This window comes from Sceloporus occidentalis, unplaced genomic scaffold (genome assembly GCF_023333645.1).
Source record: "Sceloporus occidentalis isolate IW3139 unplaced genomic scaffold, rSceOcc1.0.p SCAF_74, whole genome shotgun sequence".
Taxonomy (NCBI): Eukaryota; Metazoa; Chordata; class Lepidosauria; order Squamata; family Phrynosomatidae; genus Sceloporus; species Sceloporus occidentalis.
The window spans coordinates 288,640-410,535 of NW_028317054.1; the positions used below are offsets into that span (position 1 = coordinate 288,640).

Genomic DNA, 121,896 nt, shown 5'->3' on the forward strand with positions numbered 1-121,896 from the left:
GTAGGGACACAATATGTATATAGGTTGAACTTGATGGACTTTGGTCTTTTTTCAACCTTATGAACTATGTTACTATGTTACTATGTTACATATAAAAATACTACAGCTTGCCGTCTAGCCTCATGACACCTTCAAAGTTCCTGGCAAGAATGGTGGGCTTCTGATTCTGCTAGGGATTTTCTCAGAGTTGATGTGTTAGTTAACTGTGTTTCTGGTAATACACATGCAAGTGAATTTTAATTATTAATCTAAACACTGTTTCATAAAAATTCCAGGTCTTCCAAACAAGATAAAGCATTTCCTGCAATGAACTGGCCATCAAGTTACTTCTGTAAATTTCATGTTGACATCCAGACCAATAGTATAACATTAAGCCCCCTTTTTCTTTACAGAGTATTTTTACAGGATGACATCTGTGCTCTGTTTCTATCTCCTCCATAAAATATGTCATATTGATACATTTAAGAATAACATATGGATTTACACATTTTGTATCATATCACTGAGGACTAAAATGATATCAGAACTTTTGGGTTCCTGTGAGTACCTGTGAGAGGGGAAAACTCCATCCACTGGCCTTAAGGCTTAGGATTGTTAGGGATATTAACGAGACAAAATAGGTAAAACCAATATTTTATCACACACGCAAAATAACGACGCTACCAAAGATTGTAGAACCACATCCACAATGTTAATTTAAGGAGATACCCTATATTTTATCTCCGATCCTAAATCCTTTTAGATCGCCGAAAATTATAATTCAAATTAGATATATATATCACAATAATAATCAATCAAAAATATTATTTATTGTAAACACAATTTATAAAATATCTATAGGAGTCACACAGTGCATGATATAAAACACAAAATTCTTAAAACATGTCAAATTGAATCAGTTCCAAATACAATATATTATCGATATTATCAATATGAATTACTGCTTTATGAGTCTAACACACACAATTAATTTCCATCCCACTCAGCAACCAAAAATGATAATCAGGGCGGTAATAAAAAGATCACTAACTCTATTATATTAGTTCAACTAATATGACAGATTCAAATAATTTAATAATGTCTAAGAGTATTTAGTGAAATTCCTAATAGATGCAAATAATGCCAAACTTCATCTACAGGTAAAAATACCTTTTCATTATTGTCATTATCACGGGTTATAAGCTGCAGTCTCACAAGCCGTCATATACAATAATGCAATATTATTTATTTCCCAGAAACAGGGAATTCTATATGAAGAAGACAAAATTCATCTCTATTCAGCATAATAAAACAATTATATTTACCACCACTTGTTGCTGTTGTCCTACTGGTCCTTGTAGAAGTTAATCCAGGTTCAGTGGCAAAAAATTAAGTGGAAAGAAATATACTTTCTAAAAGTTATATAGGTTGGGACTCAAAGTAATTCTAAGAGTAAGATTATGGTGCCAGGATCTTGAGATTCCAATTCTCTGGGGTAAATTTAAATGAGTCCGTCAGGGGCTGTCTGTTTCAGGTCCGTTTCTTTTTTAAGGTCCGACCCTTAATTATTAAAAACCTAAGCTTTTAAAGACAGGGCTTATTATCATAGCCTCCACCTCTTGATTGGAATTCTCCAATCATAATGGTGGGTTTTACCCATTATAATTAGGACTTCTACTCGTATTTACATCGTTGTAATTTCTTAATTTACCTGCGAGAGACGCTCTGGTCTAAGAAATAACTTAAGACCATTACATATGTGTTAGGAATTTATCCTTGGTCACCTTATCTTTAGATGTTATCTCCTAGATAGTAAATCAGGTCTTTGTAGTCACCCATATCTCCAGACGTTGCCTCCTAGGTAGTAAATTAGGTTTTTGTAGTCTTACGACGTATCCCCCATTCCAATTTACATTCCTAAGGATATGTAGTGTCTACTCCTTAACTTTCTCATGGAAGATAACGTTAATTGGATCATATATACTGAAACATCTATATACATGAATACTTCTTTGTTCTCAATTATAGAGGGAACAAAGATAGAAAGAAATAATCATTATATGATTAAGTAAAATAAAATGGCTCTGACTCCATTTTGTGCTCATGCAAAATACAGAATATATAGAATACATGTTTTCTATCATAAAATATCTGACAGGATGCAAAGAAATTGTTTTTTTTGGAGCCCTCCGGTTAGGTTCACCTGGGTGCTTGTCATTTTGTCCATGTTTGGATGACAGGTAAACTTGCACAATCACTTTACACACACTGAATCATTCCTTGTACCTTGTTTTTCCTCACTAGCCCAGCATAGATTTTTTTTTACCACAGTGCAGCTGGGTTCCTGAAGACCCTTTGGTTCCCACTTCCCCTTAAAGGTTTCAGTGGTTGCCCTACTTTGGAGGGGGACAAAAAATCCAGGCATCACTTGGTTTATCCAGCAAAGGGAGGAAAGGAAGGGCTATATAACCCATTGGAAAGTATTGCCATAGGAGAAAAAGATTGGGGACCAGTGTTCCTTACCTGTCACAGTCACCTTCACCCTTCTTCACTTGATGATTTAAAGCACAATACCCATGGCTCCTAGATTAAATCACAACAGTGAGGTATATTATGAGACCTGAACATATTTTCATTGGTAGGGACATTTAAGGATTCAAAAGCTACCCAATATAAAATAGACAAAATTAAGGACACGCGTACCTGTGATTTCTTAAATCTTTAAAAAGTCATTATTGATTCTTATTTTTTTTTATAATAAATGATTGTAGGACTAATTCCTTTTTGCAAGCACTTAAAAAAAGACAAAAATAATGTTTGTGCTGTACACAGTACTCTTTGTTCTCCTCGTATTAGATTATGTATGAGTCACTAGACATGCTGTGAGTAGGTGTTAGGAACCAGCACAGTGTAATTCACTTACCCGAGAAAAACAAAAATTTTGTGTGCCTTTAAAGTGGTTCAATGAGCAATCAGCAAATTCATAGACAGAGGAAACAAAACTCAAAAGAAACATGTTTTTTTATTTTCTTTACTTTTATTGGAAGTGTGTTGGCATACTACTTCTGCACAGGTGTCTATAAAGGAAGGATCCAAAAAAGAAAGAAACATATGCTAATATGTGCAAAGGTTGAATACAGACTTGTAGTAGGGGGGTGTTACAGTGCTGTGAAAAAGTTTTTACCCCTTTCCTGATGTCTTCTATTTTTGTACATTTGTCACACTTAAATGTTTCAGATCATCAAACTAATTTTAACATAAGGTAATCTAAGGCAGTTTTTAAATGATGATTTCATGTATAGAATGAAAAAAGCTATCCAACCCTACCTGACCTTATATGAACCGTCTTGCTTAAAAAGCAGCACAGAATGCCGTGATCTAAAAAAATTCAAGAACAGATGAGAAACAAAGTTATTAACATCTATCAGCCTGGAAAGGGTTGCAAAGCCAATGGTTACAAAGTGAACAAAGGCGAGAACCATTATATACAAATGGGGAAAACGTGGAACAGTGGGGAATCTTCCCAGGAGTGGCTGGCTGACCAAAGTTCCTCCAAGAGGAATGACATCATCCAAGAAGTCACAAAAAAAACAGTCTAACATGTGAAGAACTGCAGGCCTCACTTGTCTCAGTTAAGGTTAGTGTTCATGATTCCATAATAAGAGACTGTGCAAAAATCACATCCTGACCAAAAAGAATATAAAGGTTTGTCTTATGTTTGTCAAAATTATCTTAATGACCCCCAAGACATTTGCGATAATATTTTGTGAACTAATGAGTCAAAAGTGGAAGTTTTTGGAAGGTGTGGGTCTCATTACACCTGGCATAAAGCTAAGACAGCGTTGCTCAATAAGAACATCATACCAACAGCCATGATGGTCTGGAGCTGCTTTGCTGCTTCAGGATCTGGGCGACTTGCAATAATTGACAGATCCATTAATTTTACTCTCTACCGGAAAATCCTGAAGGAGAATATCCGGCCATCAATTTGTGACCTAAAGCTCAAGCTCAGTTGATTGGAAGCACACAAGCAAGTTCACATCTGAATTGGTCAAAATAAATAAAATAAACGTTTTGGGGTGGCAGAATCTTGATTTGAATCCAATTATGATGCATAATCTAATATACTAAAGCAGAGGTTTATGGAACATAACTTTGAGAAAGAAAGATTTAATAAAAGTATAATCCATGTTCGTAATGTAAACAGAGAACAACTTTAACACCTTGGAAGGATAAGGCCCAACAGGATTTTGATTTTAATATTCTTATTTTTTAGATTACAATAATGCGTTTAGAACAATCAGACATTATTTAGGACCATTGAAATAAATCAGAAAATGACTCTAGCCTACAGTAGATGTTACCATGTAAGCCAAGAATAGTATTTTTGGAACATCAAGCATTAAATACAAAATAGTTAACAGCAGGTCTTCTGTTACCAGGAAAACCTCACTAGGGTTGTCCCTTCATAATTGTGTGTCTCTTTGGTATGACTTTTGGGTTTATTCACTACGGGGAGAGATGGAGGCTCATAGGAGAGTTGTGCTTTCAACAATCTCACTTTACTCTTAATGATGAAGGGCCAACACTGACAGGACCTCCTTTAGGAAGGGTTGAGCCGGCCCTGTATAATGCATAATTCAAAGAGTGAGGAAACTTTGAAGTAACCTCTCTGATTTAATGAGGCTCATTCTGAGGACCATATCAGCTGCTCTCTGATGACCTGTCTACTAATAGCAACTGAAATGAACAAGAGGTCATCCATTCATACTTAAAAAAAGGATTTTTCACTTAAACCAGGGATAATAACAATACAGATGTGGAATTCACTGCCTACATAAGGTATGCTATGAAATTCAATGGTTGCCTTATGATACAAGCTATGCTATTTTTTTTTTTTTAGCAAAGAAGAACATAGAAAGATATAGTTGTGTATAAAGACATGATTCATTATAGGTTGGGGTTCCAGTGAGAAATGAAATGCTATTTTGGGGTCAAGAAGGAATCCCCCCCCCCCTTTTGAGGTACAATTGGAAATTGTAGGGATAATCTTGAGGTCTTTACTTTGTTGCATTTAGTAAAATATTTTCAAGTCTCAGTAGGTGAAAGTTAGCTGCACATTTCTGGCTTTTTATAATCGTCTCTGCCTACTCTACCTGCGGTGTTCCCATCGGAATAACTATTCACAGAGCATACTTAATCCCCTAGAAACTGTGAAATTTGAATTTCTAACCAGTTTTTCCCATGGCATTTAACAGTCACGTGCTATAAGATAATCAAACGCAAAACAATTCATTAAAATAATGCATTTTGGAAGCATTTAATCCTTTGAGATGCTCACAGAAACATTTCATTAAATTGTTCCTTCCATTTTTATTACATGTGTTTTTCAGTGAGCCCTTGGCAGTAGAGAGGATTATAAAAACTTTGAACACATTGAACAGATAGGTGTATTGGAAACATGTATGTATTTATGTATTGGTAGGTCTAGATAACTATTAGACGTGCATTTGGATTCGTACAAAGCATTGTTATGATTAATTAGTTTGCCTACTGTAGCTAAGTAACCCCCCCAGTTGCCAGATGATACTTTTGTTGGGGTCAGACAGGCTTAAAAAAGTTGTGGTTGGCTCCTTGGCAATGTTTCAAGAAAATGTGCTTAGGGTTTAAAGTGGGTACATGTGTTAAGCATTCCTAAATCCAATAAATCTAACTGGTGCTGCTTATTAAGTATTAACAAATGCAAACTCCACATGGAACAGTCAGGGACAGGATGCAAGAGGTTACATACAGGAAAAGAAAAAACAACTATAGTTTACCATTGCTAGACATAGCTATATTGAAAACAATCTTAACTCAGATCACTCTAAAACTAAACTTTTAATAATATCTTTACAATTTTCAGCCAAAACACCAGCTTATAACAGAGAGGTGCAGAGGTGAGGAAAATAAAAATATCAGGGTATGTGTGGACTTCAAGCTACTAGACTGAAATATTAGTCTGTACTACTGCTGTGGGGGCAGCACACAATTCCCTAAAATTAACAAACAGTGGCTTAGGGCAGAAAACGGATGTTGCCTCACTCAGCTGCCCTCAAATATGATATAATCTTAACATAACCAATGGGCAAAGGAATTCATAGGGTGAGAGTGCAGGGGCACAGACAGGACTGGGGGAGAGGGAGAGACAAAGTTTGTTTCAGAATTTAAAACAAAGCCCTCCAAATTTCATCTGAACCAAAAGGGACATAAACAAAGAAGCCAAAAAAGTAAGTTAACCCTTTGGAATTACCAGCATGTATGCATTAAACAAGCATGGAGTCCATGACAGGACACCAAAAAGAATGCTGCTCTCCAATTTAACATCACTGTTCGCCGGAACTCTACCAAAGAGGAATTTGTCCAAACCCCTTCCAAGAACTCTGCAGGTTGAATACAGGTACTGCATTCTACCATGAAGGTCAGGGGAGCCCAGCTTACTAATCAGTATGTGATTACTAAAATGTATTAATAAATAAACAAAAATAGTTTAAAAAAATAGTAAGAATGTAGTAATACATAAGAATAATTCTCCAGTGATTCCATCATCAGGGGAACCATTCATTTTTCAAATAAAATGTAAATATAAGTTCAAAATAAGTCCATGTTTATTAAACATTAAACATGACGCAAGGTCCATTCACATCTTCTTACAAGATAACTGAGCTCTTATTAAGAATGTCTGCTCTACCAAAGCTCCCTCCTCAAAAATTTGCTCGATTTGATTTGTAGTATGAAACAGAGCTTGCGATCTGTCCTAGACTTCACGGTATCCTCTACATATCCACTACTGTATCTTACATAGTGAAGACCCTACTACATAGGTACTGAAACCTGATTAACATTGAAGATGGCCCTGGATGGAAGAGCAATTTGCTGTAATGAACATTGTTATGCCCTTCCTGTAGAAAATGCACACAGATAGATAATGCTGTAATCATCACCCACATATGTCATTTTAAGTCTTTTGGATTCCAAAAATAGAATCTTGTGTTCAACAGCAGAAAGGTGCATTTTGAAGGATTCATTCTGGTAGTTTTGTCATTATGTACAGTGCTGTGAAAAAGTGTTTTCCCCTTTCCCTATTTCTTCTATTCCTGCATATTTCTCACAGATCAGCAAACTAATTTTAATATTAGACAAAGATAATCTGAGTAAACATAAAAAGACAGTTTTGTATAGAAGGAAACAGTTTATCCAACCCAATCTGGGTTCATGAGAAAAAGTAAAATCACATTTTGGTTACTATATCAACCAATTAACCAAATGTAATTGATAATTGTGCACCCGGACCCCCAGGCATGATTACTGCCAGCTCGGTTGAATCTAAACATCATTTAAATAGAATCTGTCCTGCAAAGTGAAGCAGGCTAAAAGGGAGTTAATCTGGGTTTAAATCCCTAGGGTGATCGGCAAGCACTTCAGCACCTTATGAAGCAAATTTCAGGGATCCCAGATGCCACAACAGTGACTGTTTGAGCTAATATGGCAGTTAGTGGGTTGACCAATACACATAAGGACTTGGCATGTATGGCCATTAAGGGAGGCCTCCATTAAGGACATTCATGCATGTTAGGGGGCTGTGCAGTTCCAGACACTGGCCATAGTACATCATGGCAGAGGAGACTTCACTACATTTGTTGTGGCAGCAGCGTCCTTTTGTACAGGCTGTGTTGGGAACCCTAGAAAACGAAGGCTCTTTGGAGAGTAAGTTTCCCTCCTCTCATTGGTTAAACTGTTGATGTATCCCTTACGAAAAAGTAATACTGCAGTTTTTTGGACATGAAAAAACTGCAATACTGCAGCTTTACTGCATTTGTACTTCACTGTACTGCAGTTTTACTGCAGTTATTTTTGTACAGAAGTACAAATGCAATAAAGCTGCAGTACATTGAAGCACAACTGTAGGTTTGCAATATAAAAAAAAAAAGTGCAGTAAAAGTGCAGTATTGCAGTTTTTTCATGTCCAAAAAACTGCAGTATTACTTCATTAAAAACTGCAGTAATTTTTCGTAAGGGTATTGTATCCTATAAAGCAAGAGCAATATATTGTGCTATTGTAACAAACACTCACAGAATCACAATCGGTGTGTTTATTTGTGGCATTACAAAGAAAATAAAGGTAGCAGCCTAACAGGCATTGTCTGTTGTAGGCAAGCAAAAAACCTGACCATCAATAACAACCCTGATTTTTTCTGAAAGGCCAAAGTGTGGCCCTATAATTCCTGTGTAAAAAAGCATGAGCAACCGCCACATTACATATCAGCTTCTTAGTCTTCATCTTAATGGCCAGCCTCCACAAAATGAAGTTCAACTCATTTTCCCCCTCCTCTGCCAAAAGGATGAGGTGGCTGGACCTACTGATCTTGCCATCTTGTTTCCCCCCCCCCTCTTACTTGTTATGGAAGTAATTTTATCACCAACATGTCAGCCTGACCTCATCCTTGTACATTTTTCCTGAAGACACTCTAAGATTACATAGAATGGGCTGGAGCTGGAGCGATTGCTCATTCACGGAAAATTCAATATTTACATATACTTGAAAGGATAGACTGAAAATGGACTCCAATAGGTATTTTTATATGCCATCAGCTTTAAAGTGACCTTGACGAACGCACAAATCTAATATTAAAAACCACATCGAAAGAGCCATTTTCCTTCTTCAAAATGTACAGTTTGTGCCAGAATTACACCCATCTAGATGAATGGGATTGATGTGTGTTGCAGTTTGCTGTGCAGCTGCTGGGCTGCGGGTATTCCCTGTGCTGCTCTAGTGTGAATCAAGCTTGTGATATCTTATAATATCACTGGGAAGCCTGTTACTATTATGCTCCCTCCTTCCCCAAAGAACAGCAATCTTCCTAGACTAGCTTCTTATCTCTAAGGCAACTGTTATCTGTTTTGTGTATATATATATAATATAAATATTTTTTTTTATGTAACCATCTCATTTCTGGATGCATTTCTCATAATATGTTTGTACGTTTAACCCCCACTCTGCCTTTATTTTCTGCTTGTAGGATTTTTCCCTTCCTGCTAGTGTGGGGGAGGTGTTGTCAGGGATACACAGCATTATTACACTCAAAAGACCTTGAGCAAATCTGACTTGGAGACAAAAGCATGAGGGAAGTGGATTCGATCTGTTTTTTTTTATTTACATTTTTAGGCTCTGACATCCAACAAATGCACAGACAAGATATTTCTTCCATTTTCCCATAATCTCAAGTGACATTGTATTGGAATTGTACCCTCAGATCAAATGGGATGTCTACTGGCATTGGGTTAACAAAGGGTTCTTCAAACTTAGGGTAGAATAGACATGCAAATGGGCCAAAAAATGAATCCGATGGCATTCTTTATTTGTTGCAATTCGTTGCCCGGTGCCCACATTCACTCTTACTCGCTCTCTCATGCTCTCTAAATGTTTCCCTACCTTCTCTGCCAACCACTTCTACATCCACACCTTCTTGTTCTTCACCTTCTCTCTTCTACCTTCTGCCTTTCATCTTCTCTCCTTTGTCTTTTATCTTCTCCCTTTTATCTTTGTCAACCTTTCTGCTGACATAACCTTGTGCGAACCTCTACCAAAATGATTGCGCTTTCCATGACACCACCCCCTATTCTCGATGAAAATGCTTTGGGTTTTTTTCACTTCGTGGGGGTCTGGCCTCATTTTTGTGGCTTTGTACGAATTTTGCCGGATTTGCCAAAATTCTGTAAATTTGCAATTTGTGCCAATCTGAATGCACAAGTCTATTCATGAGTGTGGGCGATATTGCTGCACTAGGTTTAAAGTGCCCAGAATATTGGTTTAATAGAAAGCCCTCGTAATCCGTTTTATAGAGGTCCTATCCACCGGAAGTATTGAACCTATTGGTGTTTGCCAATGGAAGTGCCTCTGGGAGCTTGTGAGCACCCTGAGACTAACATTTTAAGAACATTATGGGTTTTATGGCGTTCTTCTTATTATTGTTCTTTATTTCACAGGACTCACTGGGCAGAATTATGTGGGAAGGGGTGGTACATTTTAGCCAGGGGGCATTTCCAACCACATGGCCAAGAGGTATATTGGCCTGAAACTTTTCTGCCCTAGACCAATTCAAAAAACAAGAATAATAATGGCGAATAATATATTCAGTAACTTTGAGAATTTCAGACTAATATATTATAAAACGGGAGCAGAGAAGAGAGATTAATACTTAGCACCAGCAGGGGGTATTTTAATATGAATTATCCTGTTTTAATTATATTTTAAGTGCCAAATATTTGTGCAACTGTAGTCTCTTTGGTATTACTTGTGGCTGAAATGAGGAAGGCTGGTATGGTTTTAATAATCTGCGTCTCCATGGGTGATGGCCATAACTGCCAACTGGCAGAGATTTTCACTTATGATCACAATATGTTTTGTCCTAGGCAAAGCATTATGCTGCCCATTCATCAACAGATCCATACCTTTATATGCGTTTATGATTGATTTGGAAGGGTAGTACCTGAAGGTCTGGAGCAAGTCCAGCCAAATAGTCCAGAAATATGGCAGCCCAAAACATAGGTAGCAGACCACTATTTCACCAAAAGGGAATGCATAGGTACTAGGGTTGTCAAGGGGTCATTGATTGAATAGCTTGATCCTTTTTTTAAGGGTCAAGCTGGTTGCCAGTTGGATTTCCTTGCTGGCTCTATAAAGAGATGGATTGTTTTTGCAGAGAGAAGGCAGAATTTTGAAGGGACACTCCAGCCATCATATTTTTTTTTATGCATTTGATAGTTGTGGAGTCCCCTCATTTTTTGTGGTGCATTTGCCCCTTTGCTCATCCCCCAGCTTTTATCCATGCAGCCAATCAGTAACAAGCATTGTGAGACCACTGACTCAGAGGAGTGCAACTACAGCTCTGTAGCTGCAGCTTCTATAATGTTTGAAGAATTTAAATGAAAGTACTCACAGATGAATTTGCTTTCTTTTTAGTGAGGCTGTCAGGGGTGTAAGAATACTTAAGACAAGTAACAGCGCTAGGAGGAGAGCGCTGTTACATTTAAAAGGAATCCAAGAGGCAAACAGCCTCCTTTCTTAGAAGAAAGATACACTGTTACAGATACATTGTAACTCAACAGAAGAGCAATGATCCCAAGCGCTGTCTGTTCAGCCTGCTTGTGTCTTTGTGTGTGTGTGTGTGTGTGTGTGTGTGTGTGTGTGTGAATGAGTGGTTAACACCTTCAATGCTGAAGTGCAAAACCATCATGTGAGTGCATGGTTAACCTCTTCAGCGCTGAAGTGCAATATTCATGTGTGTGTGTAGTTAACTTCCTTATTGCTGGAGTGGAAAACTTTCATGTTTGTGCAGTTAACCTCTTCAATGCTAGAGTGCCAATCTTGCAATAATATTATACCGATAATTCTGGAGTCTAAACCTTTGTAAATGTGATGTAAGCAATAAGACAAACTAATGGGTGATTGTGTGGCTTCATGGCTGCTGATCAGTATTTTACATACTGAAAACAACATCCCCTTTGAGATTTGACAATAAAAGTGTATATTTCTCCCCAAATAATGGCACCCGTTCTTCACTGATACTTAGTGCAGTACCTTACCTCTATACGTAGTCAATCAGAAAATACATTGCAATGCTAAAATATATCTTTTCCAAATGGAAATATTAATTTCTAACATTTATTATTGTATATCTGACCATCACCTGTAATCTTTGGAGATTCTGTTCCATAACTCTGCAAAAAAATACATTATTATCTAAAAAGAATAACTGGGACACTTAATGTCCTCATTGCCCCCTCCCCCAATTGCCTCCTCTTGCCTGGGCAAGTTTCTGCATTTTTACCCTCATATGGTACAATATGTTTGCTGCGCAGCCTGCTGCCACTGACGTATTGTGCCAGTTCTAGCAGGACAGTATTAAGCTGCACTGGGCAGGACCAACGTTTGGGCATCAGTGGGTGCTGAGCAGACCAAGGCTAACCTCTAATCTCAGCCAGTCTATGTTCAGCCTCCAGTATGAGTAGGAGCCATGTGACTGGGATGACTTGGAGTGTATAATTTCCTCCTGCTTCAGAGCTACCTGACCCGAATACTAAGCAGATCTCAGCTGTAACACTAAAGACACTGCAGAGAAAGCTAATTGCAGAATCAGGGAAGACTGACATCTTCACAAGCATGGATATTAAAGACCAAGGTGCACAAATGGAGCCATTGCTTCCTACGGTAAGGCATCTGCTTGTACCTTCTTCTAGTAAGATGATCAACCCCCAGTGCTGGATATGTCTGGTGGTAGGGCTGCTTATACTAGTGCATTGTGGCTTGTAGGGTATGAAGGAGCTGGTAAGAAGGAATAGGGACATAGATGGATGCCTTGCACTGAAAGCAGGGTTGGAAATAGGAAGAGATTCACTTTGATCTGTAAATTGTGTGTTTTGTCATTGAACAGCTGGGGCTTGAAAGAGGTCCAGTGCACCTGGCCATGTGGACCTCATGTTCTCTTAATGACGTTTATTGCATTAAATTAAGATGACATTGAACTGTGCTATTTAAACATGAATATTGTTGCAAAGCCTAGTAGTGAAAGATTAACAACCTTGTATGAGAACAAGCAATGCATTCAGTCATAATCCATACCATATGCATGATACATATAAACACAGTCAGTATCTTTCTGAACCACTAGTATACATACACACACAATAATGTCGTTTTGGTACTCCTATTGCCTTAGCTGAGGTTGAGTCATAATTTTTGACTTACATTTTTATGTGTCACATTTTGTGCTTTATACTTGCAAATGATCTATAATGTATGTTTTGTAGCACCAAGTAGATGGGCTTCCCCTTTGAAGAATTCACAGGGCCCATTTCCTTGTTGCACTGAATGCAGTACACTGTAAATCTTCATTGCTGACACAAAAATGCCATTTTTTATGCACTGATGCAGAAATGATGTTTGTAGGCTTTTCTGCTCTTTAGTGACTGATTTGGCTGCATAGAGGAGACATGAAAGGTTTAGAACATTTCCATCCCTGTACTGACACAAGTACTGTGAGTGGGTGTAAAATCAAGCAAATTATAATGTACTCACATCAGGGACAAAACCCCCATGCTGTGTAAGTCACTACATTAATCAGCACTGACAGGGCTGAGTATACCAATGTATCATAGCACAAGAAAGCCCCTGATTACTGACTCTCAGACCTTTGCAATTATTTCAATTATATATAGGTACATTTGATATGGAAAACAACATTTGCTTGCCAGTGTCTGAAACAATTCCTTGCCCTATGTCATTCACCCTATGTTATCCATAGGGGTTAGTTTTGTGGGTGTCAGAGCAGTATGTGACTGATACAGTGTACCTCTATTGCATTTCACAAAAGGTTATACCCCTGGCACCTAAATGGTTAACAAATGTTACTGCTGCTTTTTTAAGTTTGTATAATTCAGTATTATGACTTAACAGTTAGTCGTAGTCCTATCATTGCTTAAGAGGCCTTATTGGAACAACTCTTCTCAAAATGCTTGCATTTCATAGTATTTTTTTTTACAAAAATCCTAATTTTGATAGAACGCATTTCCTGCAATGTATCTACCAGGTGGAAATTACAGGTGTTGGAACATCATATGACCTCATATGTAGGAAGCTGCCATTTGGAATGGATATATTAATATTTACATCTAATAACTACATTGTTTGTAAACACATCCTTACTTTTACCTCTTCCTTGATGTTGAGAAATAATGATAATCTTTCTGTACATAATGAAATTGAGTGAAACAGACTGAATAAAAGATAGGTATGGAGGCTTACAAAGATATATAGAAGGGCGCTGAGAAAGTAGAGAGTAGTTAAATGAAAATGCACATGTATATTTAAGTGTAGGTGCAAATACACCAACCTGTGCCTACCAGATCACCCTCGAGAAAGCCCTTATGTCAAAACATTGGGGATCTCATTAGCATGTTCTGCTCCTCTGCCACATTATGCTTATATTGAGTACTAAATGTAAGCCCTTTTTTGGTCATTTTTTTGTATTTGATTTTTTTGTTAAATGAGAATAATGAGAATAAACCTGAAATAATTGTTTGCATATACTTTCGGCTTTTTACTTTTTTGAGTGCAGCTCCATTCAATTGTCTTTATTCATGGAGAAAGATGAAGCATGTACAGAGAGAGGGACATCAATAATGAGACACTAAGGGAGTGCTGGGGATATTCAGCCCAAGGGGCAAGTCCCAATGAGTGGCCCAATGCATTTGAAAAACAAAGTCAGAGGACTACGTGGACATGTCCAACACATAATCACTAAGAGGAATATCATATGAAGGCCATATAGTCATAGAGGAGCCAGCAAGGATCAAAGAGAGTGCACATTCTGCCTAAAGTCCTTGTTATGCTAGAAACCCATATGGCTATGCATGGAAATATAAATAAAATACACAAAGATATGTAAGAAAGTGATGACAAATCTTCAAGTAAGAGCAACTGCCTCCTGCCCCACTTGTTAGCCCACCCTTGCATTCACATAGAAAGATAAAAAGAGGGACCCCCAGTCAAGCACTAACTACTGCCAGCTAAAATAACAATAATGGTCAAACATTTTTCCATAGAGAAAAATGGAGCTACCTTAGTAACATACATCTGCTTTGATAAATATTGAACTCTTCTCTTGAGAAATATGGCAAATGTGCCCTCTGTAGTCACCACTTCTATCAAAAATAGACCAATAGTTTTTAGGAAAGCCATATCTTTCACTGATTTATGTGGATGTGTTTTTAATTTTTCTTGAAAATGATACTTTTTTAATTTCATGATTTTTTTTGCCTGTCAAAGAAGATGGTACATTGATGACACATTGTAGAGCATGCAGAGGATCTATTGATCTGTTCCATGGATGGCTCCACAGACACCAAAACCATTGTCTCCACAATACATGATCATATAATGATCATAAAATATTTATTGTCCACTACAGAATTGGACACAAAATATCTGCAGGTCAAGGTTTACAACATGGTCGGGTTGACTGGTGATAAGCAGAATGGGCTTCTTATACTTTTTAGTGTTTCTCACTACAACGAGTATATCTAAAACCAGGACAGTCTGAAATATTTTTGAATGACATCAATGCTATAACGGCATATGGATTTTTAGTAAAAGAAAATGGTAGCAGAAACAGATCAGAAGGTCATATTGGTAGAGTGTGCTAGAATGTCACATAGGTAAAAGTATTAAGCATGTAAAGTCAGTATTATTTCTATGGAGACAGCTCCTTGTGAAACGTAATAGCTGTCAGCAGGAATAATCATCCACAAGTGGATTTATAAAGCTCCAACATATTCTGCATAACTCAAAAGAAAAAATCATTGCTTACATATATATGTTTCAATGCAATAGCCAATACCAAGCATTTGACTGTGTTTGGAACTTTGAGTTTGGGTTCAAATGACCATATATATAAATCAAGTATTTATTTTATATAAATGTAGCCAGAATTATGGGTAACCTTTTTGCATTGAAAGCCAATGTTCATTTTTGGACATCCACATAGTCATCCTAGGGGTGTAACATAGACCCCTAAAGCCACTCCAGCACAGGGGGTCTCCAGGTCTTCTCATTGTGCAAGTGGGCTCTGTGAAATTGGCACCAATGAGGTCTTCTCCCAATGAGCAATCATATTTGCTATTGTACACTTGGTATCTGTCTGTCTGTCCAGTCAACTATCTATTTTAGTTGGGGATACAGAGAATTTGTGCATTGAAACAGTATAATTGTGTCAAATTAAATAGAAGATTAAGAGATTGTGTGCACTGTATGTGGAAATTGCTGAAACATAATCAATAATAGTAATGATTTGTTTAATGTATCCTATGTTAGATCATCATTACTTACATATATACTTAAATCTTATGGACTTACAGAAATATATCTACAAAGGGTCATAAAATCAAACAATGAGATGAAATGATTATGCACTCAGTCAAAGGCTAAAATTATACCCATAATTAACTTTTTACAGCTTCAACTGATACAAAAAAAAGAGGGAAAAAAAAAAAGTATAAAAGTCAGGGAGCAGCATTGTACACAAAATGTGTAAAGCTGCCTCCAAATAGATTGCAAGCTCACAAGGACAGGGTCTCCTTCTGAACCCGTTTCTCTTAACATTTGTTAATGTTATTGTCCATTTTGTATATTGTCAGATCTGATGTTATTCGATTTCACCTGGAACCTGCTGGTGCTCTGTAAATAAAATGGAATATCTGTTGATCTGCTATTGAGTGAACCAGCAATAAATGTATTTCTGTCATGATTTGAGCCTTCGCTATGTATTTTCTTTGGAAACGAGCAACGGAGATCTCTGTCCCAACCGGAAGCAGCAGATCTGTCAGAGCTACAATTGTATCCATGTTGCATGAAGAATTTGCTATTGTTATAAATTTATCATGGATTATAAAATCAATATGGAATTTAACCAAACCTTTGAAAGCTGAAAGTAGTGGCAACCACAAGCAGATGTAATGTTAGCCTGCCAGTATATTGAGCACTAAATACAGAAGATGATTTGGCTGTTAACCAAGCCTTAGAAACCATAAAAGTAATGATTCCCAGAGCTCTTGGTATAAAATACTTGAAATTTATTTTTTGCCTCTTTCTGGCTGCCTTGCACCTTGAGCTTGCTCTGTAGAATCTCATGCCATTGTCATAATACATGATAGGTGGTTTATCAAGGATAATTTCAGACTCATGGGGTAGCTGTCTTGAACCTTTAAACATGCGGTTCCCTCTACCCTATTTATTTTAATCCAATTACCCTTCCTTCTTTAAATATATACCATTAATATTTTGTCAGCCCCATTTTTTCAAATGCCCTTCTTCCAACATTGTGAAATTGCCCCTAATCACTTGCCCACATTTGCCTTACATGGGGCATTGCTGCTATTGGCTACATTTATCGGGGACTGAAAGTTTATATCCCAATTGGCCCTGTCTGAGAATAGCCAAAACCAGTAGATTTTTTTGTAACTTGAACATTTTTGTGAATTTTTTAACAGTGTCTTACACATTCTCAAGTGACGCAATATATGAGTAATCATCTAATGTTAATAGTCTTTGTTAAAATTATCAAAGCATTTTGGCCCTTGACTGCTTCTGAAAACAGTATTGCTGTTGTGCGCAGCCTTTCATACACCAGTCTTTACCTTGTGCTGGTTAAAATAACATGTGCTAATTCTATCTTGTTGCTATTAGTGGGGACATCATGACCGTCGTAACAGTTTCTAGGCTCCGGCGGTATGAAACAGATACGGGGATATCCTAAAAGCAGCAAATTGTTTGCTCGCATATCTCAATGTTTAGATACCCAGGTTACTAATTTGTGTCCTTACTATGTGAAAAATGTTATGTACTTGACACCGTTCAACTGTAGTTAACAAGCCAAACTTTGTCAACATATCTATTCACTGAAGGTTAAACTTTTGAGTAGAGCCAAGTGCTGTGGAGTTGGATTAGGGTATCCATTTGTATCAAGTTGCACTCAATAGCAGCCAAGATAGAATTGTCTTTCCTGGTCTGATTTATCAAACAGTTGACCGGTTAAGGGTCCACCTCCTGTGGAGATGAGTTAACATTGTTCAGTGGGAACCTGTTTTTAACTTGAAACAAAGTCAAATTTTGGTGAACAGATAAGTCGCTATTCTTTACATTGAACTCGACTCAATTTAGGAATGAATTTGACTAGAAATCTGACCTAGTTGTCAGCCTAGCTGACTTTAGCAAATATGTGAATTGTTACATTTGTGACAACATTTAAGATGACCACAGCAAAGAGATAGAACTATGACTCATTTTTACTATACCCCTCAGAACACCCTGAAGGCTCATGTACATATATGACGATTCCCAAGGTTCTATTACAATTTATTTCAAAGTGGAAATCCTTAAGTGGCCAAATAATGTTGTGCTAAGCCATGTCCCATATACTTAATAATATAACAAGGTATCTGACTGTATTAAAGTATTGAAAATATGGATTCACAGCAAATTTAGAAATGCACAAACCTTTTCTGCTAAATGTATCAAAAATAATCCAGGTTATCTTCCTAGAAGCCAAAAAATAAGTAATGGAATAAACTGCATATCCTTTTTAGAAGATAAAAGAAAATAATACTTTGCCTTTTAAAATACAGTATCATAATAACAAGAATAATTTGTGCTTTTATACTTATTTTACACTATTCCTGCAGTTTTTTTGTTGTGCTAAAAGAACACTGATTTAAATTCAGAATTGTATCTATTCTTAATATTGTTTCACAATTCTTAGCACTACGCAGATTTAACAGGTTAAAAACAGCATTGAGAAAGAACAGAACCATTCTGTGAAATGTTAAAAAAGAGAATTGCAACTCCAGTACACAACGTTAAATTGCAACATCCAAACAAATAAAATATATAATTTAAAAACAATATCAAATTCACCTTAAATACTGACTTTACTCAAGATAATTGTACCAAAAGATATACAGACATCCCAATGGAGACACAAGTGTATATTCCAGTTCTGCATTAAAGTCACTATACAGGAAGCATTTTTATATACAGTACTGTGCAAAAGCGTTAGGCAGGTGTAAAAATGCTGTAAAGTAAGAATGCTTTCAAAAATAGACTTGTTTGTTTTTTTCATTTAACAAAATGCAAAGCGGGTGAACAGAAGAAAATCTAAATCAAATCAATATTTGATGTGCCTAACCTTTTGCCTCAAAACAGCATCATCTAGGTACACTGTCATAAAGTCAGTATTTTTAGGGATGTAGTTAGGTATATGATTAAACAAATACACCAAACAGGTGCTAATGATTATAAATGTAATATGTAGGTTGAAACACAACCATTAAGTAAAACAGAAACAGCTGTTTAGGAGGAATAAAACTGGGTGAGGAACAAGCAAAGTAACTAACAGGTTGAGGTTACTGAAGTCAAAAGTCATACACCATGGTAAGACTGAGCACAGCAACAACACACAAGGTAGGTATACCGCTTCAGGAAAGTCTCTCCCAGGCAGAAATTTCAGGTTAGACAGGGGTTTCCAGATGTTGTTTCCAAACTCTTTTGAAGAAGCAAAAAGGAACAGTCAATGTTGCGGACCATACACCCAGTGGACGGCCAAGGAAAATTAGTGCAGCAGATGAAAAAGAATTATCTATCATGCACCTTCTTTTTAAAAGCTTTGTAACTTGTTGTAAAGAACAGGAGATGTAAAGTGAGTTTGTGTGTTTCCACAGTGTGCCCAATAGAAAAGATCCAATAGTTTGACCCTCATAACACAGCCTGAGAGATAAAATATAAAATATGTAGAGCATGTAAATAAAAACAAAACAAAACTCCTAAAGGGTACGGATCTATATGAAAAGTTTTAACAGATTATATAGACAATAACCACCAGCTCAAGCACAACGTTAGTGTGAGACGTTCGAATATGACACTTGGGTTCATTCTTTTGGAGCCTTGTTGTCAGAATAAAAATACTATACTGATGCAGATTAAACTGCCCTTTGCTGAAGCATAATGATAATTTAAAGGACTTTTTAAATTTTAAAAGCTCAGAGCAGCACATTAGGGAGCCATCCAAATAATCATTAGAATCAGTTGATTTTTGGACAGCAGCTGCCATTTGAAGTAAAATCAATCTGTTGATGAGGAAATTAAAGTGCACAATGTTCTCCAGTCCTGTAATCTGTTCCAGACAGTTCTACAAATACGTAAAATAAATGTTGTTAATTACTTTTTTTTTGCTGTTATCAAATTTTGGCTCTCTCATATAATTTAAAATGAGCATGTCATTATTATTATTTTGCCTAAATAATCATATTAACTTAGTTTTAGATAAAAAAAAATCTCCATAAAAGAAATGAAAAAGGGAGTGAGATTTGGGTGCCTAATTTAATCTTGTTTTACTATTTACGCTTCCATCGCTTAATATTTTTATATATAGTTGAAACACATTTGCTTAATAAATAGCAGGTCTAAAGTCCACTAATTTACATGCTGTTGAGGGTTACTTTCTGGGAGCTGATGGCTTATGATTGCACAAAATTGGGACTTTCCCACAAAAAAGCAGGTCATTTGGTAGGGATACTAAAAGTAAAAATTGATTTGAAATATTTGTGTAGTTTATAAGTTTAGTGGAATGCTGGAACCCTTACTTGAATAACACTTTGGCGCCAACACACAGAGTCTGGCCAGTGTGGGTGGCCCTGCAGCAACCAGCAGCAAATAGGTAGAGCCAACCAAAGGCTTAGCTGCCAATCAGCCAACCAGAGGCTTAGCTGCCAATCAGCCAACCAGAGGCTGAGGTGCTACCTGCCAACCAGCCAACCAGACAACAGGAAGCTGAGCTGCTACCTTCCAAGATCAGTACACTGCGACTTAGAGTTCATTCCAGGACACTACATCTATACAATTGATTAGTTTCAAGCATATCAGGATTTTGTGTATGCAAATTGTCTATATACACATATTGGGAGTGTACCTTTAACAAAAAGAGGAACATTAATATTCTGCTATAATTACAGAGAATAGAGGGTTACTTTAAGCTTTGAATAAATACATCTTTCAATATACTATAAAACACCCCCAAAAATGCTTTTGCACCATGGTGATAATAGACCAAAATGTAATAACTTTAATTTGTTCATTCTGCTTGTTGTTAGAACTTACTTTATATATATAAAAAAGTTACTTTATGTAAATATAAGAAATAAATAAATTGTAACTTTGTTAAATATCAACTACAGATGACACTATTATGCCCTACTTTGCTCTCTATTTAGAATAGGGCTCTCAGGCTCAAAATCTAAGGGTGTCCACCAGCAATCAATTTATCAATAAGAAATAAATTAACCTGATTAGTAAAACTTGCCTAAAATATATTAAATTATACCACAGTGCGTATTTATATAGATTCTGTTCTGGAAATAATTTTATAAAATAATTAGATGGAGACCAAAAAGTTAAGAGTCTACATTCTAGTAAATTTTGGGTAAGAAAACCAAGCAATTGCAGGGGTATCTATATTAACAAGAATTAATTTATTAAGTGTATTTACTAAAAAGAAATTACTTTTTTTCCCTTACTATCACACAATGATGATGATGATGATGATAGTAAAGATTTTTCCTTTCTTTACTATCAGAAAGAGGAAAACTTAAAATGGTATATGATACCTTCCAAGTGACCATCTCTGAAATCCCCAAGTCCATTGTTCGTTCCTTGATGTTCCTCTTTTCTCAGAATGAATGTATTACTGTCGGTGGTGGACTGGTGACAATGAAGTGACCTTGACACTTTAAGGTCAGTGGCCTCCTGATGATGTAAGTGTGGCCGGGCAAATCAAGCAGCTGGCTGCACACTCCCACTCCTTAAATAAAAGTGTCCTTCTTTGGCACTTTTATATGCTGGGAGTAGTCCAGTACAGTTGTGAAAATGTATAAATGTATACTAAAGGACTGTATTAAAGGTTTTCAGCCTTAAGTGATAAATTTACTTGCCTCCAAATAAAGGGGCCTTGTAGTCCCTGAGGCTTTGTGTTAGCTGAAACATGCTAATGGACAACCTGGCAGTAATAGAGTTACAAAGGCCAAGGCCAGTTGCAGGACAGTAAATGAGAAACAGTCTGAAGGTCAGGACAGACAGCACTCAAAAGCATAGAGAATAATTGACCAGGTCGCAGCAGACAGCAAATCATTATACCAGCAGCAAGAGTGTGCATGGGCCAGAACCCTATGAGGAAGGGCAGGGCATAGAGACCCCTAGGAGGCCTCATTAAGTGTCGGCAATGGTGCTAACATACTAAAATATTGTAGCCATTCCCTTCTTTCCACCATCTTGACTGAGGGCAATATGTCAGGATTGTTCATGATTACAACTTTGTGGGACTAAAAGGGTCAATGACCCAATATTTGTACAGTGGCATAATTCACAGCAAAACACAGTTTGAACCATTATATAACAACACCCTACATTATCTGCATCCGAGCTGCCAGTTGGAAATGCGAAGCTTAGCCGAGCCATTTCATTATATTGTATTATTTTCACTAAGGAATTGAGGGAATTAACATTCACACGGGATTAGAACGCTGCATTCTCTGCAGACGAAATTTCTGGAAAATGTTCTATCCAGGAGGAACTTCCTGGCTTTTCGATTTTGCGGATTTCTCCTGCTGTCCCATTGTATGCCATTTTGCTACCTATGAGAAAATGGGTAAGCAGATTTACACTTTAACCAGGAAGTGTGTGCAGTCATAATTTTAGTTCACTGATAAGGAAGTAGATAAGTGGAACAACCTTTCAGCAGAAATAGTGGAGGTTAATATAGTCAAGGGATTTGAGCATGCATGGGATAGATGTAAGGCTGTCAGTGATGAGCTTATAGTTATTGCCTTCATGACTAAAATAATGCAAATACTAACACACAAACTCACTCTAACACCCACTCAAACACAATACATTTTCCTCCTCTCAGTTACACTACTGAACCAAGGCTCACCCCTGACACTCTAGCACCATATGTTGACACTCTAAGATCATACACTAACACACTCTTACACAATACAGTAACATGCACACACATGCTAACAGCTGCATCTCACACATGCTAACACCGAACACACATGCTAACATCACATACCAACACATGCAGTTCCTACCACAATAGAGTAATACGCACTAATACTAACACCATATACTCATACACACACACATGCAGTAACAAACCAACTCTACTGCCATGTACATATACATGCACACTCTCGAGCACCATACACACGTACTTACTCACACACACACACACTCCCACTCTCATCAGCAGCAACTACCACAGCTCTCATAATCTTTAGCACTTGAAGTTCATACATAATCTTCTCAGGCAGGGTTATTCCAACTTCCTACTAGCAGCAGCATCTAAATGCAATCTTCCAATGGATCATATATGGTTCCTACATAGTAAGAGGGTTTTCTGTTCTTCCCAACATTGTCTGCTTCCGCATAAATCATATGTGATGCTTTCAGATACCTTCACTATAGATAGTAATGAAATAGCTCTTTAAAAATGATAAGGAAATCAGTTGTTATGCTGTTCAACACTGATGTGATTATGCTGTAATTTTATATTCCTTACTGTTTGATTAAGTTTATACTTATATATAATTATTTGAGGCAATTAATAGGGATAATTATTATTGTTTGTAGCACCCTGGTGTGCGTTCTATCATGATCTTTACAGATTTTTTTTTATGTGCAAAATTGGAGCACAATTTAGTCAATGCTTAAGTGTATTATCATTATTCACCTTTAAAAAAAATTTCTAAACTTGTATACTTTCAGAGAATGTGTTATACAGTTTACCAAATGTATGTTTAGTGAGAGGGCATTTTCAAGCATTTCCTATTCACTACTATGGATTATATTTCATATTTATGTTGTAGACAAAGGTATTTGTGATGTACTCAGATGCTGCATGTATTCATTACTTTAATAGATGGACTACAAGTTGAGTTGCTTCAGTCTTCAACACGCATCTTGCAGAGCCAGTCTTAGGCTAGCTAGAGGTAGTGGGAGCTATTAGGTGGAATAAAATGCCGAATCTATAACAAGCAGACCCATATGGCAAAGTTGGCAAATGCCTAGTGGGCCAGTAACCAATAGTCTTCCATACTTATCCTCATTGCTCGATGGCCGTGCGTACATCATTTAGTGGCCAGTGCACCAGTCCAGCACTGATTACAAATAATTGAGTAGCACTGTTTAATGAATTGGTTGATGAATCTTTTCATGGTTTTCATCATATTTTTTCCAATGAAATATATGAAATTATTTGTAATAGGTTTATTTAAATCATGTAACCCAGCTCCTTATATATTAGTGACCCTGTGTTTATATTCTGTTTGTACTCAGTGAATGGGATGGTCAATGGCTTGGGATTCTTTAATTAATTAGTGTGGCATTGACACACAATAATAAATATGAAAGGCTGGATTGTTGCAATGCTGCGGCCATGCATTTGTAAGAATACCTAATTTGCCCTAAATAGGTCGTTATGATTTGCAGGAAAAATATTATCTCTGCAGCCTTGAGACTGCGTGGCAGAAGAGATAGCCTTCCTGGTATACATAAATGTCTAGCAATTTAACAAGTGGCTTCTTTTAAGTAACAAATAAAACTATGCAATATGTCACTTTGTAGGGGGTAACATTTCAACTGGATAGAAAATATATAGGTAAAAAGTTATTTAATTTTTACCCCCCCCCCATGACCTTCAAGCTGACATAGATCTAAATATATCAGATAATGGCAGATGGATGGTTTTTGGTGCACCCATATACCTCTCCACCATGTCACAGATTATGGGATAGAACAGAAGGAAGTCTGGGTCAGTACGCATGTGGGGGTACCCCTAGTGGGGGTACAGGGCCCAGGATGACTTAACTTTTATGACGTCTCCCATTGGGGACAACATCTTATAACTGCTGAGAACATGAGAGCTCTGTCTTCTCTCATAATGACTTCACAGCAAGATGGGTCTTTCTCTAACGCCCATTCACTTTAACACCATGCACTAACACACACTTAATCATTCTAATACTATTTTTACATACTTTTGTTAACATTAGAAAAAAGGTGTCTTAGAGAGGCTGATATCATTATACAATTAGATACAGGGACAATATCCTGTTCATTATTGAGACTTGACAAAAGGAATATTCATCTAAATCACCCCAAAGGGTTATTTACAGTAAGAACAACAAATATGTGGAGTCCATTACCCACAGGCATTCGATAGATGCCTTTAAAACCTGACTTGATGACTGCAAATAAAAATATACAGGGATATAATTGGATATAAGGATATATGGTGGATAGTGGATCCAGTGAGAAATCAGATGCCATTATGGAGTCACGATTGTAAATCAATTCAAAACGAGGTTTACCTTCTTATGGATCAACAGCAAGATAGATCGTCTTTTTTCAACCTAATTTACTAAACAATGTTATGTTATTACTTTATGTTACTACTCATTACCTTTGGGTGCTACTAGTACTAGTAGTCAGGTATAAATTGACAATTCTTCTAGCGAACGTATATATTCTCACAAATAAGTGATAGATTAGTACTGTATAGAAAAAGCAGCTCTCTTGTGCTTTGTGTATGCCAACAAATACTAGATTCATCAGTGGCTTATGCAAATGTTGTGGGCAAAGCTTGTACGACTTTACCACTAATCATCATTTTGCTGGATTATACTAACACCCAAATAATTTTCAAGAGTCAGTGAAAAAAATGAACACGTTGAGGTTGTTTTCCTTTATTTCCAAAGCATGTATATTCAATGTTTGCCATTATACAATTATTTCAGAATTTAAATAGAAATTATTGTTACTACATATCATCCATCAGGATGGGGGTACTCATAAACACATAAATATTTGAAACCTGTTTGTTTTTATCTATATCTATCATGGTCATCTTGTGTAGAAGTAAAAACATTTACAGATAACACATATACCAAGCGCTGGTATTTTAATAAGGGGACTTTCTAAGAATCCACTTTGAAATTACAATTGCAAGCATTGCATTTCTTGATGCTTCAAAAAAAACAACTATCTTGGGTGCCAAGAATAGTTACCATACTAGGAGTGGTCTGCACTAAGATGATGTCATCAAAGTGATGTCATCGGTCCACACAGTATCAATGGACTTTCTCCATTATACTATATATGTTTATGCACAAATTAAATGAATGCTGATAAATCTGAATTAAGGTTCTATTCACATGCATACCTGGGACCTCTGTAAACTGGGGCTGTGAGGGGACAGAGCCAGGCTTATCTCATGGGTATGTGACCAGCTAATAAGAAGAGTAGGTGATTACATAAAATAGTAGATGTAGTAGATTACTATTTAAACAATTTCATTTATAAACATAATTTGTGTTTATGTAGACCATGTAAGCATACCTGTGTGTTTTCCATGGCAGGCCTCTAGAAGCTGTCCCTCTTGTAGTAGAGTAGCTTCATAAGGGACATTGGCTAACCATGCGTGGTGGCATCCACCACCCAGGACCTACATCAGTGGTCCCTGTCCTCCTACTAAGCCTCAGAAGGACACATGGCACCTGGTACATCATGCAAGACTGCCACAGTTTCCAATAAATTAAATAGGCAGCATGGGGAGATCTTGCTTATAACCAGCCTATTCCACAGTGGTGCATGAGCGAGCCAATAGGATTACCCCCTTCTCTCAGACCTGCCACCACACTCATACCTACAAAACATTCTGACCTAAAAAAAGGAATATCAAGTGAAGAAAGACGGACAGAGGAGTTGGGTGCCAAAGAAGGACTGTCCCTTCTAAAAGGGACGATCAATTGATGATCTATCTATCTATCTATCTATCTATCTATCTATCTATCTATCCATCTTCCTATTATTGCTAGAAAAATAATCATTTCAACCCATTGTACACATCTAATTTATGATCTCAGTCCCTTCCATAACAATGAAAAATGCTGTTAGTCATTTCTAACCGACAGCCGTATAGGAAGCAGGGAGGGGGATGGTCTGAATTACAATGGAAGCATCTGCCACAAGCAGCGACCTTCACATATCAGCAGTGACAGAACTCTATGATGGAGGGGGGGGTGCATTTGTATTTTTACATGTGTCATATTCTCCAAAGACAGTCTGTTCCATTTTTTCCTAAAATAATCTATAAATCCTCTGTGTAGTGAGAATTTTTGCTTTTTCCAGATTTAATCAGCTGACAAGTGAATCTTGCCTCCCCTCGGTTGGGGAGGAATTGAATGGAAATCCGTGGCAGCAAGATGGATTTTCCTGTGACAGTGATGAGCTGAAAGACACGACATGCTTTCTCTTTGGCCGACGCAGAATTGCTTAGGGGCAGTAAGCCTGGCTTGTTTAAATAGCATTAGTGCTACAGAGCAGACATGGGGTGCTCCAGAATGGTGATACGCTGAAGCTTCCCATTGGGAAAACATAATTTTTTATAAACATTTATGTCACAATCAGAAAGTAAATGGGTTTTGGATACTGTCGAGATTATATTTACAATTTGTAGTGTTTTTTGGGAATAAAGGATGATGATGTCTGGAAGCACTGAGATGTTTCAGTCTCTTTGTCACCAGGTAAGGCCTGATCATTTCTCCCAATAATATTAAAATAATTTAAAGTATTACATTTTTATTCTGTATTATAATTTTATTTTGTGTAACATCAAGAAGGTCTTGTGGTCTGTCGCACCAGCATATGTAAACCAGATACTTAAAATAATAATAATCTGGGGGACAGTATCTTACAAACATTGCAAATATTCTTGAAAAAAAATTCTGGTCTATTTTAAATTGTTACTCATATATTCTTAAAATTAAAATTCAGAAACAGGAAAGCGAAGTAAACAGATTGCGAACGTTAGAATTTTTTTTTAGTCTTCAAGAGATCACAAGGAATTTTCGGATCAGTTTGTAGTCGGTCCAGTATAAACTCACAATTAATAGCCTTTATGGTAAATCTGGACTTAGCTAAATAGCTATGTATTTTAATTGTCAAAATGTAATATTTAGGGATATTTAGGGCATGACAATATTGAAATCGTGTCCTTTTAGCTTTAGAAACATGCTTATATTATAGTGTTCTACAGATTTCTGAAGCTGTTTTTATTCAAATAGTTAATCCGATGCCTGTTTGGATAATTCCATTTTAATTCCGTGGCCTCTTATTTTACATAATAACGGTGGTATTTCAGTGCAGTCAGTGTATATTTGCTGATCTATAGGCTAGAATATTTATTTGGGTTTGGTTTTAAGAGAACGATATTTAGTTGTGATATCATTGCTGTTTAAAATGACAAATAAGGTGAAAAAAAAGAAAGTATTACTAAAATCTTTAAATAATAACTGTTTGTGACTGCTTGATCATATATTTGCAAATAATTTCTATAAGAAATATAGGTAAATATTTTTATATAATTGTATATTGTTTAGTTTTTTTAAAACAAAGCCATTCCTTGTGGTAACAATGTATTATTTACATCGATTAAGTAATATGTTAAGGAAGAGGCAACTTTCCAACTGGTGATAGAATTACTTACTAGAAGTTCCCCAAAAATAACAAGCAGTACGTGGTTTTCGTACCTTTAGTATTAGAATATTCGTTATGATTGGTAAGTATTATATCAGAGGGACAAATTATATCAGCCAGCAGTGGTTCTGCAATCCTCAGTTTGATTTTGCCCATAAATTAGACATTTTACTTAAACTAGAAATCACAGTTGTGATGGAGATACATGGAGAATGACAGGGGAGAATGATGGAATAGTAGGGTCTAATAGGACCATTTGGAGTGTGTGTATATATAAGAACAAAGAATAACACCAAATCTCCTTGCATCTGTGCATCATCCAAATATCTTCTTGTAGAATTGCATATCAGTTCTGGCTGTCACTGCTGTACTTGTGGACCGTATGCCTGATCATGAAGGTCACCTTCATCAAGTAGAATGATAATCGACAAGCTGTGGATCTGCCATTACTGTATTGTTAAATGTGTTTGGAATGCGCTGACCCAGTTTGCAAAATGCTCACCGATACCCTAGACACCAGTTGTCAAAAACCTGCAGACATCTTTTTCCTCTCCTTTGTACGGTTTACAATTTGAACTCCTGGAACAGAGTTGCTGATATATCAGATGAATTATTTATAGACTCAAATGTCAAAACAGTTGGATTTGTTAAGCGAGGAAAGTAATATTCTGCGGAATGCAAATTAAATCAGCTCAATGTTTTCTCCATAAAAAAAGTCTAGAATGCAAAGAAAGTTATTATATGGTCATTTCATCATTTATATCTATTTGTCAGATAACTGGGTTTAACTTATATCTATTTGTCAGATAAAAATATATGAATGATATGAATTGATATGCAATATGTTATATACTGTATTGGCTCGAATATAGGCCGCACTTGATTATAGGCCCACCCTAAAATTTTGCTGCTATTTTTAAGAGAAGTAGAAGCCCCGGCAGAAGTGCTGGCAGCGGAGGTTGTCTATGCGCATCACGCAGAGGTCCACTGGAAGCCGGAGAGTAGGATCCAGGTCTCCTGCAGCGCTTCGGGGGATCTGGATCCTAACTCTGCTACTTGCCCGCAGCAGGGCTAAATGAAAAAGAAAAAAACACCTGCCCGGAACTTAAAGTGGAAAAAAGTTTGGCCTATATTCGGGCAAATATGATATTATTTTTTTTTATAAAAAAAAACCCCTTGCCCCAGCTTGTGATTGTCACCTTTGCCCCAATGAGCTTATCAGTGTCCTCCTTACAGCCAAACAGCCTGCCTGTGCCATCTTTGCCCTAGCTTGTCAGTGCTCCCAAACAGCTTATATGTTCCATCGTTGAAATCGTTGCCCCGAACAGCTTGTCTATGTCATCATTGCCCCAAATAGCTTGTCTGTGTCTTCTTTGTGCCTCCCCACTGCCAACATACACATATTTACACAAATGTACAAGTACTCATGCTTAGACATGATACTCATACTCACTAACACACATGCACACATTTATTCTAACATACTCCGATTCACACCACTTATATATATATATATACACAGCCATGATAACATACAAATACTCCATCTCACACCTCTTACACATACATGCTTACACACACTTACACGTACATGCTTACACACAAACACACATTCATGCTTGTACCTACAAATGCTTTCACATACACATACAGGCTCACATACACTTATACATAGCCATTCATGCTCAAATACACTAATACATAGACATTCATGCTCAAATTCATTCAAACATACATAACCTCTTACATCTCCTTCAGCTTTCGGTACGGTGTGAGCAGCCTTGGTTTCATCACATAATGTGACCCCGCTGTGTTCCTGTCTCCCTGTGACAGTTAAAAAATAGTTAGAAAGGGCTGTTCAGATCTGGAACTTACCCATAACTTATTATGAAATTATGGTAAACCAAAAGCTTATATATTGTAAAAAAAGATGAAGACAACAAAAAAGGAAAACTTTAAAAACTTTCTTGGTTTTTCATTCTGTCCTCATTATGGATTTAACTAAGACTAAATTAGATTTACATTGGTTGGTTTGTTGATTAGTATTAGAGGCTTAATATTTTAATTATTAGGCTAGATAAAATATGATGTGGGTTCGGTTAGCATCCTATGGTTAATATAAACCTGTGAATTCTTATGCCTTTGTCTTCAGGATATATTGTTCATACAGAAAGTTATTTTTTTAGTTTTGACACCCATGATCGCATCTGAAGGCAGCTCCAAAGATTCTGTGATGAATGAGTCTAATAGATCTTCCCAAAAATGCATTGATAGCGAAGCTGATGATAATCACTGTATCATGCTTGTTTAAGATTGTTCACAACACTTCTGGATTAGTTACTCAGTGTAGGTGTGTAGGGTTGGGGTCAGCTCCAGGCAGCCCCTAGTAGAAGGAAACTGGGCAGAGATTAGACGAAACGTAGGAAGGGGGTAGCCAAAGGGTAGATATGAAATGGACGAGGCCACACACTGCTTCTCTGCCCATAAAAAAGGAGACTGACCTGGAGACCCAGGAAGCAAGGCTTCAACTGGAGAATTCAAGTCAAACCTGAATTATTCCCAGGAACGGTTAGATTGTAAGCTAAGCAGGGCCCTCCTCACCTGTTGTCTCTGTAAGTCAAATTGTTATGTTACATACTTCTTGTTGTGTCCTGTCCACCCATTGTACAGCGCTGCGGAATTTGATGGCGCTATATAAAACAATAAATAATAACAATAAAAATAATAACGGTTATCATCAATTAATTAGCTATTTTATTGATCTATTAAAAGGAAAGTTTTTACATTTTCTACCTATTCATTTTATCCGTTTAGCATTCTTTCTTTGGCTTCTGAAGCCGAACATAAAGTGCTCATATAGTGACACCCTTCACAAAGTGTTCATTGGTAAAATGAATTTCCCTGTAAAATGTGCAAATTATACCACAAACGAAACAAGAAATTTGTCAGAAGAATTTTTCGTCTGTTTGCACAAGTCTGGTAATTAGTTGCAAGTCCTATAATCACTTACATCAACTGCATGACTGCATTAGGCGCCATATAATACAGGAAAGAGAAAGTTAGAATTTTTGAAAGAAGATGTAACATGTTGTAAAATATTTACATTGAATAACAATGAATTCATAATGTGCAGCTGTGGGATGGATACATTCGCCTGCAAGCTACTCAAGAATAAGAGCATAGTGGCCGCGTGTATCCAGGGTGCCTCTGTACATAGGTCAACAGCCACCAGCCTTAAAGTGAAAGGTCTGTTTTTCTTCCCCAGTTCAACCTTGGTGATAAGGAAGGAGATAAGACCTTCTCAAGGGCTGTTTCTATTCTATGGAATACCCTACCATTGCTTCTCAGAGTCTCCTCTAATCTTCAATGCGTAGAAATGCCAGGAAAATAGAATTACAATGTTATAAACAGGGATATATTATGTCTGCACTCATATAAGAAAAAAAACTAATGGTTTTCAACTTTACATCAACTATTACACAATACACAGAATGGCCAAAAGCAGACTTGCTTCAAACGATTAGTGTTCGCTGGAGTATGAAAAGCTACTGTACAAATCATAGAATAACAAATATAATTACAGATTGCTTCGAAGAGCTTGCATTTGTGCTACTTTGGCCCATGGCACATTGCATTAAACAGAAAGAAAATTTGAGTTTGAATTATTAATGCATATTTAAAACATACAGTTTTTTTAGATACTGTATGTTAGATATCTTTTTCTACTTTGCTAAATTTCACAGGGGGATTCCCTCATATTTTTTTATAACTAGAATAATCATGTTATTTATATATATATATTTTTTCATTCAAATAACAAAATAGTTGTCCTGTTGTTGAAAAGTAAGTAAGGGGCTTGGAGGGCCATCATATGCCTTTTATTCTATCTCCTTTCTCTCCATCTGGTACCTTTATGAAGTCCTGTGGTGGGAGCGCAAGGTCTGTTCAAACAGACCTCTGTTTTAGTGCTCCATTGCAGTGCGAGCGGCTTCAGTGCTTAGCGCCAGCATATGACTTAATATCCAGGCGATCGGCATCAAGAGCCGTCACGCTTCACAGGTGAGCAGTGAACCAGAGATCTTTATGAACAGACCTCAAGCTCCCTTTATTTTGGGCCATTTGGAGGGAGATCTATCATCTCCCCAACCAGCTCTGCTCCTTGCATCAGAATTATTAGAGGCTAATACAGTAAGGAAATCTAACCATGCATGGGATATGCATAAAGTTATCATGATGAAGGATTGATTAAGACCTGAGTCTTAGATCAGGGAAAATGGGAAGACTAGATGGGTCAAATGTTTTTTTTTATCGTCCGTCAAATCCTTTCTATAAAGTTAAATAATATTTATTACCCATAGTTGGATTAAATAGCTCCATGGTTATTTAAGAAATTGTGTCAGCTGAGCCTCTACAAAAAAACAAAAAACCTGAATGCTAGTGGAAAGTGGAATGCTTGTTGTTGTGGATTAAGAATGGTTCCATCCACTATAAAATTAGAACAATTCTCCCTGTTTGTTTTTGGTAAATCTGAGAAAACACAAAGTTACTATTATATTCTGTGTTTTTGTTACATTATCATATTTGGTGTTGATTAGAGCTGTCTACGTTTTATTAAATACCTGATTGTGGAGTGGCACAATTATACATTAGAAGACAGGGCTGGACTGGCAATGACGAGGCGGCCCTGGCACTTAAAGGTCAGCGGCTGTCTGATGACTATATTGCAGCTGATGGCTGGATATGCATGGCGCTTTCTACGTTTTTAATCGCAAGTAGTGTGTAGCCGGGCATATACAGCCGCTGGTTGCAAGCTGCAGTACCTGATCTGCCACTAAAGCAGAGAGGCAGATTTGGTAGGTGCGTGGCACTGTCGGTCAGCGCCCACTGGGCATTTGCCTGGCGTGTAAGATGGCTAGTCCAGGCCTGTTAGAAGAGTTGACTCCATGAAGGTGGTGGGATTGAAATTTCAAAACAGAAACAAGAAGAAAAGAATGTTTGTTTTTTACATTCCATAATAAAATGATTTTCTAAGAGACCAGAGAATGAATGCTTCATTTCCACCGATTCTTATGAAAATATTGCATAGTGTTTTATTCCCTGAATTTTCAATATGTCTTCATGTGCTTTTTGTTTAATATCTCCATCAGAATCATTCCTATCCTGACACAAGTTAAAATCCAACTATTCTGCCTAGTTGAAGCTTTAATGCAACCTAATTTTTGAAACACTACTAAAGAGGTCTTTTTAATGTTTCAGAGAAACGACGAAGAGGCTGTAGTGGACAGAGGAGGAACACGTTCTCTTCTGAAAACACAATTTGAAAAGGAAGATTTGGAAGGTAGGAGAAGTGATTATTTTTTTTTATCTGTACTTTGCATTGTTATGCATGAATTCAGGAAAAGTATAATTATAAAAAAAAAATCTGTTAAAATAGTTTAAATATATGCTTTTTAAATGGTGGTATTTGGTTATGAACCTGTTGCCTGTTACCTGATTTGTATTATCACACATAGATAGCTAAGTTCCATTTATAAGTACATTATGGAAGAAAAGTATAGTTAAAATGATACCATTTATTAGCTAACTGAGAGTTTGATTGCAAGCTTTCGAGACTAAGTTGTTAGGTCCCTTCCTCAGGCATTAATGAAGCTAACACAGACTTTTCTAAATACAAAAGCACAATTCACACGTTAACAAAGATTTTAGATAAACACAGAGGTATTGGGGAATTTGTTCAGCAGTAAATTAGTTGGACTAGCAGAGATCCAATGGACAGATATGGTTCAATCAAAGCATCGTTGGTCAGTTCACTCCCTGGTTAGAGGGGCCATAAAACCATTAGACATATGCCAGATCCATGAAGGTGTCAAATAAGTACATTATGAGCACTCATTGTTCAATAATGTCACGTTTGATTAATTTTACCCTTGGTATTATTATGAGGTTCTTTTAAAGAATGGAAAAGCAGATTAGGATTATGTACTGGTTTTGTCAGTACCCTAGCTCACAATGGGTAAGTGGTGCAGAGTTGCCCTCTGGAGACCCAGGACATACTGGACCAAATGATGGAAGCAAAGAAAGCACTTTAGATATTATTGCGTAATGGCTCACCTGACATCTGACAAGCATGGAGAAGTCAGGCATTGTGTTCTACTCAGCTATAATATAAATGATAACACTACTTGCAATTATAGCAATTGCATTACACAGGAGATGTTGAAGGAAGAAAGAAAACCCATCGCCATTTCATTTGAGTTTACCATCGGTGAATTAGGAGGTCTGAGAGTTTATGTTTCATCCATAAATCCATTGTTCCATATGTTTGTGTTTGAGTATATGCTTAATACAAATTTGCTACATGGAGATACATTTAGGCTTGTGGAACTGTGTCAGTTATGTTTCTATGACTTTATGAGTGCAATGTTCATATATATCTTGATTTAATCTGCAAAATTCATTAACATGGAATTATTTCGCGTAGGATTAGGCAAAAGTGACACATCTCAAACAAATTTCAGAACAAAACAGCCACATTCATTCCAATTCTGAGCTTGTACAGAATTCCACATAATTGTTGACTCAATATAAGTGCCAGAATTTAGCTTCGTCTTGAAGGAATAGAAAAACTATAAAGAAAAATACAAATATTGTACATTTAGTGTACATTTTATAGTAGCAGCCAATGATTGCTTTGCACCGCCGTCTTCAGAAACATTTTGGTGAAACCAAAGTCATAATATATACACTTTTACTTGCCATATATAGTCACATCATCCCAACCAAGGTACATTTAGTAGTTTTTAATTTATTGTTCCACAAAAAATGCTCACTATATCAGGTGGACCACAGAGGGACGTTCTGAAGAGGCTGAACTATAAAAATGAAACATAGGCTTTAAAACGTTGTGTGGGTAATAATTTATTTCTGGAAAGGCTAAAGTGATCTAAAAAAGTATAGAATGTTTGTGAAGGGGCATAATGCCACAGCACATGTTATTCTGACTCATGTATGTTAGCTTACACAAATTTAATGTCTTAAATTATAACTATAACTTGTAAATGTGCAGACATGTACACGACTATAATTCATCTGTGTTATGCTGATCGGCAACTCTGAATCCATAAAGGGTATAATTAACATTTTGAAATCCACAGATTATCTGCAATTATTTTGAACTCATGTTATTGTGTATATGGAGTGCACTTAACTGTAGAACTCTTGTTCCATTAGAACACCCACATAACATACAGTGTGTCTGTAGCACCACTTCACCATCATCATTATCTGTGCAGAACATGGTTTTGTACGGGTGAAGCAATAACAAATAATTAACGCCACCTGCCTCTTCTTAAAATCTTAAGCATCGTCTGTATCGTTAAATGGCATCGTCTCGAGCCATTTCAATTTCTTGAGGGAAATCTAAACATGTATTGTGTTAAAAGATTGAAATGTTTTCTCTATTAAAAAGAGTATCACTTTATTTAAGACATGCTATCCCAGCCAAGATAAGTTTTTTGGGCTGGCATACTGACAGGGGAGGAAGGGACCAGAAAGCAGTAGACCACCATGCCATGGTCGATCCTATCTTCACTCTAAGCCTTGCCCCTGTGACGAATGCATCTTTGGTGCTGCATCCCTTGCCATCTCTTCCACAACTGATGCCATTACTCCTGAGCACTGAGAAGTGATGTCATAAGGACACACAGTGCCTAAGAGGGGCAGAACTGTATTAAACACAGTAAGGCTGCCACACATGATAACATAACCACTAACAATCAACTCAACCAACAAACCTAATGATCAACAACTTCAGTTGCAAAATACAAATCAGCTTAGATTGGGTTGAACTTGATGGAAACTTGATCCATTTCGATTTTTGGGGGGGCCTGGGGTGCAGTGCTCCAAACCCTCTCCAGCCAGTAGGTCAGCAAGAAGCCTAGGGTCCTTGGCTCACCTTGCTACCAGTGCTTAGAGGCCCTAAAGATTACTGCCCCTTCCCATTCAAAGTGCCGGCAGGGGGTTGGGGTCTATCAGGAAACCACAGGAAATCACTGGGCCTCCCCCAGGGAGGGATTTACCTGAACCTAAGGTGGTGGCAGCCAGCATGCCAAACCCCACCATTCAGACCAAGAAAAACCCTGGAGCTCACTTTGACAATTCCAGTGACAACAATCTTAACCTTAAATCTTAAAACTTACTTTAAGGGGAAATACAAACATTTCACATCCCTTATCCTGAGAGATATATAAAAATACAATTTAAACTGCTTGCTGTTACTGGTTGAAGGCTTGAATCTAGGGAAAACTGATTTGGCTTTAGTGAATATCCGAGTCAGAAACTATATATATGAATAATTTAAAAACCTAAAGGTAGTTGTAACACTACAAGTTAAATGAATTTACAGTTACATCCGGTATATACTTTAATCTGAGATGGGACCCCTCAACCAAATTAACTTTATAGGCTAAGGGAAACTGTTGGATTTAATTCATTTAGGTAAATGCACAAGCCAAATAAGCTGAAAACAAGTTATAATCTTTAACAATGTTGCGAAAAGGTATTTATATAACCTAATAAGGTATTTCGAACTACATTACTTTATTCGGGAAAGACTGTGCAAGATCCATTTGGTTGAATTAAAAAGGGATTGTTATACTGACTATAAATCTAAATTTGTAACCTAATATATTTCCTAATTTTGCTAAAGATGCTTAATTTTTATTTTGATAAAAATAATACACAACACATGTAAAGTGCAAGAAACATAACATACACAAATAAAATAATCCACATACATTAAAATAGCACACCAAAAAGTTTGAGAACAACTCAACCAAGAACTGAAAGGACCATATCTAGTTTTAGCTCCCTTATGCCATTATGGATGAAAAACCTCCCTCCAAATATCAGTCTGATCCTGCCTTCACACAAAGGAACCAACAACTCCAAATGCACCTTGTCAGTGGTGTCTAAGTAAGAAAAGAGGTCCATATCTGGACTTTCCTTTACTCTTGAGGTAGGCCCCAAGAGATCCCAAAGAACAACTCAACAGGGGACAGACAGCTGCTTCATACCCTGTCCTACAGTGCTTTCTTGCTCAAGAACATCTTAGGTTTCAGCTCAAGAATAGGATTCAAGTTTTTAGATTTATCAGCCTGGTAGTTTTTCAAAGGGACTTGAAGGGAGATGAGGCAATGTTGAGGTGAATAGACTTTATGAAGCATTAGGGTGTTTCAAAGCTCCAGCCCCGTCCTTCTCTTGGGAGATTCCTTTCATTAAAGTCATTTGGACTGGCGGTCAGTCTGCACAGGGCTGATTTCAAGATGCCTCTGCTATTTAGGACAATACTGGATTCATTCTGTGCTCTGTTTGGGGCAACACGTTCAAATACCTTTTGATGAATATTAATCTATGTTGAAAAGGAATGACCAATGCACATATTTGCTCAATATGTTTTTTTGGAAGTTAAATGCAACATAATCCAAGCAAAATTAAAAAAAAAACCTCTAACTTTATTGCACGTTCAGTTATTTTCTCCTTACAAGCTTATGATTTTGTGTTGTAATACTTTGTAGTAAAACCATAAAAAGCTTCTTATTTTTTCTGTCGGTAGAATTAAATTAACAATATACTGTTGTTTTCAACAGCTATCCCAGAAATGTATTACACCATCAAAATCTCTCTGTACAACAGTTTCTGAAGGTGACATTGTGTGTTAATGTAATATATACTTAGTCTAGTGACACATAGGTGTATTTGGACATCATTATCTAGAAGACATTGGTATATGACTTGGATATAATATATATCTAGAAATGAGTATATCTGGATTTAGAACAAATAGGTTTATATTGGTTTATTTCTATAAAATTGCCTACGTTTGGCTCCAGTCTATCTGTCTGCCCATCTATCTTTTTCCTTCCTTTTCAACCTTAAGGTATGGGAAGGTGGCCATAGAGGGACAAAAACTCACCTGCCCATGCCAAGTTCTTAAACTAAAAGCATGACATCATTGACTGAAGATGAATTTTTGGGCCAGCATAAAAAGGTGTAGACTTCCATGAGCTGATGAGACATTAGAGGTCTCTTGGACCAATATGCTGCATTCCTTTTTTGTTATTAAGCAAAAAGTAATCTAGTAATCGGTCTTTCTCCTCTCTTTTGCCTAATCTGTCTCCCTCTCTGTTGTCTCATCTGTCAGCCGTCACTCTCCTGTCATTTCTTGAGACCCTCTTCTGCGGCATGGTCAATTTTCTATTATGAGCAGAACATTGTGTATCAAATTGTTTTCCATAAGATTCTCTGCTTTGACTAAGTTCACATCTTCCGACAAGTAACATGTCATTTGTCGGTGATGAAAAGAGTCTTGTAGAAGTTGCTACTGTTCATTAAACAGAACAATCTGATCATTATATTGTACCACAGGGGAAAGCTAAAATGTAGCTAAACGTAGCTCATTTAGTAAGCATTAGCTAAATCAGATTTTTTAGACACACAAGAAGGGTAGTTGGTGTATTAATTACTCTTGGGTTATACATTGTTTGTTATTATGTTTCTTTTGTCTTGTTCATAAGAGTGTGCACTTAATATTAATTGCTTACTGTTATTCATGGGGTGAAATAAAATATCCACTATCACTCATTTATGCGAACCCTGGTTGCAATCAAGACCAGTTGGATCTAGTATATATGTGAAAACCAGTAAGAATCTTCACTTGGCTTATTATCGTATTTCTGTAGGTCATCGGACACTGTTCATTGGAGTACATGTACCTCTTGGGGGGAGAAAAAGTCATCGGCGTCACAGGCATCGTGGACACAAACACAGAAAAAGAGACAGGGAGCGTGACTCAGGGTTAGAAGATGGTCGAGAATCTCCTACATATGGTGAGCTTTGATGTTCTGTTATCATTTTTTAATAATTGAAATAAAAAAAAATAAAAAATAAAATGGAGACTTACATTGCATGTTGTCCACGTGACGGGATCTTACTTAACTTCAGCACTGCTGCAGATTGAAGAATAGTTTTAATAGTCACATGACACTGTTAATTTGGCATGTTAATACAGTCAGAGAAAAGTCTAATACGTGCTATAAATGGGGAGATATTACTCTGCAGACCAACTACTATGTTGCTCCTCCAAAGGTATTAACAAAAATGCATTAGCGATAAATTCTCATTGTATTAAATTATTGTATTTCTTTCCAGACACTCCATCCCAAAGAGTGCAATTCATTCTGGGAACAGAGGATGATGATGAAGAACACATTCCGCATGATCTTTTCACAGAGCTGGATGAAATTTGCCTACGTGAAGGGGATGACGCCGAATGGAGAGAGATGGCAAGGTGAGTTCCACAATTACTAGCTGGAGATGCTGTCCTTTTAAAATGATCCTTCTTGCAGATGAAAAGATCAGTAATACAGTAAATTTACTGTTCAGTCTGTGCTCTGGAAAGCTTATATTTTAAACATGAAACTTCAACTGGATTGAAAAATTTTCTATGGTACCATTTAAACCTGTTTATGCCAGCGTGAAATACAATTACCTGCCATTTGAAAGCTCTAAGGAGATTATCTATAGACTGGCATCCAGAACACGCCTGTGTACTAAGAAATATATTATTTATGGACAAGAGGCCCTTTAAAAGAATGGCCTTTCTACATCTCTTTATATGTATACGTTTAAGGAATTTAAAAGTATCTATTATATACAGTGGGAACAAAAAGTAAGTAAAACCTTTGGAATTTACCAGCATTTATTTATCCCTTGATCTTGAAATATGGCATGATCTTCATCTAAGTCAGAATAATAATAATAATAATTAATATTATTAATAATAACTAATAATAATAAAAAATATCTGTTTTGACCGATAACACGTAGATTGTTGTATTGTCCTTGTCTTTATTGAATACATAATTAGAACATTCACAGTGTGGGTTGGAAAAAAGTATGTGAACCCCTAGGCTAATCACTTCAACATAAACTAATTGGAGTCACAGGTTAGCAGACCTGGAGTCCAATCAATCAAACAGGATTGGAGGGGTGTTTTTGGAGCTACTTTGACATAAAAAAACCCTCACAACACATTTTTAGTTATATTGAGCTTTTCTCAAGAAGCTTCTGCTGATGTGCACCCTATAATCAAGAATAATCAAGAATAAAGACATGAAGGTGTTGTTTCTGTGTTATTAGCACATTGAGTTTGTCCGTACTTGTGATCAGATCAGATGGGTAATTCCATAGGGTTTATTTTCCATAGGGTTTATTTTCTTTTTCTTGCCACTGTATATATTTTTTTCCTGTAGTAGTTCGACATCCCAGTAGCTTACTACTGTTATATAGTAACCCATATCATACACATATGATCCATGTTTCTGTGTATTCCAGTGTTTCAGTGTTAAATTGGAATAATAGCCAGTGTAAATCAATATAATTGCATAGTAACAGGGATTGACCGTTCAAGAATAATGTAATATTATACGTATACCTAATCCTTTCTTGTTTGGTAAGATGGCTGAAGTTTGAAGAAGATGTTGAAGATGGTGGAGAAAGGTGGAGCAAACCATACGTTGCCACGTTGTCACTTCATAGCTTGTTTGAATTAAGAAGCTGTATCCTGCATGGTACCGTTCTACTGGACATGAGAGCTAATACCTTGGAAGAAATTGCAGGTATTGTACAGGGATGCATAATAAATGATACTGAATTCCTCATTTTTTAGTATATGCAAGCAGGAATTTTGTGGAATTTTTGAGAATTCTCCAGTAGATCTTCAAATTTTTACTTTCCATTCAGCTCTAATCAATTGTGTTCAAATAGGCCTGTTAGATCTTTTTCTTTAGGGTCTATTTGCAATATATTTGCTGCGGTCCCCTTTTAAGAATCCCCTTAAGAATCCCCTTTTGTTAAGTTACTGTTCCTTAAAAGATCAAGGAGAGATAACATTGATAGAGGAAAGCCATTGATATGCTAATTCTGCCACCATTGTCCACAGATCAGAGCTTGTTTGTCATAAAAAGATAGTCCCTGACTGAAAGCAGTACTCATGATGATTTTCTTTTAACACTCGGTGATAAACATTAATTTTTTCCTTTTTTTAAAAAAACGTGTTAAACAATATCCTTACCAAGGATAAACAGAACAATGGTTCTTTAGCGTGACATCTTGAAAACGTGTGTGGGGAGAAAAGAGCTTTTGTTTAAAATAGCTTTTTACCAAGACAAGAATAGAGTAAATTGTGCTTTATTAACAATACTGTGAAGGAGATGTCTACTTTTGTTTTATGTCAAATAAAAACCAACAGATGTTTTTTTTTTTCTGTATGTAGCTGTATTTTTTACATTTCAAAATCCCAGATGCCATTTCAAATTCTGTGGATGAAGGGTTTCATATTCCCAACGAGATTAATTATGTGTCAAACAGAGATCATTAATTTTTGCTAATTGCTATCCAATAACGCCTCTATAACTGAGAAAGAAACCCAGATGGCATGACATATTGAAATACGGAGGTCTATTCAATGAAATCAAAGAAATTAGTATTTTTTCAGACATGCACAAATATTATCTCATTTTCCCTTTTATTCCGTTACACCAAACACTGAAATACAATTAATACAAGACACTGAAAGTAAGACACATCTTCTACCTGATTAAAATGGGTTAAAGTTATTATGAAGTGAATAATGTCACTTATTAATCGGGATTAATGGCGGTTCATCTTCATTAAGGAACTGTCATCCTCAACAGGTAGAGTAGTCTGGAATTTCTAAAGTCATGATGAAAACAAATTGAACTTTTGCTAATATGCCCAAACTATATATGTATAAAGGCATTCAAATAGTTTCTACTCACCAAAACTAGTTTATTTTACTTGGAAACAATCCAAGGATATTTTTAACTATATTGAGAAACATGCAGCAATTTCTTGACATCCAAAAATTCCCTAATATCTATCTGTAGACAATCTATGAGATTTTGCCTAAATCATAAACTGTAGATTGAGGCAAGATGAAACATTTTAGCAAACTGACCCAAGTATGGATTAAAACATGCCAACCCAGGTGATCTTCTCATGCAAGAAGGGCAAAGTTCCCCCACCTACTGTAGTGTTTACACAGAGAAATGATCTCAGAAGTCTAACTTTGCATATTGGGGACCAATAGCCCCAGTTACTTGAAAACTCACTGGGTTGTCCCTTTATAATGCATATTTATGTTGGTGATAGCAGAACCATTCTTCATCATGGAGAAGCTGGACTCTGCCTCATGCCCTGTCTTTAGAAGCTCCTCACAGTCCCACTGCTTATCACTCACTACCACATCCTTGATCAATACACAATGCTAACATATGACATCATATGCCAACACATCTACTATTGGGTGATCAAGCACCCATGTGAACTACCACTCAATGGGCAGTTTACAAGGGTGATTCAACACCCAGCCTGTTTACACTGTGAAGAACTGAGCCTTGTTGGCACAGCCTCCACAGCATGCTGTCGCTCTGAGCAGAGCGCTGAGCAATGATGTCATATCCCAATGCTCAGCATGGTAGCCAGGGTGGTGGTGCCCTACTACAGTGCCCAACATAAATATTGTTACCTCCTCCGTCGGGCTGCCGGCAGGGACGCCGAGACGCAGCCCGCGCAGTCGGCTCCCTGCTCGTGCCGTCACGGTGAGCTGCCGCCGGGTCCGTTCTCCTGCGAGACGCGCGTCCCCGGCGATTTCGAGGGATAATTCCGGGGCGCGCGCCTCTACGTCTACGTCTTATGAATATTCATGTCGCTCTTAAAGCGACATTTATTCTTTTTCCTCCTCCCCCTAATTAGGAGGGTAGGAGGATCCATATTGTTGGAGGGATATTTAAACCCTCATTTGGCACTACACCATTGCCTGTGTTAGTGCCTTTTTGCCTTTCACTAGCGTTTGAATCCTGATTAAGCTTTCTGGTATTGACTCCTGCTTGAACCTGACCTCCGTTATATTGCTGCCTGCCCTGACCTTTGCTTGTGACCCCGACTACTCTTTTGCCTGACCCCTCGGATACCGTTATTATTATTTATTTATTTTTTGTTCCTGAGTTCCACCTTTCATTATTCTTGGTGGTGTACGATCTGTCTCCTGTGCCTGGTGGCAGTACGTCCTCTCTCCTCCAGAGGGCGCTGATTCTGCAGCGCGGATCCAGAACCTGTACCCCGGTCGTGAATCTGGCATCTTTGGAAACTCCTTGTTGTATTGTTTTTGAATTCCAGAAAAAACCCAATGAGGTTTGTTTAGAAAATGCACTTCTACTGCAAACTGCTAACTCTTGACCAATCAGCAATTTAATCATGAGTATTAACTTAGAGGTGTTGTTCATACATGAAACATAATGTGTTTCGCTTCAAAATGATACATACATTTCATCCATAACACTTCTGCAAGAAATTAAATATACATATTATTTAATTATTATTTTGTTTAACAGCTATGATTCTTGATCAGCAAGTAGCTTCAGGACAGCTGAGTGAAGACGTTCGTCAAAGAGTTCATGAAGCGTTATTAAAACAGCACCATCATCAAAATCAGAAGAAGCTAAGTAACAGGATTCCAATAGTACGTTCCTTTGCTGACATTGGCAAGAAACAATCAGAACCTCATTCTATGGATAAGAATGGTACGTTTGATTTTGCGAATACTATTTAAAACCACGTATATTGATAGGTGTGCTCTGATCCCTTGCTTTGCTGTTTGTCTGAATTCTACTCAACTTGAATATCAATGAGTTAGGGTACAAATCAAGTCATTTAAGTTACCACAAGTTCACCATATACTAGACTAGGAAATTAACAAATGTATTATATTGTTTCTGTGAGTAATTTCTTTTAAGAGGATTCATAACTTGAAGTATGTCATTGTGAGGTCATTTAGAGAGTTCAGCGATACAGCTGTATGCAAGAAAATCTCATTGTTCCCACTGTTTTAGTGGAGAGCAGAAGATGTAGCCTCCATCAGCACAGCTCTTAGACTTATGTATATCTCATTAAAGAAAATGAGATACCATGGAGCCTTTAATAAAACTTTTCACTTTTTTACTTGCCCAATGAAAAAAAAAAGATGTAGCGTAACATGTGCTTTTGAGACCTTGTAGGTTTCTTCTTTAGATGGAACAAAGAGACCAATAAGATCCTGAAGGTATCACCTTTAGCTAAAAATCTAGTAAACACCAATGGTTGTCCTAAACCACTCATTCTTTCAGAGAACATCCTGAAAAGAATTACTTAAACGGGCAAGTTACATGAAAAACAAACCATTTATTATTGTATACATACGTATAATGTAATGTAGTGTAGCATTGTGAAGTACTAAGTCTTGTTTTACATTGTTCCAGTAGTCTATGTTTATCTCAACTCAACACAGAGGGGATGATTTATAACAATGCAAACAAAGTGCTGCTTATGCTAATGAGGTCCATAAAACATAAGTAGTCAGTTGATCCCACTGGGTTATTAAAGACAAAACAAAATCTTTTTTCCCCACATGGCAGTAAGAACGAATTTGCCTAGTAAATTGGGCGAAGTTGCCATACCTAAATGCATCCAAAATAACTACACTTTATGACTGGAGCTGAAAACCTTTTGAGTACATCAAGTACATTTATATATTTTCATACATAGAATGTACCTGGTTTACAGAAATCCAAAGAATTACTTTTCTTTCACAGCCAGGTGAAGCCATGTATGTGCACTTATTTTACAGACTGTCAATTTCTTTATATTAATCTTATTCTTGCCCACCAGACTGTATGTTGTAATCATGTGTATCTGTTCAGCCCTTCAAACATGTCAGGTGATATTCATCTAACCATCATGGCTGTGCATGCAAATTTAACAGATCCATTCTAAATTGTTTCCCACTTTACACTTCCTTCCACTAATTTCTTACTATTTGTATTTAGACAAAATACTGATTACACTCTCTAGTAGGCTTAGCAGATGACCCTTTGCAGATATGTAATTTTACAGATGGCAACAACCTAAGCTATCAGTGTCTGGTAATTTTTACATCACATAAAAATTAAGCGATCGGGCAAAAATTATGAATGGCAATAGTTTGGGGATCCAACAGTACTAGACATATTTTTTTCAAATTCAGCATCAAGTTTAAAAAGTGTTGAGTCCAGCAGAACAGTTGGAACAGCGGCTTTAATTCCCTTCTCATTTACCTCCGTTAGCTTAATTCTCTAGACTTGATTGGTTTAATACCAGTTTACCTGGCTGTTTAGGTGTATACACTGCCCATGGACACTGATACTGTTATCACTAATTTAGAGGGCACCAACATATCTAAGATGGGCACATTGCTTTAAACTATGTAAAAGATTACATGAGACCAACTCAACCAAGGACAACTCACTAGTGCCATTGCAGAAGAACATCGGTTTACAAATCAGTCTGATCCCACTCCCAAGGGCAATCTAGAACTGTAATGCAAGAAGAACTTCCTCTGTCCAAGAAAACCAACAACCACTGAAGTATATTTGGCATTTATAGAGCATGTAGTTAATGCCATTCTAACCACAGGTGAGCAAGGATGTCCTCATTTGGACTAATTTAACACTTGGGGTGAAGCCCAACAACTCCCTATAGGGAGAAGTCGCATACAAACAGGTATTAAACCAACTTAACTGAGCACAAACAGCAACCCAATAGCCTGCCCTAGTTTACATCCCCACTCAGGAGAACCTCAAGGTCTAGCTCACTTTTGCTATTACAGGGAAAACATATCCATTGACTTGTCAGTCTGATTCCATCCAATGGGGCGTTTGTATGAGTTGGTCCCATACCTACATTTTTTGATACAACATACGATGCTTTTTAAGAAATTTGGCAATTTTTTTAAATATTTTTTTAGTGTCACTCTGCTTGAACCTAATATTACAGGTCAAATATATTATATTTAAAAAAAAACAAAGCATTCTTCTTTTAGTTGTGAAACTATTAATATCTACAAAGGTTTCATTTTGCCATCTAGTGGCTGATACACATCATACTGAAAATTCAAAGCTGATAGGGAATCTGTTTTTAGTCGGGGACTATTGTTTGAAATTACAGATAAATAGCACAATATTTTGCATGGACTTCATTTATTTGTTATTAAAATAGATGTATATGGAGCAGAAATATGTTCTTGGGTATAAAAGCTATGCGGGGAATCCTCACGTAATTATCTTACAAATCATCTAATGTCTTCTCCATGTTTTTTCCCCATTTGTTGAAATCCTCGAATTCCAGGATTTTCATGTATTTCTTTAATCAACATCATGTCTGTTGTCTAACATTTTCTCTAATTCTGCTTGTTTAATGTTGGAAATGTCTAGATTTAAGCATGTTTGTCCGGTGGGAATGGTGACCCAAGCAGAACTACTTTGCAGTTCTCTGCTTTACCAATGGTGTTACCCATACCTACCATTTTCTTTAAAAAAATAAAACCTTTTTATATAGTTGAATTGCATGCATTGGTAAATAAGGTCCTTGTGCAATGTACTGTATGTTTTCTCATTCATCCTTCTGTTTCACTCTGTTGTATGTATTTCTAACAGGCTCATCTCATCTCTGTTCCTCCCTCATCTCTTACCTTTGGCCTCTCTAAAAGTCCATTGAAGTTTTTCGAGGTAGTGTAAAAAACAAAATCCACAACGCTTGAGTTCTAGGTTAATTTGTGTTTTTTGTGATCCTGCACAATTTTAGATCAGTTAAGTGAGGCACAACCTGCAATAATGAATTACTTTCTGTCAATTCTTATGCTCATATCTTCTTATAAAGCAGTGAGTGTCAACTACCTTCTAACAAGAGGTAACAAAGCAGTCTCAGTGCCCCCCCTAAAAGTATCGAGCCTCTCTAAGTTCTTGACTTAAAGATTCTTGACTTATCCCTAGTTATCTTCTGTTGATGCTCCATACCTCCCATGAACACATGGCTTGTGAAGCATCTTTAGAACTACATGTCAATAAAATTGTGCAGTTGTGTATCCCCAGCTTTGAATACATAAATTTTATGGTTCTCTTTAATTTCCATATGCTTTTTTATTTATTTAGAATGTTTTCTAATGACATATTTGGTTAATCACGAGTACCTTATAACATAACAGATGGTTCTACAAACTGTAGTACACAAGCAATATGTGGAAAAGGACTTGCTAAAGTTTTTGGAGCATGTTTATTCACTTCAAACCAGGATGTGTTTCTGCATATATACTGCGATTTAAAATGCACGCAAAATAGAATTTCCTTATGGAAAAATATTCCTAATTCATCCCCACAAAAACCTGACCTAGAAAAAAATATATATTTTTAAACATTTTAGATTATACATTGATTATTACTAATTATTATCGTACACGCTGTTCTAAAAGAAAATATCCCTCTGTACTTTATACCTTTTCTTTCTTTTTCTCAAAATCTTTCTCCCGGAGTAATCTAGATTACATAACAAGGCACAAAATTTAACAGTGCAATAAAAGTAATAAAATGTTGCACAAAGTTAGTCTTGCTTTTCAGCAGGAAACGTAATTACCTAAAGGATAAGGTTTTTTCTTGGATGGACTCCAACGTGTCCGCCCGAGCACTACATCGCTAAGAGCAGCCAATCATAGCTATCCTTTGTGCATGCGTGGGGAATCTTTTTAGGGACATCCCTTTATTGCTTTGTCTCCATATCTCTATTCTCCCAGAGGGCGAGGGTACACTTTTGAGGGCTGTTTAAACTTGCTCATTTCTTTTGAGCATTGCCTGTTATATGCTGTGATAGCTGAGTCTCTGTGCCTTTTTTCCTGATCTGATAATAAGTGCATGTCCTTTGGCTTGATCCTGATGCCAAATTATCCATCTTAAATGAATGAAACTTCGGCTTGTTTTCTATTCTGATTCTGAGCTTTGTACCCAGACCTCTGCTTGTCTTTGTCATTGTCTATTCCCTTGTCTGGTATTCTATTCTTGTCCCAATCCAGTGGATTGCCTTCCTACAGTTATCACCTTTTGCCTATAGTGTTACCATCCTGATGTCCCAAGGAACTACCGCTTATCATTTTCTAGTGCATGACGTTCAACCATAAGGTATCTTTGATTGAGACACAAACCACCCTTCTCTATTTTCCGGAAAGGTCCTTGCTACGGTTTCACTCTGGTATTGGGCTTTGAGCTCCTGCATCGTATATACTTGCATTAAATGTCACAATGGTTCCCTTTAATATCCCTGTGTTCTTTTATGTGTCATACTAGGGGTTCATTTATAAAGATCGATTATCATTCTAAATGGTGAAAGGGGACCAATCATCAAAGATGTAATTGGCCTCTTTGGCGATTGCAATAATTTTAACAACTTTAAAATTACTGGGTGTACATAAACCCCATTGTTTTGTCCTAGGAGTTGGTGAAATTTCTCAATGTATTAAATTATGTCAAACCTAGTGGAAGGCAAAACCATTCAAGTATAATCTGTTCTGTTATACTTCATATGTAAGGCATATTCTGGGCTCAGTATGCCTTTGGTGGTAGGCATCTAATCATGGAGTTCAGTTGACCCAGAAAAGACTTTGATAGCTTAACTGTGTTAAGGGGGACACTTAATGTCTTTAATGTATTATTAGACCATTACATGCCATGTCAGTGACAAATTAAATGGAAGATGCATTGCGCATGGGTCAACTTACATCTAAGGGCACCATTGGAACACGTACAAAAAAACCCCTGTAATCATAGATAAAAGGTTAAAAAAAACATAACTGGTTTAATATTATTAAGTATTGTCTGTGTATTGTACTCTGTCCCAAATCACTCAAGTAAGACAGAGCACATTTTTTTTTTAAGGACACATAGTTTGTGTGTTGTTATTTTGGGTTGTAACGCCACCCTGTACTTCGTATTCTTTAGCAGGTCAGCTTGTTTCTCCGCAGTCTGCTCCCTCCTGTATTGAACACAAAACTGATGTCAGCAGAGAGAACAGCACTCTTGATGTTACCAAGGTGAGTGAAAGACAAGTATCTTCTGCCTCTGACTGCTTATAATGAAAGATGCTTTCCTCCTTTCTACATGAAATTGAATAGGCTGATACCTAGTCACAATGAAGCCAGCTGAATGTTATGATGTATTACTTTGGTATTAGGGTTGCTTTGGTGTAACAACACAATCAACCCTTGAGTCAAAGGGATATAAAAGTGTACCTGCTTCCATGTGGGTTAACATAATGTTCTTTTTTTGGACCATTAAAAACCCAAAGCCTTGTTGTTGGTTTGTTCAGGCACCATTTGTACATACAGTATATGTATATGGCACCTTTTGGCTCACCACCATACAGTTGTTATTGTAGCAACTCAAGAGAATTGCATTATGAAGCAATAATTCTGTTTAATGCTATAAACAGTAAAACATAAATTGAAATGAGTCTTTAAAACTTAGCTATCAATTTGCTGGGCTGCTTTATATGTATATTATTTTTATTTTTTGGAATGTTAGTTGTATAAATATTTGACAAAATACAGCATTCTTTAGTGCCGTTTTCCCAAACTCTGGTTAAATGCCAACAACATTTGCATGAATAATCTCATAAATGTTAACAGAGAATATCTGCTGGCGTCTGAGACAGATGGCTGATGGAATCATATAAAAAATGCCCGTTTCACGAATTCACGTCGGAACGTGGTCACTGTGGCTTGTATTTAGATGATTAAACTGATGTTAATGGCATGTCAACCTGTGTAGTATTCCGAGGCATCTACTAAACCCAACCCCTGGACATGTACCATAAAATGTACAATTTCATTTACATAGAGGACTGCTGCCGAGTGGCATTTAGTATATTTTAAAACAAAGTGATTCAAATCTATGCTGCACCTGCATAAGGTCCTATCGCTAGTATCACAGTCCGCCACTAATGGAGATACTACAAAGGCATTAGAATCCATGTATAAAAACAGTTCTGTTTCAACGTGGTGAAAATGGAGCCATTGACTGGATCCGTTTATTGAGCAGAGCTGTAATAAAAGGGGATAACAGTAATGTTAGCACCAATGCAAGCATTGCATCGATAAACAGTGTACTATTCAACTTCCTTTGTCATTATTACATCACAACATAGAAATAGAATATATTTTAAGTATTACTAGTTTTATAATTGGAGCTGTCAAGTTTGAGATAACCACAATAAAATTCAGCACCCAAAGTCAGCTATTAATTTTTTTTTTAGTATTCTGGTTCTGACTAGGACTGCCAATAAAAAAAAACAGCTCTAATTAGGAACAGCGGCCCAACACCTTGCATCGCAGCCATGGTGCGATGCGACCACCCATAAATTTGGCACATTGTTAACGTTATGCAATCACACTTCCGGCAAAAACTGTCTCTCTATACTAGTGAGTATCCAAGTGGCAATTGGCTTGACCTTTTAAAAAACAGCCAAGCCAACCCAACCAAATACCAATGACTTAAACCGGGCAATTGCCAGGTGAGCCAGAGCTAGATGGCATAGACTACTTACCTTTACTGCCCCTGTCATGGCAGTTCTAGTCCTTGAATGCACAACAGGGGCTGGATACATGCCGGCACAAGCTGTTCAAGTAAAAGAAAGTAATTTGCAGTTGCACAAATCATGTTGTTTATTTGTGTAGTCAGTGATTTGAATGTTGAAGCAGGTGCAAAGAAACAATACACAGCAAAGAAGAAAATAAGAGGGTTTTTAAGATAAAAAAAAGAAAAGAAATATGTTTGCAGATATAGAAAAAGATACAAAATATCCTTATCATTTCATGCAAGTGGCCACCAAGTGGTAAAACAACAAAAAAATACGTCCCAACCAAATGCAACAGAAACCCAGGAAAAAACGCTCTCAAATGTTCTTAATTGTAAGAACAAAACCAATTATGAGAACCCTTGCTCATTTCATCAATACCCTGGTCTGAAGACCAATTCAATGAGCTCTCATTACTAATAGACAAAGAAATCTTGAAAAGTTATCATCATCCCCAGCTCTCTCTTTCTCTTTCTTAGTTTGACTTACATTTTATGAAAAAGATTCCTCCGGGAGCTGAAGCTTCGAACATTCTTGTTGGTGAACTGGAGTTTTTAGATCGGGCCGTGGTTGCTTTTGTTAGGCTCTCTCCTGCGGTTTTGCTCTCTGGGCTTACAGAAGTTCCCATCCCATCCAGGTAGGTTTTCCTTATTCTAAACTGTGATATATGATTTCATGATCTCATGTCTCCTGCTTCACATTGAATTCCCCACAAACAGGATCCTGTCCGCTTCGTCCTGTATCTTTAACATAATCAGCCAGCCACTTCACCCCTGCATGACAGCTGCAAACAGCCCTATCTCACCGGGCATCACGAGCCCCTTCGTGCCCCCAATGAAAGTAATCACCAAAGTCAGATTGCTATTTCTATGGTTTAAAGAGCTCAGCAGAGACACATCCGCTCTGCATCACCGTTAAATAAATCTGAGCTATTAGTTCTCTGCCAGTTACAGCTTTTATGACAATTAACCATTATTACATTTTGTAATAATTTGTATGTTACACTCCCATGATGCTGAGCCAGACACCTGTTTCAGAAATTAAATAAATGGCTTTTTAGAAGCCATTTGATGATTTCGAAGCTATGAGAAATACTCAGTTGCCCTGCACTCCAGACAAGTTGATTTTTGTATATATATATTTTTTTTCATTATAGGAATATTATATTTCTATAATTGGGTAACTAACATGGGTAAAAAAGTTCTATTCTTGGTAAATAATTATCCATTTGTTTAAAAAGTATTTTCTCTACAAAATTACAAAAGGCATTTAAGTTGATTGTCATACACTGCACATTTACCTGTTACATCCAAACTTTGTTGCAGATTTCTGTTCATTCTCCTGGGGCCACTTGGAAAGGGTCAACAGTATCATGAGATCGGCCGATCAATTGCAACTTTAATGACAGATGAGGTAAATTGTATGGTTCATGATTGAGATTATTTTTTTATACGGAACATGTTTCAAATATGGGATCACTGGAGTCAATGTTGGTCAATGTTGGTCAATGTTGGTCTGGTCTGGTCTGGTCTGGAGTCAATGTTGCTGACTAAATTTGTTACATTTGTGACAGTGGCTACAATGTACAAATTCTTTTAGCCTACAGAACACAGTTGGTTTTCAGGGTGACATGGCTGTTGACTACATATTTATAACAGAAACCTAAATTAAGCTGACAATCCAATGATTTTCTATTGAGCCAATGTATTGAATATGTGTTAACTTCTTATTCCTCTCCTCTTTTTTCCTTTTACTCATTCAGAGCAATGCTTAACATGTCACTAAACTGTAACCATAACGACAGCTTATTTTTTAAGAAGCCAAAATTATTTTTAAGGCAAACGTTGAATTATGAGAAAGCAATCTCTAGTTCAGAATTTTCGAGATGCTTTCTCTGAACAGCCATCATTGTCTGTTTCCAGCATTCAATCACTACTTTTGGATGCCCGCTACTGATTTGGTCTGAAATCAAGCATTTCTCATCGCCTGATCAGCTTAAGGCATATAAGACACTGTGTATTTCAGTAGAAACAGATAATAGAAACACTCACAGATGAAGCTCCAGACATCAATAAATCCAAACTCTAAAACCCTTATATACGCCAGAAAAATGTCAGTGCAGAACCAGAGCAATAAACAGGTAGTAAAGTGCATACTAACACGTGTTCAGCACTTAATCATTAGTGATGGGTAACTGCATTGGAAGTAGCCAACCTCAACAAAGTACAACATTCTTGGAACAGAATAACAAAAATCAAGTGGACGGGGTAATTCGGTTTGAGCTACTTTATAGCAGTTATACTATGTTCAATAAAAATTCTCCCAAAATATGCCTTGTGGCATTCATACTATTATTAAGAGGGATAGAGGGAAGGAGAAGCGTTGATTCTATTTTTAATATCCTTAGCCGGCTGAATATGTTATAGGGGGCAAGGCATTGGTAGCTTTTATACCTCCTCTGGGGCAAATAATTAGCTCCTGCTCTACTAGATATAGGATGAGGAAAAAGTGGATCACTAATCAGCCATCTCTGGGGAACTAATTTTTTTGTGTTTTAGATTTATCTTATTTTTTTATGCCACACGAGTCAACTTTCATGAACTCAACTATTACTGCCAACATTTTAAGTTGCAGAAAATTGTATCTGTTCTCTAGAAACAAATATTACTTTTACATAATGGCTTCTGTCTCCACCTTGACGTTAGCAAAAAGTACAGTACATTTTTGATGAATATTGGATCCATATAACAATTTCTACCTTTTTGTATGCCATTCTTTATTGTACTCTAATAAAAGAATACGTATATTATTGTTAAACAGTGTACAAATGAAGCAGGTTAATATTCACATAGACGCCACATTTTCTTTTATGATGACTGTATCATAAACCTTTTTTAACAATCAGGGCCAGCACAAGACATTGTGCTCCCTGGGTCCAAGGATGAAATGCTGTACTGCCACCAAAACCACATCCATAATTTCATTTCATGATTAATAAATTCACTCTCTCATGCTCACACTTCCATGTTTCTGTATCCTTTTCCAAAGCTCTGCTTCTTCTCTTGCCTCTTCTGTGTTCGTCCTCTTCACCCCATGTCTTCTTTCTTTGACCACTTCTCCGTGAATCTGGCCTCCCAGGGCACTTCAGCAAAAGGATAAGGAGAGAGAGGCTGTCCCCATGGCTCCAGTCTTTTCTCGCAGCGGGGCACAAACATTTCTCTTTCTCCACAAATCATGCCCATTGAACCATCGCGGCTGATGTAAGGGCTGACTCTGATCACAATACATATGGCAGTAAATCTTGACATAACAGTCATTATTTAAAATTAATAATGTCTAGCTGGTGACACATTGTGGGGCATGGTTTAACCCTAAAACCACACTTGTGCCAGGCTGTGTGCCAAGAAGATGCCATAGAAGTAACTCAACAACATTTCTCACCTATACACTGCTCATATGGCTGAGAAAAGTATAGACAACACACTGATTACTGATGGCATGATTGTCCCTTTAATGTTTCTGGTGTTTAAATTACTCTCTTGTTGTTTGATGTTTGAATCCTGCCGTACCACTTTCAAATGCTCATTTTAGAAATGTTGTTTGTCAGAAAGTAGGTCATTATGCTAATAATCCTCCCAAAGCTCTTGATTACATGTAAGTCAACCGTATATTTCAAGAAATCTATTGAAATGCGAACAAATCCCAGAAGATCATTAGTACTAAAAATATGCTCTCTTTAAAAGAATGGGCTTGTGCGTGTATTCTGACCCCTGGCTGTCTTTTACTCTGTGTAAGCTTTTACAGAGAGCAAATCATGTTTGCCATTTAAAAGACTCCAAAATATTAATAGGTTAGAACATATCTAATGAATAATAAATGACAAATGCATTTCAGCAGCATATTTTGCAGATCCTTTGACAAGAAGCCACTATTGTAATTGGCTAAATATAAAACTAATCTTGGGTTCAGAGAATGAACTTTCATTCACACACATCCTTTTAAACCTTACTCTATGGAGTTACGCCTGGCTACTTGCTAAAGGTTAAAGGGGAGGGGGGGGGGGCAGAAAGATATTCTGGTCTGGAAATGTGAAAAATTATTTATTTGCTAAAGAACTTTGTATATGAGCACAAAGTGTGGGTAGTTTCCAAGAGACGGGGAATCTATTAGAAATGGATGGATATATTTGGGTTTGGAGCTACATGTTCCTTCTGGTTCAATACTTTCTGGGCTTCATTAATTAAGACATGTGAAGGAAAATTGTATCTTATCATCTTTAGTATCCATTATAACATGTTACTTATACAATAAAAGCTGAGCTAGACATAACACATAGTTTGGTCTGCTTTGTGATGTTTAAGAAACTCTAAGCATTATGCAGGAGTCAGCTAGACTCATATTGTAGTCCATGCTCACTGATTTTTCTCTGGCGAGTTGGATTTGTAAAACACCTAAGGTTTTGTTAATAAATCCCATGCATATACCAAGCTATGCTTGTTGAACAATGTTGTATGTTAGTCACCCATAGCACATTTAATGTGTTAGATTATCAAGATAAAAAAACTGTTTTTGTTGAGCAGCCAGTTTGACTGTCTACTACTTAACTAATAGGAGACAATGTTTGGTGGTAACAATACTTATAACAATGTTCTGGAATGGTTTGAAGATAATTCTATTAACACCAATCTAACATTAGGTATTCCATGATGTTGCCTACAAAGCTAAGGATCGTAACGATTTGGTCTCTGGAATAGATGAATTTCTTGATCAGGTCACAGTGCTTCCACCTGGAGAGTGGGACCCTTCAATTCGCATTGAACCACCAAAAAATGTCCCATCACAGGTGAGTAAATGTGCATGACTTCATTTCATATTCATGTTCCATTTCCTTTATTTTTTCATTATTGTGGTCTGAGTTATTGTTTCTGATCCAGTACCAACATTTTAGGCTTTAAGTGAACCTGTCTTTGACATTAGTGCGGTTTCAAAAGAAATTATATCCGCGTTATGTAAGATTTTAAGGTGAACTTGAAAGCAGATGGGAAGTGGGCTGCCAATATATGTGTATAGGCTCACAACACATGGAATCGACAGCCTCCGAGCTGCTCGACCACTCCACCCCATAGATGAACACCTTGCACGTTTCATGCCGAGAGATGGTGCTTAGTCGTACTCATGGATCATAGGTGTGTTGATGACATCTTACTTCCTTTTTTTTAAAATGAACTGCGTTATCTTCTGATCTGGGGATGATAGGGCCCACTTTTGAAAAAAGTTTAGCAATTAGATTTCTTTTTCTTCACACACACCGTCCTGTTGTCCCTAGTTTATTGACAGCCATAGACAACTCCTGCTTTCAATATCAAGTAATACATGTCAATTTTATTTTTTCCAGGAGAAACGTAAAACTCCAGGGGTACCAAATGGCACAGCAGCTCTAGGTGACGCAGAAGAACATGAGGGGCATAGTGGTCCTGAATTGCAAAGAACTGGAAGGTTGGTCGAATTCTTCAATTGTGAACAATTGCAAAACATCCTGAAACAACATGTTTAAGATCACACAGAATGCTGCAGGAAAAAAAACAAAAAAAAAACTCCTACAATATGATGTTATATAGAACAATTAAGAAAGAGTATTGCCAAAACTTCTAAAATAACATATAGGCATTTTTTTTTACCATTGGTTGATTAATGTCAAGTTATTATAGAACCTCTTTACTTGTCCTATGTGATGTGTGAATGTATGACCTATAGGGTGAGGCTTAAAGGCTCCATGTGGTTATGTTTTGTGAAAAATGCCTTCATCATGTCAGCTTAAGTCGTTCCCAGTTGGGCTGGGCAGTTGGGTTTCACTGTTGACAAGTTACTGCTGTTCTTTTTGTTGTTTCTTTTAGATTTTTTGGGGGCCTGGTATTAGATATCAAGAGAAAAGCACCTTTTTTCTGGAGCGACTTCAGGGATGCCTGCAGCTTACAATGCTTAGCGTCGTTTCTGTTTCTCTACTGTGCGTGCATGTCTCCTGTCATCACTTTTGGAGGTCTTCTTGGAGAGGCAACTGAAGGTCGAATAGTAGGTGTTGTACCTAATACCATTTTTTTAGCATTAACAGTTCATAACCAGGTTGGTATTTACAGAGAACACATGGGTGTATTTTGTGTCTTGTTTAGAGTGCAATAGAATCTCTTTTTGGAGCATCAATGACAGGAATAGCATATTCTTTGTTTGGTGGACAACCTCTGACAATTCTGGGGAGCACAGGACCAGTGTTGGTGTTTGAAAAAATTTTATTCAAATTTTGCAAGTAAGTTATTTTTTTACCAGCATTGTTTTTATGTGAATGCGTGATTGAATTTGATTGTTTGAATTGATGTTTGTCTTCTTTGATGAAACCTTATCCTTCAATGTGCACAAAACCAATTTTGATTATATAATAACTAATAATAAAAAAGATAATCCTAAAAATAATAATAATTGCCTTTAAGGACCTCTGAATAAATTAATCCAATGTGGGTGTTAAAGCAAAGTTCTGTGATGAAGTCCTGATAAGTGAATCTTTATAAATGTCCAAAAGATCAATTAAGGGAGTACCCCCCCTCCCATTAAATGGGTTTTAAAAATAACCCTCACAATGTTGGAACATATTTTCTTTCCTTTAATTTTCAGTCCTTTCCAGTTATTATTATTACTAATGGTTGTTGCTTTAAATTACATAAATTATATGCATATATTTATATGTATTTAAAATACTGCTTACATATGTTTGCAAAAAAGTTTTAACAGCAATATGATGATAACATGTATGGATATATATATATATATATAATGTAAAGTAATAATAAAGTATAATGTAAAGATCTGGACACATTTTGATAGCTATGTAATTCCTTTTAGCTTTGCTTTGATTGCTTAGACAAGTAATAATTTTAAATAGAGGATAGTATATGCCATGAGAAGATTCTTCTTATGTTCTTGTAAATGTGTATTTGAGTTTGAGCAGTTAGCAGTAATTGACTGCCCTGGTAGTTTTAGCTTTTGCTCTTTTTTTAACTCTTTCATTTGGATTTTAAACGGGCCATTGAATCAGACATATTATGTTTATCATGTTTTGTATATAATTGCATTGACTGTAAAACTTTCACTAAGAAAATGTTATTATTAAAGTGGACCCACTATAGACACCACTTTTTATAAAGCCTTGTAATTGTGTTTGCAGTTTATTACTGTAAATGTTACATTACATTTGTATGTAAAGGAGTTTAATCAAGCATATAGTAGGTATAAGGCTATCCTGGATATAAGATAAGGCCAGGGACTAAAGAAGTATTCAGAAAATGGGCAAAGCAGTTGGGCCGAATGGTTCTTATTATATGTTATCTGTGTTATTCATTTTGATGTTAACCTGTTAAAGACGTTTTTCCTTATTATTATAGAATAACGTTTCTTTATGTAGGGAATATGGACTCTCGTACCTCTCCTTACGAACTAGTATAGGTCTCTGGACCGCCTTTATGTGCATTGTTTTGGTTGCGACGGATGCAAGTTCCCTTGTGTGTTATATTACGCGCTTTACCGAAGAAGCATTTGCGTCTCTCATCTGCATCATATTCATTTACGAGGCATTAGAAAAGCTGTTTCAACTAGGTGAGAAACATCCAATCAACATGAATAATAATTTGGAACTTCTAACACAGTATTCGTAAGTAAAGTCTCCTTTTCCTATTAGTTATGAATGCCAACCAGAGGGAGAAATAAAAAAAATAAATAAATAAAAAAATCAATCAATTAAAGCATATGATAAGAAAATGGTATGAATATATTTTTTCTATGTTGATTGTGTTTCATTTATTAGATTTATTAGTTATGTGAAATATATATTTGTTTTCAATGTTTCAGCTGAGTTGGTTGTGCTGACCAAAATTATCCATATGTTAAAATATACTGAAATCATTTAGGGAAGAAAACATAAGATGATGAGTTAACTGCAATTTGACTCCCATAATTTAGTTATTAATATTAATAATTACTCTGTTATTATAAAACTGATAAACGACTGAGCAGTTGCATTAGTACCATGGTTCAGCAAAGACAACTAATACTTTTATTTGCGATTTGCACATTATGTCTGTTTTAGTGCCACAGTGAAGAATATGCAATAGACTAAAAATGTTACAGGGGTATTATTTGTACCCTATTATTATTCTTATAAGGAACTATTGAATGGCACATTGATTGTAGGAGACCATCTTTGTCTTTAATATAGACATATAGGGTAAATGAAATGAGTCGTTACTGCTTCGAACCCCAAACTGCAATCAGCTAAATAGCGAAATAATACAAAACAAAACAAAAAGTAACTGTTCTTCCCATTAATGTGTTACAAGTCACCTAAGGTCATTTATAAGGGAGATTACATATAAAAAGATTAATTGTTATGAGACTGGAAGAATCAGGGTGTTTTTGCAGTAACCCATACTTTGCCAGCAGCAAAAGCCATTCTTCTACCTGTGGGTACATTTCCCATAGTGGCAGTAGATGGCAGATAGAACATTTTAGAAGATGCAGTCCATAGAGGCTGCGGTGACAGATGATGGATGATGGGTTATACTTTGTCATCACTATTCCATATGTATTGTACATGCGTACAATGCAAAACTGTGACATAACTAAACCGTAATTAATATAGAATTAAGAAATTAATGGTCATAGATAAGGATAATGGAAAGCATAAATCTTGGTTAAAGACATATGACTTCTTTGATATGTATTGTTGTAAGTATTCCTTGAAACATCTAGATGCTCTTGTGCTCTAATTTGTTTAATGGTGCCTAAAATCATCAGGTGCGTGTGATCTATTATCTCAAACACAAGCAAAATACAGAGAAAAGCTTGAACACATTTTACTCTTATTTAATGACGTATAATGTATCGGCACACTAAATTTTAATACGAGATCTTATATTTTAATAGATGCGCTTGCACAGAGCCTACTAACCCTAGCAATGAAACCTTGGATTATTGGAAGGACCATAATATAACAACGTCAGAAATATCCTGGAACAACCTGACTGTTAAAGTAAGTATTCTTTTTTTAAAAATGCTCACACATGAAATTATTGTTTCATTATTGTTAACCAGGAACTTTTCCAAACTTTTGAACATAAGTGTATATAATAAGTTTTGCATGAGAGGATACTTATATTAAACTCTTTTAACTCCCCCATTGCAACTTTTGTGCAAATTAATCAACTTATGTGAAAGTAACTACCGTATTGGCTCGAATACAGGCCGCACTTCCCCCCCCACTTTAAGTCTTTAAAGTGGGGGTGCGGCCTATATTCGGGGTCTAGCGCCCGACGCCCAGGACATGCAGTTTCGGGCGCCTGGCAGGCAGCAGAGTTAGGATACAGATCCCCGCAGCGGTGCAGGGGACCTGCATCCTACTCTCTGATACGCTAAGACAGCCTCCCCTGCCGGCACTTTCCACGGGGGGAGTGCCGGCACGGGAGGTTGTCTAAGCGCATCGTGCCGGCAGCGGAGGTTGTTTACGCGCATCGCCGCAGCCGGTGAACGTCCGCACGATGCGTTTTACCCCTGCCCCCAAGACTTACCAGAGCAGACTCCCGACTGTCTTTTGGGGGGGTCGGCAGGGGACATCTACGCAATACGCGTATTGCGTAGATGTCCCCCGCCGGCCCCGCAGGACACCCGGGAGTCTGCTCTGGTAAGTCGGGGGGGCAGAGTGGCAGCATATCTCGGGGGGGGGGAGGACAGTGGCAGCATATCTCGGGGGGGAGGAGGAGGACAGTGGCAGCATATCTCGGGGGGGAGGAGGAGGACAGTGGCAGCATATCTTGGGGGGGCAGTGGCAGCATATCTCGGGGGGGACAGAGTGGCAGCATATCTCGGGGGGTGGGCAGAGTGGCAGCATGTCTATGAAAAAAACTTTTTCTTTAAAAAAGCACCAAACTTTTAGGGTGCGGCCTATATACGGGGGCGGCCTATATCCGAGCCAATACGGTATTTAGTATGGTCAAATCAGTACTAATTTATAGACTTGGGCACCAGGGGGCTCTTCGTGTTCGTCTTTGTGCTCGTCTTCGGCAAAAAAAAGAACTTCGTATTCCGCGAATATTCGCCTGGTCCTGTCTTCTCTTCGGGCGAATATTCGCGGACATTCTTCGTGCTCGGGTTTTCTTCGTTTTCCCCGGTTAAGGGGTTAAAACGGGGTTAAAGCCGCTCTGGCGCCAGGAGTTTAAATGTCCGTATGAGCAACTCTATTGGTCGTCAGCAGGGGGCTCGTCTGCCATTGGTTGATGGCAGACGAGCCCCCTGCTGGCGACCAATAGGGTCGCTCGTACAGACTGTTATACTCCTGGTGCCGTAATTGTCCGGCAGATCCCGCTGGTCTCCCTGTTCTATAATTTATTAACTGATAGAACAGGGAGACCAGTGGGATCTGCCGGGTAAGTTACAGCATTGGGGTTTTAAAAGTCTGCACGAGCGACTCTGTTGGTCGCTCGTGCAGACTTTTAAAACCCCAATGCTACAACTTACCCGGCACATCCCACTGGTCTCCCTCCCTGTTCAATTAATTAAATGTCCGTACGAGCGAACAATAAAGTCGCTCGTACGGACATTTAACTCTGTACAGGGAGGGAGACCAGTGGCATCGGCAGGGTAAGTTGCAGCATTGGGGTTTGAAAACCCCAATGCTGCAACTTGCCCTGCCGATGCCACTGGTCTTTAACTAATTGAACAGGGAGGGAGACCGATGCCACTGGTCTCCCTCCCTGTTCAATTAGTTAGTCCGTGCCGGGTTAAATGTCCGTACGAGCGACCAATAAAGTCGCTCGTACGGACATTTAACTCTGTACAGGGAGGGAGACCAGTGGCATCGGCAGGGTAAGTTGCAGCATTGGGGTTTTAAAACCCCAATGCTGCAACTTGCCCTGCCGATGCCACTGGTCTTTAACTAATTGAACAGGGAGGGAGACCGATGCCACTGGTCTCCCTCCCTGTTCAATTAGTTAGTCCGTGCCGGGTTAAATGTCCGTACGAGCGACCAATAAAGTCGCTCGTACGGACATTTAACTCTGTACAGGGAGGGAGACCAGTGGCATCGGCAGGGTAAGTTGCAGCATTGGGGTTTTAAAACCCCAATGCTGCAACTTGCCCTGCCGATGCCACTGGTCTTTAACTAATTGAACAGGGAGGGAGACCGATGCCACTGGTCTCCCTCCCTGTTCAATTAGTTAGTCTGTGCCGGGTTAAATGTCCGTACGAGCGACCAATAAAGTCGCTCGTACGGACATTTAACTAATTGAACAGGGAGGGAGACCAGTGGCATCGGCACTGCCGATGCCACTGGTCTCCCTCCCTGTTCAATTAGTTAGGGGTTAACCTTTTTTTAAAGGGTTAAGGGGCCGTGCAAGTGAGCCTATTGGTCGCTTGCACGGCCCTTTAACCTATGGATTTCTGCTCCCGTTAACCCCTTCGATGCTGTGTTAACGCAGCATCGAAGGGGTTAACGGGAGCGGAAATCCATAGGTTCGCTGTCAGGGGCTACAAAGACCGTGCGAGTGAGCCTATTGGTCACCTGCAGGGTCTTTCTCTGGCATCAACCAATTGGTTGATGCCAGAGGAGGTCCCTGTAGGCGACCAATAGGCTCATTCGCACTGCCCTGTAACCCGTGACGGCGAACCTGCGGATTTCCACTTCCGGGAACTGCCGCGATGCCGCGAAGCCGCGAAGACAAGACAAGGTAAGATGAAGGGGGGGAATGGTAGACGAAGACGAAGACAATCACGAAGATCTTCGTGGTGTGTGTCTTCGTCTTCGCCTACGTTTTACCGCCGCCGTCTTCTCTTCGGCGTGTCTTCGGAACGAACACGAAAACGCACTCTTCGTGTTCGTTTCCATGTTCGCCCGAAGACGAATGCACAAGTCTACTAATTTACTTAAATATCTCCAAGCTAGACTGCCAATGAGTTGCTGCTGTTTTATATAACCTAGTTTAAGGTTCCTTACACCTTAAAACATTGGTAAGGTCAGACTCACCACCCCACGGTATATTAACCAATCACTCCTAATTCATAAGCAATAGGATTCCCACTACGGCAAGTAAAGCTTAGGTGAGGGCTTACATAAACAGAGCAAAGTGCTTTCTTAATGACCTTTCCATACTTTATATTTGGTCAAGGGCTTGAAATCTCTATATCTTTTCATACATTTTATATTCAGCCTGTCAAGGCTAACAGACCTCAGTGTCCGCTGAGTAGATGCTGTGGTTAAAAACTGTTTCCAGCAGTGTTTTTGTTCCTAAATTGTTGTATGTTGTTAATTATGATAAATATTGTATCGGTTGCATTTAATATAAGAATACCTGTTTAAGTTGAGAAACAACTTACGGTAGTAAAATAATTACTGTATAATATACAGTGCTCCTGTATTTAAAGAGAATAATATGTTTTGTAGAAATTAAGTTAAAAACAACACAAATCAAAGAGGATTTCCATTTCCTGCCAGATGGCTATTTCAAAATATATCTAAAAAGCTCATCATTTCTCTAAAATTCTTCCCCCAGCTGTTCAGGATACACATTGATATATAACCATTTTCATTAGCACAGCAGCTTATGTTAAGCTTTGTTTTTATTCTAATGGTAGGGATCAATCAGTAGATCCTGAATGTTCATAGTTTTATTGGAGATATCTTAGGATGTATAAGTTCTTAAGCCACGCAGTGAGTTATATTCTATTTAAGTGCTCACTTCTAGATGGTACATGCCATAGACTTGAGAAGGTCCTTGGGTAGTGTCTCAAACTGTTTTCCAATCAATTAGTTCTACAGTTGGTGCAATACGATATTATACCTCTATAGTCTCAAACACTATAGAACTAAGTACTGCAAGTGCTAAATACTAATCTTTTGTAGGCTGGCAACATAAAAACATATGTGCCAATTGAATTGGTAAGCATGAAATGTTGTAAAGTATCAGAAAAAACAAGCAGGGGTGCTAGATAGCTATAGGCATTAGTAGCAGAAAGAGGGAAGTGGTTCTGCCATGTTACAAATCTCTGGTTGACCTCATCTAGAGTATTGTGTACAATTTTGAGGACCTTGTTTCAAGAGAGTTCAGAGGGGGGAAATGAAGGCACCCTGTGCCCGGAGCCTTTTGCCTGAAGTAACCTCTTGGTGAACTTCGGCAAAATGGTGGAACTTCTGGACACTTTTTCTTTTTGAGACGAACGTGAAGATGCAAGGTCATGGAAGCGGTTAGCAGAGAAGATAGGGAGACATTCTGAGAGAGCATGAGAGAGAGTGAATGAAAGCGTGAGAGAGAGTGAAGGAAAGTGTGAGAGTGAATGAAAGTGTGAGAGAGAGTGAATGAAAGAGTGGGGGGGTATGTGAGAATTTTTAATGAAAATTCAGAGCTCTTTGGATCATTTTCATTTGTTTCATTGGGGGGCCTCCTTGTTTTCAGGGTTTCGGTACAAATTCAAATGCTCAAGTCTAGTCTTTACATCAGGAAAAATGGGCAGACTAGCTTAGCAGAATGGTTCTTATCTGCCGTCATATTCTGTTTCTAAATAATTAAGTCACCCATGTTATCCTTATATAGTTTGTATACATTATTTTGTTTTTAATTTCTCAAGGAATGTGTTTAGTTATGATCAGATTATCATATGCTTGGCTGCTGAAGACATGACACACACCACATCTTTGTCCTGCAGACTAGAAATATACCTCAGGTTTCAGAATGGTCCCTGACAAGTTCTTTTCATACATAAGGTATGAGATGCTACCTGTGTTTTTTTCCTCCAACAGTCATGCCATGAGTATAGAGGAGCTTTTGTAGGACAAGCCTGTGGTCATGAAGGCCCTTATGTTCCTGATGTTCTCTTCTGGTCAATCATCCTGTTCTTTGCTACTGTTAGTTTATCGTCAACACTGAAGCAATTTAAAACAAGTCGGTATTTTCCAACAAAGGTAAGATGGAAGACAGCTTTTAACATATTTTAACAAGTAATGAAGTGGAACATTCACTTGGAATCAATACTTTAAGAGCTACTTATCAGCCATAGTTTTTGTATTATAAAATGTATGATTTGACTAGCTATTTACAGTTTATAATATAAAAAAGCAGAAGAAGAATAAATGTTGTGATATAATAAGTATTTTAAAAACCTTTTTTGGATGGGGCAATAGTATGAATATATTAGAAAGGGAGGCCTGTGCGCTTTTTTGGTTAAGGCAAAGGAAAATATTACACATTAACTATCCGAAATTATGATTTGTTTATATGTACGGTTGTAAAGTCACATATACATTTTATGTGTTATTTCTGCAGGTGCGGTCCATTATCAGTGATTTTGCTGTGTTCCTCACAATCATGGTTATGGTTCTAACAGATTACTTTATTGGGATTCCAACTCCAAAGCTCCAGGTTCCAAGTGCTTTCAAGGTAAAGTTTTAGTTGTACATATCTACATTTTTTTTAAAAAGATGTTAACGTCTGAGTACAGAGGGATCCTCAAAAGTTTTGATTAAATAAAGGCTAAGGTAGCTTGTATCAATCAGTGACATTTGTCTAGCTTGGTTTGCTGCACTTGACCAGAGACAATTCCAAGGTGGCAGTTGAACTTGGGTTCCTTTAAGTGATTTCTTTAATGTACTGATCACTGAAGATAGGGAAACCAGAGTTCATAGCAGTTTTAGCTATATATATATATATATATATATATATATATATATATATATCTTTACCTGACACATTTCCACTAGGGTCACTCTATCTCAGCGTCTTACTTCACTCTCCCTCACACTCTCTGCGATGCTGAGTGAAGTAAGACGCTGAGATATGACATCATATCCCATCACTCCACTTCTCTCAGTGATACAAAGACCATGAGTGTAAGGACAAAGGGGCTCCACAAACCCCAATGTCATCCCTCTTTTCTACCTTATTTGTTGTGTGAGAAAGCCATGACCCTCATCCAATGTATAGGCTGCCAAGAATCTCCCCACAGGGGTAGGAGATTTTGTACTTGCACTAAACTAAACTAGTCTTTTTTTCTTTAGCCAACCAGAGATGATCGTGGCTGGCTAGTCAGTCCTTTGGGACCAAATCCTTGGTGGACAATAGTCGCTGCTATAATTCCATCCCTGCTTTGTACCATTTTGATATTTATGGACCAACAAATCACTGCAGTTATTATCAACAGAAAGGAACACAAGCTGAAGGTGAGGCTATGCTGTAGATGAAAAAGTAAATGTAAAAGTAGTAGAACACATTCCGAGAAAGACTGGTACCACTCTGCACACAGTAACCTACTGTTCATATATTACATCAATGGACTGTAAGACCACTATTCAGATGTTTCCATTTTGTTTTGTTTTTTTTTGCAGAAAGGCTGTGGGTATCATCTTGATCTTCTCGTGGTTGGTGTTATGCTCGGTATTTGCTCGATCATGGGTCTACCATGGTTTGTTGCAGCCACTGTCCTCTCCATCACTCATGTGAACAGTCTGAAGCTGGAATCCGAGTGTTCAGCTCCAGGAGAACAGCCCAAATTTTTGGGGATCCGAGAGCAAAGGGTTACGGGACTCATGATTTTTGTTCTGATGGGTTCATCTGTCTTTATGACAAGGGTACTTCAGGTAACGGACTTTTTGCTAAATTGGTTTTAGAGAATTGTATTAAAAAATGAAAGGCCACGCTAATGTTCACACACAGATTTAAAAAAAAATTTGTTATTTTGTCATTAAAAAGGAGAAAACATTTTTTAAAACTTTGAAATATTTTTTTATTTTTTAGTCTTGTGTCTAATCCCAATTTTTTTTTAGTTCATCCCTATGCCAGTTCTTTATGGAGTTTTCCTCTACATGGGTGCTTCATCGCTAAAGGGAATTCAGGTAAAATAATCGTAATAAGACTGTATATTATTAATTAATTGTTAATAATTAACTTGGCTAATGCGTGTATAATTAATTTTTTTTTTACTCTTAAGGAAGAGAAGGTATAAAGAGACAATATGAATTGTTAGTTATTGTTACAATGTAATTGGCAAGATTGTGACAGTATGGAAAGAGCTAAAGTTCAGTATTTAAGATATGTTTTAATAATGAGTTAACTCTATTAACACAAGTTAAATACTTTGTCTTAGATTTGGAAATGAAATGTAATTTGTTTTTTTACCCCAGTTCTTTGATCGGATCCTCCTTTTCTGGATGCCAGCAAAGCACCAACCGGATTTCATTTACCTTCGACATGTTCCTCTCCGTAAGGTTCACCTCTTCACGGTTATTCAGCTGAGCTGTCTAGTGTTACTGTGGGTCATAAAAGCTTCTCGGGCTGCAATCGTATTCCCTATGATGGTAAGAAACAAAAATGCAAGGGTGTTTAAATCTGTTATATGTTCCATAGAATATGGCTTTGTGCAGAAGCTGGTTTTAGTCATGCAGTACCAAGAGCAGGGCCGGCCCAAGGCAAAATGCCGCCTGGGGCGAATTTTAAAATGCCGCCCCCCCCTTATCTACCCTTCCTCTCCCTCCGTCCCTGCCGCCCCCCCCCATTATCTACCCTTCCTTTCCCTCCGTCCCTGCCGCCCCCCTCATTATCTACCCTTCCTCTCCCTCCGCCCCCCCCCTCGTACTTACCTTTCAGCAGTCCTGCGGCGAGTCTCCCTGTTCGGTCTCGGTGCCGGCTTGTAATGCTGAGCGCCGGAAATCTTCCGGCACTCAGCATTACAAGCCGGCACCGAGACCGAACAGGGAGACTCGCCGCAGAGGAGAGAGAGAGGGGCGCCGAGCGGGTACTGACAGCTTGGTAAGCGAAAACCACTCGGCGCCCCTTAAAAAAAAGGGCTTGGGGCGGCAAAGTGCCGCCCCTTCAAAAGTGCCGCCTGGAGCGGTTGCCCCACTTGGCTCCATTGTCGGGCCGGCCCTGACCAAGAGTGCACTGGACTATTTCTCTTCACAATGATGGATTGCACTTTTTCAGTAGGAGAGAGATTGTGATTTTGTGATCTTAAATTCTCTGTATTATAATTCATATTACCCTACACAAACTAATCCTAGAATATTGGTTCTCTCACAGAAGAAATAATGAGAGAGTGTAAGAGAGTATGAGCGAGGGTGTGAGAGGGTGAGAGCGAGGGTGAGGGACTACATTTTTTTTTCTGAATGGAAAAAGCCCTCCAAATTTTGTCTGAATCCAAAAGGCAGAAAACTAAATTCATTGTCTGAAAAGGAATGGACCGAAAACAAAACCAAAAATTTGACAGAATCATGTTTTGGTCCAGTAGTATAATTTATACATCGTAAAAGATCAGGATAATGGATAAGAACTGATATTACAGTTTCATATAATCAGCTTTTAAATATATCATGGAACTGTTTAAAATACATAAATCAAACAAGTTTATTAGAAAACAGTTGCTTAAATGTATGTTATAGTAAAACTATTTGTGTCTAACATTGAAAGATCCACATAAACTTAGAATATTTTATGCAGAAAAAAACATGATGGGATATGGTTTTTATCGGCAACATAATATAATTTAGACTGACCCTGTTAGATTTATCATTAACTTTATTAAAAAAAAATTGGTGAAAATAGATTTGGTTTTGTGACCCTTCGTTGTAGCACTATAGCTGGGTTGCTTGCTTTATTAGTAAATAGATCATTCCGTTTGCTTGTCACTTATTATAAAATATATTGACTATATTCTGTAACATATCCTTTTCATTCAAAATTTTAATCAGGTGTTAGCACTGGTTTTTGTAAGGAAGCTAATGGACTTTTTTTTCACCAAACGGGAACTGAGCTGGTTGGATGATTTGATGCCCGAGAGTAAGAAAAAGAAATTGGAGGATGCTGAAAAAGAGGTAATTGTTCTCACGTATATATTACATAAGTGTGTTTAGTTACCAGTTTCTCAAATTGTTGATTGTCCTTTTTTTGAACAGAAATTGTGGTTATACAAATTTCCTAAAAAACTACATTTGATTTAGTCAGCTTGCATGACCTCACCTGAAACTCATATAATATACAGCCGTGGGCACTTGCAAACTGTGCATTATTTTGCAAATGCTGGAATGCAAGATCTGTCAAGTGAATAGAAACAATTCCCAAAAGATATTCTCAATTCCCAAAAGATATTCCCAATTCCCAAAAGATATTCTATAGATTGTGAAGTTACTCTAATATTCCTAAAAATTCACTTAGAATTTAAGATGTAGCTAACGATTTTCCAAATCTTAAATTTTACATAAAATAAGTAATGTATCTGTACCAGAAACCCACCTTATGTATATACCATGGGAGCAGCCATCTTACTGCCTGTTCTCTGCATCTGCATGATAGTTCATTCACAATAATTTATGTCTCCTACAGAACAGGACATCAATCAGATAATGTACGTTCTGGTATATTGGGACGCAAATCTATCTTTCACAGAAGTAAACTTTAAATTTAATGTCTCCAAACCAATTCAACCATTGGTGAACAAAAATAACAGGCTAAACATAGCTTTAATAAATGAATTATACTAAAAACAGTGATGATGCCCAGACTCATGTAACACACAATATTTTGTTATGTCTGTCTAGGAAGAACAAAGCATGTTAGTGTTAGAGGATGAAGGAACAGTCCAGTTACCAATGGAAGAGAACTGCAGGTAATATGGAAATGTATTAATACGGCCTTTGTCTTCACTATGCAATAAACCTTAGTCTGAAAATGACCGACTGTATTTTTATATTCTGCAGCAAAATCACATAATCTCCTTTTTAATTAAAATTTTTAGTGTTGATAGCCATGCTATTAGATCTAAAATTGTTTGATTTAATTTTTGACATTAAAAAATATTGTTACCTATATTTTATATGGTTTTTCCAAGATATTTTGAATGCAGGTTTTCTGCATTGTCCATGGTATATTAATTAGGTTACTTTAGATGGTTAGGTGTGAAACCAAAATAGACAAGCAAGAGGAGTTTCTTGTTGTTCAGAGGAGTACGAATTTAATAAGAAAGGTAAAATGTGGAGCAGAGAGAGAAAATTTCAACTTTTATGAGAAAGAGATGTTAAATTAGACTGGAGTGGAAAAATAGGTGGGTAAAAAAACAGTTTAATATTGAGCCTGTATGTAAAAAACCTTCAAGGGCTGTGTTGCACCCCAATCTGCCCAAAAGTGCCTATACAACTTCTTAGAATCCTAAAAGCCTAAATTTTGACCACCTGCCCTTTTGTAATTCTCTCTTTTCATTGTAATTGGTCCAAAGGCCCTTTTAAAATTCTTGCTTTAATGATGCTTACTGATTTTCCAATCATGTATATACTGGAGCCAAATGGCATCTTCTGGCAAGTCGAATAGAACAGAAACATTATTCATTTTTTTTTTTGCATTATTGTGTTAATTCTGTCTAGAGAGGATCCATCAGTAATAAACATTTCTGATGAAATGGCAAAAACTTCTGTGTGGAAGACTCTGCTTATAACCTCAGAAAATTCAAAGAATAAGGAACCACCCTGTTCTTCTAAAAGGTTTTAAATTTTCTTTTAGTAATTTGTCCTTATTTTGTATAATTTTGAAAACTACATGTTATGTATTAGTTTAAAACTATTTTGTGGTGTTTCTGTGACACACATGAAGAGCAGTAACTGAATCATTGATGGTCATAACAATATGATCTTTATATTCTTTACCTAGCCAATGAAGGTCCTACTTACCTAGACGTAAGAGGACTTAGAAGGTCACCATGTTACTATAGGGTCTTTGCGGGGAAAAAACGCTAGGATACCATTGAACATTAAGGGGTTTAATGGAACGGAATAGCCAAATTGTCTCAAGAGGCTCATTTAACATGTCCATCTGAATGGGCCTTGGGCTGGTCTGGACTTTATTTTCTTCACACATACATTCTATAATCAGTAATATGATGTAGAATACATGATATTTGTTATACTTATAATAATTAACCCAACAATGTTGACTATAACATTTATATCAAAATGATCACTGATCCGCCTTTCTGGGTTAAAAAAATGATTTAAACACCGTTAAGAGTTTTGTCATGGTTTTTTGGGGCCTTATATGCAGATTTATGTTTTCTTGATATTTAACACTTTAAACACCAATTGGGGTTTGTGCCATTCAGTACAATGGAATACCCTTTTTTTGCCCTTGCTGGCCCTCAAAGCATTTAGTTATCTCCATGTTTCACTGTAACCAAAGACTATGCTTTGATGTGAATATTATGTTGGTAGCTGTTGTATCATACCGATCAGTAGATGTATAGAAGTAGATTATGCAAACTGCAAATTTAAAAGATGTAAATCAAGTCTCAGAATAAAGTGAACCACTATTTTTATTAAATGTTTTTTTTGTCTACTTTATAATTACCTTAGATTCTCTTGAGATTTTTGGTAATTAACTAAATATTGCCACTATAAGAAGAAGTTATTCTTTAGGATTATACAATGATGAAGTTAAAGAATTGAAATTATGATATTGTATGGAGTCCAAGGTAGTCAGACTGAAAATGAGAATCCATAATATTTCACTCACCTGATTCTCACCTTACACTAGAGCCATTGTCTGGTTACTGCGGTCTAGAAAGATACATCATGTTTCTTTTTATTTGCACATTTTAAATAAAAAAAATTGCCAAAACTATTCACATTCACAAGTGACCATATTGAGGGAAGAAATTATTATATTATAGATCTATTAAAACATTATTGCTTTCAATTAAACCAGTGTCATAATGACACATATGGAAATTTGTGGAAGCTTTAAAAACACATGTGGCCAGGTTCCAGAAAAACACTGTGAAACAGATAAAAATATACACAATAAATTCAGAAAACTATAGGAAGAGATATACATTTACCATAATATATAATATATACTGTGTATATATATATATATATATATATATATATATATATATATATATATATATATATATATAAACAACCATACAAAGGTTTGGGTAACTAAGCTATTTTCATGGAAAACAAAGACATTTCAAAACTTGGATTAGCGAAAACAGCATGCCATTGGAACACAGGAGTGATGGGAGTGATAAAGGCCATTGGAACACAGGAGTGATGGGAGTGATAAAGGGCCATTGGAACACAGGAGTGATGGGAGTGATAAACCTATTAAGACATTCCATTAAAAATCAGCTGTTTCCAGCTACAATAATTATTCACAAAATGAATGCCTGTGCTGTATTTCTGATCTATTTGATATTTTTTTAGTGGGAACATTTGCTTTTCTTTCAAAAACAAGGAAATATATATCATCATCCACACTATCAATCAAGACATTTACTATTATTTTTACTACATTCTAACCAGGCTATAACTCAATGTATTGTCTTTTTGGAACATCAGTTTGGAGATATTTCGGAGAGGGGATATTTTGGACAGTGAGCTATGTTTGGATCTAGCGCCATAGCTCATAGTAAACCCTATAGGCATGTGCACACACACACACACTATAAGGGATGAGGCTACAGTGTTTGTTCTTTCTGAGTTAAATAGTCCTCCATTGCATGCAAACTTTAATCATACATAATTAATAATAAAAAAAAACTGATTCTACTGTACTTAATTGTTTCGTGTCACATTTTTATCGTAAGCTCCCCTTCCTAATCACTGTAGGAGCTGATTCCCAAAAGGTAAGATCCTAGCAATGCAAAGTATCCTTGATTGCGTTCTACATGGTGCTGCTATACTAATTACATCATTGCTAAGATTTGAGATGCATGGCTGAGCTGTGCTTACAGGAGGCTCGTCCTCTATTAATGATCTTATGTCCCTTTTTTTTGGGAAAACAAAACTAAAGAACAAATTGTAGCACAATATTTCATCCAAAGTTTCAAAGCATTATTTCTGTACTAAACTGTTATATAGAGCACTGATAGTTCTGTACGTACTCTTAATTTTGGAAAACAGTTTCATAAAAGGAAAAATGTTTATTTTTCACTAGGAAACTTTTTTCTTGTTATATATATATAAATATAATAATATATATATATATATATATTATTATTATTATTATTATTATATATTTTCAAAGTTTGTTATCCCAAAAAAATGCATGCATTTTTTATGTTGCATGATAATAATAAAATTATTCAGCAGTTGAAGATTTTGTAGTGTTACAGAGTTAACACTGATCTAAAATAATTCTTTCCTATAATTAAATCTTTCTGCGAATCTAATTCTTTCTGCGGATATGTGACAAAGCAAAAATGTTCCATCTTTACTGTGACATGATTGTCATTGGACAAAGTCAAGGTGTTTGTGGGCTAAAAATGGCATCTAGCTAAGATCCTGTCTAACTAACCAAGTTTTAGTTGGGCACTTGATGTTTTAGCTAATTAGAATTTAAACCATAGTTGCTGACTGAGAAAAAGATTAAAAATAATAATCAGAGAAGCAGAGAGAAAGGAAGTAAGTGAGAGAACCAGAGGGTGAGAGAGGGAGAGGAAGAGGAGAGGATAAAAGAGGAAGAGGAGAGGGTGAGGGATATAATGAGTGTGTGTTTGTATACATATGTATATATGTGTAAATTAGTGTGTGTCTGAGCTTATAGTGTTAGATAATATGTATATTACTGTAAATGTATGGTGTTACAGTGAGTGTGTGCATATACTGTGTGCATATATTGCTAGCATGTGTTTTAGTGTATGGTGGTAAGCGTGATTGTGTGTGTTTTGTGTCACCTAATGGAAGAGGGGAGGGGGAGAGAAATGGAGAGAAAGAGAGAGTGTGTATATATGTAGAGTAAGAGTGTGTAAGAGTGTGTGCCAGTGTTCACTGTTAGAATATATAGCAAATTACCAAGCACCTTATATATAACTTTTAATGTGATACAGTTGTAATGTTTAAGGGTTGAACCTAGAGTTATCTGTCCTCTGGCAACCTGCAGAGCATTAGGAAGCTGGGGGAGAATTTATTTCAGTTAAAGAACCATAAGTGTTGAATAATGTTCTTTACAGCATGGGTATGTCATGCTATGTTAACGGACAGTTTTAGTGCATCAATCTGAATAACTGTTTTAGTGGAGGCGTTACAACTATTCTGGGCAATATTCTAAGTGTAACCTTAGGAATTAATACAATGTTCCTGCTGGAATTATCTTTGAAATATTTTCTTCTCGACCAAAGCATCTGTTAGTAAAAAGTGAAATTTTGGTCTTATTGGTGTTATTGTGGAAATGTCATAGTTCTGCCCCTTTTCAGAGAAACTCCCATGGCAACACTGTGTTGTGGAAACTGCAGTTGTTTGATTTCTGATGTCAGAATGCATGTAATGCTTCTTTTTCCGAACTGAAACTCTGAGTGTGTTTTGACGCAAACATCATGATGCAAGTGAGGCTATTGGCCATGGAAAGACTACGGGAAAACAAGGTTTGCTCTGAGCTAGGCAAAATCAGCCATTTTTAAATATTGGTGGAAGGTTTTATCCATCTCTAGTGGGTGGAATCTCTCCATTCAAACTTGCGGCTCTATTTATTACGCACTGATAAACTGAAAATAAATAACATTGCGTCTGTTGTGCTTGGAAAATCAGTTTAAAACATGAAGTGATCTTAACACCAGCTTTCCGTAGAGCAAATTGTCTTCGTTGTGTGCTAATCTCTTTTGTTTGCATGGTTGCTGTCATACTGCTTGTCTTTATAACACCAAAAATTCTTTACTTTTAGCAATCATCTTGCTTGTTTTTAGATTTTTTGTCTCATCGCATGGGAAATGTCTCTATTAATGAAGCTGTGCATGATGTGTTAGAAAGTGTCAAAAATTTTACAATTCTGTTTTAGTAATAGTTATTTTTCTTGTTTATTCCTAGTTTCGAAAGCAAGGAAGACAAGACAACTTCCTCAGGGAAAAGTATCGACAGGGAGACGTGTCTTTGACTTGCTCTTCAACCTATTTTTTTTTTAAAAGAAGACTACTCGTGGTGATCTAAGTCTGTTAACTTTACTATAAATTGTCACATTTATTAGCAGTGCAATACATAACAGACGCATTAGCTCCTTTGCTGTCAGAAGAACGAGCAATAAAGCCTGTCTGATGGTGAGGGAATTATATAGCTGTAGCTTTTCTTTTTTAGCATAATGTTATTTTGCATATGCTTTGTTTGGGTCGCTTCACTAGTATTGTTACTGTCCATATCATACAGTTCTTCTGTTCATGTGATACATACTGGGTAAGACTGTATAGACCGATGACCAGTGATAACATTTATTGAGAAGGGTTAGCTGGTGTGGCACGAGGGGTTCCATTGAGAACCTGAACCAGCAATATTTATTTTTTTTTGGTAGCGATAGTATTTCTAAGCAAGGATGTGCCGTTTCTTCTATGGACTGTCAATCCCATCACATTCAGTTATCCACAGGCTGAATATTTTTGGAGTTGTGATGGTCACATGGTTAGAGCGCCATTTGTAACCCATTCAACCCCCTCAATATGGATATATCAAAATATCCACATTCAAATAATGTATAATTTTAATTTTCCTATGATCTATTTAATAACATAAAATGTTACTTGTTTGTTTTATAAGAATAATACTGAAAAAAGGAGAAAAAAAAACATTTGATACAGAGAAGATAATGAAATGAAAATATTCATGTTTTGTGATTTGTTTCATCCTTAAAGAGAAGTCCTCAACATTTGTAAATAGCGTATATATAAAACATGCCATACAATTTCTACTATAATGACCAAATATGATAATATTCTGAGCATATGCAACTAAAGGACAGGTTTGTGTACTACACTATGTAATGGAGTTAACTGATAGAGTAACAATAGAAACTTCTTCAGGATCCATGGATACTATTTTAACTCACTTTGACCCTAAATCCCATTGATTCAGTGATATCCATTGTCAGTAACTCAAACAAACATGGAGTATCAGGGAGAAAAATATAACCCACCATAACCATTGGTCTATTATATTCTTTTCTCTTTTATATCCCCTGAATATATGTTAAACTTCCAATGACTTAAGTCTAATTCGAGTCTTTGCCATTTACATGCATGCACAATCGCTTCCCTTGATTGCATGTTTGTTTCAGAAAATGGAGAATGGTGGACAATCTCTAAATAATAAAATGTGGGTATTTTCACTCCCTTAATATAATGACTCAAGTTTTGGGCTTTTAATACCTCTCCCCTAGTTTTGTCAAATGTTGGTAATGTATCAAATTATACTGATGGAAAGTTTTAAAGTGATTTTACCCCCCCCCCAAAAAAAGACACTGTAGCTTATAAAGGATGACTGTTTGTAATCACTTAAAGGGAAATTACATTACCGTCCCTTTAACAAAGGCAAATATATTATTATACCTGCTAAGGTTGCTTTAAATTGCTAATGGGAAATGGAGATGTAAATAGTTGTATATTATGAAATACATTATATCTTTGATTATAACATCAGAACATGCTCTATGACATGAAAGTTTATAGCCAACATTCCAAGAACACTCTTAAAACAAAAGTCCAAGCTTAAAGATAGATAGATATTAAGAACGGGGATTGGATCTCAGATTTAAAATGAAAAATAAGTGTGATCTATGTAGTCCCTTTGTCCTCAAGATTTGAATTAATCATATGGATGTGTTACATGTTTTCCCTTTTGATTCCAAATTAGCATTAAACCCACCCAGTGTGTAAACATACCTTAAAAGGGAATCTATCATAACATTTATATGTATCTTTCAATCTACATTAAATTTGACAAGTGCATCTCTCCCAACATTTCAGAGGGACATTTTTTATTTAGGGGGTATGGTTAGAGCCATGGTCAGGTTGCAAGACAGTATTTTGACTTCTGTTATGGACAATACAAAAAGTGGCTACCTAGCTAAAATATATATTTGTTCTAAAAATGCTTTCTGATGCCATTGAATGTGTCTCTGTCACTAGAGAACTGTGATACAGTATTACATTTTCTAAACTGGAAAGAAGGCCTTTAGATCCTAGACCATGTATGTAGAAGTTGGTCTGGTAGCTTGCAGGATTCCAATAGAAGCCTTAACATGGAACATGGGACATAAAAAGGGGCTTCTTGCTTGGGGCGCTGTTTGGTCTAGGACCAGTCCTGACTGAAAACATATAATGTTACACATGGCGTCTAATTTTTTGCCTTGCTATCAAAATAATAGACTTTCTATGATTAGCACATAAAGAAACATTATATTATGTTTCAATGGGTAAACCTGTTACAAATGTGACCCTTGAGGAAGGCAGTAGAACACCCCTACACTACAAGCAATGCAAGGTTATGAACCTTTTATGATTGAACCTTAAAGTGTTATCTCACAGCAGTAAAGAAGACATTGCCATCTGGCAAACTTTGCAAATCCCTTATCGCACATCTCACTTTCCTTTACTGGATACAAGCGGCCGCACACCGTATATATGTCAGTTATTGCATATGTAATGTATTGGTTGCTGGGCGTAAAATTCTAGGGTCGATTTTATTTCTAGTCTGGCCTTCTTTTCTGCTGCCAATTCACACTTACTCTTGAGTGGAACATAACTCGATTAGTCTCAATTTGACTGCCGCACCGCTGAGTTGATGTTAGCTGAAACAAATTAGTAACTCTAGGATTAAGTTCCCCTCAAGTGAAGTAGATCTTGAATTTTAAATAAAATAGAGGTAAACGAAGCTCCCTATTAACTAAGGGGCAGGTGATTGCTCCCTTTCCCACAGGGCCACATTTACTTGATTTACAGCATTGTCCTAGGCCAGGGCAGCTCCACCAGCTGCTTCCCTATACTACCATCCCTACAGCTGAGCGCCAGGATATGATGTCATATTAAGGCGCTTCACACCCCTTTAAGTAGCCCATTCAGCTTTGGTGCTACTGGGAACCTAATTGCCTAAAAGAGCGATTGGCTCATTGCTATCAGCAATAGCGGCATAGGGGGTGTCACTGTACCCCCTCTTGCCAGCCAGCCCCCACCATCTGGTTAATAGTTGGTCTTAGAAACCTCTGCTTTGCAATTAAACTTTTTTCTTTAAATATATTGGAGTCATGAGGTATCAATTATGGCCTTCAGATAGGGGCAAATGAGTTTAACTCAACTTTTTACTCAAATTAACGTCGCTATAACTCAAAAAGTCACCTGCGCTTGCATCACCTCGCAGGCAACTTGTATATCAATGAATAGGAATACGCAAGTTGCTTTGTGAGGCATGATAACCTGACCTTTACTAAAACAATCCCCTTTTGGTTTTAAATAATTTTAGTGGGGTTTCCTCACCAATGTACGATATCAGCACAAATAATGGCGTGTTTAATCAAACTGAGTGCAGTTACAAAAGGAAACATTCAGCAACAGATTGTTCATCTCAGAGTAAACACTAAACCTGAATAGCATGCTTTTTTTAACACATTTTGGCCCACCTGCCATTCACAAAACAGTTTTTAAGTAAACAATTCTAGAATCACAAAAAAAAACTAAAGTTGAGCCAATTTTGTGTATATTAAGTATTATCTCTTTACGAGGTATGTTACACAGTATGGAAATAAGTGCATTTAAATATAGAAACTCCAGCAAAAGGTTTTTTAAATACTTTTATTATGTGTTATCTCAATATGCACATTTTACTTTATTTATTGTTAAACAACAAAAAGGTACGTCCTTCAAAAATAACCTGATGTTTAATACCGCTATTCCCCGTAACAGTTTTAACAGTGTACTTATTGTGTGCAAATGCTTCTTCCGTGGTGATCAGTCCAGCACTGAAATTGTTAAACATAAAAAAAATACCTGTACTGTTATGTGCTCATTGAAACCCTATACAATGCGTCAAGGAGTCCGCCTTTAACTGTTCGTTTTATAGAGATGCAAATCCATACTGGTAACGTAACTCACATATGTATCCTCATTAAATGTTTATTTTGTATATAATGTTGGTTTTAAGGCATTTTTAGTTCATCCCAACATTTTTTTAATTCATTCCAACAAACCGAAGGAAAAAAAATACACAAACAAGCTCGCAATTCACTTATTATTTTGGATTTGGATTTTTGTTTCATATTTGTGGCCAAGATCATACAATTTTAGATGTTATTATGGATGTGTTTGTGTTGTTTGTTTTTTGCATAGACTGTCTTTTCACACTATTGTCATGTGAAAATAAAGATTTACTATAACTGTATTTTGTGTCCTCAAATAATGTGACACATTGCATCAACCATGACATGTAGTCAAAATTGTGGATGTCTTCATTATTAAATTCTCAGTGTATGCATGCTAGTAAAAAAATGGTTTCTGCTTGGGTAACCTCATATAATAAACAGAAAAATTAGGAACAATTTGCAAAAAGCTCTACAAATAATCTATTTGGTATCCTAAAAATGCTTTACTCCGGATAGTTATGTGCTTAATGTCAATAAGCAATGTCAATAAGTAAAGGAAAGCGCCAGAAAAAAAAATTAAATCAGAAACAAGATATTTAAATTTTAATTGCTTTGTTTAAATTAGCAACCAAATCAAGCTTTAGAAAATATGTAAACATTTGTTGATAAATAGAAAGTAGTATACAAGGGTATAATGCTTTATAAAAATAATTATGGATATTTAGACGCTATTATTTCATGTGCCAGTTTTTACTTGTACTAAGTAAAACAACCGAAAATATTTTTCATTGAATAAAAAATAAACCTCCTCTCGGGTAGAGGTTTGTACGAGAGGGAGGCAGAACTAGCCCCCAGTAGACATAATGGAGAGCAAGCACCACTCATCACACCTAGAGAAGGCTACCCAAAGCCCCAGCAATCAGTGATGAGTCTTGGGGCCAAGCTCAAAGAGTTCCATGGTATGAGGTAACAAATTACTAAAATTAAAAAGATAGTCTTAATGATTAAGGCAATTACGCATAATATGACATCAAGAGGATCAAGTCTTCAGGATTATTCAAACCCCTTGGTTCCACCCGTCATGCTAGACTGTTACCAGCTGAAAGTCTGTTCACTTGTTCTTGTGCAACTAACTATCAAAAATGTGCACAGAGTACAGTCTGGTTAATTGGATCTTCTTGTTGTGATGATATTTGGTTCCTGTGTTTCTTTAAAACATGGATTGCTAATTCATAGAGGATGGTCCATATCCTTCTACTGTAGATTAAAACATTGCTTCAGAAAATGGCTCATGTGGGTGTATATATGGCGATTTGCAAGACCTCCAATTCCATGATCTTTATCTGTGTACCACTGAAAAAAAGATAAACAACAACAACAACCTCAACAAAACATACAATTTACAGAAATACAAAAGGTATATCAACTAATGACAAAACACATTGGCTACCAAATTGGATCTATGAATTCAGGAGAATTTTACAGCTTGAGTGCCATCAAACTTATTACCACCCGCAATGAGTCAAAATCCACAGCCAGGGTCTCTGGCATTTGTGTATCTGAGGTATTCAACTCAAAAATATATGGAATCAACAACTCATTAGAGAGTAGCGTACAAATACTAACCATTTACTTGATTGATATTGTTAATAAGGCTTATAAAATGTTAAGTTTTGATATATTAATTATGAAATAATCAATACAAGTGATTATCAATAAACCTCTAATATATAAAGAACTGTTCAAGGACAAGCTTGATACTTAGGTCCTATTTACTGGTAACAGTTTACCCTGTCCGTTAGTCAACATTTTTAATTTGTCGGTTGGCGAATCTGCTGATTTCAGCATATCTAAAGAAATGTCTTCATGTTCATGCAGATAGATTAGTTATTAGGTACTATGGTTATGCAGATTAAAAAAGAAAACCTCACCATTGTTTCAAAGTCCACCTGTGCATCCACTAGAGCTTTTGAGATCTGAGCTGCTTGTTGGAAATGGACATTATCTAAAGACAAAAGGGCAAAAAAAAATGTTCAGGGGATCCTCCACTCATTGAGGCTTCTTTCCACGGAAATGACTTCTCTGAATGTCTACTGAGCGTAAACATGACATGACATACCTTGCCATATAATATGAACAAGCCAATTTATTATATTATGTGTATATAATATATGTGATATGACTTTTCCCGTTATCATCTATTTAAAAATATTATTTAGCTAAAAAAACATATTTACGTTTTATCAGTTGATCGTCTCTTACCCAGATTGAAAACAATTACGTAAAATCATATTTTTATCAGTACACAAATTTGAGGTCAATAAGCAATTTGATATCGGTCATTTTATATAACATTTGACCTCGGGGGCTTGTGTTTTGTCACTTTTAATCTCAGAAACGTGTCACTGATAGGGCCAGGCTAATTAGCTGATGCTCACCATCTGCCGTGCCGTGTATAAGCATGTAGTCGACATCCTTAAAGTTCTTTGCTCTGGACATCACAGTTGAGCTCTGCAAAGGAAAAAAAAATGATTTAAAATCAAAGTACAAATTGGCCTTTAAACTTTTCAGAATACAAAATGTTCATGGATGAGCTTCAGAGGGTTCCATCATAATGAGTTATGTTTTGAATGTTTTGGGTAGTTCTGTGAATGCAGAATATATTTGCTTCGAACAGAACCTTAAATTGAAAGGTAGAGACATTCTACATTCCTTTAACGGACATCAATAAAAAAAAAAACTGTGTTGAAGTCACTCATTGAGATTATAAAATGCCCTTGAAAACCTGTATGGAATAAAGTGATATAATATTATGACAGCCATGTGATACTCCTATAGAACGTATGACTGTATAATGCTTAAGTGTCCTTTGTGAGTGATCTGTGTCCCTGGGGTGTTGGTGTTTGAGTTCAAAGATTTTTGGTTGAAATAACTAAATTTAAACAGGCTGAAGGTGACTCCACCACTTTAGAGTTTATTCAAAATACTTATGGTTTATTATTTTGGGTCACAGTATTAACCAAGAATTAGATACATTTGTGGTCATCATCTCACATAATAGTGTCCTTTTTTACAATATTAAGGTAGAAGCAGATCCATTTTCTTACCTCATAGTTTTTAAGGTTATCTTCTTGTGTTGGAAGACCCATATATCTCTCTGTATAAATAGAGTCTGGTTTGGATAGGATAGACAATAGAATTTAGTTCTGGGAAGGAGTTTGTTAAAATTTTACACCGGTTCTTAAGTACATTATTTTTCTAATTATAATTTGAAATTAAAATAGAGGACATATGAAAAAGTAAAGTGTAGAGTAAGGTTTAATACTCTAATGGCTTTCTTCAATTACTATTATTACATACCGTCTAACATTCCCTGTTAGGTGGCTATTTATTAATTATTGTTGAAACTGATTTTTATTCTATTAGATTTTTACAAAAATAAGGTTTCATACCATAATACTGCCAGCTTGATACTGGAGCAACAGCAATTCCACATTTAAACAGCCCACTACCGCTGCCGAGCACCATGGAGGTTACGTACCCCCCATAGGACTGAAAAGAAATACAAAAAGTAACTTAGATGTGAGGCTCAGAAATGTATGCTGTAATATTTTGTTTGCTAGATAGCTTTACGCACAGAGGATCTATAGAAATATACTCACCCATCCCCAAATTGCAACTCTTTTTTCATCGATAAAGCCAAGACTTATAAAGTGCCTAAAATAATAATACATAGATCTGTTACTAACTATTCAACATGATTACATTTTAACATTTCCATGCACACTTTATATTGATCCTACCTAAGCTAGTCAATAGTACCCCACGTTAACGCATTGCAGGTTAAATTATTGAAGAAAAGATGACTTTTGGCTTATAAAATGGCTCCAGTCCTTCTATGACAAGAATAAATTGTCTAGTTTCTGAAATCTACTTGAATTTCCTTTTAGTAAAGACTAATATTTGTGGGCTACCAGCTGTCCTCAAAATCCTTTAATTGGCAAATTGGCTTTTTTAACTTTTAATTTGACTTAATGTTTGAAGCAGGAGTACGTAACGGTTCAGAAAATTACTAACATTTTTCTTCTCACCTGACTGCAGCAATTTGATCGTCAACTTCTACCGTCCCCAGCCTGTGATTTAATTGATGCATAATTTTATCCCCTTGATATCCACTCCCTCGGCCATCAAAACTGGCCACAATGATTTTTTCCGTGCTGGCAAGATATGTAGCCCAGTTCAGTCGAAAATACTGATCTACCCTCTGACTGCATGGTCCTGCATATCTGAAAATAAATATAAAATATGTGATAATATATAAATACATTATTTTCTATATGGAAATTTTGTATTGCGCTATATCATTGACACATTTTTCTGCATAGCTTATATAAAATATCAAATCATACAATGAGAAACATTTTACACATTTCAAGATAAAGTTCACTATATGAGTCTAATAAGAAAAAGAATACATATGGAATGGAATTCAGATTCATAATATCCAGGCAATTTAAAGGGGTATGAGTTTATAATGACTAAAATCTCTTCAGTTCAGAATTCTGTATCACTTACACATCAATCAGCAATGGGTACTTCTTGGATTTATCAAAATGTGGTGGTAAGATCATCTGATACCACAAATCTAAAACCAAAGGCAGAAAGACAGGGATGTCAAGGAATAATTGCGAATAAGGCTAATTGCTTTTAATGATTCATGTCAGAAGTCGGTTGGCAAAGTGGTCAAGTGGAGCATGTGTTAGTGTTTTGTTCAACATATTTCCCTAATAACAATAACATTAAGAGGATCCTTTTTGTGATCATCAGTAAACTTTCTATCTCTGCAGTCGCTTTTTGTTAATGTTCAACGAAGAGTAGACTTACCGAAACCATGCAGCGCAAAAGAATGATTTTCTTTAGTAGGCATCTGAACATCATCCAACAGGAGCTGTAAGACCTGGTTGTCTTCTAGAATATGTATGGCTTAAAATGGAAGCACGTAGAAACAAATTAGGTATTAATGACTAAATAGAATATTGTCTGTTTGATGGACTATTTATTTGATTGGCCTGTGATAATGTTATGGCCATAGTAAGTCACATCCGTGAGAATGTAAAATACATCTCACAGGTTTTTGACCATCATTTGGAACCCACTGAAGGAGTACATGAAAGACCTCCTGTTACTCATTATAATGCAGTAGGAAACCACAAGAACAAAAGAGGCATGAAGACTACTGATGATTCCATTGTGAACATATGCACAAAACTTTAGAGGTTTTGAAGTTACCTTTGTCATCGCTGCCGTTGTGCAAAGTATAAATGGGTATTCCTGGACCTGTTAGCAAAAAAATACGCATATAAAAGGGTTGAAATCAGATAACAAATTATTTCCCATTTCGTGGACTTAGGAACAAAAATAGGCTCCATTAAATAAAATATTAGAACGTTCCCTAAAGACTATTCTATATAAAATATAACTATTTTCTAATGGGTTCCTAGATCTAAGGATAAAGATGTTAAACGATTATAGTATTTTTCTTTGAAACAATGCCAGGATACATATTTGATTCCTTGGTTTATCTAATGTTGCTCACTTAAAGGTGCTGTTCCACCTACTCTGTTGATTTTAACGTTGTAAGAGCACACCATATAATTTTGTCTCATTCATAATTCTGGTGGGAAATGTGTCATGTGACACTGCTAAGTTATTGTCTTAAGAACTAAAAAAGCATCTGAAGAGTTTCTTCTTTTATGTGATTCTTTCAATGGAAAGATTCTCTAAGCTATAAGGACAGTTAGTTTTTTGAGCAAACGTAACCCCACTCTTTTTATTTTATTTGAAATCATAAAATAATGATGCACGCGCTAGTTCTGCTCTTTCACCTTATTCTTTTTGATTAATATCAGAAATGTATATTTGTGGGCTTATTGAGGCTCCTTCTACTGGCAAGGCAAGTTACTGAGCCCCGGGCTCCATAGGTTGAGACTTACCACTGCAGGTCAATGAGTAATACATTGAATTGTGGCTAAAGTATGCAGAATATCGTTGGCACCTCTCTGGACGTAGTTGGCAGGTGACACATTCCGGTTTATTGTCAGTAGAACCCAGTTTTATCCTAAGAAAGATGTTTTTTCATGAGACATGTAGGCACCGACTTCTGGCTCTTGATATTAATAACGTCATTATGAGAAACATGGTAACTGTTTCTATATTATCTGGGAAGAGCAACAGGGTTCTCTGGAGATTGAGTCAGTTTGTCATACTTGTGGGATCACTTTAGAACACATTTTCAGAGTTCCCATTCTCATTTCTATTTCTTGATGAAATTATTACATATTCCGCCTCCTATAGGGAACAAGAGATGGAGAGTTCCAGGATCCAGTCCTGGTAAGTTCTCATGGAAGGCTACATCCTTTGCCAGAGCCCTAGACTTTAATCCAGTGACCCAGGAGTTATTTGTCAAATGTAGCCTCCGGGTCAATCCCACAAAGCTACCAAGAATCTTCGTGCATGGAAAAGGCGTTAAATCAGACCAAAAAAACAATATCTTTCTGCCTAGTGGTCAGTCTGTCATTAGTAGAAAAGGCAACATTTACTTCAATAAATGAAAAATAATATAAATTGAGTCTTTCAATTTTCAAATATTAACAGTAAAAGTATTCATTAATATGTACAGACTGTAAGGTTAATATCGAGGTTTATGGCAGTGAAAATCTTACTTGTAAAGTTGTCTTCTTCCTGGGAATCCTTCATTACTAATATAGTACCTATCATAACATGTAAGGAAAATACTGTTACATTTGAACACATTTTCTATTTACTTTTATCACAACATATTATTGGAAATATTATTGGAAAAAAGTACATTTTGGGTGAAAGTTATATGTGTATTAAGAAATTTATAAATCTGAATAAACTTTTTATCCTTTGCACACACATTTTGATGGGTTTTGGGAAGCCAAACCAAGTAATGTAAGGTTAGTAGATATAAAATCTGTATTTTTATCCCAAGAAAGACGAACAATTCTAATAGTTGTTATAGCTTCAATTACAAAAAAACAAGACAAATATGAATTTCAGACTCTATACAAAAGCATGACTTCTTGGAGTGACAAAAGTCCATATTCTGATTAAATTGTTGATCTGAGAACACACTATAAATGTTTGTGTACCCCCTACAAAAGGGAACATTACTACTGATCATTAGGGGCATTGAGAAGAATCAGCTCATGTATCTAATCTCAAAGAACACAAACATATTTACCTTAAATCACACAACACAAACATTAAGTAAAATGTGTTCCATGTAATACATTTTTAAAGTGCTTTGAACTCACAGATAGTTGCTGGCTAATGTGGTGATGGTGGTAACTTCAAAATTTCCTGTGGTTATCGGAACTGGATTCTGCAGAAATAAGTGATAAATGTGGATTATTAGTAAATGGTGTTTAGTGGAAGAGAAAACATATTAGGGTGTTTGACTGGTAACTTTTATGATCTTATTTGCACCGGTGAATTGTGTCCCATAGCTACTGTATTAGTGTCACCCTAGACATTACCAAGGAGAGCACCGTCAAACCTTCCAACACAACCAACCTTCTGCAAAAGAAAAAAAAAAGATGCCTCCTGCCCCTGCCCTCTCCTCCCTGGTGATATTAGAGGGATCAGAGATCTTTGCCCTCCAAACTTGTACCAGCAAAGACACAAGTGCATCCGGTTTTAGGATGATGGAGTACGGGTGTCTTCTCATGTGCAGGATCTACTAATATATAAAGCCACATCCTATGACTTATGATCCATAGAAAACGTGCTGTTCACATTCAGCGTTCATACTGGGTCGTCAGCCTCCCCCGTGCACTGCTACTCAGGGGGCAGTAACGAGGGAAGTCTCTGATCCCTAACCAATTCCTTTACTGACAAAGCCCCCACAACACACTGTACCCCTATGGCAAGTTCTTAAAGCAGAGCGCTTGGCTTGACATCATAACACATCATTCAGTAGTAAGGATGGATGATGTGGAAGGGGCTCCATAAATGCATCTCTGCTCGAGCTAATGCATTCTGTAGAGGTGCATATCAGGGGCCACAATGGTATCAAAACTACAAAGTACAGTTGCTTTGACTGTGAGCTTAATACCTGTATGAGTAATGGCCTACCTACAAAATGCACTTTATGAAGCTGCAAAGACCCCTTACCTGGGTTCCATTAAAGAAATGAATATGCTTGTAGCCATCTGCATTGCTGACAATCTTATAATAGGTATTGTGGTCTGATGCGAAGACTGGATTGCTTGGTTGAAACTAAAATTAAAAGAACACTTATAGAACATACTCAAAATGTATTATTCTTAATGTATCATAGTAAGATGCATCTAGTTAATGACTATATTTTAACACACCAATGCAATAATGTACATATATATATATATATATATATATATATATATATATATATATATATATATATATATATATGTGTATAAAATTGACTTTCAATATAAGTAATTCAAGGACTTACATCTCCAATCCATCCAGTGGTACTTTCTTCACGGACTGGCTGTATAATGTAGAAAGGAGAATTATGGAATAGCACAATACACATCATTATGTAAATGAATGTAGTAGTGAATGCAAACGTTATTATTTTTATTTACGTATCTTAAGGCAGGAGGAGTTTACATAAACTCTTTAGAATGTTAGAGGGACACTTGAGCGGTATGTACTAAATATACCACTCTGTAAAAAAATTATCAAGTGGTATAGTGTCATTTGATTCCCAGGGCCTGAATTCTTATATGTTAGACTGCTGCTTACAGATCCCAGGAGGCACTGAGATTGAGCTTTCTTCAGTTTTAAAATATGAAGCACACTTTCAATTACATCACATTTTACTTGTATGCATAACACATAGCATTCAGTTTATGTCTGACCCCAGGGTATGGGTGTTTTCACTAGTATTTGCACCATTTGAGTATATCTGTCATTCTACAATATAGATCATCCACAGTGCAAAAACATACACATTCATCGGTTTGTGCGTAAAATAAATAGTTTGATATAAACAAAACACCCATAAAAAGAATACATACCTGTAGGCATGTCCAACTATGTGCCCCTTCATTCACATCACATAGACTGAGTAATGAAACATTTTGGATCCTTCTAAGCCACTGAATTACAATTCTTTGGTCTGTTACCCAAGCCAAACTGCTTATGTAATGATCCCTGGGATAAAAGAAAAAAAAACATTTACTGTACAAATTGGAGGAAACGGTCTGAGTGGAAACATGTAATATATCAAGTCGAATGCTGTATTTAGCTTAAATCCCAAAACTCAGCGCGCTCACTACACTTTCCACATATCAATCAATGCTGTTTTTAGAATATGGGTTGTAGTAACTCTTCAAAACACTAGAGGGCACACCATGCCCAGATTTCTAACACCATAGCAAATTGCACACTTGTTCTACTTTGCTTCCTATACACATTCTCATTCATTTTGCACCATGGCATGCACATAGCTATTTTTAAAACATCATCATAAATCACCCCAGAAATATTTGTTAGAGAAAAAGTACTTATAGTCTATATTCCTAATGATTAAAAAACTTTTAACTCACCCCTGAAATGTGGAAAATGGTGCTCTCCACAAAAAAGCTAACAAGATATGTGTGGCTCTTGACACAATTATATGTGTATATAAGTGGCATGAGCTCTTACAAACCATTTATTCCAGAAGTGCAGAAGAGTAGGGTACATAAACTGGTCAAATCAGATAAGATACTGGATAGGCACTGGTGTATTCTGTCATGTAATTTAAGGGGCAATCTGGTTCACTTGTGCACCTCTAGATTAATGGTCAGGTTGGGGTGATCTCTGAATCTCTTGTAACCAGGTAATTTGCATTATTGCGGTCTATATCTAGCTGATACAGCCTCTGCAGTCTCTTCTCCTTACGTACGTTGTGTTTGCTTTTTAGTGGAACACTGGAATGCAATATTATATCCTAGTGTTCAGTACCAAGGCAAGGACGTATGGTACCAAGATCTTGCTGTGAGTAGTCCTGGTGATTTGGCCTGGACAGGGTAAGGTAGTCAGGATTTAAAATATGTTTATCACTATGATCTCAAGTTAACCCCAAGACCAGGTCAGCTCCAAAGACCCCAACCTATCCCAACAAACCTGTCCCAGAAATGAACAGGATTATTACCCCTGTGTGACCTTGCTAGGATCAATACTGGAGGTGATTCCCGCTAGTCTATTGAAGAACACTTGACTAGTTAAAAGAGTTGCTAGTAAGGAAATATATCGGTGTCATTGGTTTTATTATACTAGGTTTACTCACTACAGGTAAATATAAAATGATAGTTAGAAAATTCCTTACACATTTTTTATTTCGTCTGGTGCAACAATTTCCGTGTGAGTAATATTTACGAGAGGCTCGGTATTCACAGTAAACACTTTCACAGTAGGGTTTTTAGTTCCAGCCTAGGAGTGAAACACATTATTATTACACGTATCTTACAAGAATGAAGCCTCTGGAACAAGCGCAGCTTAGTGGAAGGGGCCCTGACAGTGCTAGGAGGTGGGTCTAGGGGGTTTTGTTTTCATTTTATTGGCTTGCCAGGTGAGGGGCTGGGTTAGATAAATAGGTGGTAGCCATTTTGTGATCTCATTTTATAATCAGTTTTCCAGACCTGTTGTTGTCCCTCCCTATTTATGGTTTTGGGGGGGGGTTCCTGTTTTGTCACAGCGGCGGGGTGGAGAGGCAAGTTTGGAGAGTTTGAATGGGGGTTTTCGTGGTAAAAGTTGCTTGTTATGTTTTGTAGGTTTTGAGCTGGTCTGTGGCTCAGAACCTGGGGCTGTAGGGGGTATCTGGGTATACCCCTATTAAGGAGTATGGCAAAGTAAATTATTGGCACTTTATTGTTATGTTTTTGGTTATTGTTAAATTATGTGCATATGTATAGAATTGCTTGCGTGTATCGTGTTGGATAGTATGTGTATATGTAAGCATATGGTGCTTGTGTGAGTGTGCGTGTGTATTAGCATGTGGTGTTAGCATGTGTGAGCCTATGATGTTAGGGTATGTAAGTCAATGTATGGTGTTAGAGTGCGTAAGTGTACGCTGACGTATGGTGTTAGCATGGGTGACTAGACTAACCCTAGTCTCACCCCTAATACCAAATAGTCCCCACTGATGAAGCCCACCAACGGCTGGAATATATGTTTAGGGTTATTAGTGCCCTTGTGCTGACTGCACAAGTAGCTGTTCTCAGTTGAGTTGTTCTGATATTTTTTGGTATGTCTTAACTCAAATCTATCTTAGTGTTCCATGGAGTAGGATGCTAAGATGGAACTTATAATAAAGTGCAATGTTAGGAAATCCTTTTATCCGTAATCTGAAACAGACATCATATTATAACATAAAAGTATTTTTTGTTCACATACCTTAGGATATGGAATGTGAATGGTCTTTGGATACTGCTCTGATTCCTCGCCATAAAATGTGTATTCTATTATTGGCACTTCGGTATCATTAAATTGAACATATGACAAATATTTAGCATTCGGTGACCACCACAAAGCATAATTGCTTGAAAACATTTCCTCTGATAATGAAAAAGAAAAATGGGAAGAAACGTAGTCAGCAGGAATTTTGAAGACTTTAAATATAAAGCATTAGAAATAAAGGGCTGCTTCCAATTAAAATTATCTGCTAAGAATAAACCTCAATTTATTGCATTTTCAACAAAATAAAGATTATGTAAAAAAGAAGAAAAACAAATATATATACACAAAGTTCTGTACTTTTTGGTTCATTTGTATATTGCTTGTTTTGTTTAATTGGTAATTTCATAAATATCTCTAGGCACAAAAAGTTTGAATGCAGTTATAATAGTAGAACAGCATATTCATTATGTTTATTTAGGCACAATCACTTCTAATAAATCACTTCTAATAAAAGATGAACTTATTTTAAGCTTTACCTTCATACACCCAATCTGGTATTCCATTTAAGATTTTATTTACTTCTCCATCCGAGGTAATGTCCACAGCTGGCTCCTCTGGCGTTTCTTTCACATGAATGTTATTTCCCTGGACAAATGCCTAAAAGTATAATAATAATAATAAAAACTGAATTTCAGTCCATTAAAATAAATAAAGCAAAAAAAATGATTAAAAATGTATTTATTTAATAATTTATAGTAGTATAAAATTAAGAAAAATCTGTGTTGACTAAAAAAAGGAAAAAAGTATCTACCATTTCATTATCAGAGAAAAAACAGCCATTCCTTGGAATAGTGCTTACTTAAAGACAATTAATTAAAATAAATCCAACAAAAAAGTACTTGGGATTTTGGTGTTGGACAGGGCTTCGAATGTCTCCCCAGGATCCACATATGGTGGGAAGACTCCAGAATAGCTATTGCTGCAATACCTGCTTTTTTATTTTTGGTACAGGAACCTATTATCTAGTGTCTATATAATCTTTTGCCATTATTGCATGTCTTTCTATTGTGTCATAAAGACTTACATATGTTTGCCTGTTTAGATTAAACATAAGATTTCCTGCATGCGGAAATAATCACTGAGCGATATGTCATATATTGATGCATTAGTATATAAACTAGTACTTTAACTGTGTACAGTTGGATTATCTTACCAGTTTATGGCCAACAGGAGACCAGGTTATGTATTGAACTTTGTCAGGAAGCTGCATTGTTACAAACTTACTAAAAAGAAAAAAAATGTAATCATAGATTTAAAACAATAAAAACACAAAACAATATGATCTGCTATTAAAATAACCTTAAAATGCAGAGTGAATCGGGACAATAGAAATGATGCACCAACAAAGCAGACTTATTTAAAAAGAGATATTTTTTGAAGTACTCCAGTTTATTAGTAGTATGTAATAACCATTCATTTAACAGTTTATTGCTGTCTATAACACTCAACATATCGTAAGTTTTATGGAAAAATGTGGTCATAAAAAACGAAAAGACGTATTGTAGGGAATGTCTCAATAGATGCAGTAAGTAGCACATTAGTGGTTATTTTCCAGCTATATTTTCCAATGCACTTTTCCATTTATCACGTTGATTACATATGGATAGTTTTTTTTTTTTGCATATGCAAGGAAAAATATAGAATTTATAATCCAATCACAAATTGCAAATACAAAAAAAAATTCTTAGGCAGAACAGTTTCTAATGATTTTTATACTAAAGAGTATGATTTTTTTTTTACGTATGATTAATCCATCATGCACAAGGAATTCTGTGGCAAAGAACATAAAGTATATGCAGTTTATGAAGCAATCTAATGGATAAAGGACACCTGTAAATGATGTAAAACTATGAATCACAGCCATGTTATTAATGTCCTTAGTTAATATATCACGTTATATTTTGCCTACTGATTCTGCAGGTTTTGCTCCCATCTCACCAAACGCCAAGTCATATGAGGACATAATATTTGCTTTAGAACACATGAGCGTTCTGGTTACTCACCCACTTCCTACTTGGATCAGTTCATGATCCTCCAAAGTTCCTCCCAGTTTTATCCAACACTTTTATGTTAACTCCCTTCTGCCTTATTATGAATCGATCACCACACCCTGCCCATTTTGATTAAAAATATGTACAGATGACTGTCCCCTCAAACGCAGTTTAGTAATTATGAAAGACAGGGTATAGCTTAGATCTGGATATGCTGGTGGAACTGGGTTTTGGTACAAAAATGTGTGAATAAAAGACAATTTGACTGTTTAAATGGCCAGACTAGAGGGTCAACTGGTTCTCCTCAAAGGTCTACATATATTTAAGTTTCTAACAGTGTAGCAGTCAAATTTCCAACTACATAAAGCGGCTGCCAAGAGTTTACTAAACATGTAGTTCTAGGTACAAAGTGGGCTACCAATGGTCTATTTTCTGAGCCATGTATACAAGCTGGTCATAAGATGGTGACATATGTTTGCTCTGCGGTATTAATTGTGGTTCCTTACACTACTCTGGTTGTAAATTTCTCCTTCCTGATACACATAATTGACAACAGTGGTAAGATATACCTTGTGACTATTTCCAAATTAGAAGCAGATTGATCCTTCTTGCATCATCTGTTTTTCCTTATATTTCTTTTTTCCAACAACAGCTAGTGAAGCGCATGTGACTCAAATGACACATCTTCAATAGCAAAGTCTCTTAGAATTCTGAAATTTAGTCTTTGGGCTTAAACGCTATAAGATTCCAACTATGTCTCTCTAATCTAAAACATTGAACTTATTCTTGAGCAGGATTTCCAGGGTTTACAAACAGTAGCTACAGTAGCAAGAAAAACATAAATGAACCCTTTGGAATTACCTAGTTTTCTGCTTTTCATAAAATAAGAGCTGATCTAGAGCCAAGTCACAAGTATACATAGACAAACAAAATATGCTTAAGCTAATAACACACAAACAGATAATATTTCATGTCTTTGTTGAACACACTAATTTAACATTCACAGTGCTGGTGGAAAAAGTGAACCACTGGATTTAGTAACTGGACAAACCTCCTTTGGCAGCAGTAACCTTTTGCCGTGCACAACGTTCAGGACAAGTTTTAGTCCATTATTTCTTACAGAGCTGCTTAAGCTCAGTCATATTCTTATGACGTCTGGCGTGAACGTCTCTCTTGAGGTCATTCCACAGCATCCATAATGGGTAACGTTCCGGGCAATTCCAAAAAGATTTTCTTTTAAGGCATTCTGTAGTAGATTTACGTCGCTGTTTAGGGTCATTGTCCTGCTGCATCACCCAGTAATTTGCGGGCGGCCGTCTTTTTCGTTGTCCCCCTCAATGATGGGAAGCTGTTCAGGCTCCAAAGCAGCACAGCAGTCCCAAATCATGAAGTTCCCTTCACCGCTGGGATGATGTTTTCGTGTTGGTATGCAGTGGCCTTTTTTGTTCCATACATCTTGCTATGTATTCTTCCCAAACAATTCAACCTTAGTTTCATCAGTCCAAAAAACATATGTTAACCAGTTCAAATGATTTCTTTAATCATTTAGCAGTTACTCAAGGCTTCTTTGTTACCTCATTGAGCATTCTACCCTGTACCCTTGGAATCATCTGGGTTGAGAGCCCACTTCTAGGGAGAGGAGCCACAATACTAAATTGTCTCCATTTCTAAACAGTATGTCTTAACTGTGAAATGATAAATATGTTTGCTTTATGCAAATCAACAGTTCTTAATTGTAGGTTTTCTGAGATTAGTTTTTTTGTGAAGCGTGGTTGTGATGCTTCTTGTGAATAGGTAACTCAAAATGTTTAACTCCTGACTCTAATTAGCTTTTGTTGAAGTGAGATGAAGGGGTTCACATACTTTTTACAACCCACACTTTGAATGTTTAAATGATGTATTCAATATGGACAAGAACAATACAATATTTTTTGTGTTATTAGTTAAAACAGATTGATGATGAGGATCATATATTTTAAGACAAACCTAAACATAAGTGCTGATCATTCTAAAGGGTTCAATTATGTTTTATTGCCATGGTAATTTTATTGTATTTTCTTTTATTCTAGTTTAGACGTTAATCGATACTCTTCGCTCAGGTACTTTACGTATACAAAACAGAATACTAATTCCCATATGAATTCTCTAGAACAGTCTTTTTCAGTGTGGTAATAGCACATATACTTACAACCCTATAAGTTGCGCTTACAGGGGAGGGTGGATAACTTTATTAAGGGGTTTACATATATGGAAAAGAGTAACTAATGGGGAATTAATTTCAAGAGAATTGCAGTTTTGCAGTTTTTCCACTAGATACATAAAGCCCCTGCTTCTCTTAACACCCCGATGAAATAGTAAAACAGGTAATCAGTGGCAGCCCAGGGGTCTCTTTCCCTCCCCCGACAGCATCCCCCTCACAATAAAGGTATAACACGTTAATGCATCCTTGCCATTTTATTTAAAGTAAAAATTATAAGAAGAAATAAAAAAAAAACATACCTTTCTACAATGTTATATATGTGGTAAGATGCTGTGTATGAATGTCTCCATACCTGTAAAACACAGCTATTATTTAAACAGCATAAAATTATTATTAGACATTATTTTTTTTATAATACTACTAGTGTTTTCCAGTCTAATGGTAACTAATACTAGCTCCTACTAGTATTGGCCTTCTCATTGTGTGCTTACTAACAAGTGTTAATAGGCTTGCTATAAAAATACATTCTATATAAAGATTTATCTTCTATTCATTGTCTGAGTGGCAGACACCGATCACACAATTCTTCCTCTGCTTACAGGGATCTGCTGAAGGTAAGGTTTTTTGGGTAAAGGCGAGTCACCACGTATGAGATATTTGGTTGGCCTCTTCAGCCTAGTTTGCCAACTATGTAGCTTAAATATTACACACTATCTCAAATATTGAGGATTAAATATATGTTTTATTACCTTTTCATAATTATACTGAAGTAGCGCATATTTCCTATCTGGAGACAGTAAGTAGAACGATCCATTGTTATTCTGTAAAAAAAAATATAGTATAAATAAAATAATTTGTTTCAGTATTTCTTTTAATATACTCCCAGTATACAAATTAGGAATATTACAAATATTTAACATACTATTGTAGTGTTTGAGAGGATTTCGCTTGTTTCTTGGGTATCAACGTTAGATATGTGCAGGTTATTTTCTTTTGTCCGAAACAGATACTCATTATCTAGAAAAAGACAGAAGATCACTGTTATAATATTGTACAAAACTCCACTGCATTTTCCATAAAGTAGGTGAGGGAAAGGTGGAAGGAAAGGGGAGTACCATATCCCATCCATAAACATATGTAAGCTTTACATTTTTTTATAATTTTTCCATTTCCGCTAGACTTGCGCATTAGTTTTCGGACAAATAAAGAAAAAATGAATGCAACATTGGACGAACAAAACCAAAAACGAATCTGTGCAATACGAAAATCTTCGTTCATTCGACGGAGGAGGAGAATCTCGCCATATTTCCTACACTAAGAGGAGGGACAATGAGTGAGCTGATCTTCATTTGTCCAATCAGCTCACAGCTGTCACACTTGTAATGAAAGGAGCCTATATAAGAGCAGAGCAGGCCGGGGATCCGTTCATTTCACTGTGACTTCTTTATGTGACACTGCTGTGCTGCATCTGAGCATTTTACAAAGTCAGATTCTTCTGTGTGAGACTCGGTGAGTCTCATTCTGCCATTTCTCACAGTATCTAAAACTCTAAGTTAAATTTGACCCTCTTTCTTCCATCTATTGGTCTCAAATTCTCAATTGAACTTCTTCTACACATTTATTTCTTGTTTCCATGGCAACTGGATGAACAAATGGGATTTCCAAAACGGAGACGGACATTGTTGAATACTAAGAAAATGTTCCTGCCTGAAAACGAACAAAAACTTTTCCGCCGGCGACCAAGTCTAATTTCCCCCTATATTTTTTTAAATTATTTGATGTTTGAGATCATTTAAATTTAGCCAATGGCTGTAGAAAACAAATACAATATGTAAATATATTTTGATAAAGAGGAGAGGCATCCTGTAATATTAAAAAAAACCTGGGTAAAACAAAGCAAAAACCTTACCTGAAATCCACTCTAAGCCAAACGATTTGTATCGGTATTTATCACCAAAATAATCCTCCAAAGTAAATGTTTTACGTATATCTGTTGGTTCTTTGTCTGCGAAAATGAAAAATAAATACTTACTGGACAAAAACAAAAGCCAGATAAGTGTAGAAATGATTAAAAAGTTTAAAAATATTTTAAATACATTGAAAACTAGGAGAAATACTTAAAATATAAGGCAAAAAACACATCACAAAGAAGATTATCACATACAATGTATCTATACAACAGAACATGGAATCAGTGCAGACTAAATTATTGTATGGACCTTAAGGAGGAGTCTCATGGAATTATAAATATATATAAAAAAGAAAAATACATATTTACAGTGTTTTATCATATTGTTCCAGTAAACTCTGTTTATCGGTAGAACTAGAGGTTGCTATTGTAGGCAGTCATGTGATATGTTGGGTATCTTCCAAACTCAAACACTACATTGAGTTGATGGTTTATGCTAATGAAGTCCTTCTTATGCTAAAGAAATCCATTTCTCTATACACCTAAACTAAGTCCCTTTGGGTGATTAAGACCAATACACCGTATTCTATTGTTTACCACAAGACGGAATACATTTTTAGTAAATTTTCTCACCTCACCATTTTCTGAAAACTTTTTGAAACAGAAGATTATTCTTTATTTTTAAAACTGTGATACTAGTGTAAAAAAAGGAAAACATGCTATGAGAGTAAGTTCCCCTTACTCTCTGCTCTGGTGAGTGGTGAATAATAATAATAATAACATTATATGTCTGTACATATTGCCTCCACTACTCACAAGTTATTCTAAGGCCAGATGTTTGGTAGAGCTTTCAGTTCTGCCTATCAGGGGTATTGGTGGGTACATTGCCAGTGTAGGGATCACAGACTCGCCAGCTGCAGCTCAGTGTTATTTTTACTGGTGTAAGATAAGAATGAATATATGACCGTGATCTACACTCAGTGCACCTTACCCCTTGACACTCTTTTCATGTACAGCTGGAGTGAATGATGGGATAATTGCTTGACTATTAAAGGGCTTCTACAAATAATGTTTATCCAGGAATACATTTGGCCTAGATCCAGCCTTGAGATGTTCTGTTATAAACATTATTAGATGTCATAGATGAAAAATGCAGAAATAACTGCCACAAACTTTTCTCTTTTTTTTTGTTTAGATATTATCTTTTTTTTTAAACACACAATGTTGAAACCAGTCTCTGCAAGGCAGCTTTTAGATCATTTATACTAAAAAATTGTAGACTCGAGCATACAGGTTGGTACATTTAAGGAATTTTGACAAATTGGTGCATTCATATGAATGCCTAAAACGAGAATGGATGCCAAACAATCAAACGCAAAATGGAAGGAAAAGCTCTTAAATGTGTTTATTCGTTTCTAAGTTGTGTATGCATTATTTCATGGCAGAGAGAAATACACTCTCTGTGTGCATCATATTTCAAACAAACAAAAAAAAACATTTCAAATTTAATCTGGGTTAATAGGTCTGGATACAAAATTTGTCCTGTGGAAAAAAACAGGAAACTTGTCCCCGTGCACATGTCTATTACTCAATATTCTAAATTATGTTAACTTTTTTTTTTATTATAAGCTTTATTCCATCTCTGAACGGATTGTTCTCCATGAAAATGTAGGCAGTTCCTTAAGGTTATAAAAAAGTTGTCATATTAAATGTTAAATTAAAAAATATAGAATAAAAATATTTAAACTGTTGCTGTTAAACAGCTACTGGAACATTTTAGTTTAGCCAAGATCAAGGTCTGCTTTAAGAAGTTCTCTAAATAACCTTTAATTCTATATTACATCAGGAGAGTATACAGAGTGTCAAGTACTTACGGATAAATGTATTCGTTGATTAGATTTGGTAAGAGAAACACTTAAATCCTACCATGACAACCAGATGGGAAATTTAAAAACATACTGTAGAATAGACCAAGACAAATGTATAACTCAAATATACACTGGAGATCCATAGTATAAACTGTTAGGTGAATATCATGTTTAGGGTTTCATGTAACATTCAAAACGGTCATGAGTTTTACTATTGCATATGTGATTGAAGAAATGTATTATATAAATATTTTTTTAGGTATGATAATATGAAACCCTTCTACAAACCACTTAATATAAAATAAAGACATTGTGTTTATTAGAACTAGTTACTTAAATGTAACTAAGTCCTAGCTGTAGGTGTTAAAGCTTATTTTTAGATGACCAAGAGCTTGTCCTTCAAGTGAAGATTTGGCCAAGGTTTGATTTATATTTTATTGAGATGGTGATTACTAAAGTAATCACCATCTCAATAAAAGTTAAAGCTGTTGGGTCTCGGGCAATATTTATATAAAGAATGCTTAGCCAGATGTGTCAGGGACTTAGGTAGCAAGCTTAAGGCAAGGACCTCCAAGGTAGTATTTTCTGAAATATTACCTGTACCACGTGCCACACCAGAGAGGCAGCGGGAGATTAGGGAGCTAAACAAGTGGCTCAGAAGCTGGTGTAGGAAGGAGGGGTTTGGGTTCATGGAGAACTGGGCCGACTTCTCTGTCGGATACAGGCTCTACGGTAGGGACGGGCTGCACCTCAATGGGGAGGGTGCAGCTGTGCTTGGGGAGAAGATGGTCAGAAGGGTGGAGGAGTGTTTAAACTAGGGAAAGGGGGGGAGGGAGACTACAATATAGAAGGGGAAGATAGTGTAGATAGAGAGCTGGGGCTTATAAATGTACCTGGGGGTGGAGCAGAGGGAGGGGTTAGAATAGTTAATAGGGATAGGCTTCATAGGGAAAAAAACCATACACCTCTAAATTGTATGCTTACTAATGCCAGAAGTCTGACCAATAAAACTGACGAACTGGAGTTAATAATGTCTGAAGAAAATTATGACATAGTGGGTATAACAGAGACATGGTTGGATGATAGCTATGACTGGGCGGTTAACATACAGGGGTATAGTCTATTCAGGAAGGATCGGAAAAAACGAAAAGGGGGAGGAGTTTGCCTTTATGTAAAGTCCAGCCTAAAGGCCACACTGCGGGAGAATATATGTGAGGGAAATGATAATGTGGAGTCATTATGGGTAGAAATATATGGAAAGAAAAATAATAAAATACTGATCGGGGTTTGCTATAAGCCACCAAATATAATGGAAGCAGCAGAAGATCAATTATTAAAGCAAATAAACAAGGCAGCAAATCACAATGAGGTGGTTATTATGGGGGACTTTAACTATCCCGACATAAACTGGGAAACCGAGACCTGTGAATCTCATAAAGGAAACCGGTTTCTGACTATAAGTAAGGATAATTATCTGTCCCAAATGGTACAGGACCCGACCAGAGGGGGCGCCCTACTGGACTTAATATTAACCAACAGACCTGACAGAGTAACTAATGTGCAGGTCAGGGGACATCTAGGAAATAGTGATCACAATATGATGCATTATAACTTGTCCTTCAATAAGGGAACTCTTAGAGGAGCCACAAGAACTATGCACTTTAGGAGGGCAAAGTTTGATCAACTAAGAGAAGCCCTTAACACTGTAAATTGGGAAAATGTCCTCAAAAACAAGAGTACAGACGCTCAATGGGAGATTTTTAAGAATATCTTAAATTCTCACTGTGAAAGGTACATACCGTATGGGAATAAAAGAGTCAGGAACAAGAGAAAACCAATGTGGATAAATAAAAATGTAAAGGGGGCAATAAATGGCAAAAAAAAGGCATTTAAGCTACTAAAACAGGAAGGCAGTGAGGAAGCACTAAAAAGCTATCGGGAAAAAAATAAAATATGTAAAAATCAGATAAAAGCAGCAAAATTGGAGACAGAAAGACTCATTGCCAAAGAGAGTAAAACAAACCCCAAAATGTTCTTTAACTATATAAATAGTAAAAAGGTTAACAATGAAAGCGTTGGCCCCTTAAAAAGTAATGAGGGAGAAGTTATAGACGGGGATCAGGAAAAAGCTAATCTATTAAATATATTCTTCTCTGCTGTATTCACAGAGGAAAATGAAATGCCAGGTAATATACAGCAGGATGAGATAAATGCCCCAGTACATGTCGCCTGTCTAACCCAGGAAGAAGTGCAGTGCCGCCTAAAAAAAATCAAAATAGACAAATCACCAGGTCCAGATGGCATTCACCCCCGCGTTCTAAGGGAGTTAAGTAATGTAATAGACAGACCCCTATTTCTAATATTCAAGGACTCTATAGTGACAGGGTCTGTTCCCCAGGACTGGCGCATAGCAAATGTTGTGCCAATATTCAAAAAGGGGACAAAAAGTGACCCGGGGAATTATAGGCCTGTTAGTTTAACTTCTGTTGTGTGTAAACTGTTTGAGGGTTTCCTAAGAGATGCTATTTTGGAGTATCTCAATGAAAATAAGTGTATGACTCCATATCAGCATGGGTTTACAAGGGATCGGTCCTGTCAAACTAACCTGATCAGCTTTTATGAGGAGGTGAGCTCAAGACTGGATCGGGGTGAATCGCTGGATGTCGTATATCTTGATTTTTCCAAAGCATTTGATACGGTGCCACATAAAAGGCTCGTACATAAAATGAGAATGCTTGGGCTGGGGGAGAATGTGTGTATGTGGGTAAGTAACTGGCTCAGTGATAGGAAACAGAGGGTGGTTATTAATGGTACATACTCTGAGTGGGTGACTGTTGCTAGTGGGGTACCACAGGGGTCAGTTTTGGGTCCTATTCTTTTTAATATATTTATTAATGACCTTGTAGAGGGATTGCATAGTAAAGTATCAATCTTTGCAGACGATACTAAGCTCTGTAACGTGGTTAACACAATAGAGGACAGCGCACGATTACAAATGGATCTGCATAGGTTGGAGGCTTGGGCTGGGATGTGGCAGATGAGGTTCAACACAGATAAATGTAAGGTTATGCACATGGGGAAGAAAAATCCAGGCTGGGAATATGTATTAAATGGGAAAACACTGGGGACGACTGACATGGAAAAGGACTTAGGAGTTTTAGTTAACAGTAAATTTACCTGTAGCGACCAGTGTCAGGCAGCTGCTGCTAAGGCAAATAAAATCATGGGGTGCATCAAAAGGGGCATAGATGCCCATGACAAGGAAATAATTCTACCCCTGTACAAGTCACTAGTCAGACCACACATGGAATACTGTGTACAGTACTGGGCACCAGTGTACAAGAAAGATATAGTGGAGCTGGAGAGGGTTCAAAGACGGGCAACCAGAGTAATAAGGGGAATGGGAGGACTACAGTACCCAGAAAGATTATCAGAATTGGGGTTATTTAGTTTGGAAAAAAGACGGCTTAGGGGGGACTTAATAACTATGTATAAATATATAAGGGGACAGTACAGAGATCACTCCCAGGACCTATTTATACCCAGGACTGTATCTATAACAAGGGGACATCCTCTACGGCTGGAGGAAAGAAGGTTTCTACACCAGCACAGACGGGGGTTCTTTACAGTAAGAGCGGTGAGATTATGGAACTCTCTGCCAGAGGTAGTGGTGATGGTAAACTCAATAAAAGAGTTCAAAAGGAGCCTGGACGTGTTTCTTGAAAGCAATAATATTACAAGTTATGGATATTAGATTAATAGGGACAGAACGTTGATCCAGGGATTTATTCTGATTGCCATATTTGGAGTCGGGAAGGAATTTTCCCCCTGGTATGGGGCAATTGGCATCTGCTTCATAAGGGTTTTTTGCCTTCCTCTGGATCAACACAGTAGGGACACAATATGTATATAGGTTGAACTTGATGGACTTTGGTCTTTTTTCAACCTTATGAACTATGTTACTATGTTACTATGTTACTAAAATGGGAAACAATAACTTTTTTAACTCACTAGTAACTCTAGATGTACTCAAGACCAGATTACTATCACTTGGCCTCAGAAGAACGCCTTACAAATATGGCACATTACATCCGGAATAAATAGATGGGTCGAATCGTTCTTATATGCTATTGTTAAAAAATTCAAATTTTGTGCAGAAATGTGGGTGCGATTTTGAGCAAAACTGTGTGAAGAATGAATGGATCCAGAAGAGTTCGTCTTCAATAATAGATGCTTATTTCTCATGGCACCCACTAAAAAGTCAGTCTAGAGTTACTATGCTTTTCTAGAAATGCATTCTACCTAGGCATAACTTGTAATTAACCTGTGAATGGTGTCACTCTTATCTTTACTTTAACATCCAAATAAAACCTTTACATGGTTTTGCTTATCTACATTATGACAGATGATCTAAAGGGAACTTGCTTATAATCTGAACTCATGGTGTTTGAGACTGATGAACGTTCCTCTGTATAATTAGGTGTGCTAAGCACCAGAACGATACCCCAGTCATTTTATGTATCTACACATACATACATGTAAGACAGATAGCACCCCAATTTTATTGTTACTCTAGAGCAGTAAAAATGCACATACTATATATTTATGAAATAAATATTACCTTTCAGTGCATCAGGATACTGAATCAATAAAGTTGATTAGATATATTATAAAACACCATTTCACAAGATGGAACATTGGTAATAATAACTAACCATATATTCCCTCTGGTTAGGGAAAGGATGATTTTCAATACATTTAAAGAGTATTGAGTAAAACCAGTCTTTCAGGGTTGAGAGTCAGAGAAAGTTTGCATTTACATACAAACCCAAGTCAGTAATTAATCATTTTCACTTCATCATTATATGGGTGTATTATTTCCAAGAGGAAGTATTTGCACTGGGATTGTTAAGAGGTATGTATACTCTTTTGGTCCCATTCGTTGTCATCTTTATCACTTGCCAGATTGCAGAATTACCTTATTTGTCAAGTGTAACGACCAAAAAAATAAAAAAAATATCAGGATCATTTGTCCTCTAGAATATTGAGGCATGTCCATTCACACCATACTGCTACAAGCATTTAGGACTGCTACAGCCATTGGTCTGTTTTAGATGCCTAGCTATCTAGTCTCTCCTAATACTCATGCTACTGGACGCTACTGGGTCCGTCTAATATCCTGATTGCTGTGACTTCTCTTGTCCCTATGAACTATACCCAGCTTCTTATTCTGTATTAGGCTTGAACGAGTCAGTTTGGTAAAGGCAGTATTTGGAAATGAGTACATTGAGGGACTACATACTTACACGATATCAAACCTTTACAGATTCTTTCACCTGTTCTCTTTTGATAAGCAGACTGTCTAGGGTTATTACTGAAGCAAACTGGCATTAATCTGTAAGAAGCTGTTGTTCCCACTCTACCTCGGGATTCCATCTTTCTTTTTATGGGTGTTAAACTGCCAATATACCAGCTGCTCTTACCTGGCAAAATATCAGGGAATGGAGATCCCCTCTCTTTTTCATCTATTGCAAAGCCGGACTGAGGAGGATGAAGAGGTAGTCCTGGCACTTTAAGGGCAGTGGCCACCTGATGACATAAGTGTGGCCGATGGCTGGATATACGTGGCTAAAGACTACATTTTTCTGCTCATGTAGAGTGTGGACAGGCATATCCAGTCCACGGACGCACACTGAAGCATCTGATCTGCTGCTGGAGTGGCAGATCAGGTGAGTGTGTCGCCCTGTCGGTGTGTCAGATGGACAGTCTGGGCTTGATCTCTTGATAGCACCTATAAAGGATGTCTATACTGTCTGTAAGCACAGACCTTAAGGCAATAGTTGATAATTATACAACTTTCCCCCAAAACATGAATGCATTAACTGGACCTTCTACCTAAAACAATATCCACATTTTAAAATATACAGAATTTTATTGTATTGGTACAAAGTCCCTGAGAGGGTGCATGTTGAGAAAAAAAAGCCAAAATATATAATTTCCTTTGTGCCTAACAAATATTGTGCATTCTATGCCTATAAATGGCCGTCCACTCTACAAACAAGATCTTCATATTTTACTACTCAATCTCACATCCTCTAAACTGTACCCTTGTTTTAATATTCCTAAAAAGCATTCTCTAAAAAAGTATTAAACCACTTAAACCTTTGAATGATTACGAAAGTTTTAGCTGGCACAGAAATTGTATTTTATAAATTTGTTTTTGCCACTTGTTTGATTTCATAGAAATTCTGATTTTTATGTATTGGCCTTGGATGAACTCACACTTGCTGGCAATCTGGCATTCCTTGAGTGTTATGTTGGACTTCACACAAGATAAAATGCTGGCTCAAGATAAAATCTGGGACTATAGTTAATCTTTGCTCAGTTCTTATATAGTAGTTAGATATAGATAGATAGATAGATAGATAGATAGATAGATAGATAGATAGATAGATAGATAGAGAGAGAAAGAGAGAGAGAGATAGAGAGATAGATAGATAGATAGATAGATAGATAGATAGATAGATAGATAGATAGATAGATAGATAGAGAGATAGATAGATAGATAGATAGATAGATAGATAGATAGCAATGTTAGATTTAGTAGGTCCCCAGGATCTAAGACCTGGATGATTAAATAAATAATATTTCCACAAAATCTGTATTTAGAATGTTAGTATGTTTTACTAAAAAAACATACTTGCACAAAACTATAAACTTAACAACACTACTCTGGGTAATAATATCATTTATAATTATTCCTATAATTATTCTCATAATTATTCCCATTAAGTAGAATAACAATTCCCCAACACATTAGCTTTTTTAGGCGTGATTTGCTGGAATACTCAAACTGTGGTTGGAAATCTATTGCAAATATCAAATAAATTAGAAACAGTGAAAAGCTGGAACATAGAAAGACAAATGTCTTAGATTTGCCTTAGAATATGATATGATGAGACCTGAGCTGGAAAAATGGAGAGAATGCTGACCCCCTTGGACAAGACAGAAATAACAATCTTCCAACAGATTTGTAGTACTTAAAAACTGTCAACACGTGAATTGAAGTATGACGCATGACGACACGAGGATGCTTATCCATGGCCTGTTTATATAAGCTGTTAGTTTCTAATCATCAGGAATGCAGAGCAATAGAAATTGGTTTGCATCCTGGGAAAAGAAAGGTTCCCATTAAAAAGGAAATAAATGACTTAACAGGAAAAGATTATTTTTGTCACTCGGAAAATATCACATCCAGGGGACGGTGCGTGTTCAGTTTGCTCATCTATAAAATTGCAATGGGAAAGCTGTAAATGACAATTGTCCTAACCAAGTATCTATATTAGCCTGGACTTCAGGTACCATTAGCTGTATAAGTGAGATCCTTGTATGGGTTTTCCATACAATCTATTTTAATGGATGTGCTGGATAGTAGTGCATACTGAAACTGTCTGGAGCTTCAACACTTTTAGGTCATTTCAAGGTTGAAGACTGTAAACCCTTCCATGAAGACGTCACAAGGAGCCACATAACTAATACACATACTCTCAGGGTACTATTTTTCAGGTACTTGGGTGAAACAATTTGTAACTAATTGTAGTTCAAACACAACATAAATGTAATGGACCACAAGAGGGAATCATGGAGTGTAGAGAAATTATCATTGCTTAGACTTATTCCTGTCCTTGTCATAAGTCTTGCTTGCCATCAAAGGTTAGAAAAAAAAGATGTGTGTAGATGGAATTGTGTTGTCATGCAACTGTTGAAATGGCAAGTCACGAATAAATATTTTTTAAAAAAATATTTTATATAAATATTAAAAATTTTTAAATTTTCCAAAAACAATATTCTTAGTGCCAGAACGAGGTATTAGCTACCACATCTTTGGATGTAGCTGAAGCCAACAAGGCTGGTGGCAGCCAGGTTCCAGGGACCTCTTGCATTTTTTATTAGTCAAGAACACATACTAGTTAAATAGGGTAAACACAAGGAAATTAAATATTTCAATGGCAAAAATTCCCAAAGCAATGTTATTCAAGTGTGATTTTTCAAACCAGTCATTACATTGTGACCACAGCTGGATTAAAAATAACTATCTCCATAAAGTGGTCAGGTTCTACTCTGGCCCTCAACGTTTGGAACATCTTGTTCCAAGCATTACTTTGAGTGTTATTTGTATATAATTACAGTAACATACTACACAGATGTTCGGTAATCAGATCAGTGTCGTTCTTAGAAAAATAAGCAAATAAAATGTATCCAAAGTTATTTATACCAAACATTTAGACACAAAAATTCCCTTTTAATATGATTCAAATAATCCATTTTATCTTGAAGCACAAACCATTCATCCCTTAGAGATAAAAAAAATGAATATATAAAGCAATTTAAAAAGTAATAAACTCACAAAGTTATACAAATAGTGTAGGATGGACTCTGGTCAAACTACAGCAATCAGATGGGAATCAGTACAAGAGAAAGCTTAAGGTGATCTAGAATGCTTCTTATTCATCCTACAAGTAAAGCTCAATAATACTTGGTAATAGTTAACAAAAATATTAAAAAAAATGTCATTATATAATTTAATCTCTCTCTGACACACCTGTGATTAAAGGGATGGCGCACCCTTTTTAGATGCACCCGAATTCTGATGAGCAATTTGACACAACAATGTACAGTATCAGTACTATACGTTTATTATAGGATATAGGGCTGTGCAATAAAATCCACCAGTTACGCCAGCGCATAAAGATAAAACAACAGAAACAAAATAGATAACAAACAATATTAACAATAGTAGCTTCAAATGCTATACTTGGATCCATGTCATTAAGCGAAAGGAGCTAAGGCGGTGGTAACAGCTTGTCCCTTTGCCTAACTATTGAGTTACTGAGCACAATTGGACTCCTTCTATAGGGAATCCAGAACATTAAGCTGGATCACATACATATATAAATATACATTCATACATGCACACACAATATGTGCATACATTTTATACTTTAACATATGTGTTTCATTTAGAGATACTGTGTGTTTTTCATTCCAATGCCTACATAGACACATGTTTAAACTAAAATATATACATTCATCTGGAGACTGGTCACCTGCTAGCCTTACCTTTATTTGTCAACAGAGCTACAGGGACAGCAATGGCTACAATGACAATTGCAAGCACCAGCAAACCAATAAGCCACTTCACCCATGTCTACAAAACAAATACATATAATGAAAAATAAGAAAAGAAAAAGCAAAAGAACATTCAAAAAAAACTTTTCCAGATGTCTCAATTACAGCAGAGAACATGCTCTCCAAATCTGAAGAATAATCCTGTACACCAACCCTTTAAAACTAAAAATATTATTTAAATGTGCTAATTTCCAAATAATTCCAAGGACAGCATCCCCTACTGATACAGGATGAACTCTGCTAATTAACTAGTGAGATGACAAAGTGAAATTACTTACCTTCATCTTGAGTGGGATGCTTAGTGCTGTTAAGTCTCCTGAGGCAAGGCAAAGAAGAACAGGGAAGAAGAAGACAAAATAAGTTTAAGACAGTCTTGTGATTATCCAGGTCAGGCTGTTAAAGTGCTTCAGTCCAAATGGTTAAACATTAGTAAGGAGGAGATCCAGCAGGGGTGAGGTTGGACATAGTCCTGTGTTTTTTCTGGCTATCTCCAGCAGTAGAGAACTATCCTGGCAGTTTGGACATTGATTTATCTTTCATAATAATACTTAACTGGGAAAAGTGCAGGCAGTAAAAAAAAAAAAAGTTTAGAACTGTACAGGAAAGTTTGTGTGAATACTTTGTAGCTGGGGAGGGGTTTGATGATTCTTAATCTACCTTGGAGGAAATAATGAGCAAAGCAGTTAGGGATAGGGGCTGACATTTATCCAGTGTAACAGATAGTTTTCTGCAAGGTTATTACATGAATAGACTAAGGACATAATGTTATGTATATAATGCTATAGGTGAGTTGTAAGGCACACCCTTTTTAAGATGGGGAGATTTAGAGTTGTTTTTATTAATTTGGTAACTGCTGCTAGCAAATGGCAAAAGACAATTTTTTTGCAACTCCAGTTGTAGGCAATACCTCCCATCATCCTTAGCCATCCCAATATTGCATGTCAAATACTGGAGATCTTGTCCATACCATTTATAGCCCCCCTAGTAGACAATACTTATGTATAGAATGTGAAATCCACCTTCAGGCTTTGCAGGGTTAATGCTGTACTTTGATGATGGAAATGAAGACTGTATAATTTGTGTGAAATATTAGATTTTGGACAAATGAGAGATCCACATGAAACAGCTGGATGTGCTTAGGAAATGGTTTCCAAATAGCAATTGTGATGAGAATACTATATATCACCATTACCCCCCATATGACCAATAACATACCTTTAAAGATCAATACTGGCCATAACTGGCCACTGTAAGGATGGAAGTGATAGTCAATGGAGAAGCTTACGATGGAAACAAGTCTCTTGCAGAAAACAACAATTTGTAATATTTGAACCATCTCACAATATTCTCTGGCCAGGGAAGCAAGGAGATTCCACAGAAAGCTTCTTCAAACCCTATGCCATCACAACAACCATGTGCTACATCATCATCCTAAATATTATGACCTATCCCTCATTTACATTCATGAACAATTTGACCTTTACTGATTGCTCTGATGTAAATGTCCCACAACAAAAATGAGCAGGGTAAGGTTTACAGTTAGGCTGACTCGACATAGAAACTTGAATTTGATGGCAGATAAGAACCATTCAACCCATTTAGTCTGCCCATTTTCAGTCCTCTGTCTCATATTAGATATAGGGTGTAAATGCCATATACCTATCCTGTTCATGTTCCTCCTGCTCCTATTCAGGTTCTTCCCATTACTTTAGTAATGTGTTCCAATCAGTTTTTGGGATTAGCCCCTACAAGGACTTCTACTTTATATTTTTAATAACGGAGATGTCATAGTCGTAGGCAGGAATGCTTTGCAGACTTCAAAATAAGTGCTGCAGAAGCTCCACCTAGGAATGTTAGATGTTTGATAAGAAATACACACACATACACACACTGCCACCGTTACAGGTCATGATGGATTGTGCAGGGAAAGATAGAAAAAAGGGAGTCTGAAAACAAATTTGGGAAAACTAGCAGGGCATGGTTAGCATTACACACATTCCTGTAAACTTAAACATAGATATAAAAATATGTGGTCAAACATACATTTATTTCTGGAACATAGTATCTGGCAAGAATGTAACCACCTGCTTTTTTCAGCATTGCAGGTTCTGATTCTGTGCAGTCCCTTTTTCACAGCGTTCCCTTAATCCCATAAATGTAGCCAGAAATATTCCTATGCAATACTGTTGAGATCTGATGCATCCTGGAGACGCGGGCACCCGGCGTGCCATAGTCAACTGTTGTATGTAATAAAAACAGTAACCAGAGCTGGCTTTGCCACAAAGGGAACCTAAGTGGTTGCCTGCGGCTCTCGGCTGGCTGGGATGCACTGACACAAGGCAGCGATAAGTGCCTCATGGAGACGGAGACAGTTCTCGCCTAGGGCACTAAATGCTGAGCCTGACAGTTCCTTACCCCAGACATTTCAGATGTCCAAATCACGACATGTGTTGGGAGATGTGGCAAGAGGTGGGAAGGTAGGACCAGAGTTGTGACCACCTGCCCACCTCTACAGAGTATCACAAGGTGGCAATGTGAGAGCTGGAATGTAATTCTCTGCTCCAGCAGCTACATTAGCTACATGGCCCATAATCTCCACTGCATAGAAAAGAGGGACAGTGAGGCAGCTACCTGGGACAGTGTCAAAATATAGGGACTGTCATGTGACAACAGGGACAAAATTGGAAAATTGATCAAAATTGCCTAAAATCTAGGAAAGAGCTGACTGCATTTAACCCAAGAGGCATGTGCATTGGCATTCGTTTTCATCTTTTCATCTTTTCCACAGCAACATTTGTGCCTAGGGCCTACAGTTTAGCATCTAAATCGTTGAATGCAAACAGATGGGAACATTATGTAAAAACTTGCCCTTCAAATGTTAATGCCAACTAGCTGGGTGGCAAATAGGACGTTTCATTTCGGCAATTTATTATTTTTTGCAAAATAGAGGAAACTGTGGAGGGGAAGGACTTTAGATTTCAATTTCTTCTGAGATAATTGTATTGGTCGTCACCGTTGGGTGTCAGGTTGACGTTAAGCTGTATATTTACAGTCCCTATACAGTCCACATGTTATGTCGCCACAAAGAGGAGAAACAGACATTTGGAGAATAAAAATACAGCGTCAACTTAAACTGTGTCCAATGTGATCTTAAACCAGGTTCCGGAGCAGAGCCGTTGCACATTTATTTGTAATTACAGATTTCTGGTTACAATATAGAACCCACATTGTAACTTTGCAACTCTAGCAGATAAATCAATATGTGAACGATGTGAGGCGAGGTCCAATAATATGTATTTGACAAACATACAAAGCTTCGGTTGCAGCAATGTTTAGTAGTATAGCATAATACACAATTATAAGACTATACTGTTTTACATTATCTGAAAAAAAAACAATTGGACATATTTGCCCACAACCTGATGTAACGTTCACTTTCCGTATCCCTTCAAATTCATTTCGTTCCACTCACAGCTAACTCTTACCTTTGCGTTTGTTCCGCTGGACGCCCATGTTGTGCACGTAGTGATCCATTACTGCAAAAAAAAAAAATAGAGTGTAACACTCTAATAAGGTAAACACACTCAGAATGACTACATTTAAGAGGAAAGGATTTCCTTGTGTTTTAAGAGCCTCAAAATTGGTCGTGAAAGTGTACTAACAGGTTCTTCTGCCTACTGGCACACAAGCCTACTCACGCAAAAGTGCCCACAGCATTTAAATCCTGCTTTTATTTGTATGATATTGTGTAAAAGCTGGAGACTGAATTTCAATATCTATAATTGATACTTTTTTGTGATCTGTACAAATCATTTTATATTTTCCTTATGAAATGTTTGCAAGTAGGGGTTCTCGGGAGGCATTTGGCGGTGCAACATTTTGTACATGGCCCTTCTATGAAGAGATCTTCTTTTATAAAACAATAAGTATTTTAATTAGTCTAAGACTGGGACTTCAGGCTAAGTACTGTAATATTAGTCAAAATATCTGGCTTCTAGGTTTTTTCCATTGTTGCACCCCAACAATAAGTCAGACATGAAACTAGATTTATTTTCCGCTCATATGGCGCTGGCCGACATTGCCCCACACTCACCCGATCTTCTCCGGGGGCAGATTGGGTGTTGCAGTCTATGAGAGGTTAAAAAGTACTGTGGATATCCAGTGCCAGGGCTGCCCCACCATAGTCAGTTCAGCCCTAATAGCGTGGATCATTTAGGTGTCCTTTCTGGGGCTCTGCTATAGAGACCCTTCTACTATAGGGAGTAGACCCTTTCGGATTATTAGTATTAGATGGGACTGGAAATTACACATGGAAATGGATTAGTTCCAGCTGTCATCGTGAAAGTATTTGAACTGGCATCTGGAATGTATTGCACCAAAAAAATAAAAATCGAAAGCAGACTACAGAACATCTTAACAACAAAATTATAGTATTCTGCTTTTGTACATCAAAGATTCCAACAATCTTTCCTTCTTCTATAATTTTTTTTATTTACCCTTCTATTTTATTATTTAAATATTTGTATTTTAGGTAAAATTTAGATAATAAATATGAAATTATTTATGAATTTTGATTTAAATATTTTTGTCACAATTCTCTGTTGTGACAATTGTCTCATGGATTGGTTTTCCATTCCCATCGAAAGAATGCAGTTGAGTTGGGGAACATGTGGTTAAAATAATGCTTCTCTCATACAATGATGTGTCAGGAGAATAGCAATATTTATCAAGGTAGAACAAGCACTGCCTGTTTCCAATTTCATAAAATGTTATTTTTTTTTAATTCTATGCAGTGAATTTCTTCACATTATCATGGATGAAACACTCAAATAATATTATTTATGTGGTGTTTTTCTGATTTAAGATTACCATTTAGGAATAAAGCTTGTAACACATTCTATATGTTTTTAAAAGCTGATTTAATATTTAATTTGGATAAAAAGGCCAATTAAAACGTTGAGACTGGAACCTGCTCCTTTCTCCGTCAGTCATCCGCCGCCAGAGCCGGCCTTAGGTGTTCCGGCGCCCTGTGCGAACTACTCCTCTGGCGCCCTTCCCTCACTACCCCCCCTCTGCCCCTTCAAACTACCCCCCCTCTGCCCCTTCAAACTACCCCCCCTGCCCCTTCAAACTACCCCCCCCTCTGCCCCTTCAAACTACCCCACCTCTGCCCCTTCAAACTAACCCCCCTGCCCCTTCCTTCAAACTATCCCCCCCCCCCTACTTCTCCTTATCCTAACTTACCTTGAGGAGTCCTGCCGGCATTTCATGTTGAGCGCCGGAATGCCGGTACCGCGACAGAGTCACGGAGAGTAAGGGGCGTCGAGCGGTTGCTGAGAACTTCACGAGCAACCGCTCGGCACCCCTGCCCGGGACATAAATGAAAACATTATTGGTTTTTTTTGTTGATTTTTTTAACTTTATTTAACATCCTCCATGGAGGATGTTAAATAAAGTTAAAAAAAAAAACAAAAAAAACCAACAATGTTTTCATTTAGGTGCAGAGGGGGCGGCAGCGGACCCCGCGGTGGCGGCGGCGGCGCCCCCTGGTGTGTGGCGCCCTGTGCGGTCGCACAGGTCGCACACCCCAAAGGCCGGCCCTGTCCGCCGCTGTGGCCGATGCTTTCTCCCCAGGGCTTCTCTGAAGCTAGTGACAATGTAGATGTCACAATTGTTGTGATGCACTTGACCGTTGGCTTGCAGGATGCCATCACTGGTTGGCAACCAGCAGTTCCCGCACACATTACTCTGAAAGCAGCTGCTGCTTTTTGCTGTATTTTTTTGGTATTTTGCCCATCTCTTATCCACGTCCCTTTATTTTCATAACCAATATTTCCACCTTTCATCTCTTCCTTTTATGTAATTCCTTTATATTAAATATGCATCTTTTACTTTTTACTTATATTTCCTACCAACGGTTACCTGAAATACTTTGATGCTGGTTGTCTAGTCAGGGAATTTGTGTAACAGATGTAACATTGTAAGTTTACATAAATTGAGCAGCCTCCCAGCTGAAGTGGTAGAGAAGTGTACAACCTTTCTTCCTAACGCTCACCCAGCATCCTAATCAGGCCATCTGAACGACCAACAACCTCTCAAGCAGTCCTCTTCTGCTGTTTAGTTCGCCCTCAACCACAGACTAGATTGTAAGCTCAGAAGAGCAGAGCCCTCTTCTCCTTTTGTACCAGTCTGTTACTTTGTGTGATTTGAAATAATTTTTACTGATTCGGATGTGACAGCGCTACGGATTCTGCGGGTGCTATATAAATAAATGTAATGTAATAGGAGACCACTTGTTAATAATGTACATAGCTGATTTACAATACATGTTTAGTGTATGTTTCCATGAAAAAAATATAAACAACCAAGTGAAGCTTGAAAAAAACTTTATTTAAGGCTACTAGTTAATATTCTGAAAGCTTTGCATCTTTATAATAAATGTTTCAAACAGGGTAACCCATTCTGTACTTTGACACCATTGATTTGGAGCAAATTCTATATACAATTCAACTAGAAAAATAAGTTATTTCTCTTAAATTTAAACAAGTTATATTTTTATTACCTTTTTCATTTTTTTTTTTTTTTTTTTATATATATATTTTTTTTTAGCTTCAACTATCTGGGCAACAAATTGGCACTTTTGGACTTGAGCCCTCGGAGCACTGGATGGATGGAAAAGCTGGTTCCAGAATATAATAGGTCATTGCTAAATGTGCATTCGACAATAAACTTTTCTTTTTCCCCCAACAAGAAAACACTAGTGTAAATCCCATTTACTTTGCATGCAGAGCTATACCGTATGGCTTTATGATACACCTGCTTGAATGTACAGAATACAAAATTAACATTTCCAAGTGGCAGCCGAATAGTTCTTTGTCAGAGGTAGGTCTGTCCTGCTTTATTGTTCCTCCAGTAGGTCCCTAAAAAAATAACAAAAGTACGTTAAAAACAAATGATGAGACTCCCCCCCCCCATTTTAGGTCTTAATTATAATCACAAAGGAATAATTGTCAACACATATCCATCCGTATTTATTATTTTTAAATGTTCTCACTAGTAATATTGCAACATAAATGTTATTAACCTTCTCTGATCCATTCATTTTACAATGATGTATAAAATTATGTATACATAATTTTTAGGAAAAAATCACAGCTATCACATCAAATTAGGTATGTTTAGTTAATTATTTGTAGGTTCGTCTTTAAAAATATTATGAGAACTGTAGCTAGGGATGGATATGTGCTAACATTCATCTGAAATGAAAAAATCAACATTAAATCAAGTTCAATTTATTCACCAACTCATAATGATTGTGTGTAGAATTAATCGTTTTCGTTGTGAGAAACTCATTATTCCCCTTCTAAAGCTTTACCTTTCAGTAACCTTGGTGTTAATTAACCAGTCTAAGAACTCTTGTGCTGCAATAATATCTAGGACTTTGTTGACATCATTTGTAAAACTGCCGTCGGCGTGTCTTCTGCCCATTTCTTCAATGCTGTTCATTTCAGAGTAACTTTCAAAAGAGGATTTTTGCATGTCACGTGTGTTTTTGAACCCCACAATTTCATTTTTTTTTTACTTTGCATTTGAGACATTGGATAACTTCCGAAATACAAAATCGGGTATGACTGTCTGTTTACTATAATTGTGCATATATATATATATATATATATATATATATATATATATATATATATATATATATATATATATATATATATATATATACACAATTATAGTGTAAACAAAATATATATATATATTTATTTTTTTAGAACATCAAAGCACAAATAATGAACAATCAACTAAAATAAATATAAAACACACTGTTGCTGAAGGCATTAAGTCAAGATATATCATGCATTTTCTTTCTTTTTATAAGCTACATTAAAGAAAGTTATTTCAACTTTGGCTAGGCTCATCTTCAATAACGTATGCAGTAAACAATATATTATATTTATTGTGATTATAGAACAAGTTGCATGTTTTTATATAGATTATATGGAGTAGACACAATCCAAATCCAGGTTTTAAAAAAATGAGGAGGTACTTATATGGGTTTCAAATGACATTCACATAGAATGGAAATATATTAAGAATATTCTTACTTCCTTTTTGGTCTTCCTTTAATTAACCAATCAACAAATTCTTTGGCTGCTTTCTCTTCCAAGAAGTTGGTCATGTCATTGGTGAAAGTTCCTTCTGCATGTCTTGAAAACCTCCTGTTTAATTAAATAAATACATTTTAGAGGCGTTTAAGTATTATTATTATAGGACCTAGATTGTTCTTTGGATGCAGAACATACAAAGGTCTGCAGGGTAGAAGTTACTGGTGAAACAAGTCAAATGACATTGATTTAAGCAAATAAAAGAATGGTCCAGAGTGTAGTAGATACAGCTTAATGTTGATAAATGTCAAATAATGCACTTGGGATGTAAAAGCCCAAATAGCATTGGGGGGCATTGCTCTCTCTGTGACAAGAGAAGAAAGGGACTTGGGAGAAATTATTTCTGAGGACTTTAAGAAAAGCAAGCAGGTTGCTGGTTTGTATAGCTAGAGGTATTAGTAGCAGGATGACGGTGGTGGTTCTGCCCAACAGATCTCTGGCCAGACTTCGCATAAAGTATTGGGTACAGTTCTGGAGACCCCATCTCTAGGAGGATATTGACACATTGGAGAGAATTCAGAGGAGGGCCACTAAAATGATGATAAACCAAAAATATTTAAATTCTTAAAGAAATTAAACAAAGTACAGGAGGAAAGTTTATTTCAGAGGAGAACTGTTAAAACAAGAGGTCATAATCCAAAAATAGAGGATCAGGGCTTTAGATGTAATGTAAGGAAGTTTTACTTTGTTTCCTGCTGTAGAAAATATAGTGTTTATTATGTCTAGTTCATAAGTGCATATCTTTACTGTCTTTATAGTTAAAATATAACGTGAGATAACTTAAGCTAGTTTAGCACATTCATATATGGCAACATTAAGAAACAAAAGCAAGTTGAGAAATATATACAGTATGTAATTCTTACCATTTCTTTGGTTTTCCTTTTATCAGCCAGTCAATAAATTCTTTGGCTGCTTTTTCTTCCAAATATTGGGTCACATCATTGGTATATGTACCTTCTGCATGTCTTTCAAACTCAACATTGCGTCTTGAAATCCCCCTATAAAAGTAAAAAAAATAAGCGTATAGAAACAAATATATTCGTAATTAATCCTCCCTACTGTTTATTGGCTGCAATAATGAATCAACAACAATCAGTAATTTAACAACATGAGAGATATAACTTAATGGGGATAAATTAGATTGTAAGCTCGCACCAGTTTGTAAATTGTTCTAATGAATGTAACAGCGCTGCGGAATCGGCCGGCGCTTTATAAATAAATATAATGTAATGTAATAAATTATCACAAAAATATTATTGCACATATAACTTGTTTCTAAATACATTGATTCTGTTATTCAGTAAACATTTACAATTAAGAAAAAGTGGCAAATCGGGTTTAAAGGAGGGGGGAGGGTGTTTTCGTTTTATATCATTGACATATATTTTAGCAATTTCTCAATCATCAATATCATCAATAAGCAAATCAGTCAAGACATTTATATAGCGTGCTCTGGTAGCTAGAATCCAAAAACTACACAAAGATTGTTTCCAAATGAAGCACCTCTCAGATCATTACATAAGTTTTTGGCTCTTGAGTGGAATGTGCAACTTCAAGATTTTCTTGGCTGATTAGTCATTTTGGCATCCAGCACCACCAATGAGTACACAGCGATCACAATGACTTTATTTCCCCAACTGTTTTGGAGAACAGATCTTATTGTCGCTTGTTGGCTGTTTATCAGGATGGACATCAAGGAGCCAGCCTTGGTTTATAAGGCAACTGTAGCTTATACATGCAGTGGTTCCGTTTTATTATGGAAAACAAAGACACAATCCTACCAAGTCCAACCTTTTATAATACCATCTCTTCAGGTTTGCATCTAGTAATCTAGTAAAGAAACCAGTACTGGAAAGCATCTTATAATTCCCTGTTCTGTGTGTTTGTTTTCATGATGAAGCTGCTGGTGTCAGCCACATACTGTTTGATCAGGCTGACACCACCGCCTGATACATGCCTTTCGGGGTTTTGGTAATCTTAGACAAAATGAATCATTAAACTTGTTATTACTGGTAGGCAACATTATTAATCCTTATTAATTTCCTGCAGCAACAACTTTTGTATGCTAATGTTTTTTTACAAGATGGTAGACTCCTACCCATAAATTATATTGTTCAATTCAGTATTATGCTCAAGAATATTCCACAAGATTAATTTGATGATTTGTCATTATGTGGTCCAAGTTACCTGTGGTATCATAATTACATCATTATATCAAGAAGCAAAATTATACAATTATACAGTTTAAAGAAGTGAGGGAAGTTTAAAACCTTAACTTTGTTAAATTTCTGTAAAGAAGTAACACCAATTAAAACAAAGAACAAGGATATACAAAAACATTTTCTTAGTTAAAGTCCATAATCTACACATTTGTGTTTACCATAATTGTGATAGTCTTTTACTACTTCAGATTTAAAATGCATGTAAACTGAGTTTTCATATTTGCTTTATCTTATTAAAAAATACTACTATTTCTGTAGTATAATGCTTTTCTTAATGTCAGGACGACAAACAGTGCCATGTTAATATGTGTCACTTTAATCACTTAGGACAGCAATTTTCATACAAATGTGGATGTCTTAAATACAGCTGTGCATACCGGCCTAGAATTATTAATCTCGGGGCAGCTGAACTCCTGCTTGTCCTTCAGGCTCTTGGTGTGCAGCTGCTAAATGAACCATTTGGGAAGGTGACCTCCCTTCTATACCTTGGAGGTCTGGGCCTAGTCTCCATAATACATTGTCTATGAATGCTAGTCCTTAGGCACACAAGATATGTAAAGGGATATATCTTGTTTCAGTTATTGTTGGTCCCTCGGTAAGGACAGATGGACAAAACAAACATACAAATAACTTAAGAGTTAAAGGCTAAGCAAATTAGTAACATTTAGTATATGACACATTTAAGGGGGGGATTACAAGACAAGTTGAACTGAAGGGTAAGGGACTGAGGTAAAGACTGGGGCTTCACCATTTGAAACACAGGAAAACTCATCTATTGATGCTCGTAATCTTACCCGCTTCTTTTTGAGTTCATTAACCACTGGACAAAGTCTTGAGCGCGCCTCGAGTCTAGGTACTTGCTGTAATCACTAGTAAATGTGCCTTGTGAATGACGCTTAACTTCGTTGAGCTGTTCTGAACCATCTAGAGCTTCATTCTTTGCGGCTTTGACTGATCTGTGTATACAATGTTTTCATTTGTGATATAAGTAACTATTATGAAGTTGATTATATATTTTTCCTACTTTTCAGGCTGAGATTTTTCAAGATTTTTGAATTTAGTGCAATTTACAACTACTGAACAGGACTCATGGTCTAATAACAATAAAATTAAAATACAGGCTAAACATGCATGCTCGCTTCTTTCCATACTAGATTTTGCAATCTGGGACAATATAATTCCTTAAATGTTTAAAGAACAAATTTGTGTCTTAGAAGGATTTGGGGAATTTTATTCACTGAATTACTTTTCAAAACTACAAATTTCCTATTCGGTTATAGTATGATATAGAGACTATAATACTGGTACATTATAATGAGACATATGGCATATAAATCATCCTTGCGAGCTAGAGAAATATGCCATTGTTCAATTCATAAGGATCATCTTGGCATCTAGACATTAGTTTAAACATATTAAAGTAAATATAAGCAATTACCAATTAAGTTGCGTTTCAGGAAAGCATTTTTTAGTTATTGTAATAAATATAGAGGGTGTCTTTTCTTTAAACAGAAGATTTTAATACAATAAAATGTGTGTTTTGGACAAATTACAAAATCCATCATGAAGACCTAGAAGTGCTTTTTTTTAAGAGGAAATAAACAATGTGGACTGCGTCATCGGGATATAGATTTGATTCTAGATTAGATTCCTTTTAAAACGTGATGATGGACTAAGTAATTTCTGAATTCAAATATCATAATTCATTCAGTGGACAGAAATGATTTTATTTTTTGTCATCATAGGTCTAAGACTAGGTTTACCTCATCTCGTAATTATATTTATTTGCCATTTTTTCTATTTAAGTCCTCAGAAATTTCAAATTGATGGCATTTTAATGACATATAGCTTTTTACATTTGCTGAACTGAAATATGAATATCATTAACTCTTCTTTACAATTATTTGAACTATTATAACTTAAAACTATGCCACAGTAACTAATATGAAGTCTTTAATTGAAGTTGATACTTTTAATTGGGCCAATATAGAAAAACATGTGAAGTCACATAAGCTTATGGGACCTTATAGTTCTCTTCTTGGGAAAGCTTATATGTCTCTACATGTTTATCTTTGTTGGTCCATTAAACAATATCCATTCGACTCCATGTTCTCTTGGACCAAAAGGTTTATTCATTCTCCTTACTCTGTACAACAGAAGCTCTACATATCTTCTTGATATCTTATTTAAATATAACATTTGTATTCAATTATAGAGACTTATTCCACTTGATCTACTTAAGAACCATCTTCCTTTCCTGGTTCCACTGTACATACCTGGATTTGTCTTCTGTTTCATGGATGGGATTTTGCCAGCTTCCTTGCAGCAACATAAAAAATAGTCCGACCATACAGTATACACTCCTCATTGTTATTCTGTAGCAAATGAAATTTCCAATACATTATTATATTATTGATATTTTGGTATCAAATTATATTTGAATCAATATTGTTTCCATTGACCTTATATTGATTCTAGGCTTGTATCATATTAAATAAGAGAGAGATGACCTTAGGGATGATATATAAGGGTTCTAGAATGCTCAATATACCAAGAATGACCCCATATGTTAAAATAGTGACCATAATACAAGCAGCACAGCATACCAGACCCAAGGGTCTGTCTATCTATCTATCTATCTATCTATCTATCTATCTATCTATCTATCTTTCTATCTATCTATCTGTCTATCCATCTATCTATCTATCCATTTATCTATCCATCTATCTATCTATCCATCTATCTATCTATCTATCTATCTATCTATCTTTATTTGAGGAACTGTTACTCCATTGGCATATACAGAAGCTTATATATTATGAAGCATTATTTATCTATGATGCTTGACCTTGAACAATGATATGATATTATTGAGTAGAAATCACTAAATTAAAGCTATACTGGAATAAATTTACTGAATAACTCCATCGGTGAACTGAAGAAAGCTGTTTATCCAATGCTTGTATCGAACAAGCTAAGATGTAGTTATTCCAAAGTGGGCAGACTTTTCACATTGGGCGTCTTCTTTGCCACTTGAGTTAGCTGCTCAGGGTCCATTGAGCTAATATTGACCCTTGTATCTTCTGTTTGCTAATTTGAAGAATCTGGAAGCAACTTCATTTAACTGCAAATCATTACTCAATTTAGTGAATGTGCTAAATATATTAGGTCAAAGGGCATTCAGTGGCTAATCCACCAGCAACCCATCTCATCAATGAAAACTCAATGAGAATCCAACCACCATAATACATCCATTTAAAACCAATTCACTAAAACATGAACATTTTGGTGAAGACTCCTACATATTCTATGGATCCAACTTTTTAAAATAAAACAATGGTTTTAACTAAACAAGAAAGACATGGGATAGTTTTATGCCATTAAATTGTGAGTCTGGGACATTATAGCATTAGATTAAAATAAACACCCCAAAGTAGTTTTCATACCTACAGAAAGAACTAATAGCAACACCCTGGCTATATCCTTGCAAAGAAATATAATATGTGGTATGATTAATTGTGGATTTACCATGCATCTATTGCACTCAAAAGAAAAGAAAAAGGGAAAATTGTAATGTTATTTTTAACAGATGTAAGCAATATTGTTAAAAAACCTAGCAGATGTCTCATAATTTGGAAAAGTATGAATATACTTTGCATATAGTTAAACTTTACGGATAAGTAATTAAATATTGTTCTATAATTCAACCTGACCCCATTTTTAAAATGTAACAATGTCATTTTAGTACAAAATATTGCTTTACCAAAGTAAAATAATTGCAGAAATCACATAAAAATCCGTAAAAATCCAACAGGTGCAAGCAGAAATTAGTCTAACATCCTCAATTGGTATTATTTCTGTATAAATTCAGGGATATACTTACGGTAAAGTGTGCAGGCAATGGATAAAACGATACTCGCTCTTAAGTATGGTAACTTTTCGATCCTTCCTGATCCTGATGATGAGTCTAACTGTTCATCCTCATAGCATTTTATAGTCTTTTCAGCTTCATTGAGCAATGCGAGAATGCATTCTGTGCATTAATTCTGACACGGATTATCATGTGGTTGCCGTTGGTTTAAGCGTTTCACATATGAATGACTGCTTTTTGTTTAATTTACACATTAGAGACGGCTGGCAAATCATTTCGAAACAATTGCACACGTAAAAACCCTTCCTTTCTGGACAAGGATAGGTATAATGCAATGATGTCAACCCGGTAT

At 36.6% G+C, this 121,896-nt stretch overlaps 3 protein-coding genes across 3 annotated transcripts; 1 reads left to right on the forward strand and 2 right to left on the reverse strand.

Moving 5' to 3' along the window:
* The first annotated feature begins 27,162 nt into the window (after positions 1-27,162).
* LOC149285905 (sodium-driven chloride bicarbonate exchanger-like) lies at positions 27,163-74,643 on the forward strand. Its single transcript, XM_089494700.1, has 25 exons — positions 27,163-27,207; positions 33,416-33,497; positions 38,899-39,045; positions 39,368-39,506; positions 40,676-40,836; positions 43,633-43,821; positions 49,075-49,166; positions 51,187-51,344; positions 52,033-52,120; positions 55,404-55,550; positions 56,103-56,203; positions 56,602-56,776; positions 56,875-57,008; positions 58,158-58,403; positions 59,675-59,780; positions 64,536-64,697; positions 65,059-65,172; positions 65,790-65,951; positions 66,117-66,368; positions 66,555-66,623; positions 66,912-67,085; positions 68,475-68,597; positions 69,321-69,388; positions 70,140-70,256; positions 74,577-74,643. The coding sequence occupies exons 1-25, from the start codon at positions 27,163-27,165 to the stop codon at positions 74,641-74,643; spliced, it is 3,318 nt and encodes a 1,105-aa protein (XP_089350826.1).
* Positions 74,644-79,860: 5,217 nt separating this feature from the next.
* Positions 79,861-110,814, reverse strand: LOC149285906 (dipeptidyl peptidase 4-like). The gene is made up of 27 exons (XM_089494643.1): positions 110,766-110,814; positions 107,559-107,596; positions 107,212-107,299; positions 96,224-96,319; positions 95,237-95,331; positions 95,064-95,135; positions 94,614-94,666; positions 91,277-91,346; positions 90,600-90,720; positions 90,061-90,221; positions 88,994-89,097; positions 87,699-87,834; positions 87,128-87,166; positions 86,806-86,910; positions 85,947-86,014; positions 85,329-85,376; positions 84,600-84,724; positions 83,896-83,943; positions 83,491-83,589; positions 83,182-83,251; positions 82,698-82,892; positions 82,269-82,323; positions 82,059-82,158; positions 81,714-81,778; positions 81,045-81,117; positions 80,538-80,611; positions 79,861-79,959 (listed from the first exon to the last, which is right to left on the reverse strand). The coding sequence occupies exons 1-27, from the start codon at positions 110,812-110,814 to the stop codon at positions 79,861-79,863; spliced, it is 2,346 nt and encodes a 781-aa protein (XP_089350769.1).
* A 3,364-nt stretch (positions 110,815-114,178) lies between these two features.
* On the reverse strand, positions 114,179-120,041 carry LOC149285907 (uncharacterized). Its single transcript, XM_089494695.1, has 6 exons — positions 119,950-120,041; positions 118,468-118,629; positions 116,315-116,449; positions 115,392-115,505; positions 114,656-114,796; positions 114,179-114,200 (listed from the first exon to the last, which is right to left on the reverse strand). Exons 1-6 carry the CDS (start codon positions 120,039-120,041, stop codon positions 114,179-114,181), a joined length of 666 nt encoding a protein of 221 aa, XP_089350821.1.
* Positions 120,042-121,896: the final 1,855 nt, after the last annotated feature.

Bases quoted from the DNA above. Each gene is read 5' to 3' on its own strand.
- LOC149285905 (XM_089494700.1), top strand. From the start codon at position 27,163: ATGATGTCTGGAAGCACTGAGATGTTTCAGTCTCTTTGTCACCAG. The intron at 51,345-52,032 runs GTAGGTTTTCCT...ACTTTGTTGCAG, and splicing joins GAAGTTCCCATCCCATCCAG to ATTTCTGTTCATTCTCCTGG. The intron at 58,404-59,674 runs GTAAGTAAAGTC...ATATTTTAATAG, and splicing joins GAACTTCTAACACAGTATTC to ATGCGCTTGCACAGAGCCTA.
- LOC149285906 (XM_089494643.1), bottom strand. From the start codon at position 110,814: ATGGATCACTACGTGCACAACATGGGCGTCCAGCGGAACAAACGCAAA. The intron at 83,590-83,895 runs GTAACTTCAAAA...TTCCATTTTAAG, and splicing joins CAACGGCAGCGATGACAAAG to CCATACATATTCTAGAAGAC. The intron at 79,960-80,537 runs GTGAGGTTTTCT...TCTTTTTTTCAG, and splicing joins AGGTGGACTTTGAAACAATG to TGGTACACAGATAAAGATCA.
- LOC149285907 (XM_089494695.1), bottom strand. From the start codon at position 120,041: ATGAGGAGTGTATACTGTATGGTCGGACTATTTTTTATGTTGCTGCAA. The intron at 116,450-118,467 runs GTAAGATTACGA...TTACTTTTATAG, and splicing joins ATGAACTCAAAAAGAAGCGG to GGGGATTTCAAGACGCAATG. The intron at 115,506-116,314 runs GTAAGAATTACA...TTAATTAAACAG, and splicing joins AAAGGAAAACCAAAGAAATG to GAGGTTTTCAAGACATGCAG.